This window comes from Drosophila eugracilis, unplaced genomic scaffold (assembly GCF_018153835.1).
Source record: "Drosophila eugracilis isolate 14026-0451.02 unplaced genomic scaffold, ASM1815383v1 contig_2159, whole genome shotgun sequence".
NCBI classification, from domain to species: domain Eukaryota; kingdom Metazoa; phylum Arthropoda; class Insecta; order Diptera; family Drosophilidae; genus Drosophila; species Drosophila eugracilis.
In genome coordinates, this window is record NW_024573043.1 from 478104 (window position 1) to 580595 (window position 102492).

General features: G+C 44.9%; 4 protein-coding genes across 8 annotated transcripts; 1 reads left to right on the forward strand and 3 right to left on the reverse strand.

Annotated features, from left to right (window-relative positions):
* Positions 1-10989: 10989 nt before the first annotated feature.
* On the forward strand, positions 10990-45539 carry LOC108116059 (dynein heavy chain 10, axonemal). Its single transcript, XM_017227769.2, is given in 48 exon segments — positions 10990-11901; positions 12090-12110; positions 12655-12707; positions 12849-12972; positions 13071-13177; positions 13939-14150; positions 14956-15086; positions 15240-15868; positions 16166-16356; positions 18399-18993; positions 19063-19369; positions 19426-19824; positions 19884-20760; positions 20819-21172; positions 21231-21522; positions 21606-21764; positions 22981-23133; positions 23521-23739; positions 23804-23938; positions 25171-25592; positions 25708-25903; positions 26889-27122; positions 27513-27618; positions 28043-28163; positions 28520-29264; positions 29319-29846; positions 30330-30488; positions 30879-30989; positions 31705-32535; positions 32655-32747; positions 32825-32985; positions 33068-33392; positions 34849-35037; positions 35099-35686; positions 35688-35896; positions 35959-36323; positions 36381-38686; positions 39480-39551; positions 40255-40720; positions 40774-40916; positions 41145-41475; positions 41543-41674; positions 43311-43522; positions 43902-44042; positions 44173-44277; positions 44492-44593; positions 44743-44889; positions 45249-45539. Coding segments are annotated over 48 exon segments (15228 nt in total). The 5' UTR covers positions 10990-11321; the 3' UTR covers positions 45399-45539.
* Positions 45540-45605: 66 nt separating this feature from the next.
* On the reverse strand, positions 45606-46761 carry LOC108116000. Of its 2 annotated transcripts, XM_017227677.2 has the most exons (3): positions 46523-46761; positions 46214-46444; positions 45606-46150 (listed from the first exon to the last, which is right to left on the reverse strand). In XM_017227677.2, exons 1-3 carry the CDS (start codon positions 46592-46594, stop codon positions 45818-45820), a joined length of 636 nt encoding a protein of 211 aa, XP_017083166.1. In that variant the 5' UTR covers positions 46595-46761; the 3' UTR covers positions 45606-45817. The 2 variants fall into 2 exon arrangements, with proteins under 2 accessions (XP_017083166.1, XP_017083165.1); XM_017227676.1 differs by having other exon boundaries at positions 45606-46444.
* Positions 46762-46856: 95 nt separating this feature from the next.
* Positions 46857-66607, reverse strand: LOC108115999 (papilin). 4 transcript variants are annotated; one of them, XM_017227671.2, is made up of 18 exons: positions 66237-66607; positions 57752-57812; positions 57513-57691; positions 56411-57439; positions 56042-56345; positions 52359-55983; positions 52120-52299; positions 51667-51837; positions 50489-51558; positions 50225-50408; positions 49971-50165; positions 49727-49897; positions 48866-49431; positions 48637-48787; positions 47975-48391; positions 47704-47862; positions 47521-47637; positions 46857-47464 (listed from the first exon to the last, which is right to left on the reverse strand). In XM_017227671.2, the coding sequence occupies exons 1-18, from the start codon at positions 66257-66259 to the stop codon at positions 47298-47300; spliced, it is 8769 nt and encodes a 2922-aa protein (XP_017083160.2). In that variant the 5' UTR covers positions 66260-66607; the 3' UTR covers positions 46857-47297. The 4 variants fall into 4 exon arrangements, with proteins under 4 accessions (XP_017083160.2, XP_017083162.2, XP_017083164.2 ...); XM_017227673.2 differs by lacking the exon at positions 51667-51837; XM_017227675.2 differs by lacking the exon at positions 47975-48391.
* A 1823-nt stretch (positions 66608-68430) lies between these two features.
* LOC108116109 (translation initiation factor IF-2, mitochondrial) lies at positions 68431-70969 on the reverse strand. The gene is made up of 5 exons (XM_017227831.2): positions 70733-70969; positions 70500-70620; positions 69875-70443; positions 69402-69821; positions 68431-69344 (listed from the first exon to the last, which is right to left on the reverse strand). Exons 1-5 carry the CDS (start codon positions 70877-70879, stop codon positions 68511-68513), a joined length of 2091 nt encoding a protein of 696 aa, XP_017083320.1. The 5' UTR covers positions 70880-70969; the 3' UTR covers positions 68431-68510.
* Positions 70970-102492: the final 31523 nt, after the last annotated feature.

Sequence of the window (102492 nt, forward strand, 5' to 3'; positions counted from 1 at the left end):
CATGTGGCTTATTCTGCTGAGTAAATCAACTATAATTACACTAGGCTACAAGGTGGCACAAATATTAGGAAATATTAAGAAAGAAAATAATAATGGTTGAAGATTTCTTTAAACTGGGAAGTCCCTTTTGGAAATCCTCTGAAAATCAGTTTGTCTTTAAGCCAATTCATCCTACTGTTTAATTATTATTATTATTTCAGGTAAAAATATTTAAAATCTTCTATTAAGATTTTTAATTCAAGAAAGTGTCCCTTGGACTGTATCATCATAGCCAATCAGTTTTGGTAATATTTTTATAATTTTAAGCAAGGTCTAATTTAAATATTAAACAACAACTCTCTCTAGAGCTTCCCTGAATCACGTTTAAAGTTCAAAAGTTATTTCTCATCACTGCTTGTGAAGTATGAAAAGTTCTGGAACTTTGGTGAAATGTGTTTCCGATTGGAATTGCACCACTATATGGTGCTGATGCTAATCCGAGTCGCTCTGCGGGTAAGCCAATACTAATGCAAATGCGCCATTTTAATTAAATGCGTATCGGGCTACAAATAATGCAAATGGGATAGTGGGCTTGGGCTATATACCGAACGAACGAACGAAACCCTTTTGCCAAAAACATCAGCAAAATGAGTTGCATATTTTGAAGCATGATCTTCTCGCTCCCTTCGAAGCGTAACTCCTAAATGCCAGGACAATGTTTCACAGCCTCCACTGTTTCGGGGGCGTGGCAGAGTGGAATGATTTGGTTTATGGTCTCTGCATGCATTTAACAACACAAAACGTCGGCAGCAAGCAAAGTGGCCATTGGTTGAACGGCCAGCTGACTGGCTGACTGGCTGGCAGGGCAAAACGCAAAAACATTGTTAAAATACAGCAACATTTTTGGATTTATAGCGCGCTAATCGCGGCCAAACAGCAAACGGGAGTGGGTGGTCATTTTGGGCGCTGGTCTGGCATTCCGAATTGTAATGGAAATTGAAATGCAAATGCACGGCATGACATTTACGAGTGCTTCTGCAGTGGCAGCAGCAACATCAGACAAGAGCCAGGACAGGCCCTGCCAAAAACTCAACAATAAAATGTTGCAACTAAATACACGGGGAGAAGGACAAAGGATGGGAATCTAAATTAGTTGATATCGCCAATAGACTGAAAAACTTTTTAGATTTAATTTCATTTAATCATTTTTAAACGATTTTCACTTCTACTGAATCAACATTTTCACTCTAAGTCACTTTTCCTAAGAAACATTTTTAAATGCTGAATTTAAATCTCATATTTTTATTGAAAACAAACCTCCATAAATTCTTTAATGATACTAAAAAAGGTTTAAATTATTTAGAAAATCATACCCTAAAAAATATTTTATCTAAGTGTAGGAAACCGGCGCCCGTCGCTGGAATCGACGTGCACTTGGCAGGCCAGGCGGCTTACTTGGCCGGCATTGTGTTTTCATTTCGCAAATGCAAAACAAGACACTGCCGGCCACGCCCTCAAATCGAGACAGCCTATAGATTTATGGCCGCGCAATTAGCGAAAGAAACAGATTTTCGGTTAGGGGAATATATATTCATGGCGTAGTTATATTTAAGGCGTTGTCCCCGAAATAAAGAAGTTCCGGGCACAAACGTTTTATGGCTTTAGTAGGAACGGCAAGAGGAGATGGAAGAGCATAACTGGTGAACTGAAGAAGAAGGCCCCAAAAACTGGTGATGAGCATCTTTTATGACAACCATCCGACGCCTTGGACATGCAGCTGACGGGAACGTGATGAATGCAGCTCCCTGAGACGACATTGCATCATAAATTCAGCAAGTGACGTTTAGCAGCATCCCAGGATGGCTGAGATGCAGAGCCAGAAGGTGATGGCGATGTCGGTGCCATAATGCTACTGCTACGTGCATTCCATTTGGCTCTGATTCGAAGCCATTGATCAAATCGAAAAGCTTTAAGCAATAAATTCCAAATTCAAAACTACCAAATAAACACTATTATGGCCCTGCCTTGCGTGTTCGAACTTCAAAAGGCGTAACGAATCGGAGTACAATTTGTGGCAATCGTTTAAGCAAATTGACTTTGCTTGTTTTGTCAGCCGTTGTTTGGCTTGGAAATTTGTTAATTTTGCGTTGAATTAAGATAAAATCTGCTTACACTGGCTTATGAAACCAAACATCTACTCAAACCCAAAGCCAAAGCTGGAAACGAAAACGAAAAGCCTCCAACCCCCGCAAGTCAACCCTTTTATTCGGGAAAACTCTTTTGTTACTGGCGGGGGGGAAGGGAGGCGTACTCCCCTCGATTGTTTTCAGATTCCGAGAACAACAAGACCAACTCAGCTACAGTTTATTATTTTTGCTCATCAGTGGATCCTTCTCCAACTCCTTCACTCCACTCCACTCACTCCCTCACTCGAAATAATGTTGTAGGCACTTTTTCGGTTGGCGGAGAAGCCTTTTCTGTAGCAACAATTTGTAGCGCAGAGATTAAAACTTTTAATTTGCTTTTAATTAATTAAGTTGAAAATCACAGCTGAAAGTCACTCGGATTCCTCACCCAGCTCTCGTTTACACGCTGCACGCTTCACCAGTTGGCAAAGAGTAACGCCCAGGCACAGGCAAAAAGTGTTTTACATGCCGAACCACCGAACCCTTGTCGTTGATTTTTACCCAAATGAAAGTTGAATTTTTATAGGTGTTTAACTTGCTGGGCAAACTCGTTTACCTGGCGTTTAGTTTGCTATCATTAAAGTTGGCCAACTTAAAGCATGTTTTGTGCTATTTTTGGAGCTCTTGAAAATAAGTTTTCGACCCAGCCTTTCGCACATACTTGTGTGCAGTTACTGGCACGCCGACTTGGCTGGAAACATTCATCAAAGTAAAAGTGGAAAAGTTCTTCCTCAGCCGGAGTGGCCATATGCAATTCAATTTGCATGGTGGCCTACGAATCAGAAACAGAAACCAGTTAGATGCCTTGATAATGGCCAAATAAAGAAATATTCCAGCCGAGACAGAGTTTGTGGCTTAGCTATAAAGCTAATTGAAAACTTTATTCGATCTTGGCGCAGAGCGAAGCCCGGAAATTGCCCTGCTTTCTGTTGAGTATCAAAATATTCACTCTTCTGCCGTGTTCAACATTTCCACACAGACTTTTCTTTTGTCCCGCACTTTTTGCCGTACCGCTCATGTGGAAGCATGAAGTCAAGGTGACTGCTGATGCCACCTGATACACGCAGCTGCAGCTTCTGGCCCAAAAAAGCTGGCTACACGATTGTTACAACACTCGATGCAGTCGATGTCCGTTGGCTTTGATGTTTCCTCCACTTTTAGCTGTTGCCTTTTGCCATATATATCTTCGGCGGAAAGAACCTGTTCTTCAACTCGACTTCTGCCTCATGGGTACATGGTGGGAAAGTATCAGTATCATATTTCAAATTGGCTGTTAGTTATGACTTAAAAATATTATTCTTTAAATTCGAAATCGATCTCATAGTGTATCTAAATAAGTCTATTAAATTTTGAATTGATCAAATTCAGTTAAATATTTTTATGAATAATGAACGAGTTCTTTGGGGATTCAATGATGCTTTGGAATTTTTCCCTGTGCAGATATTTTCCGGCTGCCTCACGTGCCTTGCCGCTCCTTTGTGTGCTCAACGTGACGGAAATTAGCGTAGCTTTCGTCTGTATGTGACTATGTGACTGCTTCTCATATTTATTTTTCCACTCTGGCGTAGTTATGAATGTACAGATACAGACACATGAATCTTTAGATTTTCAAAAATTCTCACTGGTATTTTTTCGTCTTTTTTTTATTTAATTTTTTCTTGTTGGCTCTGGCAACTGTGATTGATGTGTGCACATTCCAAGTGGGACAGAGGCCGGGGGACTTTCCGCTTCCAACCCCTTCCAGCAGCCGCAAACAAACATTTTACGTTTGAGTACGCGCCACTTTTGGTTCGACGCTCCATTCTGCTTTACTTCGCCAGAACACGACTTTGCGCATATTTGCTTTATATACAAACACTCGAACACACACATAGACACACACACAGACACAAACCCATACATATAGGAGCCAAAGAAGCGCTCACATGCGAACACTTCAATCTTTTATCATAATTTCGATGCTGCACGCCTCATAAATTTGTTTGCTGAAAACATTTTCACTTCATTTATTAGAAAAAACAGACGGCCCACCCAGTAGCGGCACCCAAACCGTTTCATGCCATTGGGGAAATGCATTTCCACCAACTGCTAACCATCTTTCCAATTTTTTATTTTCCTCTTTTTTATGCACTTCCCCCACACCCGAAAGCCATTTGCATATGAAATTGCAGCTGACTGTTTTCCATCTTGGTCAATTATTTGGGCAAGGCAGCGAGCGTTCGGCCTTTTATGCGTTAATTGCTTGAAAATTGAAACATGAAATTAAATGAAAACAGCCTTCGACGCGCCAGTGTCCCCAGCATATAACTCATACGCCGCGTGCGCCCAGAAAATGGCTGGCAGACAGATAGACAGCTAGACAGACAGACCGACCGCCTACCGACCGCCGCGCGACCGCTGCCCGCCACATGCAGGTAATTAATAAAAGTTCAGCCCTTGTCCAGCCCCCAAACCACATTAAGTATCTGTGTGAGTGTCGAAGTGCACTGAAAGAAATTAGATAAAAACATTTGTTCATGAGGAAGTCACTCTCATATAAGTAGTTTCTGTATGTAGTTTGTGAGGAGTCCTCAAAGCTTGTGGGCGAAAGAGTAAACGACTTTAAGTCCAAGAACAAATCACCACCATATCCTATCCAATTTCAGTTTGACCTATGAACTTATTTCTTTCGGTGTGCAAGTGTGTGAGAGACAATCAAGAGACATTTCTCAACGACTCCCGGCAAGAAGGAGCCAGGAAAACGTTCGGGAATTATAAAATGCCAGTTGGCCCAGGATGGGACGTTGGGCCGCTTGACAAGTGACAAATAAATGCGCTTTCAATGTGTTCGTTGTCCTCCTGTCCTGCTCTTCATATCCTCCCCCTCTGGCTCTCCGTTAACCACTCGATCCTAGCCATCCTGCCTGACAACTGCAGCAAAGGCAGAAGCAAAAGCGGCGTTCTCCGCTGCGTCTGTTAAATATTGCAATATTTTTCCCCTGTCCAGCCCCATCCACGAACGTTGGAAATTATGAAAAATTCACCCTGACATCGTACCGCATGTGTGGGCGTTCGTTTGCCCGGCTTTTGTATAATTTCGTGTGTTTTTATGCCGCAATATTGCTTGCATATTTTAATGAAACAGCCACATGACGGCTGCCGAGAACATTGCTGGCCAGGACACGCCAACATCACCACCACCCCCATCTGCCCCCCGAAATTCTCGAGAAGATGCCGCAGGCAGCGGTGACTGACAGCCCGCTCGGAGCATTTACGCACCTGACTCCCCGGTTCACCCACTCACAAACAAAGGTTATAACTTATTGACGTGTTTAACTGTTCGAATTGTGCTAGTGGTTCAGGTATGTTTATATATACTTTCACATACGAGAGTTCATGGCAAATTAAATTCGTACCCCAATTAGTGAAAAAGCTTGATAGGTGCCTCTATTAAGGCCAAACAGCCAGTATCGACCAAACGTTTTGATCACTTTCAGTATATTAAATAAAGAGATACTAAGGATAACACATAAGTTCCTAATTACTATAATTGATTCACAACGTAGTGAAAACAAACAAGAGGATTTGTGGGTTGTGGAATACCTCGAGCTTTAGCAGATAGAAGAAAGATCTTGTGAGCTAGAAGCCTTAGATTGCATTCTGGGCACATCCGCCGGCCGATGCTTGGTCGAAATTGTATCAAAGCAATCGGTTCCTCGGACTATCCACAACAGCAGCGCCCCTGTTCTTGTGGCTCTAACTTTATTTATGAGTCAATGACGTCGCCTGCAACTTCCTGTGACGTGACAATTCCCCCAAGCACTTGGCACAAAGCGTCCTTGCGAAGGCGAAAGGCGCCAAATGAAAACACGTGATGCCCGGGCAATTGGTGGGCAACAAAGCTCCAGCTTTGAGTTATGGCCAAACGCAATGGCGAGCACAAACAAAAGGAGGAGACGGAGAACAAGGAATCCACTCCCGAAGACCAGGGCACCCGGACACCGGAAGGCAACCCACTGGCCACGTTTGCATTTCAATTGACTTTCCGTGAGCTACGCTCTCCACATCCACGTCCACGTCGACGTCTACGTCCACGTCCTTGTCGTCTTCTTCGTCCTTTACTAACCACAGCTCTGCATTTTTCACGATAAAATCATAAATCAGCGCTGAATCAGGTAAATAAAAATAATGCTCAAACTCTGTATGCAAATTGAACACAGAGTCGGAGCAGCGAAGACTTATTCGCCGAGATTTGACTGTGTAAAAATATGATAAAACTTGAGCGAGTCAAAAAAAACTTTATAACTGAGGGCAAAAACTTGACTTTGCTTATGCGAATGAGCTGGATGGTTGGTCGGTGGCTAAAATTTTGAATAATATTGTTGAAGACAACGGTAGATTTTTTCTGGAAACTTTTCCCGCTTTTTTGAAGGGTTGGACATGGAGGTATGAAATGGAAATAGCTCAGCAATCAGGCTATGTTAATTAGACAGTGCACTAAAGGGCATAGCAAATGACTCAGAACGAGGAGCAGGAAACAAAATGGAAGAGGTTCCCCATACAGGATACAGCAAGTATTGGGTTCAATGTGTTTGATGGGAAATGATGCGAAGAGCGGATTTAACATCTAATTAAAACGATTGACAAGAACGATTCGGTTTATTAACTATTCTCTTAAGAACTCTTTTGGTTAACCAACAACTTGGCACATTAAAATATTTAACAATATAACTTAAGTTTAAAATGTGCTATAAAATGGCAAAGCGAGATAAGGTTCATTAAGTTTTCTTTAAGAACACGTAATGCTAGTCTACGAATTGTTTGTAAAAATCCTGTTGACTGGTGTATTTGCCGTCCCCTGCAACCACAACACACACGCACTCATGCCGAACAGAGATTGACCTGCGCTTTATTACTTCAAAAATGCGGCATTTGGCCAATGCTCAAAGGGATCGATCGAGTCCATAGCAGCGTTGATGGCGCATCGCTGGCCAATTATACGGCTTTGAGGGCATCGTTTGGTATTGGTTCGTTCCTCAGGCGTCGACTCGTTAAGTATCCGCAAAGCATGCAATCTCTGCCAGTTACTGGAATTCGGCTTTGTGGCAGACAAAACTGCATTCAAATCGTTGCGGTTACGGCTCGGCTGGTTGGCTGCCTGGCTGGCTGGTTGGCTGCCTGGATGCCATGGCAATTTGGGCATTGCAGGCGTCGTCTTAAAGTAGGCCCAGTTTATTAATTAACACAACCCGACCATCTCACAATCCGACTCTGCATCCTGCATCCCTTCAGAGACGCCTGACCGCACTTGGTTTGATTTCAGCCGGATGGTAACTTAGAGCTGGGAATTCAATGCACACTCGTATGCATATTGAAGTGCGATTGCCTGGCTTTGAGAATGCACCTCTTGCATCAATTATGGGCATTTCAAAACTGTTTGAAACCATTTTCAAAATGTTCAGCAGGCTAAACAAAAGCAGGCCCAAGCTGGCCCCATGGTAACCGGCTAGCAGAGTCCATTGAGAGCTCTGGGCTTATCTACGCCGGACAGGTCAAGGGCTAATAGGTATCGATTTGGCACAACCTGTATTTATGGCTTGACTTTCAAAATTGAAAAGACAACGAACTACTTATTTAAGATTCTTTTCTTGCTGTTCACTAGAAATAATGGAAAGGATTATGTTTTTCTTTAATAATTTTGTGAATATCTTGACATATTTCAAGTCAACTTAGCATTTTTCTATGAAGAAGATAGCTTGCAGCTAGACAACGATGGAGTATGGTCGGATGTGCAAGATTGCTGCTATGCATACTCGTATACGATCGTTTGTAAGGCACTAATTATGGCGTATGGCCCCGGGCCAAAGGACCTCCTTTCAGTTCGCTTCGTTCTCAAAGGCACGCCCCGCATCATTTAAAAGTTATTAAGCACAAATGTAAACAGACGAAGGCAGCGTTCGAGTTGTCTCGAAGCCATGGTTGTGTTTATCAAACTCGTGTGACGCAGATAAATATGCAGTGGGTGCATGACGGGGGAAGAGGAGGCAAGAGTCCTGGAAGGATTCAAGCGGAAACGTAGATGCACATGTAGAAAATTATCTAGAATCTAGGATTATAACATTTTAATATAATTTCTTGCAGAATTTTATTAAATCGTGCAACTGGAATATCTTTTTTTGCAAATTTAAGTTTAATAAAAAGTAATTAATAAGAAATTTCTTCTTGTGTACGCAAACAGAGACACTTATAGGAAAGTCACACACACACAGCACACGCAACACACATATGCAGAGCGGAGTCAATAAATTCTCATTTCGCTGGATGCGTGGAATATTTCACCTGCAAACAAAGTGCGCTCTTCGCTACTCTGCTCTCCGCAGACGCAATAATAAATACAAATAAAAACATGACGCATAAAGATTACAGCCACCGCAGGCGAACGTGGTAGCGAAAGGAGCCAACTCATCTAGGTTTCAGCTCTACTCTGCTCCGCTAGAACACCCAAAAACCATCTTACCCATCCCCATCCACACTCTCAATCCAATCTATATTAAGTATACGCACCGTTTGAACCATGCATTTTAATGATGTCTCCGTTGCCCCTGGCTCGTCACCTAATCTTTCGCCCTAGCTCCTGGCCTTTCGCCCTCACATCCACCTGCTGTGACGACGTAAATGTTCATTTATTTTAATTAGTATTGAGCTGGGTTGTCCTTGCACTGGCGGCTTCGATAGATCAAGGTAGCTGGATGTGGCATACAACTGAGCCAATATCCGAAACATTTTCTACACTGCAATAATACATTGATATTGGTATAAATTTGGAAAATGCTTTAATATTGCTATGAATTTTTATGTAGGACCGCTTTGCACGTTGCGACTTCTCTAGAAAAAATTAGCTTACGAAATTATCGATATCATAAGCCATTTTTAAAGAACTAATTAGTTCGATATCGATAAAAGTGTCATCACCAAAAAGCAAACCACGTTTTTCAAATAGTTGAAAGTTTTAAAGTTTTATTTTTAATAAAATAACTACCCAGCATGTGTAACAAAAAGTTGAAAAATAGAAAAGTTAAACAAACAGCCAAAAACATTGAAAAAGTACAGCTCGGTCGTCACGAGATTGAGACCTGAGACGAGATTGAGCCTTATCCTGGAGAGTACGGAATAGCGAGGATCATATACGTTTGCGAGTTCTGCCTTAAATATATGCGCATGCGATTGATTGATCTTGATGATTGCAAGATGACAGGGCCACCGGCATACCGGGATACGGCAAGCTGCTAATCGCTCTTAGCTATGAAATCTCCTGCAGGGATGGATTAATTGGAGGACTTGAAAAGCCGGTTTCGGATTTCGGTAGCCTCTGTTAACACGGCTATTCGGGGGTATACTCCTTTCTTGCTGTTGAAAGACCGCTCCCCGCTGGAGCAAATAACCATCAAGGAGTCAAGCAAAACGACTGGCTTTTTGAAAGAGGACATCACTTACACTCTACAATATATGAAGATGATTAAGAACTTTAAAGATGGCCACATTATTAGTGCTACGCCTAAAATTATTGAAGAAAGGCTTTAGCTGCCGCAACTAAAAAAACCAATGCTAGCCCTGGATACCAATTGCCTGGACTGAAAGTCAAACAACTGACTAATAGTCACAAATAACAATACTACTTTAAAGGCCCTTAAGGACGTATTGGCTTAATCACAAAGCTAATTTTTCCTCACTTCCTTTTTTTCATACTTATTTTTCATTTTTAAAATTAGTGTATATATCATATTCTTTGCCTGAAGAGTATTCTGAATACCCCATTATTGTATTTTTTTTACTGTGTACCTGAGTTGGTCTATTAAAAAATACATTAGCAAGATAAGGTCTTTTCAAGGGACGTGGAAAGTAGGTAAAATCTTAGAATTAATGAAAAATCAATGACAACCCGCCATGGAATTGATTTCTGAAGCACATCGGACTGGCTGGGAAGTTTGATTGCGCAACTTTGATGTTAGCAACGGGATATGCACTTTAAGTGAAGTCATCAAAGAGCTTGGCAGTCGGTTGTTAGGCAATTTCAGAGCTGGCAAAGTTGACTTTTGCACTTGCACTTACTTAACCCACAACCTCACTCACTTTGCCGTGTTGACGGTGCCGAGTAAATATTTCCATTTATGGTCCTGTACAGTTATTGAGTGTGGCCAACGTTCCACGTACTTGAGGAACGGGAACCAAGGGGGCTACTTGACCCGGACGCAGAGACCTGGCAACTGGGAAAGTCCTTGGCACGTTGCTAATGTGCATAGCCATTAAGTCAGGGCTGCGTGTTTTGTTTACGCAACGGCGTGAGCTCCATAACTTGGCAGGGGGCTTGGGTTTTACAAAAGGGCCAACAATGCTGTGGCATTGCTATTCGACTGTTGCATGTTGCAAGTGCGGCTGACAGGTAACCAGCAAAGGGGGGTGGTAGAAAATTACATTAAATCGGATGGGTAAGAATTGGTGGGTTGAGGGTTGGGGTTGCCCTAACAACAACCAGCCAAGGCAACGGGGAACATAACCGGGGAAATGGAATCAAAACAAGCAACATAAACAAACAATTTAAACAACGCTGTTATTATTCGACATCTTTAATCAAAGTAAACCTGCTATATTTTCGTCAGGGAAATGGAAATAACTTTCATCAAACGTCGTTAACAAATTGTGTATCTGTATACCGTGTATGTGGGCCAAAGACAACATTTCGAGGCATTCCATATTTGGTTTTTAGACGGGGCTGGCATCGGCCATCGCCGGAGTTGCAGCCGCAACTGTTGTCCTGGGATACACAGAAGGATTTGCAGACGCCCAGGAGTAAATACGCCAGCTTTCTGCGGCGGAAACGAAACCAAACTGCACAGCAAGGTAGCTGAAATTGATTGAAAGAACAACAAAAACGGAAAGGTGGTTGAGCATCCACCAAGTTGGCATCAAGTGGGAGAACCTAGCGAAGAGAAATCCTGTTTGTGACGAGAAATCCTGCGAAATCAAGGCAAACGTTTGATGTTCAGCCGCGCGAAGACGCCGACGTGGCAGCAAAACAACCAAAAGAGAGCAAGCAGAAGACCCAAAACCCACTCCCGCAACCTGTAACCCACTCCATCGCCCAATCTCAAGGACCTATTCAAATAAGCGGCGACCACCATGTCACAAACCCAATTCGATTCCGCCACAGAAAGTGTCGATGGGCCGCCAGAAAACTTTAACAACGATGAGCCCCGAGTCGTCTGGCTAAAGACGATTATATCAAACACGTTGGGAGTCTTCGATCCCAAGTATGTTAATGCCACTCTCAACAAAAATATGCCCGCCGTGGATGACTTCTTCCGGCGGCGCTACGAATCTCAAACCGATCTGGAATATGTAGTACTGTTCGTGTGGCGAACTTTCTACGACAAACTCATCGAGGAGGAGATCACTGTCCTTGAAGAGGTGCCTCGTCCACCTCCTACTGTTCCCGACAAAAAGGGCAAGGGCAAGAAGAAGGGTGATGCCAGGATGGCAGGTGGAAAGTCTGCCGGCAAAGCGGGTGGAGCCGCTGGAGCAGCCGGAAAAGGGCGTAAGAAAGCTGGACAGGACCCTCCAACCGCTGGCGAAAATCAAGAGCACGTCGAAGAGGTCAACACAGGTGGGGAGACCACAGATGCCGAAGTCGAAGGAGAGATGGAAGGTGAAGAGGAGGCAACGGTAGCTGGCAGTGGCAAGAGCTCAGCTCGATCTCGTCGTAAGTATTAATAAAACTTTTATGAGAGATTTATTTTAAGATTGGGAAGTAACTTTTCCATATTGCTAAAGGTATACATAAGGTATACATTTTAATCACATGTTAAGTTAAAATGCTTAATTTAAGGTCCTTTTTCCTCTTTTCCCAAACCATATAAATATCATTACTTATCCCCGAAATATTTTCAGCCAGCTCTGATACGGAAAACGGTAAATATGATGCATTATTTGAGTTTCCTTTGTTTCTGTCTAAAGATTTTAATTTCAAAAGTTTCAGTTTTTTCCTCCTTCATTTCCCCATTCTGGCGATGCATAAATTTTTAGCCCGTCCAACTTGATATCAAACGAAAATCTTGGTCCACACTTTGATTCGCGCTGCCCACTTCACATCATAAATATTTAAGGGCCTCATTTTCGTTTGCCTGGCTAAAATTCATTTCTTTTGTAACTTTTAATTTGAATCACCCACTCCAGCAGACCCACCACTATGCCACCATCCAACTCATTTGATTTTCCATTGCCTGGTGCAAAGATAAGAGCAAAGTTTCGCCGGCTCATTCATTGCATTTAAATGGAAGCGCGCAACTTGCCACAATGCAAATTCCGCCCGCTGCACTTTGTTCCATCCCATCAATCTCAATCACAATCGTAATCGCGGAGCTGCATTCGCTTACTCGCTTTTGACCCGCCCATTTTGGCCCCCTTTACTAATGCACTACCTCTTACCCAATTTTCCACCTCCCGCCCCAAAAAGGAACCAAGAAGAAGAAGAAGCCCAGCTATGTACCTGTCTACGTGGAAGTGAAGGTGAGTTTTTGTGGAAACAGACCCTAATTGAAACGCACAAAGGGTGTGTGCGAGAGATCCCTAATTGAAAATGACACTCAACTCTTTGAAATTGATGTGATAAAACATGAAACTAGTCAGTAAAGTCGCAAAAAATTACAGAAACTGGTTCCGGCGTACGTCAAGACCCCGCAAGTGCACTGCCATTTTGGAAGGATGGAGTCCGAGGACTTGGACCCTAAAATAAAATACATATACATAGTGCGGAAGAACAGAAGGGAGATTCGTAAGTAGAAAATATACATTAACAAACCTTTAAATATAAAGTTAAGCTTAACCCATTTGATTAACCTCTATAAATTATGAACTTTAATATCATTTTAGCCTGGTTCAATGAGGTAAATTCCTGCTTTGCCCAAATGCCGCTGTACTTCCTGATAGGAACTGTCCGGGGGTCACTTATCAACTCGCTGAGAGATGACTTGAACCTGGTAAGCCCACCGAACTCCTTCCTCTCTGTTATCGGACATTAAAAGACGCATCACCAAACCAAAATCACTCAAATTTGCACCCGATTCGCTCATTTCACACACCATAAAACGTTGTTCAATCAATCAAGGACTTTAAGGCCGATTCACCATTGTTTCAAGAAATTGTTCGTCCTTTCGTCCGCTTGTCCTTTCATCCCGAAGTCCGCTCTCCGACCGCAAAACAAAATGTTGTGACGAATTGTAATTAATTCCCGAAACAAGGCAGTCATCTATCAAAATGCCCGCTGTGCCGCAAGATTTTTCCGCTTCACTGCACCGCTTTGGAGCTGAGAGGATTTCGGGTGTTCGCAATGGATAGGCGGTTGGGTGATTGGGTGGTCGCACAGAGGGTGGGGCATCACGCCTACTGAACCGAGCCTTAAGCGTTGACCGCCAACGCAAATTGCTTCATCATAGCTTCCAAAACGGGCTGCGGTTTCCATTAGACTGCCACCCAAGACTCTGGCCATGCGAATTCTGCGGTCCGCAAGAGTCGGGAGCGAGTGGGCTTTCATAATATTAACTTTGCATGAAAATAAATTGGAAAATTGTTGCCCGAAAATCAGTTTTTGGCGAACGAGGCGAATCAATTAGAAAGTCTACACAGACCGCAGGCCCAACACAACGCGGCCTCCAATATCCTAGCACTCCATCTTTGATTCCATTGTACATGTGGGTTTCCCTCCTACATTTTTATATTTTTTTTTTTCACCCCATCGCAGGTTTACAAGAGCGCCATTCAATTTCAATTTCGCGAACCGTCCACAGCGGATAGCCAGCAAATGGACAGTTATGAGGGGCAGGCCGGTGGATCTGGAGGAGGAGCGGGCGATGCCGGCGAGGATATATCCAGCGAGGCCAAGGAATCGGGCCCGGGTCTATTGGAGCTATCCAAACCATCGGAATTTCGTTTGAGAGCGCTTAAACAACAAAAGTATTTAACTTTTAACAAAGGCAGGGCACGGCATTCGCTGCTCCGCTGGCTCCTGGGCAAAAATCGGGGCTGGGTTTATTGGTTTCCAGCTGCCGGAGTGGAGGAGTGACTGGCTCCGATTGTGAATGTTGGCTTTCTTTTAACCCATTTTTTTCTCTTGATTTTTTCTGGTGCAAATTTTTTGTTTGCCTTTGTTTTGCGCTTATCGCTGGTTACCATCGGCCACAGTTGCCTTTTCTCCTCCTTTTTTTATCCCTTTTTGGCTGCAGAGAGAACCCTTTTCGCACATAAATTACAGCGCATCCGATAAGAAATTTTTATTTTTAATCGGATTTCATGCTACCATCAACGGCGCCGTTCTCCGTTGTCGTCGGTGGTGTGTTGTTGTCTTCTGGCCATTTTCCATTTGTTTGGCAGGCAGCATTTATGGCACATCCTGGCGCGCCTCATTCATCCTTGCATTGGCCTTTCATTGCCGCTTCGCGAATGCCACTTGACCGCCACAGTTAAATTTTTCCCCTTTCATTTCGGCCATCTTTTTTGTTTTTTGCTTTTTTTTGTTTCAGCCATGCAGATTAAAAAATGCCAACGCAGGAGGAGCCGGAGTTGGGTTCATGTCCATATCCTCGTCCACGTCCACGTCCAGCGGAGTCGCCTTTGTTACACTTTGTTGCCAACCCGTGTATTTGTTGCTCATTTTGCTTATCGGGGGCCTTTCATTACGCTTTGTGTTAATTTTGCATACTGACCGGCGTTAATTGTGTTTGTTTGTTTATTTGCTACTCCTTCCGATCCTTCTCTGCAGGAAGAAGAAAGAAATGGAGGCAGCGGCCAAGAAGGCGAAGGCCAAGAAACCTGATGGGGAACCCACGGAGGAAGATGATGAAGGCGACGCCCACAAAATCGAAGCCCATCTGTCATCCTCCGAGGAAGAGGGTAAGTAAATACGTTTTGCAAAGCGTTATAGGCATTTTACAGCGCGGGTAATATTACTTTTATCGGAAGGATCTGTGAAGTAATTATATAAAGAATATATTTTATATTTCGATCTTCTGTAGAAATGAAACTTACCCCTCCTATTCTTTACAGTGGAAGTAAAGGTCGAGAAGCTGACGATCGCCCAGCGTTGGGAGAAGATGCTCAGTGAGACGAAGGCCAAGGTGGAGGCTGAACATGCTGCCGAGGAAGCCACGCCCCCACGAATCACACCCATCCAGAGGCGGCTACTCAAGGAGATCGAGGAGTTCCAGAGTGAAATCACATGGACCATCAATCACATAGTCTGGGCCTTCAGTCTGCCTTCATCCTACATACTTCCAGGTCAGGAGGAGACCGAATTCGAGGATGCCATCATTCGTGTTCCTGTTGATCCTAAAAGACTGGACCTGGTGATCACCTATAGTCAACAACAACTGGAGGAAGTTGTCGACGGTTGGATTAAGTATCTCAAGAGGACAATGAAGACTTTGACCGATGCCAAGCTGGACGATTTCACGCCAATGGCCGAACACCGCTATTGGCACAAAATGGAGGTCGAGCTCTACGGAACTTTGGAGCAGCTGAAAACTGAATTCGTGGTGGCTGTGCTTCAGCGTTTGGCTGATGATAAGTCACCAGTTCTGGTTGAGTGGCACAATGTTCTGGAAAAGACACAGGCCCGCTTCAAGTTGGCCAAGGAAAATTCGGACTACTTAGGAACCATAATTGATTATCTGGAGGTGAGTTGTGTTTCATAAAAATACAAATTTATAACAAAGATTTAACCATTATATACCTACCAGTTTTTAAAGTTTGGTAACTCTAAAGTTTAAAGTTCTTTTACCGATTGGTAACACTGGCGCTCAATAAAACTAGTTCTTTTAAAAACCAAACCTGATAGTGGACAATTCTTAGGGCACTCCTTGCTTATTTTCTCCTTTTAAATTTAGATAGTTTTATAAGATAAATATATATTTAAAACCTATATAAATGCTTATATTAACTAATGGTTACCTTTTTCTCTTTTTACTTACCAGAAAGTACGAAGCTATGATAGCTTCAAGATGGTGGTGCTCCAGATCCCCAACATAATGGTTGGACTGCGCCACATTTGGACCATGTCCAGCCATTTTTGCCGTGATCCCGAGATGCAGGTGCTGCTCTGCCAGATCTCGAATGTGTTCGTCCAAAAGGTGAAGAGCATCATCAACTTTGAGAACATATTCAAGTAAGTAAATTTGCAAAGTGCTGCGCGTTTTTTGACTTATGAACTAATGATGATTGCGTGAGCTAAGATAGGGATGAGAATTATTAGGCCCATAAGTAATCGAACTGTTTTTACATCTCGTGACACTAACTATCAGAACTCATCCCTAACTTTTGATTTTTTTAAAAATATATTTTAAGTTAAAATTCCAAATTAGTTAAGAAATGAGCTCAACGGCTTATAATGCCTGAGTTAAAAATACTGTCACCTTGAGGAGGAAAATGGGAAAACCAATTTTCGCATTTTTGGTAAGGGGTACCATCATCCTTTTTTGCGAAAAATGGCAAAATTTTGACATTTTAAACTGTGAACACAGTTCGGCTAGGAATTCGAAGACAAACTAAATGAGATATGGGATTCCATATTCGGACTATTATTGGCTGAGTTATGGGAAAAATAGTTTCACCTTGAGGAGGAAAATGGGAGAAACCAATTTTCGCATTTTTGGTAAGGGGTACCATCATCCTTTTTTCCGAAAAATGGCAAAATTTTGACATTTTAAACTGTGAACACAGTTCGGCTAGGAATTCGAAGACAAACTCAATGAGATATGGGATTCCATATTCGGACTATTATTGGCTGAGTTATGGGAAAAATAGTTTCACCTTGAGGAAGAAAATGGGAGAAACCAATTTTCGCATTTTTGGTAAGGGGTACCATCATCCTTTTTTGCGAAAAATGGCAAAATTTTGACATTTTAAACTGTGAACACAGTTCGGCTAGGAATTCGAAGACAAACTAAATGAGATATGGTATTCCATATTCGGACTATTATTGGCTGAGTTATGGGAAAAATAGTTTCACCTTGAGGAGGAAAATGGGAGAAACCCATTTTCGCTTTTTTGGTAAGGGGTACTACTACCATCATCCTTTTTTGCGAAAAATGGCAACATTTTGACATTTTAAACTGTGAACACAGTTCGGCTAGGAATTCGAAGACAAACTAAATAAGATATAGGATTCCATATTCGGACTATTATTGGCTGAGTTATGGGAAAAATAGTTTCACCTTGAGGAGGAAAATGGGAGAAACCAATTTTCGCATTTTTGGTAAGGGGTACCATCATCCTTTTTTGCGAAAAATGGCAAAATTTTGACATTTTAAACTGTGAACACAGTTCGGCTAGGAATTCGAAGACAAACTAAATGAGATATGGTATTCCATATTCGGACTATTATTGGCTGAGTTATGGGAAAAATAGTTTCACCTTGAGGAGGAAAATGGGAGAAACCCATTTTCGCTTTTTTGGTAAGGGGTACTACTACCATCATCCTTTTTTGCGAAAAATGGCAAAATTTTGACATTTTAAACTGTGAACACAGTTCGGCTAGGAATTCGAAGACAAACTAAATAAGATATGGGATTCCATATTCGGACTATTATTGGCTGAGTTATGGGAAAAATAGTTTCACCTTGAGGAGGAAAATGGGAGAAACCAATTTTCGCATTTTTGGTAAGGGGTACCATCATCCTTTTTTGCGAAAAATGGCAAAATTTTGACATTTTAAACTGTGAACACAGTTCGGCTAGGAATTCGAAGACAAACTCAATGAGATATGGGATTCCATATTCGGACTATTATTGGCTGAGTTATGGGAAAAATAGTTTCACCTTGAGGAGGAAAATGGGAGAAACCAATTTTCGCATTTTTGGTAAGGGGTACCATCATCCTTTTTTGCGAAAAATGGCAAAATTTTGACATTTTAAACTGTGAACACAGTTCGGCTAGGAATTCGAAGACAAACTAAATAAGATATGGGATTCCATATTGGGACTATTATTGGCTGAGTTATGGGAAAAATAGTTTCACCTTGAGGAGGAAAATGGGAGAAACCAATTTTCGCATTTTTGGTAAGGGGTTGCAAAAAATGGCAAAATTTTACATTTTACATTCAACGAAGTATGAGATTCCATATTTGGACCACTATTGTCTTATGTATAGCAGTTTAGGATTAGCCGAAGAAGAAGGAATCTCTTAATATATACATATTCTTGTTAACAGGTTCTCGGCGACTTACACCTACGAAACCGCCACCAACTGTGCCAATTTACTGCGCTGCTGGAAGCAGGCTTACAAGCTCAGTCGCCAGCACATCGAAGATTCCGGAGCCGGATCCCGCTGGGAATTCGACCGAGTTGCGCTCTTTAACGAGGTTAATCACATCCATCGCGTGGCAGTGGACATTGCCTATGTTGGTCGTGTGTTCGTCCAGTACGAAAATCTATTCGGCCATCGATTGAAAGCCTGCATAGCGGACCCCTCAATTGTGGACAACCTGATGCGAAAGGTATATAGAATGCTGGACGATCTTATCAAGACCGTGGACTACGACATGTTCAGGCCTGGAAATTGGGAGAACTGGGAGTACTCGCTGGAGATGTTCAACAAGCGGCTGGAAATGGTGGAGATCGAAGCCAAGAATGTTATCGACCAGAGCATCAACTCGCTGTTGTCCTCCGAAAAGGGTCTAGATCTGGTCGTCAATGCCATGAATATTGATACCAGAGAAACTCTCCAGGAATTTGTATCAACCAAACACGAGAATCTTTTGCGCTTCTTTGTTACTGAAATAAATGCCGTGGAACGGGTTTTTACGGTAAGTTTTGAGAATTTAGGAATTTCTACTCTTTAAAACTCTTACATTGTTCTTTCAAAATAATATTAGAAATTAAAAAAATCACCGCCCATGGCCAAGCACCAACCGGCGAAAATAAGTGCCATCTTCTGGGCACGTTTACTCGGCAAGAAGCTAAAGACTTCGGTGCTAGCATTTAAAAGGGTTGAGGACGAGCCTGCGATCAAGAACAGCTTTCTGAAGCGCAGCTCTTTCAAGCAATATTTCGAGCTTATGACAGTGCTGTTCCAGTTTGAGAAGGTGCTCTTCGAGAACTTCATACAGAATGCCACGTACTTGGTGAACACCACAAATCGTTCTAATGTATTGACAATTCGCGTTTGCAAAGAAGCTACAAGTAAGTTTTAAAATAAATTGTTTTTACCACAAGAAACTAATTTTTTGTCGCCGCAGTGTCCTATATTTCGGAAGCTGTCCAAACCCTTAAATCAAAGCCCCGAGTGGAATTGCAGCTGAGCGGTGGTGAACGGCGCGAGACATCCATAAAGTCGACCCTAATGCCCGTACAATCGGAAGCTTTTAGCACTTATAGCGTCGCCGAATCGGGAGGAACGGAAATCAGTTCGGAGTCGGAGGATGATGGTGACCTGGTGGGCGACACATCACAGAAAAAGCTGATGTGCCGCATCAATAGACTGACCGTCCTGGTGGCCATGATCATGTGGATGGTCAGTAATACGCGAAAGGCCAATGTACAACTTCAAGAGTGCTCAGCATTCGTCAAAATGGTGAAAGAAAAGAAGCCAAAAGACGTTACGGCGATGGACAAGCACTGTGTGAGGACCTGTGAATGTAAGTCTTATTCGTTATTATTATTTTGTATATTTTTAATTGCACAATTTTTTTCTCAGTGATGCAGCGCGCGGCGTCTCAGTATCTGCTGCCCATTTGGCGTGAACTGGTGGGTGATAAAACTCTCATCGAGTTTGACATGGATTTCGTGGTCAATCTGAAGAGAGAGATCTTTGATGTCTTGTTTGAGGCTCAACAGTTTGAACACCTCGGCTTCACTCTGCCTGCGGTTTTACGTACGGCGATCATGAAAAAGGATCTGCTCTTCAAGGACTATGAAAGGGTGAGCGAGGTGGTCGACAGGTATAGGGCGATCATCAACAATCTTTCAATGTCCGAGGTGATCTTTCTGCGAGGGCACATCTACGACACGGAACTGTTTATTCAAATGGGCGTGGGTCGTTATACGTGGACCTCCTTCAATATTGGCAAATTCTGCGATCAAATCAACTCACAATTGCGCAAACTTACCTCTATTGTGTCGCAAATCGATTTTATTCGCCTGGATCTGCGCTCTCGCATCGATAGTATAAAAAGCTTTAATCTGTTTAACATTGACGAAGAACTCAAAGGTGCCAGAGATTCTTCGATGACTGGAAGTGATCGATCATCCATCTTAACCGACCGAAGGTCCCAGAGGTTCAAATCAGCCACAGGTGAAACTATTACAATGTTTAAGGTGGAAAAAGAGGATGCTGCGTTAGAAAAAGCGGAGCAAATCTGTGGCTCCGGCATATATCCTTGCCAAGGCTATTTTGAACTTCTGGAGGCTTCGCGTAATAAAAAGGCGGCTCAGATGAAGAAGCTATACGACTCCCTGGGTCCTGTGCTGGTCAAGCTGGAAAGCTTGGTATTGGGCACATTTTCCGGGAGATCAGATCGTATGAAGACCTACTATGAGTACTGGGAAGAGGAGACATTTAAGTGCATTGTTGAGTAAGGACTGTCTTTATTTTTCCTGGTATTCCCAATAAGTTATAAAAATCCATTCCAGCATGACATATCAGAATCTTAAGTGCTACATCAACCGTCTACTCTCGAGTAAACCCATGTTCGAGGTCAATGCTGTGCTTCTTATGTCAGAGATTGTTCTGGAGCCTTCGGTCCAGGAGCTGCAAAATACCATTGTTACAGCCACTAAGGACTACATCTCAAGGCTACGTATATTTACGCGTTGGATGACTGGGACTTGCATCGCCTGCCCACTCGTGGAACAGGGCAAGCCGTTCAAGTATAACTACACCTATTATGAGGACATCATCCAGATAAGATCCATTGTGGACCTGGTCATAAACATACACGATTTGGCTGTAAGAGTTGCCAACGAAGCCAGGACCTTTGTAGCGCAGTATGTATTTGTTATGTTTGAGGAAGAAAAAACGAAATTAATGCATTTCATCCGAAAGATTCCGCAAGTACTTCAATCTGTGGGCCTTTGAAAAGAGCTTCATTTGCCAGAAGTTCTTGGAGAAGCAGGTGACGCTCATCGAAATCGATGAGAAATTTACATTTTACTCGTCCATTGTGGAAACGCTGGCCAACACCCGCAAGTACCAGGACATCAAGTGTGTGCGCATAAATTTGCAGCCATTGCTGGATAGCATAACGCAACATGCCAAGGATTGGTGCACCACACTGGGTGAGGAGCTGTTGCGTCATGTCAACGAGAACATGAGGGCAATGCGTAACGAAATCAAAGTGAGTTTGGATTCTGCAAGATTTCACCAAACCCCATTTCCCCTTCCCAAACATTCTTGCTAATCTGTGCAAATCTGTGGCAGACCCTCAGCCTGAATCTCAACAAGACCACACGCGAGCTGGAGGACTTCAAGCTGGTCATGACCACGATTGGTACGGTGCAGTCGACGACGTTGTCTAACGAGCAGAAAATCCACGAAATGCAAGAAACCTTCACCATTCTCAGCGAGCACAAAATTATGGTAAGAATCAACTTGAATTTTTAGTTTCGTATCTTCGAAATGTTTGCTGATTTTATTCAGCTTTTTCGTTGAATTTTCCCATCCTAATTCAATCCTTCTAATAGCTGCACATCCCCCACGTTTAATGAAAGTTACTTAAGTCTGCCAACCATGGCGCGCTTATTTGTGTATTCAAATGAGCAGTTTTACAAAAATCCCATCGAAATCCCAGCCGAGCTGGACTGAGACTACTGTCACTGTTTCTATTTCTGTTTACATATGCATATTCGGCGGTCGGTCTGGCCAGGACCATTTGGAAATGGCTTTCCGCTTTTTGGCGCAACCACCGCACAAATGGTTACGTAAATGCAGCTGCCGCAGCAACAGGGCTATCCAGACCAGAGTCCATAGTCCATAGCCCATAGCCCATAGTCCAGATTAGGACCCGGACCCGGCCAATGCTGCGTATTCGAATCTGTGTCTGTGTCCTGGCCATTTTGGGATCCGTTCGCTCCGTTTCGTTTCGGTCCGTTCATTTATTGATGGCATTCCGTTGCGGCGGCGACGTCGCTTAGCTTTGGCCAGACAAAACGGAATTAACTTGCATTTTATATAAATTAATGAACGAATGAATGCATACACCCGCACTCAGGCACAGAGTAATATATGTACAGTTGGGCTTAAAAAAGTAGCTCTAAAGATTTGATCTATAAAATGGAAAGAAATCTTAAACGATCTAAAATACAAATAATTATTCTTAATTAAATATACAATCCTGCTTTAACTATATACCTTAAAAAAGTATCCTTAATGAGAACCCGAAAATCAAAGATATATTAACTTAAAAAAATGATTACATATTTATCGTTAGATATTGTATTGTTTTAAACATTTTTTAGGATTAAAATCTTAATTCTTATAGCTACTATGTTGACCTCACCTGTATATACTGGCATTGCAATTGCTCGAAAGGCCAAATGAAAATTTATGCGGTGGCGGCCCTGAAAGCTATGCTATAGTTTTTTTCCACTCCGGATTGTGGACTTTTGGTTGTGGGTTAAAAAAAAGAAGAAGGGGGGGAAGGGGTTGAACACCATGCTTCGCTGGTCGTTAGTGAATTTCGGCACTTTTCATTATTATTATTTGCACTCAGCCATAATTGAAGGGCACTGCTTAATTTTTATGTGCGTTGTATTTATATTTCGACTCTCAGTTTAATTCGCCACTGCCATTTCAGTTCCCCTACGAGGACATGCTGATGGCCCATCACCTGGAGAAGCGCTGGAAGAGGCTGTTCCTATCGGCCCTGTATCGCTATGAGAAGCTGCAACCAATTAAGCAGAAATTCGCCGACATGACTTCCGTCGAAATCGATGAGTTCTGCGATGATGTAAGTAGTCAGAGGAAAAGGAAGTCCCCGAAGGTCCTTCCTTTGGGCTGCGGCAATGGGATTAGGGCTGAGAACGAAGCTGAGGCTGCGCTGCCGACTTTGCATTTCCGCTATTTTGCGTTCTTTCTCTGCAATTCTGTTTTGTTTCCTCCCATTATTATTTCCTTTCAATGGCATTTTAATTGGATTTTTCCGCGCGCTCAACCATTATTGTCAATTGTTAGCGGCGACGGCGCTGCTGTCGTCAGCGTAAAATGAATTAACTTGAAGTGTTTATCATTTGAATTAGAGCGCAAGACGGATGTGGTGAATGGGTCAGAAGGCAGACACCCATTCCCTCTGCTACTGTATGCTGAACTAACCTTTTTTCCACTTTTTCCGTGACAGTTGGCAGAATTTATCAAGGATTACGATGAGAACGGACCGGGTTCTGTGGGTGCCGAACTGGAGCGAGGAGTGCGCCTAATGGATCCGTACGGCCAGAAAATCGAGGTACGAGAACGGCGACGAGAGGAGTTGGCCAATGCGGAGCGACTCTTCGATATGGCCATGGTCGACTATCATGAGTTTGCGCGGGTTCAAACAGAGTTTGAGGGACTGCAGCAGGTCAGTTTGTAGCCTATAGCGTAAAATATCAATAAGATAATTTTAAAACCCAATCCACTTGCAGCTGTACAAACTGTATAAGGCACAGAAATTTGCTCGCGAAGGATGGGGCAAGACCTTGTGGGCCGATCTGGATCCCAACGTACTGACCGAGGGCGTTGAGAGCTATCTGAAGGAGTTCCGGAAATTAACCAAGGCGGTGAGCTTTTTCTCCAGGGCGCGGAAAACTTTGCCAATTAAACAAAGTTTTTCGGCCTGCTTGGATTTTCATAAAATTACAGGACGCTTCGGAACAACAAAAGCAAAATACTTTTGAACTGTGAACTCACTGTGAAAGGCGTCTTATGATGCCACTTTTATGCTCAAGCATGTCGGGCTATTCGTATAGCCAAAAGAAAATCTCAGATTTTTAGAAATATCTGAGGTTTCCCCTTCGTTGGCTTTCCAAAGTTAACGAAAGTGAGGAACAATTCTATTCACTTGCTGGGTACTTAATTTTTTCATACCTATGGTTTTCATGAGGTTTCCCCAAAAGCTTTAGTTAAACAAGAAATGAGAATTTTCTGGCCACGCCTTGCAGCGACAAAATTTTGCACCTAAACTGATTATGACAAATTGATTTATTTACTTCACTAACAAGTTTTTGAGGAATTTCGCTGGCCGGGCCAAAAGTTTGTTGCAGCCAAAACTTTTCGCCCATCGCCCATACAAATGAAGTGGGCGTGACCCCTCCCAGGGGAGAGAGAGTAAGGAAGATGAGGGGGAGGACTCTAGGTGGATAGCTGGGCATCATAACTCCAGCGGAGACGAGATTAGTATGGCAAATATTTCAAAAGCACCGCGATTAATATAAATAGCGTAGAGGGTGCAAACAAATTTGAATATAATCATTCGACACGCACATATTTTAATGCAGTTTTATCGCGCATAATTTCGGCAGCCAGGCCCTAAAGCACAAACTACTACTGAAAGGCTCTACATAATCAGCGTCCTAAAATGTAAATCAATTTGTTCAATATTGAAAATAATTAAAATGCCAGCGGGCTGTCCATGTCCAAGTCCCCCCTCGCTCGCTCTCTATCGGCCATCCCTTCGACTTGTTGACAGTGTTGCTGTGTTGCTGTTGCTGCTGCTGTTGTTGCTATTTCAATTTATGTCCTGAATGGTCCGGAGTGCCATGCATTTTGCATGTGCAAACAAACGGACAGCAGCCCGGCATGCAAACAGAATGCGCTTTTTGGCTAACAGCAACGATGGGAGCATAGCTAAAACATAACCGAGACCAAAAACCACTGGCCACAGGACGCGCGTTCGTCATAATTCAATGGGGGCAACCGCAGGCAACAACCACACTATTGTTTCAGCTGATTTTCAGGCAGCTAACTAACCATCAACCACCCTTTAACCAACCGGAACTTTTCTCGTTTCCAGGTGCGCACTTTGCCAGTTGGCGTCCAACTGGAGATTCACATGAAACAGTTCAAGGGCACAGTACCGCTGATGGTTAGCCTCAAACACGAGGCTTTAAGGGAACGACATTGGCTGCAGTTGATGGAAAAGACGGGACAATATTTCGACATGTCCCCGGCTAGATTTACACTGGAGAATATGTTCGCCATGCAACTGCACAAGTACCAGGAGATTGCTGAGCAAATTCTTACCAATGCCATCAAGGAACTGCAAATCGAACGAGGTGTCCAGGCTGTCATTGAGACCTGGGCGACGATGTCCTTCAAGACCTTCAAACACTTCAAGGGATCGGAGGACCGTGGGTGGGTTTTGGGTCCTGTAGATGAGATCATGCAGATACTCGAGGACAATGCAATGAACCTTCAGTCCATGGGAGCCAGTCAGTAAGTACCTAAATTTGACAACCATAATAAGATATTGGTAAATGGTAAAAAGGGTATTTCCGATTAAATTGATAAAACCATAGTAAATTTCACATTAACCATATTTTATTTGCAGATTCATTGGCCCCTTTCTGGAGACGGTGAACAAATGGGAGCGGACCTTGGCCTTAATCTCGGAGATCATCGACGAGTGGTTGGTGGTGCAGCGCAAGTGGCTGTACCTAGAGGGAATATTCATTGGAGGCGATATTCGCACCCAGCTTCCTGAGGAAGCGCGGAAATTCGATGACATTGACAAGTCGTATCGCAGGGTGAGTAATCCGTGCTATTTGCTTGTTCTGGTTATTTGGTTATTGGGTTATTTGGCCACCAAAAGCGGGCCAGAACGCACACTTAGTATCTGGCTACAATTTATTTGAGTTGATTTAATGTGTGCCGACAATATGGCGACTCCTTACTTAACGGTAAACATAATACGCATGCAAACGACTGCTTTTGTGTATGCGTAATTGTGTAGCCCACACACACAATCAGACACTCATCGGAATATGCCAGGATATCCCAGGAGCAGTGGCAGAGGCACATTACACATACGCAACGTAAGCCAGAGCAGTGTTTACAAATGCCAAGCACTTTCACCTTCCACTACTGCCTCCGGGTTTCTCCTTTCTCCCCAGTGTACAAGTGTGCGTGTTGGGATAGATTTGTGTTTGTGTTTGGCGCTTAACTTCACTTAACCTTGCCAGCCACTGGATTCCTTCCTTCGTTTGCTTTACGTTTCATTTGCAACATTTGCCGCCATATTTGATGCCATTTGTGAAATGATTTATTATTTTGATTTGCTCTCGACATTCGTGTTAAGTTCTATACACTCTCGATGAAGTGGGCCACTTGTCTGGCTTGACCGACTCGAGGTCCTTGAATTGTAGAGCCACTCGAAGATTTAAATTACTTTACAAGCTTCTAATATTATAAGAGTTTGTTTGAGGGGTTTGATTAAATTGTTTATCAATTAAATGTATATTATTATTTATTATTATAAAATTACTACCTTAACAAATAGGTTTCTTACATTAATGCCATACAAACTCAAGTTTTAAAATTTAAAAATAGTTTCAGTAAAGTTAAGGGTATTCAAAATATCATGTATGATAAATTTGAGTTTTCCCACTTTCCTCTAATATGTTTGATTGTATTTGGGTTGGTCGTTGCGCTCATTGCTTTTCATAATAATTTACTGCCCTGACTGGCGATGCTGCTTTCAGCTTCCTGCTACATCTTCCTCTTCCATTGCAGATCATGGTCGATTGTGCCAAAAATCCGTTAGTGGTGCCATTCTGTACAATACCCGGTCGCTTAGTAGAAATACAGGGCCTGGGCATTGGCTTGGAAAATTGTCAGAAGTCGTTAAACGAATATTTGGACTCGAAGCGTCGCATTTTTCCGCGTTTCTATTTCATATCCACCGATGAGCTGCTCTCAATCCTGGGCAGCAGTGAGCCATCTGCAGTGCAGAACCACATCATTAAGGTGGGTATCGGGTGGGTTTTCCAGGCGTTCCGAAATCGCAACTTCAAGTTGGTGGGTGTGTTGCCTTTGCTGGTGTTGGTGGTGGTGGTGGTGACAACAACAGATTTGCCAAACTGCCAGTGACATTATTTTTATGTACAACGGGGCGTGTGGGTCTATATATAGTCGTATATATGAGTGTGGAGAGTCTTGCCATAAAAGTTAATGTCACTGTTTATTCGTTCTGGCCAATGTCCATGGCGGAAATTACGCCAATTTCTGCAACACATGCATGGGTTTCGTTTCGGAACGCTTGAGCCGTGGTAAATTTTTATGAATTTATTTGGCTTATAAATAATATTTTTTTTCTTTTCGCCTCCTTTCCGTTTGCATTGATTTTGCAATTTTCAGATGTACGACAATATCAAGTCGCTGCGCTTGGTCAAGGAGGGAAGCCAGACGATTGTTACCGGCATGATTTCCAGCGAGGGCGAGGTCATGGAGTTCCGGCATTCCGGTAGGTACACCCCAGATCCATTCGATTCGGGAAGCGGATTCTGGGTTCTGAATTCTGGATGCTGGATTCTGGACAATCCAGCATTCAGGCATCCACGCACTGATTGCCAATTTTAAAATTGAACTTTTTTATGGCAATATTGTCTGCTGGCTGCCGGCTGGCCAATTTCTTTTAATTAATTTGAAGCCAGTCGCAGTTGGCATCGCATTGGCATCGGCATCGGCATTGGCATGGGCATCATGGGCATCATGGGCATGGGCACATCAGCCATGCTGGAGATGATTGCTTCTTCTGTTCTCATTGCCATTGTTGTTGCTTTATTGTTTGTTGTATAACACTTATTGATATTGGCAACTGGGGCTTATTTATGCGGTTATTGTCTTTCCTTTTCGCTTGTCTTCCTTCGCGGGGGGATGAAAAACAGCCAGGGCAGCAGGACGCGTCGAGTACTGGATGAACGATGTCCTGGATGAAATGCGCCGCTCCAACCGCTTCATAAACAAGACGGCCATCTACGACTTTGGCACAGATCTGCAAATTTCAAGGTAAGTGCTACCGTCAGCTGGGCATAAAACATATTTTATGCCTGCCCTGTTCTGCGCTGTTCTGTCCTGTCCTGTCTTTCCGTTTCCTTTTCGCATCCTTCTGGGCCAGCATCCTTGGTACCAGAGTGACACTTCGGCAGCCAATTCCTTTTATGGCCGGCGATTTACATTGCGGGAAGTGAACTCCGCCGACTCTCATCCAGTTCCCACTCCGACCGGGACTGTATAATTTTGTCATTTCGCGCGATTTATTATTTTGTTTAAGCCGTGGGGCGCATGGCCAGGCATATTTATGGCCAATTGTATTAAATTGACAGTCATTGGGCACTTTCGATTTCGACTTTGTATGTTCACAGGCCCGACTGGCTAATGAACTACCAGGGAATGGTGGGACTGGCGGCGAGTCAAGTCTGGTGGACCGCCGAAGTGGAGGAAGCCTTCGACCAGGCCCAAAATCACGGCAACATGCGAGCCATGAAGGATTTCCTGGGCAAGAATAACTACCAAATTGAAGAGCTGGTCCTTAAAGTGCGCTCCAATCTTTCCCGTAATGATCGCCTGAAGTTTAAGGCTCAGTGCACAGTGGATGTCCATGCGAGGGATATCATAGATAATTTTGTGAGGGACAATGTCCTGGATGCCAGTGAATTCAGTTGGGAAAGTCAGCTGCGTTTCTACTGGGTAAAGTTCTACGACAACCTGCATGTGCTTCAGTGCTCTGGAAGCTTCGACTTTGGCTACGAATACATGGGTCTCAATGGTCGCCTGGTTATTACTCCCCTTACGGATCGTATTTACCTGACCATCACCCAAGCTCTGCTCATGAATCTTGGTGGAGCTCCGGCAGGACCAGCTGGAACGGGAAAAACTGAAACTGTCAAGGATCTGGCCAAGGCCATGGGTCTTCTCTGTGTGGTCACCAATTGCGGAGAGGGTATGGATTACCGTGCTGTAGGCACTATACTCTCTGGCTTGGTCCAGTGCGGTGCTTGGGGCTGCTTCGACGAGTTCAATCGAATCGACATCTCGGTACTCAGTGTGATATCCACCCAGTTGCAGACCATAAGAAACGGTCTAATAAGAAAACTAGATCGTTTTGTGGTATGTATATCTAGGATTTCATTTATTTGCTGTACTTAATAAACTTCTTTTCAGTTTGAGGGTGTAGAGATCCATCTAGATCCCAAGTGCGGCGTGTTTGTGACCATGAATCCAGGCTACGCTGGCCGCACGGAGCTGCCCGAGTCCGTGAAGGCTCTGTTCCGTCCAGTGACCTGTATCAAACCCGATCTAGAGTTGATCTGCTTGATCTCCCTGTTCTCTGATGGATTCTTGACTGCCAAAGTACTGGCCAAGAAGATGACTGTTTTGTATTCCCTGGCACAGGCTCAGCTGTCCAAGCAGTGCCATTACGATTGGGGCTTGAGATCCCTCAACTCAGTGCTGCGAATGGCTGGAGTGATGAAACGACAGTCAGAGGATCTGCCAGAAGCAGTGGTTCTAATGCGAGTGCTGCGTGATATGAACTTCCCCAAATTCGTTTTCGAGGATGTGCCATTATTTTTGGGACTTATCAAGGATCTGTTCCCGGGAATCGATTGTCCACGCATCGGTTATCCGGACTTTAATGCCGCCGTGCGTCATGTCCTGGTCAACGATGGCTACATACTGCTGGCCGATCAGGTGCGTCCTTCAACCAGTTTGTGCCCTGTCACTGTAGTGTTGTCAGTGGCAACAACCCATAGTCAGACGTGTCACTCTTCTGGTGGCCATCACTTTGACACTTTGTAAATTGCGCCATGTCGCATAATCGCAAATGAAGGAAATGTTACAAAGCATTTTGCACCGGCTCCGGTGACCTGGCCACGTCCAATTTCAACTTTGCCTCTTTTCCAACTGCTGACAATTTTCACTAATACAATTTTCCATTTCTTGTTCTCTCCTCCATCCACGTTGTACTCGAACTCCTGGCAAAAATCCTTGCCACTTTCATCAAACAAAATGTTGCGCAAATGTCGGCCACCTCCTGCCGGAAATGGACAACTGCTGGACATGCGATGTCACCCGGGCTCGGTGCTACCCGTCCGGGCAACATCATTTATGACAACTAAATCCCAACGATGGCAACGCCTCCGTCCTTATGAAAAACCCCTGGCTGGCTAAAAGGAGGACAAAGTGGTGCAAATGTACGAGACCATGATGACCCGGCACTCGACAATGTTGGTGGGCCCAACAGGTGGCGGGAAAACTGTCGTCATAAATGCTCTGGTCAAGGCGCAGACCCACATGGGCCTGCCCACCAAGTGCCTTGTGCTTAACCCCAAGGTAAGTGGACCTTTTGCTCCATTCCCCGAATTCAGGCAGGCGCACAAATTGCCTCCCCCTGCGAGCACTTTTAGTTTCCTCCGCCCGTTATGAGCTTTGGTGCATGTCCTTTGGCCTCGTCCTGTCTTCAAATTGCAGTTCTCTTTCTGTTTTTCGCATTTTGCTTTGGCAAATCTGAGTTGTTAAGTGCTTGGGAAATTGTTCAATTGCATGGACTGTAATTACTCGATGCAATATTGAAAAAAGCATCGATACTGCAATTTCGAAGCAATCAAACTTCGGTCCAAGCAAACGAAAAGAGCTTCATTACTGTGCATGCATTAGGCTTTAAGCAAACATTCGACCATGTGCGAGGATGTTTATCATAACATTACTTTTTTGTATTGACAGGCCTGTTCTGTGATTGAATTATACGGCTTTTTGGATATGGAAACGAGGGATTGGATTGATGGATTGTTTTCAAATATATTCCGTGAAATGAATAAGCCCATCGAGCGTGAGGTACGTGAATGGGGACTCCTTTATTGGGTGGGATTAGGGAGAGCAGACTCTCCGATGCCAAACACCTGGGCAGGTGCGGGTGCCAATCCGCCGGGAATTAAAGTGCAGCATCAGCGAATCCGCATCCGACAACGACCACGTTCAATGTCATTTCGTGTTCGGGCTCAAATGCAGGTGCTTGGTGGTTGCACCGCATCATTCATGCGGAAATCGCATTCATACAGTAATAAGCCGGGATTGCATAACAACTAGTATAGGGCATATGGGTTTGAGAGAAATCAAAGTCTGAAATAGAATATTTAAATTTGTTCACTTCTTATCTAAGAATTCGCTTTTTTCTTTACAATGTATAATTATTATAGAAATTATATACCAAGTTTTGCCCAGGTAATGTATCTCAACATTTCCTACAGTTAAAAATTGCAAGTAATTACTTTTAAAACTTAAAAGCTTTATAAAGATATTTAGCTATATTAAGCATAGGCTTGTTAAAACCAATTTTGTAGGGTACATTTAAAAAAGAAAACCATTTCGCGCTATTTTTTATTGAGTGAATCCCTGCTGATTTTCGCATCGGAGCCCATTCATTCGGCTCTGCAGAGTAATCATTCGTGGGTGGAAAGCTAACTGGGGCGTTGGTGTCGACGAGAACTCCGGTGACAGCCGTTGAGTAACGCACTTAGGCTAATGCAACCCAATGCCAACTCATCGACAGGAGCGACGCTACGCCTGCTTCGATGGAGATGTGGATGCCCTGTGGATCGAAAACATGAACTCGGTGATGGATGATAACAAGCTGCTGACTCTTGCGAACGGCGAGCGCATCCGTCTGGAGAACTACTGTGCCCTGCTCTTCGAAGTGGGTAACCTGAACTATGCCTCCCCAGCTACAGTCTCCCGTGCAGGAATGGTGTACGTGGATCCGAAGAATCTGCGCTACAGTCCTTATTGGCAGCGATGGGTTCTAACCCGACCCGAGGCTCAGCGGGAACTCCTCAACGACTTCTTTGAAAAGATCATCACGCAGACCATAGCCTTCATTCTGGAGGGTCTAGATGGTACTACACAAGGCAATCCCCTGAAGCTAGTCATTATGCAGACTGACCTCAACATGGTCACGCAGTTCTGTAACCTCTACGACGCCTTGTTACCCAACTTTGTAATGGATAGTAAGAACTATGATGAGCCAGTGGCACAGACCTACAACACAGACAGTCTGGAGTGCTGTTTCCTGCAGGCTGTTTACGGCTCCATGGGTGCTTGTCTAGTGGAAAAACATCAGCCCGTTTTCGATGAGTATATGAAACGAATTTCTGGATTCCCACTGGTGGCTGACACGCCGGAGAATCCTGCCTCTGGGGGACAGTTTCCACAGTGCAAGCCCACACTGTATGACTACTTTTGGGACGTCAAGGACAACTGTTGGAAGGCCTGGGAATGGGTGGTGCAGCCCTATTCGCACGACCCTCAGGTGAAGTTCAGCGAGATCCTGGTACCCACGGTGGACAACACGCGAACCAATCGGGCCCTTAGCTTGATGAGTGAGGTGAGTGCCGCTCGAATGTTTGGGGATGTCATTACTCCCAGCTTCCGGGATATGCTTTATTAATGTTTGTCCCTATTTCGGTTTCCTTACTCCAACTCCAACTCCATTCACGTTTACAGATCAAACGACCCGTTCTGCTTGTGGGCGAGGCTGGTACATCAAAGACGGCTACCATCATGCAATATTTGCGCAATCTCAATCCGAGTGTCAACGTAATTGAAAAATCTCTCTGACAAACGTCGCGTTCCCGGCTAACATGGCGACCCCATCCTTTTCGCATCCCTTTCAGGTCATACTCAATATTAATTTTTCATCGAGAACCTCCTCGCTGGATGTGCAGCACACCCTGGAGGCGGCCGTGGAGAAACGCACCAAGGATACGTACGGGCCACCGATGGGCAAGAGAATTGCCTGCTTTATTGATGACATGAACATGCCGCAGGTGGATGAGTGAGTTCGCGTCGTTATAGCGGGAGTGATAGAGTGACAAATTCCTGTTCCATCTCCTGTCGTTCTTTTCTCTCTCCCACAGATATGGCACCCAGCAGCCAATTGCCTTACTAAAGCTATTCTTCGAACGCGGCGGAATGTACGACCGCGACAAGGATCTTAACTGGAAGAAGTTTAAGGACCTCACCTTCTACGCAGCCATGGGAACGGCGGGTGGCGGACGAAACGAAGTGGATCCGCGGTTTATCAGCATGTTCTCCACCTATAATATTGTATTCCCCAACGATGAATCCCTCATCCAGATCTACTCCTCCATCTTTAAGGGCCACATGCAATTTGTAAAGTTCCAAGATCGCTATATGCCCATAGCGGACATGATTGTCCATATGACATTAAAACTTTTCAAGGTACGTTGATATTTTATTTACAAAGGTGTCACAGTAATATTAGCCAAGGAAATCTACAGATTAAAGCTAAGAGTCCACAGAGATTTCTTAAAATATCAATCAAATTTCTATCTCAAGTAATGTAAGCATTATGTCTACGCAATCCCATTAGCGAAGGCATTTTTGTGACATTTTATAAATATTTCTGTGACACCGATGTAAGCATTTTCCATAGCATATATGTATTTATCTAAATTTATTTCAATACCGGAGAACACCTTGACTGCATTCAGTGTAAATTTAGTAGAAGAAATCAATTCCTGAATAATGCTTTAAGGCCTCTCACAAATTTTATGAAATTCGATTTACATATGCAAATAACGACAATTTTTCATAATCTGCTTTGCCGTGCCGCCCACCACATGCCCTGTCCCGCCTCGACCCGCCTCGTTGAACTCCTCACGCCCCCTCTCGCTGTACAATGGAAATGGAAATTATTCAATGGTCTGTAATGCACTACGACGTCGGGCTTCGTCGTCCTCTCCATCGTCCTTGTTCTCAATCTCGTAGCTGCTCCATTGGTTTTTCGAGTGCAACTCAGTGCCGTAGTCGCCGTAGACCCACCCGTATTTGCACCACCAATCCACTCCACTCCACTCCAAAGCCACTCCACTCTGTCCTCACAATGGTCACCCGCCTCGACGGCTGCCTAGTTGACTGTATCTGGGCCTCCGGCTCTGGCTCTTGCCCTGGTTGTGGATGTATCTGTATCTCGTTCTGGTTCTGGCCTGGCCCTCTGTGCTCGTTTTGCCTATCTCTGCCGGAATATCTTGGCCGGAGCAAAATTTGATTATGTTCAAGTATTGACCTGCAAAGAGATGGCTCTTTTCGCAGCTGTGGGCGTGGCACCGTAGCGGAGGCATTAGTTTATGGTCCTTTTAACAATTGTTGACACTAAAATATTATCGCATTTCATTGCGTACAGATAAAAATGCATTTGTCGCCGCAATTGCCACAAGCAGACTGGGTAGTAGCATGCTACTGGAAGGGCCCTTCCATATCCGAAAAATGTTGGGTAAAAATGATTTACTTACACCTGCCCTGTCCCTTCGTCCACCGTCCCAGAGGAGCTCCTAGTTCGTATGTCTTCTTTACACACTAAGGGCAAGGATATTAATGCGCCACGAAATGGAGTGAAATGAATTATTTGAATAGAATTGCCGTTACTCAGAAGCGCGCTCTGCTGGTGCGGCGGCTGCAACTCGATAATGGCTGTAAATTCAGCAACTTGGCAATGTCCCCAAAGGGCGAGTGGGAAGTCCTGGCTGTGTCCCTTGTGAACGCATATTGCTAGTCGAGATAAAATTGATTTGTGTGTAGTTTGTCCGGGGGTCCGTGTGGTGTGTATGTTGGGTGCGGGATACATGGGTCATTGTCTGGTTAGGCCTGCTTATGCTAATTGCTTCCTGACCCGCAGATGGTGATTGTGGAACTGCCGCCGACCCCCTCCAAGTTCCACTACATTTTTAATCTGAAGGATCTGTCTCGCATCTTCGCGGGAATGCTGCTGATCGAACCCACTTGCTTCAAGAGCCTGAGGGACTTGATCAGGGTTTGGCGAAATGAGTACACTAGGATCATATGCGATCGTCTGATAGCCGACAACGTATGTAGAGACCAATACATAAATACCTTAATTAAAAATGATGCTAAATCCTTAATTCTAGGACATCACGAATGTGCGACGTAGTCTTGCCGCGGAGGTAGCCGAACGTTTTCCACCCTCCTTTGAGGAAGAACATGGGTTCATTGATGCAGCAGCAGCCGAGGCTGAGGCACAGGCTCGCCTGCTCTACGAGCCATCCAAGGCGGACTTAGACTTCGGAGAGGAAGAGGGTGAAGAAGAAGAAGAGGGAGAGGGGGAGGCCCCCCAGGTGATATTATCGCTCAAGGACTATGTCCTGCGTGATCCGCTGCTCTTTGGAGATTTTAGAAACTTCACTAATGAATCGGAGGCCCGGTTGTACGAGGATCTGCTAGACTACAACTCCGTTTACTTCCTATTCACGGAGATCCTTGACGAATACTGTGAACGCAAGCAAAAGATGACACTGGTCCTCTTTGAGGATTGTCTGGAACATTTGACCAGAGTGCACCGCACGTTGCGCATGAATCGTGGACATGTCCTGCTCATTGGCGTCGGTGGCAGTGGCAAAAAATGTATCACTCGGCTGGCCGCCTTCGCAGCAGAATGTGATGTCTTCGAAATAACCATATCGCGCGGTTACAATGAAGCCGCCTTCCGCGAGGATCTCAAAGGTCCTGTACACCATAGCGGGTGTAAAGCGTAAGAAGGTTGTGTTCTTGTTCACGGGAGCACAGGTTGCGGAGGAGGGTTTCCTGGAGTTGATAAACAACATACTAACCGTTGGTCAAGTGCCAGCCTTATTCCCTGACGAAGACAAGGATGGCATTGTTAACCAGGTGCGCAAGTTTGCCGAAGAGGATGGAGTTTCGGCTTCCAAGTAAGTGGAGGAGGAGGAGTCCTTATAAATAGCAATTTATTCCCGATTTCTTCCCTCCACAGAGACGCGGTTTGGGGCTACTTCCTGCGCACCTGTGCTGAAAATTTGCACGTGGTTCTTTGTATGTCTCCAGCTGGCGATGCCCTGCGCAATCGATGCCGCAACTTCCCGGGTCTCATCGGCAGCACCTACATCGACTGGGTGTTCCCATGGCCCCGACAGGCGCTGTATGCGGTAGCCAAGCTCTTCCTGACCGAGCACAGTCTGATTCCGGCCGAACACAGAGATGCCATCGTAGAGCATGTGGTCCATGTGCACACCAGCATACAGCAGTACTCGAAGGACTACCTGGCCAAACTGAGACGAAACAACTTTGTGACCCCAAAACACTATCTGGACTATATCAACACTTACAGGGGATTGTTGGGTAATCAGAAAAACTAATCATTAGTTGGAAAATATATATTAATCTTCTTTTTTACAGAGGAAAAGGCCAAGTTCATCACCCAGCAACGTTCCCGTCTCGGTGAAGGCATCAAGAAAATCGAGGAGGCTTCCGTGCAAATCGACGAGCTGCGAATTATTGTCACGGAGCAGAAAAAGAACGTGGCAGTTGCCTCGGAGGAGTGCGAGGCCATGTTGGTCACCATCGAATCATCCACGCAGAAGGCAAACATCAAGAAGGCCGAGGCATCTGAGAAATCCGTTGAGGTTGAGATAAAGGGAAAACAAATTGCCATTGAAAAGGACGAGGCCGAGGAGATCCTGGCAGAGGCGATGCCGGCTCTCGAAGAAGCCAGGTTGGCTCTATCCCAGCTCGAAAAGGCGCAGATCACTGAAATCCGATCCTTCGCTACGCCCCCGGCAGCCGTGCAAGTGGTCTGCGAGTGTGTGGCTATTCTGAAGGGCTACAAAGAAATTAATTGGAAGAGTGCCAAAGGAATGATGAGCGACGTGAACTTCCTGAAGAGCTTGATGGAAATGGATTGTGAAGCCTTGACACAAAAGCAGATAACCTCGTGCCGACAGCACATGAAGACTGGAAACCTGGAGGACATGGGCAAGATCTCCATTGCTGGCGCGGGATTACTTAGATTCGTCAGAGCTGTGTTGGGCTTCTTTGATGTATATAAGGAAGTCAAGCCAAAGAAGGAACGCCTGGACTTCCTTGTGGAAGAGCAAGAGGTGCAGATCAAGCTGCTCAATCATCTGAACTCCGAGATCCAGAAGTTGGAGGAGAAACTGACACAATTGAATGAGAACTATGCTACCTCCATGAAACAGATGCGTGCTCTCACCGAGATGATGCAGCAAGCGGAGCGTCGCCTAATAGCGTCGGATAAGCTAATCAGTGGTTTGACTTCAGAGTTGATCCGATGGAGCAAGGAGATGGCCAGTCTGGGTCAGCAGCTCATCGACAGCGTGGGCGTGTGCCTGATCAGTGCTTCGTTCTTGGCCTACACTGGCGCATTTACTTGGGAGTTCCGTAAGGCAATGGTCTTTGACGATTGGCTGGAAGACATTGTGTCAATGGGAATACCCATACAGCTTCCTTTTAAGATCGATGGCTATCTGACCACCGATGTTGAGGTCTCACAATGGAGTAACGAGGGTCTTCCTCCCGACGAGCTATCTATTCAGAACGGCATTCTCACCATGCGGGCATCTCGTTTCCCGCTCTGCATTGATCCCCAGCTTCAGGCGCTGCAGTGGATTCGGAAGAGAGAGTTCCGCAACAATCTTAAAGTGCTCTCCTTCAGTGACTTTGACTTCCTCAAGCAGCTGGAGATGTCCATTATGTACGGAACTCCAGTTCTCTTTGAGGATGTGGACGATTATATAGACCCGGTGATCGACGACATCCTGCAGAAGAACATCCGCGTTCAGGGGGGTCGAAAGTTTGTTATGCTTGGTGACAAAGAAGTGGACTGGGATCCTGGCTTCCGAGTGTACTTAACTACCAAGTTCTCTAATCCCAAGTTTGATCCGGCTGTGTATGCCAAGGCGCTCGTTATTAACTACACGGTAACGCAAACTGGATTGGAGGATCAGCTGCTGAGCGTGGTGGTGGGCACAGAGCGACCGGATCTGGAGGCTCAACGAGAAACCTTGATTGCTCAGACCAGCGAAAACAAACAACTGCTACAGCAACTAGAAGACTCACTGCTGCGCGAGTTGTCCACCTCGACGGGTAACATGCTGGACAATGTGGAACTGATAGAAACTCTGGAGAACACAAAGACCAAAGCGGGAGTTGTCATGGAACAACTGAAGCTAGCGGCGGATACCGCAGCGGACATTGAAGTTCTGCGAAACGGATACCGGCCGGCGGCCAAACGTGGAGCTGTACTTTTCTTTGCCCTTTCGGACATGGCCACCGTTAATAGCATGTACCAATACGCCCTAGCCGCCTACTTAGACGTCTTCGTATACTCACTGCGAAAGGCCGTGCCGGATGCTAGTCTTAACAAGCGACTTAATAACATCATCAAGACGTTGACAGAAAATGTCTACAGCTACGGCTGCACGGGAATCTTCGAAAGGCACAAGCTACTGTTCTCCTTCCAGATAGCCACCAAACTGGCCCAGCGGGATGGCATCTTGCTGCAGTCCGAGCTCGACTTCTTCATCAAGGGCAGCATTGCGCTGACCAAGAGCGAGCGCGCCAATCCATGCAAGTGGTTGAGTGAAAAGAGCTGGGAGGATGTGCTCAAGTTGGCCTTCGATTTCCCAGAGTCTTTCGGCACCCTGCCAGACCACTTTGGTCGTTTCCTGACCGAATGGAAGGAGGTAAGTTGGACTTCGGTTTATCTCGGAGAATAGTAAAGAATTTTGAAATTTTTAAGATGATTTACTGTTTGCTTGAAGTACTTATTTTATTACTTTTGTAAAACTTTGAATAACTTTACTTTAATTCTTCGAATTCTTTTATGCTCGATTAGAAAGAAGCTCTTTTTAAGAGTTCTGTTTGTTTGATTTCAACAGTAGAAGAACTGATTATTTTCTTGGTATAATAATCATCTGTATCTTAAAGGAAGAACTTAAACTCAACATAAGGCCACCAACCTTTAAAGGAATACTTTAAATGCTATTTAACTGGCCAAGAAGCACAGCTACTGAACCTCAATATAGGTTCAGCCGTACGATGTTAAATGTTCATGTTTTCCATACTTTTTGTATTTTCTTTTCCGATTTTCCCGCTGCTCGCTTGGGTGCATCATCTTCAACGTCAACGTCAACTCCGATGCCGTTATCAAATTGCTGCTACTGCTGTTCTGTGGACGGTGCTATAAAATGCACAACAACAACAACGACGATGGCCCAACAACAATAAACATCCACCAACATCCCAACAACCAAACAACCCAACAACTTGGACTCGGATGGTCGATGGGAACGAAACTGCTTCTGATTCTGATTCTGACTGGCATGTGGCATTCACTGACTTCCGTTCCGTTGCCGACGCTCATTTTGCCTGCACTTATCGCCATCGCCATCGTCATCCGAATGCCCATGAACTGGGTTCTGTGGATTCTCGTACTTGGTCCTTGGCCCTGTGTCCTGCGTCCTGCCCATCGTTCAGTGGTTCGACTTGGAGAATCCTGAGGAGGTGGCATGTCCGGGCGACTACAACATCAAATGCACTGCATTCCAGGCAAGTGCTGCGTCCTGCCGCTGCTGTGTATTCATCCACTCGCTTTGCATGCTTTCAGCTTCGAGTGGTCCTGGCCAGGAGCTGCTCCTCCAACTCTCTGGCTCCTCGGATACTCCTCCTGAGCTGCTGTTGCTGTTGCTTTTGCCCGTTTGCCATTGAGCGTTATTGGATTTCGTACTTTATGCCCGTTTCTAGTGGATTATTATGTACAAGCCAAGCCCAAACCAAACCCATATCCATACCAAAAAGGACACCACTTTGGCAAGGGGGCGTTTAGTTTTACTCGACTTTTGCTACGTCCTGCAACTTTGGCGCACATTTTCCTCTCAAGTTATTAGCAGCCTGTTTTTGTCAGCCAGCATGCCTGGCAGCATCTCTATATATGGATGTCTCTCTGGCTCTCTGGGTGTCTGTGTGCATTACCATATTTTATCAATTTTCCAAACCATTAGATGAGCGGCAATTTACGCCCGCAGTCGCACTTGAAACCAGCGCCAAGCGAAGCGAGCCCAATTTGCACTTGAGCTGTGCTCGAAACCGCAGAAACCGTTGGCAACACCCAAAAGCAACAGCAATAGCAACAATGGAGCAGCTACTGGCCAACTATGGAGGACTGATGACGAGCTGTCGTCGGCTCATTGTCATTTGCGGGTATTAAAATGTCTAAAGCTCAAGGATTTCCTTCCTCCCATCTCGCCCACAGAAATTAATGTTCCTTCGCTGCTTCCGCGTGGATCGCATCTTCCGTTGTATAAATCAATATATAGTCGAAACGATGGATGAGTTCTATATTATGCCACCGGTGGTGAGCTTTACTGCCATATTTGAACAGACCTCCAGCACGATTCCTGTCTGTTTCATCCTGAGTGCCGGCTCAGATCCTACCAATGATCTTATCAAACTGGCGGATGCTATCGTTGGCATGTCCAACTTCTGTCACATATCCCTTGGACAGGGCCAGGAAAAGGCCGCCTTAAGATTACTGGATGGTGCCATTAAACAAGGAATGTGGCTTATGTTGCAAAACGGACACCTGCTGATTAGGTTCGTGCGTGAGCTGGAGAAGTATCTGGATCGCATCGAGAATCCGCATCCGGACTTCAGGCTGTGGTTAACCACAGATCCCACACCAACATTCCCCATTGGCATTCTGCAGAAGTCCCTAAAGGGTTAGTACATACTTAGCTGCACTCCACTGACAAGTTAACCCATTCCTTTACAGTGGTCACTGAGCCACCCAACGGTCTCAAGCTGAATCTGCGCTCCACGTACTTCAAAGTGCGTCAGGAGCGCCTCGAGAGCTGCCCGCATCAAGCATTCCGACCACTGGTCTATGTGCTAGCCTTCTTCCATGCCGTCGTCCAAGTAAGTGAACCAGTAATAGTAAGCCGTAGATATCGCTATTTACAGATGGAGCCCAGCTGGTCGAGTGTGTGGAGTTGTTTATTTATTAATCTCTTAATTTCTAGCAGCTGAAAGCTTTTCAGAGTGAAGTTGCACAATTGATGGAGCAGCAGCAGTTGCAGCAAATTGATATTGATCGTTCAGTTGGAGGCACTTCGATTAATTTGTGTAACCATTTCCCATCCGCAGGAACGTCGCAAGTACGACAAACTGGGCTGGAATATAGCATACGATTTCAACGACACCGATTTCGAAGTGTGCACCGAAATCCTGCGCACTTACCTTACGCGATGTGGCACCGGAAAAATACCCTGGAATAGTTTGAAGTACCTAATTGGCGAGGTGATGTATGGTGGACGGGTCATCGATGACTTTGACCGGCGCATAACCAACACCTACATGAATGAGTACATGGGCGACTTTCTGTTCGACGAGTTTAAGGTATTCCACTTTTATGAGGACGAAAACGTGGACTATTGCCTGCCGGAAGAGGAGACCATACTGAAGGAGGACTATATAGGTGAGCGTTGGGAATTGGGAGAGTGGAGATCCCTGGGCTATTTACATATGTAATGCATTGATAACAGCGCACATCGACAAACTGCCGCTGGTCAACAAGCCGGATGTATTTGGTTTGCATCCGAACGCGGAAATCGGTTATTACACAATGGCGGCACGCAACATTTGGAACAGTTTGATTGAGCTGCAGCCGCAGACTGGTGAGTGGCCATCCTGGTCGGATCCAATCCAATATTTAACCGCCATACACCCGCGGGCATATCTGCTCGAGAGATAGCATCCCGCACAGAAACCCACATATTACCCTGGTTATCGCACGCACTTACTTCCCCCGCCTAACAGTTGATAATTCGAATCGGAATCGGAAAAAAGTAATGATAATAATGTAATATAGATATGAGCAGAGGGAACCCACACAAACACGTATATAGTAAATGGTAAATGGTTCAATTTGCATGCAACGTGTGCCAATTGTCAGCCGTTTATTACATTTTATCTTGTTGATTTTCATTCGGGCGCTCTTTCTCTCTGTGCTATGCTATGTTGTATTTTTGGCATGTTGAATTTTTAATTTAATTTAATTAATTAGTTGCGGTTTTGCAATTAACTTTATTGCATGCGCCATTATTGCCGGCGCACAACAGCAATGCACACATTAAAAATTAAAATAGAACCACACACGTAGCCCACATGGGTCGGGTCAGATTGGAGGGCAGTGCACAGGCTACATGTATGCCTAGATATATATTTGTGTATACATATATATATATCCTCATTCCCATTCCCATTCCCATCGGTATTCACTCACTTTCATCGGATTGCCGCAAATCGCAGCGAATCGAGTTCAAACCTCACCGCAGCAACCGCCATCAGATGTACCAAAAAATGGTGAAAACGTCACACAAAAGTCGATAATTTTGCGTTACGGGCTTAAACGTGTTAAAACCGCCATCAGAGTTCACTTTCCACTCCACGCCCCAACTACCACCCACTTTTGCATACCGCACCCTCTCACAATCATGCATATTTATATATGTGTGTGTGGCCTTGTAAATAATTGTATATACAATTTGAAATACTTTTTTAAATATATTCGCACACATGAAGTGACCAAGTGGACACCACCGACCGAAGTCAATACTGGTAAAGTATTCAGCGTCAACAGTAAAGCTACCCTCACCATCGCCACCATTTAGTGTAAATAAAAATAATAATAAGAACAAATATTTCCACTGATTAAAAATCGAGTTCAACCATTTTATTTCAATTCATCGAGATACGCACCAAGATACGTGCTAGCGAAAAGGTTCAGCTTTATGGAAGCTTCAATACGCTACTGATGAAACGAAAAAATCGAATTTAACATATCTAAATTTTAACTACCTTTTTTTGTACATACACTTTATTGGTAATCTGTATTTCTTCTCTACAAATTAGTCTTCAAAGTGGAGATCACTTAATGTTAATTTTATTTACCCACAAGGTGGCTTAATTTTCTTAAGAATTAAAACACCAATATGCTCTATGCGAGGAGCAGCTCTCTGAAAAATTCAAATAATTTGCATATTCATGAGCTTTAGTATTTGCTAATTGACACTTTAACAAAAAATAAAGCGGGGAACGAAAAAATGCTATTTGGGTGCCAGATAAAGGGGAAAATTAATAAAATCAAGCGAAATGGAGGGAGGAGAAGGACGTTGGGAAAAAGGCAATTGGAAAAACCACAGGCTCTGCATATATTACTGCGGCATTTTCTTTGCCTTCGTCCTGACACCTGCCAGCAGCACCACAATCCCTACTGATGTTCTCCCTTTTTTCGGTGGATGTTCCATTCAGGCGAGGGAACCGGAGGAATCAGCCGCGACGACTTCATCGACTCGGTGGCAGCCGGCATACTGAAGAAACTACCTCCCGCCTTTGAGACGTGGCGCATACGCAAACAGATCCAGATGAGCCTGTCACCCACCGGTGTGGTCCTTCTACAGGAGCTGGACCGCTTTAATCTGCTGGTCGTGCGGATCAAGAAGACGTTGGAGCTGCTGCGCAAGGTAACGAACTAACTAAATATATATATTTTGAGGGGATTTTCTCGTATATGGCTGTCAATAGAGGCCGCACATAAATCCTTCAGCCTTGTTTTGCATTTCGTATTTGTTTATGCATTTGCCAACTTGGCTGACTACCAAGCAAACAATGTCCAAATTTGAATGTGGGCGATGGGAGATAGAGGTCGGAGGATGAGCTTTAGAAGTTGGGAGTTGGGGGATCCCAACCCCAAGCTAAGGCTGCATTTTGTTGCCAAAATAAATTTACAAATGCAAATGAACTCGGGGCGGCGGGCTTTTGTCTTGGCCCCGAGATCTGCAGTCACGCCCACACATGTGCCTCTCCATTGTGCCTTTTAATTTAATTGAATGCTCTCCGCAGGCCATTGCCGGCGAAATCGGCATGGACAATGTGCTGGACAACATTGCCAACTCGTTGTTCAATGGCCTCCTGCCAGCCGCGTGGAGCAAGTTGGCGCCGGCGACATGCAAACAGTTGGCCAGCTGGCTGGAGCATCTGCGGGTGAGTTCAAGAGACGGGTCCTTCCATCCAATCCTTTCACAGGCGCGCTGCTCATTAATCAGCTAAGCGCAAAATCAATCAAGGTGAGTTCGTGTCCACTAATCAGCCTTTCTGTCTATCGTTCGCACAGCTCCGGGCCGTGCAATACAAATACTGGACGCTTTCAGGAGAGCCCCTGGTCATGTGGTTGTCGGGGCTGCATATACCACAGAGTTATCTCACGGCCCTGGTGCAGGTGAGTCTGCATTGTCACGCCTTCATTGCTCGTGCTCTCCCTGTACACTTTAAAACAAAAAACTTTTTATTAAAAAATAGGGATTTAAGAAGTAAATTTCTTAAACTTTTTTTTTATATTTTTTGTAGCATAGAAAATCAAAGAAAATCATTTTTAAGTTATCATTAACATTTCCTGTTTAATATTCTCCGAGTGTAATTTTCTATTTTCGCAGATTGCCTGTCGCCGCAACGCCTGGCCGCTGGATCGTTCCACGCTTTTCACCTACGTAACCAAGTTTGCGGACCCCGACGATGTGGAGGAGCGTCCTGTGACGGTGAGTAGGAGCGATACTTCCTAGCCTCATCCTGTTTCCCCAATGTTCTAAATGCAAAACGATGACCCAACTCCATTTTGGTTCAAGGGCTGGCACTAATTTCGTAATTAGGAATTCTGTTTGCATTTTAATCGCTCAACTTTTTGCAGGGCTGCCTTGTGCACGGTCTGTACATCGAGGGCGGGCGCTTTGACATGGCCACTAATCAGCTGGCGCGTTCTCATCCCAAGGTTCTGGTCGAGGAGTTAGCCATTCTCGCCGTGGAGCCCATCGAGGCGCACCGTCTCAAGCTGCAGGTCTGTATGGGGTTTTTTCGGGTTCTGGGTGGGATTGCGATGGGTTAGCCGGGATAGCCAGGATAGCTACCGTCTGGCAATGACAAGTACTAATGTGCTCTTGTATCTACATATGCCGGAGAACGCCGGACAACGGGCGGGGCGTGGCTGCGCTGATATTTGTTTAAATGCATCGCACTAAATTACGACCAGCATCCGCAAGACCTCCCGGCCAACTAATGGGGCAACTGTTGTGCTAATTGTTTCCGAGTTTAAATACCGGATGCTTTCGGGAAACGAAAGAAAGATGCTTTAAACGGGGCGGGAGAGACCATGAACTTGGTTTTGGAGCTTACTGAATGTATATATTTATTTTGTAGAATACTTACCTTGCCCCGGTTTATACGACATCGCTGCGCAGGAATGCCATGGGTGTGGGTCTGGTCTTTGAGGCAAACTTGGCCACTTCGGAAGATCTGAGTCACTGGATTCTTCAGGGCGTCTGCCTAACCCTCAATACAGATACCTAAAACTTTTCATTTAGTTAAAGACTGAACATTAATGGGTATTATTTATTCGTTATTGAAATATTTGTACCAGTACTTCCAGTAACCCAGTAGTAATTTGTTTACATCAAAGTTAAAAATAAAAATTGTATATTAAAAATTAAAAATAAACTTCGAATTTTTTAAAATATTTAATCAAGGGCTCTTTCTTTCTTCCCATATACCCCGCTCTATTGGAAACTTTTATTAAAAGACTTTGCTTTTACTTTTTTAGTATTGATTAATATTTATCGAATGGATTTTTCTAAGCCAAATAAATCTATGTTTACAGCTCTGTAGTGGCAATGGAGTTTATTATTAAGTACGTAGGTTGCTAGTGCCTGTCAATAACGTGATTTGTGCCTGAACCGTCTGATGATATGCCTCTGCTCCTCCGCCTGGCATTACCTGCGCCTCCAGCAACCGAAACAGCCCTTGAACTTGTCCAAAATAGTCGTCTTCATGGAGGGCAGCAGGAGCTCGAGATTCTGGGTGCCAGCACTGTCGTCCGACTCCAGATCCGAGTCAATGGTCATTTCCTGTATGCTGAAGGTATCAGTCAGTTCGTGGTTTTGCTGGCGGCGCTTGGACCGCTTCAGCTGGGCCGGAAAGAAGGAGATCTCTTCGGCCTCATCACTACTTTCGGACTTGTAATCCACTAGAGGTTTGTGTTCCGGTTCACCCGGAATGGGAAGTCTATTGATTGGTATAAGAGTGGACGATTGCGTCTTGGTGGCCTGTTGGTACAAAGGATGGGATGTTATAAATAATCGGCGGTATTGAGTAAACCAAAAACCCACCTGCTCCTCCTGAAATTGAGTATAATTCCGCCGGGCACGCTCGACCTTCAGCTCCAGTTTGCGCTGCAGTATGCGGCAGGTGTTGGGTGGCTCATGGCCTCGACCGCCTCCGGTCGCTTCTTCCTCTTCATCGATTTCTATGGTCGTGGGGGCATAAACCTTGCCGGCACCCCTGAATGCCACCTCAAACTCCAGATCCGACATATGTTTGGGGGCTCCGCTGGCCGTTTTCTGCAGTGACGTTGCCCGTTACCCGTGAAAAATTGCATTTCCTTCTCTCAGCTGTTGTTGTTGATCAAATAAACTTACCAGCAGTCCCGCGGCTCCATCCTCGTAAATGTTGGATTGCCTGTCCTCACTGTCGATGCCGCTATCCTCCATATTTAAAAAACTGGACCTCTGTTTAACTTTATTTAATTTTTGTAGCAAAAAAACTTGAAATGCACGCGATGGCAATACAAACAAATTTTATTGTCTTCCTCTGTATGACTCCCAAACTTCAACACACATCAACCCCAGAGACTAGGGCGCAGGCTCCAGCGAACAGCTGGTATGGAAAAACTGGGGAAAAATCAATAAACCCTTGCCCAAAGAGCGTTGCCAGATGGGGTGGCATTTTGAAATCGTGGGTCATCCCCCGAAATCATCTTTTATACATATGCACTCTTTATTAGGTAGTTTTAATTTATTTACAATTATTTGTTTTTAGGCTTAAATGCTTTACTCGTTGCACAGAAATGTCGTAGAAACTAAAAATTATGAAGGCAAATTCGTTTTAGCCGCTTCTTTCCTCGATTGAATTTAAGGTTACTCGTTATCAAGAATAAATAGGAACACAAACATAAAAACACTAATACTATTTGATTTTGTTCTGGAAGAGAGTAAGAATACTACAATAGAAGTTCGTTCGTTCTTGATCAGTAGGCTATATTTTGGCTATGGCTAAGCAACGGTTGGCTTTTTGGTCTATCTGCTTTTGAATGATGGGATGTCCGCGAATGTCGATCCAATTATTCTTGTGTGGTGCGTTTAAACTCAATTCAATCCGAAAACTAAACAAAATTACTCTGCTCTCTGTGTGGAATTATACCGCATTGGGATGAAAAGACGTGGCCACTTGGCCAGCCAACGTGCACGATCGGCAGCAGAACTTGGAGTAGTATGGATTGGAACAGTATCTGCCATGGACGATCAGCTTGCAGTTTGCAAAGTACGGATTGTCGACGCACTCGGGCGACACAGGTACAAAGGCTGAAAAATTGAATTTTTTAGTACCATCGTAACTTACTTCCAAGGTGATCACTTACATTGAATGGTTACATTCGCCTCTCCATTAGCGTAGGTGTACGCATTACTGGCCCTGCAGGTATACTTGCCCGAATCTTCGGGGTTCACATTACTCAATACCAGACGATGTGGCTGGGCTGTAATTTGGGAAAAATATAACATCAAATATCAATTACATATTTTTGATTTTATTGTTAACTCACATGTTATTTGAACCCGCTCATTATTGTACAGAGGCTCCTCGTCCTTGGTCCAGGTGACATTGGGTTCCGGATAGCCTTGTACGGAGCAGCTCATGGCAATGGTGGATCCGGCTGCGTAGCTGTTCTTCGAGTCCAGGGCCAACACGGCATGGACATTTACTATGAATCGAACAAAAAGGGGTTATTTCATCCAACTCGATAAATTAAGACTTAACGAACAGATCAAACACCATGCCAAGCCAGCAGAAACATGCAAGGGTGCAATACTTACCAGTGGGCTCAGGCACGTAGGCCGGTCGAGTGGGTCGGAAGGGATATCTGGGTCGCTGGGTTACTGGAGGGGTGGCCGGATTTAACACATACTGCAAGTATGGTTCCTCCTCGAGGCTCAGGGCCCGGACCGGACCCACCGCCTTCAGAGTGACGCGCAACGAGACAGGACGCCGGTAGTTGAAGACCTCGCAAGTATAAAGGCCAAGATCCGTCAACTGGATCGAATTGAAGACCAGCGAGTAGTCACGGGCCATAAGGTTATTATTCAGGCCAAACATTTTTCCGTTGCGCCACCAGCTAACATGGGGCTTTGGATGACCACCGGCAGGACAGCGAATCACAGCCGGACGGTTCAACTGTACGATCTGGGTAACGTTCTTATCACCGTAAACATAAGCGGGCAGATTTACGGCTTCTACCATCACCAAGCACCATAAAGCAAGCGGTTATGGAAAAGCAGGCATCATGCGCAAAATTTTCAATAGAAAGCAGTTAGTTACATAGCCAACACCAAAGGTAATATAAGTTTGTAAGAATAAACAAGAACCAACGCCTTTAAATAGGTCAGTGGTTTGTAAGTCATGGAAAATATCTTAAAGTCTATCAATGAATAATGTTTCAAACTCATGCCATGTGAAAATGATATATGTATAAACGCACCTGTAACTTGGAGAGCAACCTCACGTCGCACAGGCTCTCCAAGGCCGTTGCTGGCAACACAGACGTAGGTGCCATCGTCGGTTTGACGCACCTGGACAATGGTCAGATCACCGTTAGAGGTCAGGACATATCGTCCCTTGTTCGTGTTGATCTGTAGATGACACAGAAATACATTATGAATATACAGAAAAGAAAGTATAACAAGTTCTCCTCTGTCCAAATATCTTACCACCAAGTTATTAAGCGACCAGGTAATATTCGGAGCTGGGTTGCCTGTGGCAAAGCAGCGCAACACGGCAATGCCGCCGATCGAAGTCTGGACATCCACCTCACTTCGTTCCTTGGGTTCCAGAGCGACCCTAACATCTCCAGGATAGGCAACCACAGGAGCCTGAGTCCTTGGAGGCTGAGTGGGGCGAGCGGGATGAATACAGAGCTGTCCACAGCCGTCGCTACAGCACTTGGTATCACCACGACAGTCCGCATCAGTATAGCATTCCCGGGCACAACCACTGGCATTGGCCGACAGAGCTGGGCACTCGCCCGGCTTATTGATTTCGCGGCAGAGAGGAGCAAACTGTCTATCGTCGGAACTGGCCACATCGATGGCACACTTTTGTCCCTCTGGGCAATCGTAACCCTCACACGGATTCTCGCAGACGCACTGTGTGCACTCTGGCTGGGATTGGGCAGCCACACGGCGTACGCCATAAGGACAGCGAATTTCCCGGCACTCGGCATCGAAGTTATCGCACGGGTTCTGTCCAATTCCGTTGTCTTGATCGTTCGTGTCCGCTATAAAGAGAGAGGAACTTGATTTAGTAAGAAAAATTCCCTAGAGAGGTCTTCCATTCCCGAGAACCCGTGCAGTCTTAAGTCTAGTGAAAGTGCAAAATCGCAAATACTACAGATGCTACTTCAAAATTTCTACTAGAACAAGCGGTTTGGGTGTGGGCAGATTGCAAGGTGCATTTGTGGTTGGGTGGTTTTTGGTGCAGTGAGCTCAATGGTGCAGTGAGCTCTGTGGTGCAGTGAGCTCTATGGTGCAGAGAGCTTTTGTGGTGCATTATTGTCTGGAGGAAGGGCTTACGTCGGCATTGGTTCATGCATGCCTCGAAGGATCGGAAGTTGTTCTGGTTGCCGGAGCAACCCGCGTATATGAAGGACACACAGTTTCCTAGCGAGTCGTCGTAGTACCAACGGCGCTCGTGCACCGAAGGTCCATTGCATCGGCCCGTCAAGACTGGCAGCAGGCAGATTTCTACTTACGCAAGAGAAGAACCAGTTAGCCCAACGACTCCATGGTGAACCCCAACGACCCCCATTTATGTTACCTTTAGCCGAACCCACAGTCGGTTCGCGACCTGCTAAGCAAACTGTCTGGCATTCGTACAAATCGTTGAAACGGTTACCGGTGCCATCGCAACCACCATAGGTAAATGGCTCACAAGCCTGGCTCGCTTTGTTGAAGAAGTACTTGGTCTGCCAATCAGTGCATGGACCCGAAGTCACCGCCTCATTGCAAACGTCTGACACAAAAGATTATAGCACCTGAAACATGTCCCCAACCCGGCTGCCCCAAACTTACCAACTCCCTTGAACTCGCCGCACTGGCGCTCGCACTGATCGCGCGTCTCGAAACGATTTCCATTGCCACCGCATCCGGTGTAGGTGAAGGCCGTACAGGCCATGTTCTCATTGTCATAGAACCAAGCGGTGGTGCGGTTGTCGCATTCACCAGCCTCCGGTGGCTGGCTACACACGGAGTCGGTCTGAATAGAAATATTCAAGAAATTTTATTGATTTTTGTTAATTGAAGAGTAAAAGAATAAAAGAACTGAGTTAAACTTACCGGTGCTTGTGGTGGTTCTGGATCAACGGGTCCTTGTTCCCGGCAGAATCTTAAGCAATCATTCTCAGAGACGAAGTTATTGCGATTACCGCGGCATCCGGTGAATTCAAATTCGTGACATCCACCGCTTCGCTCATCGAAGTACCAGCGTCGGGAAAGGTCACTGCAGCGTCCTCGGACAGGAGGCAGTGCACATGTGGTCTGGGCGTCATTACATTCAGTCTGGCACTCTTCCTCGCTGGCATAGTTGTTGGCATTTCCACCACAGCCTGTGTAAATGAACTCGTCACAGAGACCCTCTTGGCTGTTGTAGAACCAGCGAGTCTCGTTTTCGAAGCAGTTGCCCAGCTCGGGAGCCAGGAAACACTTGGACGTGTCAGATTCAGGGCGAATTTCCTCTGGAGGGTCATCATCGTTTCCAAACCGGGTGTCTATATTAGGAGAGCAGCGAGATGAACATTCCTCCTCAGTGCCAAAGCGATTTTCATTGCCACCACAGCCGCCATAGTAGAACGACTGGCATTGACCCGCGGTCTGATTGTAACTCCAATTGAGAACCCATTCATCGCATTGACCTGGATCAGTGGGCTGATCACACTGGGCCGCAGCTGGTGGAGCTGGTTGAGGAGGTTGCCTGGTGGGAGCAGGAGCTCGTGGAGTTGTCGGGGCAGGACGTTCTTGTCTGCTGCAACGCTGTTGACAATCACTCTCCGTTTCAAAGCGATTGCCATTGCCGCCACAACCGCCATAGTAGAACTGACGACAACCACCATATTTCCGATCAAAGTGCCACTTGAGAACCCAATCACTGCATTCGCCAGCAGCTGGTTCCTCGTCGCAAACATCCTGCCTGCTGTTATCCGGCTTGGGTGCGGCCGTCGTTGTTGTGGGTTCGGGCTTGCGATCACAACGCGCCAAACAGGACTCCTCAGAAGTGAATCGGTTCTCGTTACCTCCGCAGCCGCCGTAGTAGAACTGGCGACAGGCCTGATCCTTGGTGTCGTAGTACCAGCTGCTAACATAGTTGGCGCACTCGCCCACCTCTGCTGGAATCTCGCAGATATCCTTGGCTGGTTGGGTGAAGGTTTGGAAGAGTGTCAGTAGGGCAAGGTGTTTGGGTGGATAAAATGGGAACACATAGAAAGCAGCCGCCGGGGCAGACAACATTTAAAGCTTACCAACTTGCCGGGGGCAGTGGTCCTCGCAGGACTCCAAACTGGGGAAGTTGTTCTTGTTGCCACCACAACCCGTGTAGTAGAATGGCACGCAGCGCTTCTCATTCTCGGAGAAGTACCACTTGGCCAGCTTTTCACTGCAATCACCGGTTTGCTTAGGAAGCGCACAATGATCTGGGGTCGTGGGATGTTGGATGTTTTGGTGCAGGAGGAAATTCGGATGCGGGTGCAGATTCAGGAAGTCGGCATAGCAAATAACAAGCAATCATGCACATACAATAAAGTAACCAAGCAGTTTTTTGGGGAAAAGGAAAGTTTGGGAAGAACATACCATTAACCAGGATGAACCAAGGGATTCAAGCTTAAAACTATTCATAAACCCAAGCAGAACGTTGCATACAACTAATCCCATTACCCAATTCAAGTCACCACAACATACTAAATCTGATCTCAAACCTTTAAGCACGCCCGGCTGGCGGCAGTTGTAGTTGCAGGCATGTTCCGTCGGATAATTGTTCCTGTTGCCCTTGCAACCTCCATAAGTGAATGGTCGGCAGATATCGGTCTGATTGTCGTAGTACCAACGTTCAAAGTTTCCAGCACAAGGTCCACTCTCCACAGGCTGTTCGCAGGTTGCTAAAATTTAATAGTTTTTAATATACATAGGGCACTTTAAAAACCTAGGTTCTACTTACGAAGATTTTCACTGGAGGCGCATGTTCCTTGGCACTGCTCCAAGGTATCGAAGCGGTTATTGGTGCCGTAGCAGCCACCGTACTGGAACTCCTCGCAACGGTTGCGGTCCGCATCGAAGTACCATTTCTTGGTGTAGCCCGTGCATGGGCCGGAGCTCTTGGGCAACAGACAGACGTGCTTTCCGGTATAGTCCTGGCAGGTGTCCTTGCACTCGGCCTCGCTCTCGAAGCGGTTGTCGTTGCCATCGCAGCCACCATACCAGAACCGAGCGCAACCTCCGTACGACGTGTCGAAGTAGTACTTGACGCTGAAGTTGCTGCAGGTGCCCGTCTCCTTGGGCAGGGCGCAGGCCTTTTGCGGTGGCTCCTCGACATTCTCGCATCCTCCGAATTTCTCGTCGGTCGCCTTGGTAATTCCATCGGGGCAGCAGCCAAACTTGCTCTCCACACAGGTGCAGCCCTCGCCGTTGGGGCCCTTGGCCGGAGTCTTTTCGTCATCGCAGCATTTGAATTCCGTTTGAGTGCAGTGGCATCCATGATGGTGTGGTCCCTTGGCGAAGGTGATGCCATCTGGACAGCATCCGAACTGGGTAGTCTCGCAAGGACAACCCTCGAACTTAGGTCCCTTGGCAGCAGTGATCTTGTCTGGGCAACAGCCATGCTGGGTCGTCTCGCAAGCACATCCCTCCTGGTTGTAGCCAGTGGCTGCCGACTTGTTGTCCGGACAGCAACCGTAGGGCGTGTAATGGCACTCGCAGCCTTCGTTGTTGGGTCCACGGGCGGCCAAGATGTTGTCGGGGCAACAGCCGAATTCGGTGTCCAAGCAGCAACCCTCCTTGTTGGGACCGTGAGCCGGGGTCTGGGAATCGGGACAGCAGCCATATCGTTCGCGAGTACAGCCGGAACAGCCCTCACCATTAGGACCGCTGGCAGCAGTTTGGCCATCCGGGCAGCATCCGTGCTCAGACTGTCCACATCCCTTGGGTCCCTTTGGTTCTTCGACTTCAGGACAACCAGCAAAGTCGGCGCCCTTGGCAGGAGTTTCAGCATCAGCACAGCAACCGAATTCGGAATAAGAGCAGGACTTGGTTTCTGGCTCAGATGTAGTCGAGTCATCGCCTGATCCTTCAATCTCAGTGGTTGACTCTGGCTGTGATTCCTCAGTGGTGGTTGTAGACGGTACAGTGGTGGTCTCGGGACATCCCTCATCATCCTCTCCTTCTGCAGCAGTGAATTTATCGGGACAGCAGCCAAAGAGGGTTTCAGCACACTGGGACTTGGGACAACCCTTGTTGTTCTTGCCCTTAGCCGGAGACACTCCGTCCAGACAGCAACCGTACTTTGTATCGGCACAGGTCTTGGCAATGGGACATCCTTCGTCGAAGGGTCCCTTTGGAGTGGACTTACCATCTGGACAGCAACCATACTCGGATTTAACGCAGTCACTCTTCTTCGGCTTGCATTTGCGAGGCTTGATTTTCCCGACTTCAGACTCGAAGGAGTACGGGGTACTGGTCTCGGAGTCGTCATCTTTGTCACTGGAGCTCCAGATATCACTAGTTGTACTGTCAAGATCTGTAGACTGGGTACTTTCTGTGGATCCTTCAGTTGAGCTGTCTGTGGATCCTTCTGTAGTGCTCTCTTCGGTTGGACCACTTTCTGTGGTATCACTCGTTTCTCCACTAGCAGTGCTTTCGGTGGATTCAGTAGCATCTGTGGTGGCCTCAGAGGAGGATACGTCGGTGGAGGAGGATTCCGACGCTTCCGTCGATCCAGAAACGTCAGTGGATGATGAAGATTCTGTGGCGGTGGAGTCTGATGTATTATCAGAGCTTGTGGAACTACCCTCAGTGGTCGAACCCTCACTGGCACCAGCTTCAGTGCTTTCAGTTGATCCAGACGAATCTGTTGACAATGTTGTGTCATCGCTGGAGCCATCAGTAGTGTTATCAGAGGAGCCATCAGTGGATGCATCAGTTGCACCATCAGTAGTTTCATCAGTAGCATCATCAGTGGACCGATCAGTCGACCCATCAGTAGCACCCTCAGTGGAGCTTTCAGTAGAAGCATCCACAGTGGAGGCATCTGTGGTTGATCCATCACTAGATAGGTTAGTGGAATCAGTGGCTTCAGAGTTAGAAGTAGAAGAGGAAGCCGAAGAATCTGTTGAGCTTTCTGATGAAGATTCACTGCTAGAAGAGGCGTCAGAAGTTGAGGATGAGTCCAGGGTAGAAGATTCTGTAGTATCAGTCGAAGATTCAGGAGTTGTTTCCGTTGTTTCATCTGAAGTGGAGTCCGTAGAATCTGAAGAGACTGTTGATTCGGAAGACGCATCAGATGTTTTGTCCGAGGAGCTCTCAGTTGAGCTAGATACGCCATCCGTGGAGCCGTCAGTAGTGTCACTAGAATCAGACACTGATGAAGAGGAAGCCTCAGTCGAAGATTCACTGACGTCTGACGTTTTGTCCGAAGAGTCAGTGGAGTCATCTGTGGAACTTGAGGACTCTGTAGAGCCCTCAGGAGTGGAGTCTGACGCATCGGTCGAGCCCGAAGATTCTGTAGTGTCAGTAGAATCTGAAGCATCTGAAGAGCCTGTAACATCGGTTGAGTCTGAGGCGGACGCTTCCGTGGAGCTCGAAGAGTCAGTCGATTCACCAGAAACCGCTGTAGGTTCTGTAGATTGGTCTATAGAGTCGCTTGAATCGGACACTGAAGATGGAGCTTCAGAAGTTGCATCGCTGGAAATGCTGGAGTCGCTGGAACTGGATTCGCTGGAGCTAGAATCGGATGTCGTCGAGCTCAACAAATCAGTGGATGCCTCAGAAGTGTCTTCGTCGTCGCCACTTCCTTCTGTGGAAATTCCGCTATCGGTGGTTGACTCCGAGTCATCACCTGATCCCTCAACTGTGGTACCAGTCGATTCAGACTCATCGTAAGGTGTCGGGCTGTCACTTTGCATTAGCTCTTCGGCCTCGGGTGTGGTTTCCTTATCCGATTTAACTTCGAAATCGATTATATCGGCCTTTTTGTCAACTTCTGGCAAGTTATCGCCAACCAACTCAATACCATCTTCATCACAGTCCTCCTCATCATCCTCGATCGGTTTGTCGGTGCTGGTCAAAGGCAATATCTCATCTTCAGTGCAGGCTTCGGGATTACACTTTTCTGATAGAGGTTCCACCTTTTCTTCATCACAGTTTACGGACTTGGTTCCATTAGACAGGCACAGGACTTCACGAACCCGCTCACCGCCACCGCATGGCTTGCTACACTTGCCCCAAGGACCAGTAAACCATTCGCCGGGGCACACCTTCTCCTCGCCCTCGCACTCCTGCTCCTGCTCTGGTTTCGTGTCCTTGTTGCACTTTGAGTCATCACTAGCTGGAGTCACTGTCTTGCCATCGAACTCGCCGCATATCACAATGCGGGATTTGACGCCCTTTCCACAAGCAGCAGAGCACTTGCTCCACTCCGAGGAGAACCACTGAGCCTCGCACTTGGGCGACTTGCATGGACGAGATAGAGTAGGAACTTCGGGTTCGCAGAACTCCTCCGGATACACCTTACCTTCTTTGTTGCCACATATGGCCGTACGGGTTTCAGTATTCTGACCACAAGCATTGCACTGCGGGACAAATTATATAGCATTCAGATCACCTAAGAAAAAAACTAACAATACTTACACCGCTCCATTGAGAGATAATCCAATCTACACCTTCACAAGGTGTCAAAAGGCAGGTCTTCTCCGCCTCGGGCTTCTCCTCTACGCAATCTTCTTCCGGCAGGACTCGCTTACGTCCGTTCTCCTTAATATAACAGGTTACCTTGCGGGTCTGCTTACCCTCGCCGCAGAGCTTATCACATGGTGACCAGGGTCCAAGATGATATTTAGGGCAGTTCTTCACATCGCGATTGCATTCCTGTGTCGTGGCAGGCTTGTTTCCCACCTGTTGAAGGCAAACTGCATCCTCTTCAACGGTTTTCTCACTGAAATTAAAGTCATAGATTGTAAAGAAATAAAAATAAATAACAGTAGATTAAGAATAACTTACCCGGTAGACGAGATTCGTTCGCAGGTGATGCTTCTGTTTTGGAAACCATCGGATCCGCAGCCCTTGGAGCACTTAGACCACTCTCCCTCCACCCAGTGAGGGGCGCAGGGGTCTGTGCCGCACTCTTGTTCCTCCACCGGCTTGGACTTTTGATCGCACAGCTGAGCGCTGACTTCGGCCAGAGTAATGCGGTTGTTGCAGGTTACCTTGCGACTCTGAGTTCCACCGCCGCAGGAAGCACTACATGCACTGAATTGGTGATGAGTCCACGTGTGCGTATCCTGTTGCGCGTGAGTAAGAGACTCCGGGATACTGTACTCGTAATCGAGACTGATGTTCTTATCCTGAACCAGCATCACAATGAATAGACTCTCCGAGATGGGTCCGCTGCTGGTCAGTTGATCGGGAGCCGCGAAACCCATAGGTTTGCGTTGGTAGTTCCACCACGAGTTAGCAAAGAACATTGGGCGGGGGAAGTCGATGCGCCAGTCACCGTTCAGGTAGTAATGTCCACTATGGTTCCGGCAGGCCAAATAATTACTGGATGGAAACGGTTCCTCAATACGAATATTGGTGGCACCTTGTGGAAGGAGCAGCAGGTCGTTGTAGCCCGGAGCCAGGTCCTTGGTTGAGATGTTGTTGCGAATGGTCTTGCAGGTGCTTCCATCGCCACCGCACTTGCGGCACTTGTCCTCCTTGGCATTACTGCCCAACATCATGTCGCAACCCACGGGCATGCACTCCCCATTCACGCACACGTCGAGATCCTTGTCATTGCAGCGGGTTCCGTCTACCACCTTCTCCCTCTGACGATAGTAGAAGCGCTCGCCCTTCGGCATGCAGTTCAGCTCGCAAGGATTGGGCGCATTTGTGTAGGGCACCCATTCGTAAAGGACTCCATCGAACTTTTGTCGATCAAAACGGGAGCACTGCTGCGCCCGAAAATCGGGTTCGTCCTCTGGGCAGTCTTGTGTGTTGCAAGAGAAGTAACGGCGACTGCCTCCGCTGCAGACTGCCTCGCCACGGTAGCTATGGGTTATTATTTAAAGATAAATTTATTGACTAGAATTGAGTTCAAGACATTTCGTTCTTCTGTACTCACTCTCTGCGTAGACACTCTCGAGTCTGGTAGGACACTCCACCGCCGCAGGTTCTGGAACAGTCCGAAGGGGAGCTCCAGGGTGTCCATTCATCGGGATCGTTACCCTCACCGCCAGGCGTCACAGAGCTTTCCGGCAAATACATGTTCGCTCCATATTGTCTTTTTTGTCTTAGGCCAGGCTGCAAAGGGTCCGTCAGATTAGACGGTGAATTCTATTAGGATCTCCTAAGAATACTTACGAATCTGCTCTGGGAATCATGGATGCCGGCCAGAACAATGAATGCTACCAAGGCAGTTGAGCTGCAAGTGGAAAGCAGAGAAGACAATTTAATTAAACGCCACCCAGACATAACCTCGCCCAATGTGGCCATTCATTAAAATCATGGAACCGAAGTCACGTGTTGACTTGTTGCACATATATATTTGTTGACTCTGCCGCATGCCTGTGGACACACGAGTGCTCAGACTCATTAGAGAAGCAACAGGCCGCATGGATGACGGGGGAGGAACCAACTTCGGCTGAGACTTTCTCAAAAGACCCTACTGCGTCCAGCGAAGGGGCACAAACAAACTTTTGTGGGGCTTCGCGGCGACAACATGATGAACTTGTTTATGCTCACTGGCCAGAGCAAGCAAACATTGAACTTGTTTTTGCGGCTAAATCCGCAAAGGGCGAAGCAGGAGGGGATAGAGAAAAGAATGGGACTTGGTCAAGTAAAATTTGCAATTTCTTTGGTAACAATTTTTTATTATGCGCCGCGCGCACGGACCATAAATATGCAATGCCACATAAACAAGACATAATTTAGCAGGGCTTCCTGCCGATTTGCCAAAACGAAAGAAGAGCAGAACCAAGCAAATAATAAGTACCGAAGCCAGGGAGAATATACGATTATGCCGCAGACAATTCGACGCCGCGGAATCCCTGACTGCGACTTCTTAACTTCTTCCAAGGAGGATGTCGTTTTGCCCCGAGGACAAGTTGCGTGAATATGTCAAAGGCGTTCAATGTTGCAGGCAACGTTTGCTGCACTGCATCCCCCCTTTCTTTTTTGTTGGGGGCTTGCCAATTTAATTTCTGACGCTGCTGCGTGCGGGGAGCCTCTCGGTTTGTTCCGCTTGGACGCCTCCGACTGATGGCGCTCGCCTCCTGACTCCAAAGGAAGGACAGCCCCGACATCCTTCTATGGTCCGTGGTCCTTGGGCCGCAGCAGGAGTGCTGCTTATGACAGCCACAGAGAGCCGGAGGGCTGGGCGCCAAGTGTGGCCATAATTTTTATGCTTCTGTGTTGGCATTTTAATGCAATTTGAGCGCATTTCCCTTTTGAAACCAATGCCAGGACACCTATTGCTTTGGCAAGGACAACGGAAGGCAAATGGCAAACGGCAAACCGACAACGGCACACATTTCACAGTCCATTGAGCAGGGGCGGCGTCGCCCAGTCGCCTCCTTCTCAGGCATTGCGTCATGCGAACAGGATACCAGGACACCAAGACCCACCAACCAGGACGACACAAGACCAGCTTCATTAATTGGGCAGTTCCAAGGAAACCGCTGAGGCGGCAAAAACCGCAAGAGCGCAGTTCTTGATTTCGATTTCATACGCGACTGCTGATTACGCAAAATCCTCGGACCCAAAATATTCGGGTGTGGGGGAATAACATTGTTATTGCCACATGCGGCGGATGCCACGTGACACTAGCACAAACAGTTGGCGCAATCGTCAAATAAGTTACACATGTCATGTGAACCACCGAAACGCCGCCACAGAAATGTCAAACAAAACTGAGGAGGAAATGCTAAATTCGGCTGGAACTTTACAATAATAAAGTCAGTACTATGTACGAGATTAATGTCAGGAGGTGGAGTTCCCCAATCCCTGACCCCATTTAGTTTTGTGACCAGGATTTAGTTGGCTGGCAGGCGAGATCAAAGCTGCCTTGCCAAGAGGGCCCAATTAACGGGTCGCGATGCCTTTCTGACCAGAAATGGTCTCACAATAGCCGCCCATTGTTCATTGTGCGCCGCTTTACAAAGGCATTTGGATGGCGGCTCTAAGCGGTGATAATATTTTAAGGGGCCATGGCAATCACTGCATAGATGCAGTGAGAGTGCAGGGAATGCTCCCTTTTTGGCTTTACAATTGCAGCCATTATCAGTCAACTTGAACAACTGACTGCTGCATGGATGCAAATCCAGGCCACAGCTATCCAAGTATGTATGTGCTCTCTCTCCAGACAGAGTAGCTAAAAGATATTCACTCCGCATCCATGCCAGAGATATTCACGATCGTGTAATTGCTTTCAAATGCCTTCCACGCAACAAGTGCATTCTGGGATAAGATGCGTGTACACACAGAGAAATATATGTATTTCTGGGAAAGTTTTTATGATATGAAACGCTAAACTTCATGTGGGAAAACCTATCATTTTGATTTGACATACAATTTTTGTTTTGTGTAAGGGAACAGTCTTTCCAAAATATCTTCGACGGAGTATTTCAAGAATGTAGCTACTCCAAAAACATACTTTTACAATGACCATCATAAATAAAGCGGCTGCTAATGAGCCGTAAGAACAACACTATCAGCGGCACTTACTCCACAAGTGCGTGCACTTAGCCGCCAAACTCAAGACCGGCAACGAATTACGACTAATTTAATGCCAAACAAAAAGGAATCTAAAGCTATCGGAACAAGAATATATAATGTAGCAAGACGAAATCCAAACAATTGCCGCAGCAACACAAATAAATACTGTCCAGATTTCACACCTGACCATTGAAAACTGACGTGAGATTTGTTTACATGACTCATCCACGAGGTCGAGTAAGTAGAATTCCCCCACTTTAACCCCACCCCACTTGTTATAGGGAGTGATTCGATTCTTTGGGCCTTTCCCATGCCAATTGATCAAGGCAACAGCTACAGAGGGAGTTCTCCTCATCAAGTTAATCAAATGGCGGGGCATGCAATATTTGAGCTGCATCCATGAGGATTCCAATTCCACAGCTGCCCATTGCAGCCCTTTCCCGGAGCCCTTTGATGAAGATGGAATGCCCATGGCCCCCAGTTCACCAGCTGCAACCGTTTGACTTCTGCTGGCCCCTTTCGCTTTTTTTTATGTTGATTGTAAAGAACGAAAGGAATTTGATGTTGCAGGCAGGCAACTGATTTAATTGCAGCAAACGGAAAGTGCGGATAAAAGCCACCAACACTGGAGGAAAAATGTAAGCGCTTCATGAAGCCTTTTGCTTAAGTTTAATGGTAAATCGACCTGATTTTTCATCTGTGTACTTAAGCATATAAATCATTTAGCTTTATCTGCTGCAGATCAATCTAGGCAGTAAGTCCTAATCAGCTTCGTTAGTGCATTTTATTTGGCCACAGAACACCAGGCAGCAATTATCCACAGATCCACCTCATTAGTCGGAAGGATACGTGCAAATGTGTGACACCCGTTTGTTCAAATACAATTACATAGTCATACAATTATCGCAAGACAAGCAGAGACTAATGCAAAACGCCAAATTGTGGCTGAGGTGTGGCCAGGTAAATGTTCATGATGCTGCTGCCGAAGCTCTGATGTTGAGAATGATGATGAAGGGGCTGACGATGATGATGATGATGATGATGACTCTATGAAGAAGATGCGGGCTTGGTTGGGGGCAGAAAGCTCGTGGAACGACGACATTTGTTGCAACGGAAGTAAATGTTTGCATTGTTGAAATTTTAATTGCATTTGCATAAAGCAACGCACACAGAGAGTGGAGCGACATCCTCCGATTGCAGGGAGAACGAAGACCCTAGTTCCTACTGCTGCTGCCATTTTGACTGGCAGCCAAACACTTGCACAGCCTGGCCAAGCAATTATCAATTTCGAAATTAATTTAACTTAATTGAGTAGTGAAAATAATAAACATACGCCTTTGCCCCGAAGTGTTTACGAAATGCAGACATTGCAATGCTAGTGGAGATTATGCAACATTCTACCAATTTCCAACGCTGCTGCCTGCTGCCTACAATGTTGCAGCGCCGTAGTGTTTTCGGGGCTAAAAGGCACAACAAAGTTTGCTCAAATGCCTAATGAAATATTTGCCACGCATTTGGCCAAATGAGCAGAGCAAATGAGCAAACAGAATGCACATTTAAGCCCAGTTCACCGAGACAGAGAGTCACAGTGTTGGGTCGGAAAAAGGGAAAGAGATTTCACTGTGCGTTTCACTTTGCCAACTTACTGACCCATAAATTTCACTAGCTGTCAACGGCGGCAGCTAAACGTTCGACTGGCAAACAAATTTTTATGTCCCATGTTGCGGCAGCCACAAGAAGGAGCCACCACACCACCAGAGAATCAACAGTGCAGTGGAGCTAATTAGAGGCATCATAATGCCGCTGTCGCGACTTCCCATCATACTCAGAAAGACCCCCCGCACAAACATTGGCAATTTTCTATTTGCCCAACTCATTCGGTTCGAGATTGCAACAAGCTGCTTGACTTCACTTATGGCTAATAGCACTCGAGACGCGGGCAAAGGAAAACGTTCAGGTTTTGGATACGGGGAAACATCCACTTTTGCACCCTTTTGAACTTCGCCCCCACCTCAGCCAGTGGGGGATTATTAATCAGGTCGGTGTGTAAACATTTTAGCGCCAACTCATGATACGAAAAAAGTGCTCACAGGATGCCAAATGAGCTGGCATATTTCAACACTTAATTAGTTGGGAAACTGAGGGTTTGAGAAAAAACACGGAAAACTAAATAAAATCTGCCGAATTTTTCAACATTCAAAGTTTATTTTGGGAATGGCTACTTTTTATAGAACTTTACATATGCCCCGATCATAATTTGTGCTCTCTAAATCAACATATGAATTTAAACAAGCTGGGAGTAATTAAATTTCTCATTACTTATGCTAAATAGAAATATCTGTCTTAATTTCAACAACCTGTTCGGGGAAGAAGAATTCTAAAATAAACAATGACCAACTCCCAGGCTTGACGCACACAAATTTCTGTTATTTATAATAGCCTTCAAATCGAATTGGTAACCCGGGCAATTCGCTTAAATGCTATCATGTCAGCGACTACCTGACGGATAAAATGTGGAGCAGACATTGATTTATAGCGCAATTACGGATTCGCTTATTGTTTCAGTACTTGTCAGTGTTACTGCTAGTGGGTTCCTTACGTTTTTCAGAATCCTTTCTGCCAGTTAAGGTATGTATATATATATATATACAGAGGCAATCGGAAGTCGAAAAGGGCTACGTCCCTGACCCTTAAAGGGCTATCAATTTGAACTGCATTTCGGTTCATTTGCTGTCATCAAGATGCGCATCACGTTTCCCAAGAACACTCCGGCAAACCGATCGTCGCCTGTCGTCGGCCAAAACATTTTTATGGGTTTTATTTTTTGTGGTCTTTTTTGGTTTTTTGGCCGCCGGCGAATATATTTCACTTGTTGCTGGTTGATGGTTGCTGGTTATGCTGCATGCCCCTTGCCATTCTGGTTTTTCAGACAGAACTTTTTAGGCACATTTTACTGCATGTGACGCATCGTTTGGCTTTGCCTCCTGGTTGGATCTGCAGAATTTTTGGATATTTTTGCAGTCATGCCATGGTTGGTTCTCCTCCTTCTCCGTTTCTGTATTTCTGTATTTTGTATTTTGTATCTTGTTCTGCCTCTGCAATTTTAGCGGCGGCATATTTTGGGGCATCCTTTTTATCTTCCGCGTTTGCAGGGTGCGACGACCCCGTCTGCGGCTGATCGATCAGATTGTGTGTGTTAATATATGTACATATCTGTGTGTATTTAAGGGGGGCAAACATTAACAATAGCTCTCAAGTTATTTGCCATTCGCACATTTGATTTAGCTCCGGAGTCCGGACTATGGCTATGGCACAATTAAACGCCGCCCAGTCGGCAGTCTTTTGTTAATTAACCATAAGACATTAAGTCATGGGAAGCGATGTGCAGATCGCTCGATCTGCTGTCGCGAAACCATTAACCATGCCATTGGGGGGCCAGTGGGTATGGGTATGGGTATGGGTATGAGGATCCTCAGCACATGTGGCAAATGCAGCGTGCAACATTGCCACCATGAACTTGGGAGGTAATTGAGGCATGGAATGAGCATGAGCTGATCCGCAGGATTGCAAGTTGCAAGTGCAGCAACAAGGGGGTGCGTTTGTTGTCCAAATAGCACTGAACATAATTTGCTGCTCATTTGCCGCATCATTCGATATTCCGAAGAAATCCATCCCCGGCACACATGCCATTTCCGGACGGGACTTCACTTCTGCCCCCATCCTATAAAGTACAGACTTTGCAGAATCCGCACACTCTCATGGCAGCAAAGCAGCCACTTCGCTAGATCAACATTTGAATTTCTGATTTATTTATAGCTATTAAGGATCAATTATGCAATTCGAGTGTTTACTAGTCGAAACTCGTGTGTGCATGGGTTTCTTTTTTTCAAGGCAACTGGCTCTGCGTGTATCATTTCAAAAGCATAAATTTGGAAAATTTAGTGTTTATAGTGCGGCTCGCACAGATCACACTCAATAAACAATTTGGCCCAGCAACTACGAGTAGCAACTATGTGTGGGCAATTAGACTTCGGTTCTTGTTATTCTTGTTGCATCCATTTTCCTGCCGGTCAGAATTTAGTGTTTTCCGCAGAATATTATACTTAAAACATAACAAACATTTGGAGGCTAAAATTTATCAGCATAGGTAAAATCTTATATTTAGATTGGGAATTTTCATTGAATACACAAAAACTATAACATCCTCCCAATTCCAAAGAAAGACGAATGAGATTTTTCGGATTCTTCTCCGAGTAAGTCATTCTGCGGCTCGATCTTCGAATCTCCAGCGGCGTCAACTGGAGTCAAGTTCAAAGACGTCACGAGTCACAAATTTTCGCTTAATGTAATGTATATTTTGGTTACTTAATGGCCACACACAGGCAGCTCATCTGGCGAGATACGGCCTACAAGATACCCGGTTACTGATTTACCGAGTGCGTTAAAACGTTTAGTTTGTGCCATTAAACTACAGACATAATGATGGCCATACGTCTGTTGACCCGTTTGGGCCTAAAAATTATCAGGGGGGTTTTGGGTTGTAGTTTTTGAGCAGCCGCCTGATCAGATACCCTACACAGAAATTCTAAGGTTCAAGATGATTTTCAATTGTTTAATTTCTCAAGAACTTTTCCATTAATTCAACTAAAAAAAATTATTGAGAAAAACTTTGATTTCCTGTGAATTGTGATTAGCCCCGCAGATACCAGGCACATATGTCCCCAAACTTTGGCCAACATGGGTCATGTGGTGGCCACATTTTTATGGCAGTACGACAAAACAATGCCGAACCATAGATTTTCCCGCCTGCCTTTGACAGAGAGACACAGAGACAGAGAGATTTTCGCTTTCAAGTGGCTAACGCACAATTTTCGCGAAAAACTTTAAAAAACTTGACGAATGGATGCGCTAACTGCCAGTTGGCCGAGGAACAAGTTTCTGGCCTTTTATGTGTCGGTGTCGGACTTTATGACTTTGGCCAAAAATAAAACGCACGCAACGCTTGTGGTCAACGAAGAACAGCCTCAGATGGAGATTATGGCCAAGATAGGGATGTCCAGCATGTGCGTGAGAGCAACTGGCCCGTCGAGATCTCGGGACTCATGGCTGGCATAGCTGGCGTCAACTTTGAACCGACCTCTGAGTTGCTCCGCAAGTATCTTTTGGCCTGTCCGAGCGTCTCACTTTATTTTCTCTCTACATATTTTTTTTCTTTGGCTTTCTGGGCAAGGGAAGAGGGCACTTCAAAGCACACGCACTTCACCTACGAACGCAACTCTTTGGGATAAATATTTACATTTCCATCTGAAAATTTGATTTGATTTCTTCGTTTTCTTGTGGAATCGCACACACACATTTCGGTGAAGAAACAGAAAGACCTGTCGATGAGGTGCAGGTGAGGTAATGGCACATTTTTCTGGGCCAGTGGGTGGAGGTGAAGGGGCCACCGATCTGGCTGTTTGAAGTAAATTCGTGCTGCCGGAAATTGAGATGTTAAAAGGGAAATCGATTACGGTTGAAATTAGGCAGACCCAAATTAGCTAAATTATATGGGGCATAGCATATCGTTTAACTGATTAAATTTTATTTATTTAATTCGATGATAGGGATATTGCCATAAAAACCATAACTTTTAATACTACTTTCGGAGCTTAATTGCTAATGGAAACGGGGCAGCAGGAGCAATCACGGCGCACACACAAACACATTAGGAGGGCTTTGAAAATGCTTTGAAAAATGTTGCAATTTTCATTAACAAACTTCAATTAAGTTGGCAATGTAATTTGGCATGCAAACAAAATGCTGGCCAGGATAATGGCAGTCGCGCGCTTTGTCAACATCGAGGAACGCCTGTTGCACAGTGAGCACGTAGCCAGGATGCGAGGACATCTCCGCCCACCACCGCACATGTGCATGGATGGATATCGGTAGGAGGAACAGGGCCAGGAGCAGGACCAAAATGAGAACTCAGACGGGGAGGAGACCCATGTCAAGTGTTTGCGCATGTAGTTCAAACGGAATTAAAATTCCAATTGACACAGTAATTTGCTAGCAACACAAAGGGAATCAATTTCAGGGATTGCAGTGCTACATCTGTCGCGTTCGGATGGATACATGTTTGTCAGATGCTTACCACAACCGCCTCGATAAATCCATTTTGTGGCTCCTTGCTGACAGGACAGCACAATAAACGTTGCCTCACTTTTCGCGATTTCCACACTCTCGACTATATATATATGTATATATATATATATATAGATTATTTTTTGTATCGTCTCCTTGTCCCTGCTGAGTGGCTAACACTTGAGCAACAGCACTTGAGTTTTAATTATCTGGCACAGAAGTTGTCACTTAAAAATCAGAATTTATTCGGCACTTTGCGCCTGCGCATTGCCGCAGGATATATCCGGTCGCGTATTATCCTAAAGTCGAAATCTCCGTCTCGATTCGGCACACATCCGTAGGCTTTGACGGCACGCCAGCAACTGATCGAGTCGCTCGTATGCGATCGCTCTAATTCTGTGCCACAGAAGCAACAGAGGCAAAGGCAAAAGCAGCAGCAGAGGCAGCGGATTGGAAGCAACGGCACTTTATCGTAGCTATATGGCTATAGCTTTGGTTTTTTAGTGATAGCACCACAAAGGACGGCTTCCGCTTTTCTAATCTCGCGCTCCCAAATTGAATGGGTCTCTAGATGTTGTTTTAGTAGTGATTCTGGTCGCTAGGGCCTCCAAGTTAAGTATATAAAACTGCTTAGTTTATGATCGCTTGATCCAGGGATCCTTTGTGAACCGGCCCCCACTAGAGACTAAAGTCGACTGCAGTTTTTTTCTTATTTTTGCAGTCTTTGCCACAACTGGTTCCCCGGCGACTCTCGCTGATCTTTATGCGTTGCACGTGTGTGAGGAGCGATACGATCCGATACGATCCGAGGTTGAAAAGTGATTTACTGGCCTTGCCCTCCACATGCTCTCGCATTGCACTCGCACTCCCTGTCAAGATCAAGCGGCGGTACTAATGAGCCGCCCATGCCAACACATGTCGAGATCCTTCGGGTAGTCAGGATAACTACTTGTCATAACCCCAAATGCATCTCAATTTCACACTAATTACCACCAGCCAACACATGTGCGATGTGTTGTTTACTCTGATTTTTCGCCCGTTTCACAGACAAATTTAGGCATCCGCTGTGCTGTGGGATAAATTGCAGTCTGGCATTGCAAGGGCGTCATTGCTGCAGCATATTAGTTAGCCCCAGCATCGATTTCATGAAATTTGATGAGTTCATTCATGAATTTCGCCCATCCCGAAAAAGTCAGAGCCTGAACGATAATTTCCGCATTCCACAAAGCTCGAATGTCTAAATATAGTTTATTCAGAATTCAAATCTCAAACAAAACTTATATTTCCGCCAAAAAGTCCAAAATAGGACTACCAAGCTGATTGTGCCTTATATATTTTTATGTATGTATAAAACTCAAAAGATACATAAGAAAAGAATGAAGATAATCAGTCCTCATTTTATAGTCGCTCTCAACCGCAAAAATAATCAAAATGCCAAAATATTACATGCCTTTCGCTAGTTCTTTAAAAATTCGGAATAAAAAATTCTTTATCCTAAAAATTCCAATCCTTGGTTAGCAACAAGCTTGATAGCATATTTGTGAACTATTCCTTATCGACAGAATGCCAATGAGTAATTTTTAGTGATCACGAATTTCTAAGCTCCAAAAACTCTACAATAATTGTTTAAGCCATTCAGATATTTACTTCAAACAAGTGAAAAAACGATTAAGGAGCAGTTATATAACTCTGATGCTATAGTTATTTTTAAACTTTGCCTTATCAACAGTTGGCCAGGGAAAGTCGCCCTTCAGTTAGCTAATAAGTCGCAGAAATGAATTATATACATTTCAAGGCGAATCCACGACTAGCGATATATAGAACGTTCTTGATAAAATAAAAATTCGCAAACATATATGCTGTACGCCTTGGGCTTGATATAAAAAGCATCCATTCATGAATATAGGACCAAGTTCTAATTGGCTTCCTCCGCCCCGGAAGCCTGTTATCTCGACTAGTAGATACGAAGCTACGGACACTGCCTTGGTTTGGGTGAACTCCAATTAGCATAGCGATGACCCATTTAGAGCAGCTTCCGTCTCTGGGACAGGGGCGCTTCTCTCGCTGTCGCTCTTGATGCTAGAACAGCTCCCTTATCATTGCCCAGTTCCGCTGCCACTCTATATCGGTATCCTAAACGCCTAAGTATGTGGGTGAAGGGTGGCAGCGGCGGCAGTGGGATCAACAGGAAGTCGGATAGTGGATGGTTTTATATAAACAGTATATAATAGAAAACTATAGATTACAATGGCGATAACAAGGCTGACTTAGTCGCTCATACAAACTAAAAACCTGGATCCCAGTCCGTTTGCTGGGCCTCCGTGTTCGTGGTGTAGCACTGCAGAATATCACCGGCTTGTGGCAGCACTTTGGTGTCTTTAAAGCGTAAGCCGCATTCTACATCCTTCTTTATAGTATCAACCTCGTTCTTAAGATGTCGCATGGACTCCAGGGGGCCATTGTAGACAACTTCTCCATCACGTAGCAAGCGGAACTTTTGGGCCTTTTTCAGTATTCCCTTTGTGCAGCGACAACCCGCAACAGGTACTTCTTTTCGGCCCTCATTGATGAGGAAGTTTTGCAGGACATTCGCTTCTCCGAGCACCTCCTCCACTTCTACTGGAGGCAACTTACTGCTCAGTTGCTCTTTTAGGTCGTCGATAAGCCGGTAGATAATGTTGTAGGTGCGTATATTCACTTCTTTGGCCGCTTTCAGCTGAGGTGTCTCCACAGCAAAAGCGTAGATTATGGCATCAAAAGCCTTGGCCAGCTCGAGATCCCCCTCGGTTACATTTCCAACGCCATAGTGTACGATATCCAGGCGGCAGCTATCGTTGCTGTTGTAGGTCTCCAGCACATCCAGTATGGCCTCCACAGAGCCATGAACATCGCCTTTGATAATGACACTGACTCGCGGCTTGCCCTCGTTGTCGTCCACCTGCTTCACCCTCTGGCCGCCACGCATACGAAAGCGTCCGGCCAGTCGACGGGCTTCACGTTCTGCACGGTATTTCGCCTGGTGCTCTTCCTCCTTTTTGCGAATCTCATCGCTGCTGGACTCGATCTTCTCTTGCTGTGCCTCGTATTCGCGGTACTTCAGCACGGCGTGAGCTTTTTTCTAAATGAAAAGAAGGTCATATTTGGTCTGAATAAAGGATAATGCCATGCAACCAACCTCTGTTTCCACTTCGAGTATGATATCACCAGCGAGGGGCAGTTCGCGCCAACCTAGAATCTCGACTGGAGTGCCAGGCGGAGCTTCACTTAAAGGCTGCCCATTGTGATCAAAAAGACCTCGCACTTTGGCATGAGCCAAACCACTTAGCAGTACAGAACCTTTACGGAGGGTTCCACGCGAAACGATTGCCGTAGAAAGCTTGCCACGCCTGGGATCGGTTTTTGATTCCACAACAATGCCCTCGACTAGACCAGTTGGATCTGATTTCAGCCCCATGAGGGTGGCCTGTGTGCTCACCGCCTCGGCCAGAAGCTGCAGGTTAGTGCCCTTCAGGGCAGAGATCGGAATCACTTGGATATCACCACCGTGCTCCTCGAGAGCAAGTCCCATCTGGGCGAGCTCCCGCTTGCTTTTCTCCTGAAAGATATTATATTTTAGAGGGGGTTTTAAAAATCGTCCATAGAAAGTACAATATTAGCCTCTGGCTTATCGATCTTGTTGAGGGCTACGATAATAGGCACTTTAGTTTCCTTAGCTAGCTGGATGACTTCACGGGTTTGCGCCATAACACCATCTTCAGCGGCTACAACGAGGACAATAATATCGGTGGCAACAGCTCCACGAGCTCTCATCGCGCTAAAGGCAGCATGCCCTGGTGTATCCAGAAACGTGACGCGTTCGCCATTTTCTAGTGTCACTGTGAAGGCGCCTATGTGCTGGGTTATCCCGCCAGCCTCTCCGGCAGCCACATCAGCACCTCGTAGAGAATCAAGCAGTGTGGTCTTGCCATGATCCACGTGACCCATTACAGTGACTACGGGTGGTCGTGGTTGCAGGAGTTCTGGAGGAGCAGGAGGTCTGGGTGACACATCGCGGTCCTTCTGGTCATCCTCGCTGGTAACTTCGGGTGTGGCCACCACGCGAGTTTTGGCACCCAGCTTTTTGGCTATTTCCTGGATGATCTTAAGATCTGCAAGCTTAAAAGCAGGTTCAATGTTGTCGGCGCCCTTAACATACAACATAGCCTCCTGGACATCATCTGAAAGATATTAGATCATTAAATAGTTAATCAAGTTAATTGATAAGTGTACTTACCCAGTGGTCTACCCAGTTCATTGGCCAATTGTGCCACAGTCATGTGCCTCCAAATATCGGTGGCACCTCCGCCTGTTGTTTGCGCCTTCTTGGGGGAATACTCTATAATTCTGGGGGATTTCTGATCTAATTAGTGAGTGTGTCCTCTAAGAAATCGAGTAAGTTTTTTTAAAGTTTCAAATGTTCCCGGCAAACAGTTTGAAATTCATTGGCTCAGTGGCTCTAAAACCTACCTTCTCCTCTGCTGTTTTTCGGCGTTTCAGCAGTGCGGCGCTCACATGCAATCCTCTTAGATTTTCCGTTGACTGTTTCCAATGTGTGACTGCTTTGCTGTAGTGCAGGTTACTGGCCAGTCGACTTATATTAACTATTCGAAACATTTTATACCAGAGTTTTTCTAATTTTCAATGAATTTAATTTAACTTTTAAGAGTCGCGTAACCGCTGCTGCTGATTTTTGCCAGGGATGGATAGTCCAATCAGCTGGTAAACAACGTTGCCCAATCAATTGATGTTGAGTTTCATGTAGAATTCAATATAGAAGACTTACACCGGAAATAATAAAAAACATTTAAAAAAAATTGATCAAATGAAACGTTTCTAAGACGTAATCAATATTTTCAATAGAATTTGAACTTTATTTACGTACACTTTTTTTTTGAACTGCTTATTTATATTTCATTACACTTACTCTCAGTCAGTCGCTTGATTATCTGCATTAGTTCCATATAATTCCGCAAGAATGAACGTTTGGTGGCGCCACTATTATTTTTACATTGGCGTTGCTTTCCAAGTAAGTAACTTATCTTGTGGCTAAGTTTCTCCGCCAGGTGTCGGTATTTCTGACATAAATTTAGTATGTAGTAAATGTATAAAAATGTCGAAAACGAATTCTTTAGACCCGACAGTGAAATTAAGCCAAGATATAAGATAAGTCAAAAAATATTTTAATTTTAATTAAAGGTATGATGCAATATTGAAAATTACCTGTAATTGAGTTTAAGCCTCTAAAATTATCCTTATATAATGATTTTCTTGAGACCTTAAATTTGCAACTTTTCCTTTGGTTTAAAAGTAAATGTTAAAAAGGTAATTAGATCCTCCTTGAGCAATAAGTTCATTTTTCTGGAGCTAAAACTGTGACTATAACTTTTTACTAGTTACGAGAGTGATTTCAGATAATATTTAAAATTGTTTGAGTAGTTTTCATGATGATAAAACATAATAATAATAAAATTCTTATATTCCAGATTAGTTCTTATGAAATAATTTAATAAAAATATTAATAAAAAAAGTCCTTTAATTTAACATCCGCTTCCTTTAAATTGCCCTTCTAAGCGGCTGCGTGAGTGTCAATCACTGCCATTGGGGCTGCAAACTCAAACTGCTAGCTAGTTTGGAGGGATTCTCGGCTCTCGAGGCTCGAGCCCTTCTCGTGACTGACGCTGAATGCCACTTAATTCGGTTTTGAAGCGAGTTGCATGTCAAAATGATTGCTCTTCTGCAAACAGCGCATCTGTGTTTGAATTATGATGGAGCGCGCAAATATTCCAGATGCAAATATTTGCGCAAAACTACACACACGCATGCATAGTGAGGGACTAACACACACCCATACACGTACAGCAGTGACTTGAAGTGCTGGCCAGGAGCTACAGATACAGATACATATACAGGACGCAGGACTCTGGACTTGGAACTTTGGTCTACTAATGGCAAAGCGTGGCAGAGCCAAGCACTTTTGAAAATGTGTAACCGGCACTGACTGACTTTCGCCCAGCTGAGAACCGAGGACTAAGGACTAAGGACTCGATCCAGAAATCGTTTGGCCGGAGCCAACATTTGTTGGTGGTGCTGCTGCTGCTGTTGCAGACATCCGCTGCCGGAAATACGCTTACAAACGCAACCAGCACATACAACGAACACGGGTGTTCCTTCATACAGGGTGTCCATGCCAGGGCGAGTCCTTCTTAGGGGTGGTGCGATATCACCTTCCTCCTATCCCGCCATCCCGCCCCTCGTCCTCGTCCAATCTTTGTTTACTTTGCAGCGCAAGAAGACGGCAGCGACGCAAAGAACTCAAACAAAATATAACTGTTGGAAGAAGCTGATGCAACGGGCGGAATGGAGGGAAGGGGCAGCGTGCACAGAAAAAGTTTACAATTTATCTAGTAAAATGTAATTAGGATCCTGGGTGCAGGCGCAGGGCTCCCATCCTCCGTCCTGGTTTTAAGTGCGTGCAACTTTCGTTGTGCCGAGCCACCCGGCTTAAAGTTGGAGCTGTAGAGGATTTAAGTGAAGTACATGCCCGGAATGAAAAAGAAGAGGCTACAAAATCAGGATTAAAAATGTGTGTAAAAAAGTTGTAACTACGACTAAAGAGGTTTTTTAAAAACATGTTTGATTGGCACTTTCGGAATGAAATTAAAACAGTAAATAATTTAAAACCATAAACATTTTCCTTAAGTTGTTAAGTGCTACATTAATTAATGATTAATAGTTATTATGCTTGAAATTGGCAACCTGAATTTAGTCGTATTAGATAAACTAAATAATGATACATTTCACCTTAAGCTCTTTGTTTAAGGAAGCAAATTTCGACTATTTGGACTTTCAGATGTGGACTCTAGCCCGAGAGATAACTGACGTGCAAACATTAGCCTGCTGCTAGCCAAAAATAGTTGGCCACCTCTGTCAGCTAATCCGTTTCGCATTAAAGCTGCACTAACCGATGTGTTTGCGTTGGTCGCGTCTTAATTTTGCCACCACAGGTATACTCGTGCTTATGTATAAATCCGGTTATTTGCTGAGAAATTGATTTTCGTTAATTTCTGCGAGAATGCGAAAATGGCGTGCTTGGCGAGGGTCGCTCGTTTAGTTTTCCCAATTATTTGAAACACTGCAATGGCAACTTTTCGGGCGAACTGCGCATAAGACATGCGCAAGAGCGACTGAGATACAGATACTCACGGATACATATAAAGATACATATACAGATGCAGATACAGATACTCACGCACAGATACAAGAGAGCGAGGCACTCACACACTCAAGCCGACGAGGCGGAGCAAAGTAAACAAACATGGCCGAAAATGTTTGTTGCTCATAATCCGATACAAGTGCAAATGCCATCACACACACATTGGAACTCTCAAAAACCATCGCAGTTTCCAACTGGTTGGCCACCCGAAACCACATGTCATCTCATCTTAACTCATTTCAAGATGTGCGAACTTTTTGGCCAGGTGTTAATCACAGAAGCCATGTAATCGCCTTCAATATTTCAGCTGCTCGTTTCTTGGGCAATCGCAAAGGGTCTAAGTGACCACTCAGGCGTTGCAAAACGATTCTCTCGAATTTGGCAATAATTTAAACACAATTGGAAGGGAAAACAAACCCCTTACTTGCCATTACTTTATGCTAAAATCATATTAAGATTAATCTCCAAATTCAATAAAGATTTATATGTAATAAATCATTCGCAGATAAAAGAAAATAATTTTTACACAGGAATTTCAAATTTGATTTACTTTACCCAGGAATTTCTGCAAAAAAATATGTTTAAATAGTAATATTTAAAATACAAATAAATTATAATTTATAAACCAATTATAGATGACCGATATTAACCTGAATTGGCTACCGTTATCAAAGCCTTATTTACCCACGATTACACTTCCGATTGCTGAGGTGAATTGCAAATATAATTTGATAATAAGAAATAAAAAAGGAAACGCACTTATCAGTTTGAAAGCTGATAGCATGCTTCTCCCGAGGCCCTGCACTTTGGGTTAATTTATCAAGCTATCATCAGTTCCTTTTCCGCCTGCTTACCTCGTTTGAAATTGATTTGAAGTCGAGACTTGAAGTGCCAAGACCAATCATTGCCCATTTAAGAAACACTTCAGGGTAAATGGAATATTTTGAAGCTTCTTTTTAATTGAGGAACATTTGCAGCTAATTAGTTGGAGCTCTCCAGCGGGAAGCTACTCCGTTGAGGCGGTGGCCTAGGGAAATGACCCTGTCACATACGGACACTTGAGCGGGACCAAAACTTTTTGGACATCGTTGCACTTCAAAGCTGCGGCCGCCCACTTGACGGGGAAAAGTGTCGCCCACTTGAGTGTACCTACCACAGCGTCGGCATCTCAGATTTTTAGGGTTAGGCGGGGTTCTCCTCTCGATCGGGTTGGGTTTTTTCAGTATTTTCTGTTTTTTTTCTTTTTGGTTTTTTGCCAGCCAACAGGTAATCATCATCGGGGCAATGGCGGCTTTCAAATATAAGCAAAATATTGACAGAGCGGCAAACTCCAAGGCGAAAAGGCCCCGACATCAATTTCTGGCCATATACCCGACTATACTTATATGCATATGCGATCCGTCGCGATATGACGTTGCCGATTCATCGGGCCAGGTAACACCGTCTACAGGTAATACGAGTATTTCCATCCCCAGGTTTCACTGTTTACACACATTAGAGCCAGCCAGCTAGCCAGCTTCAACATCCGTTGTAGCCGTTGTCGACTGTCGCATTCAAATGTTGTTTTTAGCCATTGAAGTGGTAAATTTCACCTGTGTGCGAGGTGGAACGTCGATTCCAGCGGCGGCCCATAGACACGGCCACTTACAACAAATGCATTTTGGTCGGGGTTCGGCGGTCCGGCCTTTGATAGTGGACCACACAGACTCTCTCATAAATGCGGCGACACTTGAGTTGATTGATTTCGAGATGCAAGCATCCGCGAGATGCAAAAAAAAAAAACGAGAGAAAAAACAACTGAAGGAGTGGAGGGTAAAATCCTCAGGAGAGGGGTGAGGCTCTGAAATATTCCACTCTGGTGGTCCTTCCTACCAGTCCTGAGGTTTTATACCCTGCAATAGGGGTAAGTTGTAATCTTGAGTTGGAAGATAAGTTATTTCAAGTTTATATGTTCCTATTTGATCATAATATTCTGCCCATGATTTTAATCTCTTATGTTATTTTTCATTTTACTAACAACACCTTTTTAAAACAGTTATTTGGATGATGTCCAAGCTTCCCATAGTAGAATGACTTACTTTCCTTGAAAAATCTTTAAATACTAGGTATCTTTTAGTCCACAGCACTCAATGAAATGATCCCTCCTTGTTGCCGTTGTCATCAAGAGATCAGCCATGGCTGTTAATTTGCTGGAGGAAGTTTCCATTTAGCACTTGGGCAAACAGTCTCTGGTTTCTGCAGTTGTCACCAAGCCACAAGCACATTCCTCGATCCCGATGCCAAAGTCCGGCCAAGTTTGCCATAAATACAAAATATCTAAAATATTATTTCCAAGGGGGTGGCAGCAGAGAGAGCCTTGTTTTATTGTTGCTTCTGTTTGCGGTTTGCTGCTGCTGTTGCTGCTGCTGCTGCCGCTTCGAGTGCCATTCAGCTAAATTGTTTGTATGTCAATCAAAGATGAAAACGCGCAACGGAAAATGCGAAAATTAAACAGAGGGCAGTGGGTGGTTTTGGGGTGCTATGGGATGGGATGCCTTCTGTGGTTCAACGTGGGCCATTGCCACTTAAAGTTCATTGAGGTGACGCTTGTGGTTAACAACAACAATAAAATGTATAAAAATAAAAGGGAACAGTGGCACAATAAGGCGGCACTACAACAAATTGCTTTGCGACATGAAAATGTCAAAGTATTCACTTTAGTCGGGTTGATTTGAAGGGGTGGCACATAAACATAAGGCGGAATAATAAAGCAATAACAAAGCCAGCCAGCGGTAGCAACAATAACAACAACCACGACACTTAATCAACCGGAGGCTGCTCGAAAACCTCTTTATATCCCCCGCTCAGGATATTCTCGTACAATAATAATGTTTTAACAAAATATTGATTCACTCTGCTGGTCCCGGACAAAGGAGTGCGGTGGAAAACAGATTCAAAAACATGTTTTTAATTTTATTTGCCCAACATGTTGATGTTTTAGAAATTGAAAATCGAAGGGGTTAATTTAAATTGGTATGCCAAGGTGGTTATTTCAAAATTATTATCAGATAAAAATGAGTATTTCGGTAGAAGTTATAAAAAAGGAGTTGGCATTTATTAGGTAACTCTATAGAGTCTCTATTTAGTATCTTAAATCTAACATGATTATGAAAACCCTATTAATACGAACTATAATTCATATTTATTGACTTTTAGGGGTTTTTTGGACTGTTTACCTTCGTAATAGCCACCAATTAGGCCATTAAGGGAACTTATTAAGGCCTAAGACCTAAAATCAATCGATTAACTTCAACGTTTCTCCATGTTTTTATTATACAAAATATAAATATATATAGATTCAGCTTAATAAGTTTGCTTGGGTAAACATGAATGGAAATTTAAGATTTCCCACATCACTTTTGAGTTGTCATATTGTTCGTCCTTAAATATTCAGAAGTTTATTTTCGTATTTCGCACCCACTTCTGGAAACTGCAATCGTTTTAGTTTAGCCCACCGATAAGTTTAGCCGCTCCCCTGTAATTTATGCTGTTCCCGACTTGACTAACCCATCAACAGCTTTCGACTCGACCCAACTCGACCCATCCATCCATCCGTCCGTCCTTCTATGCTCCGGCATGGCCCTTGTTGTTGGTTAAATTTACATTGAAATGCGAGACTCGAAGTAATTCGAAAGTTTGATTTTAATTTGTTTTCATTTCGCATTAGGTAGAGGGACTTCGCCTGTCTCTCTCTCACTCTCTTTCTCAACGTACGTGTGTGGGCGGTGAAATAGGGCTGTCTCTTTCTGTTTACACGCCCAGTTTGCATCACAAACTGAGTGACAAGGCGGCTCCGCCTCGGATGGAAAGCCACCATCACCAACACCATCATCATCATCATCACCATCCCCATGAGATAGAAAAGCTGAGCTTGGTTTGGGTCTGGGATATTGCTCCATTTGCGCGCCCTGCTGTCTCTACTTTTCTCCATTTCTCTAGTCCCCCCTGAGAGCACCCCTTTCACTTTTCTCGTTCCACGGGTGTTGGTAAACTTTTGCCTGATTTTGTGTGCTTTTAACAGTTTTAATCAAATAATTGCACATGTGCTAAATGTAAACATATTTGTTCGATTCCACTAACCAGACACGCCCCAAACAACAGGCGACCTCTCGCTCTTGCTCTCTGAGCTGCCTTCTGAGGACGCCTGCAAATTGTGCAAAAATTGTTAAGCCATCCAATGGGGAGTGGGTGGTGCACATTTGCAGCTCCAGTTGAAAAACCGAACCGAAGCGAAGCGAAGCTCTACAGGAATATTTACAAATGCAAACGAAACAGGAGAAAGTTCAAACATACAAACAAATGAGCGTGCAAACAGCACCGAAGACATCACATCGGCAGAAAGTAAGCAAAAGTAACCTCCCGCCCACTTGACGCCAATTCCCGACAGGATTGCCGGATTGCAGGATGGCCGAATAGCCAGACGAGACGCGTGCCTGGCACATTTTTAATTTCCAATTCAGTTTTCGTTTCCACTCTTGTTTCGTCTCGCCAAAACTCTAAGCCTAAAGGATAATAAGTTGCAGCTAGCTAGATGAGTAAAAAAAAAAGACGTGGAAAATGCAAAAGGAAAACTTGAGCGCGTGCTTTTGTTTACACGATTCACGTGGCTCAGCGCCCGTTCAGGGATTAAATGCAACTTGAAAATATTAAAACATTTTGCGACAAGTTGGCAAATGAAAGCCCGCCCAATCATGTCAACAGCCAAGTTCCGGGAGTTTCGAGCTAGGGAGGAGCTGTGTGTAGTGTGCGGGGTCCGGAACGGAATCCAGGAACCCGGGAAGCCGGCAACCCGGGGACCAGGCAACGACACCAACAACAGGAAGGAATGATTTCTTGTGCCAATATTTTTCCAGAGCACACAATTTCGATTTGTCGAGTGCAACTTTGGCGCTCATCGTACTCATCATGGCTGGCGCTCACCATTTGGCTCCAGCTCCAATCCCTGCCCCATTTGTCCCCTCTAGACCTCCTCCCTTTCCCCTGGTCCTGCCGGTCCTCCATGCCACGTCCTTGACACCCAGTCGACAGTCAGAGTCGCAGTCGGCATTCGGCTGTTGATGTGGATGTGGATGTCTCTTGCACGAATGTCAACGTAGCTGCTGCTGCACGGGGAAAATATCTTACCAATAGGTTGGCATTTTCTATGTTTTTAACCACATTTATTAAACTTTTATGGACATATTTGTTTTTGGTTTTACCGAACACTCTTTGAGGCCTTCTAAGTAAGAAAGGAACCTATAGATTAGATATCCGTAAACTTTCTTCTCAGTGAAGTTGCTGCTAAAAAATACGTTGTGTGGAACGTTCACATCCGCACACCCACACAAATGTGTGTGCACAAACACGAGCACACACTTACAGGAGTCTAGCTTGAAGTGTGTATGTGTGTGTTAGAGGAAGGGGAGAGGAGGGGTAAGGGGTTCGGTGGAGCTGCTACTCGCTTGCAAATCAAGTGAAATGTTTGCAAATAGAATTTGTCTGTGCTTGCTCGAGTGTTTGACTGAAATCTATATACACATATAGTTAGTGTATGTGTGCCAGGATGCTCGCTCTCTTTCGCTCCATGAGTGTGTGTGTGTGTGTGTGTGTGTACATTATGATCAGTACAAATGTGAACATAACTGCACAAATATGTACATAGCAAGTCGCTCGCTGAGCCACCAGACCCATGAACCCACCATAGCCACCATTGCCACCCACTCGGAAAAGCCAGGCAGGCGAGCCAAAGAGTCGTCAGCTTTTTATACTCGTATTTGTGCATATTTGACTGCGCTCTCTTCCAGGCTTCCACGCATCAGCCATGCGCCCTGTTTGCCTTTCCCGGCGTAAGGATTAATTAGCGAGCAAGTGTGGCATAAAGCAAAGCAAAAAGGGAAAAAAATGATTGCAAAAAAGCAGCAAAGTATACACAAAATGAAAATAAATAAAATTATCCATTCAATTGCATCATTTACCGAATAAAACTCAATTGCCATGACACCTTTCGCAGGCTGGGGGAAAAGTTCTTTGGCCTCTGCAGATAATATCTTGTAAACAATATGTATCTGGTGTATCTGACCTAAGAGATCACATAGATAAGGAAATTAACGGAAAAGATAAGAGTCTCGAAGAACTTTTAAGGCAAATTAATAATCATTTAATAGATATAAACTAAGCTTAGATACTTTTCCAATCTAAAACTCGAATGACGCTGCAAAACAATCCGAAAGATGCATTTTCTAACTGTTCGTATAGCTAACAAAGCACTCGAATAATATACTCATATTCATGATAATTAAGCACCAGTCAGCCTGTGTGACATTATTTATATTTGCGGAAATTAGTATACTCTCTATAGGCACGACTTTGTCTCGTTTGTATTTGAATCCAATTAGATGTTATTGCTCTATTATCGGCCCTGTTGTGGAAATTATTGTTTGCCCAGCCAATTAGTTTGTTTTCCAATGTCATTTTAAGTACACATGTTATACATATGGCAAACTATTCAGTAAATCAATTTGGAACTGTGTACGTTCCTAAGATTACTAGCTATCAAGGATGAGAGATAGATTAAGTCAGGTAATCGACAGATATTTAACTTGAAAACCGAAGAAGGATATCTCCTTCTGAGCTGATTATATATTCGTTCTTGTATTTCAATATGAAATATAATTTCTTTGTAGTACTTCTCACCACTCTAAGTATAAAAGTAAGCCTTGCCTTAAACCTTCAATACGAATCTGCCCTCATTTAGCCACTTTTTGGGCTGCAATTTGCACTGCTCTTCATTATCGCATCGACAACAAGATTAACGCCTGATTAACATTCCGTTTTCAAGTGCAATTGCCCCGTTTTCTGGCCGAGTTGCGTAGTCGTGGCCCTCTGTTCATTAGCACAGAAAATTATAATTTTTTGTCAACGCCGCCATTGCCGCCACCGCCGCCGCTCCTCCGCTGCTGATGCCGGTTAATTGTGCCCGACAATCTTGCAAAATATGCAAACGTTTGAATTTGACATGCACACACGAAACGGTTGGCAAATAGCACTGCAGCCAGCATCCTCCGACGGTCGACTGCAAATTTACGGGGCCCAAAAAAAAAAGGAGGGGCAACTGCATTGGCAATGGCAACGGCAACTGCACCTGCATGCAAATGCAAACAAAACGCAGCCTGCGACACAGTCTCCTCCCTTTACTGGGCTCGGAAAACTGAGAACTGCAAACTGCAAACTGCATATCCCATAGCATAGGCAACTCAAAACTGCATCGCCGGGATGGCAGGATGCTGAAGATGCTGCAACGGCTGCCTGGCGAATGACTTTGAAGTGGCAACGCATATAGGGCAGGGTGTTCTTAAAAATTCATTTCATTGTCCTGCATTGTCTGGCGAGCGGGGAGGGCAAATACAGCTTTCTGCAGCGGTCGCTGATGTTCCTGCAGCCGCCATCATTTCCGTTTTAGAGCTGGCTGACTGGTTGGATGGTTGGTTGGTAGGGTCCTCTTCGGTCCTCCTAGGTCCTCCTCGGTCCTTCGCTGCTCGGCAAAAAGATGCAAAGACAGCTAAGCAAACATCATCAGCACAAAGATGGCAGCGACAGGACGCAGGAGCAGCAACAGCAGCAGTAGGAACAGGAGAAAGCGGGAGATGAAGCTCTGTTTGCACAACGTACGACGGATATTGTGCCGATGTTTAGCAGTGGAAAGTAGTAGAGCTCCTACACGGGGAGAAATTCCATCAGCCTAGCAGTTCTATAATTTCACTGTCACATTGAAGAGAAATGGTAAAAGGTTAACTTTATTCTTTTTAAGAATTAAATATTAAACATATCAAATGGCACTGAAAGACTTCAAGACTGAAGTATTTTCTCTCAGTGCAAGGCTACAGCAGCGGCAGTCAAGTATTTGGGCAAACACAGGAGAAGAGGCGCCGGCAAAGGAACCAGTGCCCGCGGCCATAATAAGCGTGACCAGGACGAGGAGCAGCAACCAGTAACCAGCAGGAGCTGGAGCAGGCACAGGAGCATGAGCTCTAACCCGATGGTCAGATGGTTAGATGGTCTCTCTGGCCTGCAGCGGAAATCCAGAGCTAGGCCTAACCCTAACACAATTTGAGGCAACCCTAAGACGACAAGCGGCCAGAGAGGCCGTGACAAGTGCAGCAGCAAATACCCGCAGGACGTCGACGACAGAATCCGAATGAGGGGCAGGAGCAAGACCATCTGCTGGCCAAATCACGCCAAAGAAAAATCTGTCACAATTACAATAAAAAGAGGAGGCATATAAAACTGAAAGGCGACTTCAACAATTTATAAATATTTAGCTTAGCCAGGAGATAGGAAAAAGGAAATGAGGTGCCAGGGAAAACGAAAACCAAAACGAATTTGTCATTGTTGTGCCATTTTGGCTCATAAATTTCACCTTTTTGGCAAATGTGTTTGGGACCAGGACCAGGACTATCAACCCCCCCAACCCCCGGTCCCTTAATGGGCCATGCAATGTGTCTTGATGCAATAGGCTGTTATCCTGTTGGGATCTCCCGCTGGGCCATACAAATCGCATTACACGACTTTTTGACTCTCGCATTCAACTCTAATTACCCGGTAGTTGATTGTGTCCAGGCTGTTCCTTTTGTGCCGTTCCTGGCCAAACAGGACCCAGGATAGGGGCGTTATCTGTTTGTTGTCCTGTGCGGAGAGGAGAACATTTCCCCCCGCCCCTCCCTTGTAGCCAATTTGTCTGCACTGCCATGGTTGATTTCGGAGAAGAAAGCGACTTTCACACGCCACAAAAACCTCTGTCAAGTCGAAGGTCATTTGGGGTCGATCCATCCTATGTACGTGTGTATGTATTCCCCCCTGCCAATCCACTGCTAACTTGGCAGCTCAGCTCAGCTCACAGCATGTATAATTAAAAGAAACGACGCATCATTAGGAGCCTTATCACCATTTAGAAGATAATGCTAAATTCAATTCTATTGTCCGCGCACAGAAACAACTGTGCGGCTTGTTCAAATATTGTATTGAAAGAGTGCTAAATGAAAAATAAGTATCTCTGTTTCAGCTAGGCAAATAGAACGCCTCGAAATTGAATAGAAATAAAGAAACTGAAAGGCGAAATTTTCATTGAATATTAGAAGAAGATTCAATGCTCTAAATTGTGGAGTTCAGATACTTTCTATTTTAGAATTTAATATTAAAACTTCTCAAAACTGCAGCTTAGCAAACCTTAAATTGTAAACCTCATCTCAAACCCTTTTAAATATTTTAATTTAATATTTTAATGCTAAGAGGAACTATTTAATATAATTTTCCTTAAGATCCCTGAAATGCATTATTCCAAATTTGGTTAAGCTGATCCCGAATGAATATTTGGCAATACCCTTGATTAGAGTAGATCGATCTTGATATTCTCCGCCGATGCTGTCGCCGGTCTGGCGGTTCATCATGTTTCTAACTTTCCAAACAGCTTTCATTACCGCTGTCGGAGCTGTCGCCTGTGCTATTTGCACAGTTGCTGCATTGTGAGATCGAGCAAAAATTCCAAATAAGTGGAAAATATACAAACGGAAAACGGCCAGAAATAAGGAAAAAAAAAAGAATATAACACAAAAATAACATTGTCGCGTTAGGTCAACATGGTCTGGCATTCGTTCCAATTTCAAGCCTATCAATATGAAGGGTGTTTGCACAGGCCCCAGAATCGAAACAATTTTGTAACGATCTTGGCCATATCTTGACTCGCGTCAAAACACACGTCAAATGTTTGCACACCCCCTCGAAAGATCGCTAACAATGCTTAGGGAAAGACAAGCCCAAAATAACTAAGGTAAGAAAAGGTCCCAAAGAAAACGGCTGCTTCCGCACATTCTCAACAATGGCCTTTATCGATAGTACCAGGTAGTATTCTCCCTGTCTGCCTTCCAACCTGTCAGCCTCAACATAACATAACAGACCGATGGGCATGACATTGTCATGGTCCACACAAAACACATCCGGCCCGAATGACAAATCTCACTACTCTAGTGAAAAATTCCCCAATTTGCCCGTCATTATTACGAAATCCATTCGGCTTCCGTTTGTCATCATCAGAGGGGCAGAAGATCACCTCACGTCCCATCATTCCCAGCTTCACAAAATACAGTAGCGGATGCTGTATGCAAATCTCCTCCATTCAGTCCAAGTGCCGCCAAAGAGGCGTCGGCGCTTTAGCATTCAGCTCCAATGGCGGAGGCGGGATGGAAGGGGCTTGGCCAAGTGCTCCTCCGCATGGCTAATGAGGCAGAGGCAGCCATAAAGTTGGTCACCTAATTGGGGCCAAGTGTAGCAGCGGGTTGATTGAGAGGCAAACATTTTGAAATTGAAACTTTTCCCAACCTAGGAAACGGGACTGAGAGCTTGGAAAAAGGAAACCAAAGGGAAATTTGTACCTGGGGATATGTTTGGGTCCTTAAATAAGAATATATTTTTAACTGTTTAATATAGCTATATAGAGGAATGGTGACGATCATGGTTGGTTACTATGTTGTAAGACTGCAGCCGTAAAGAGGTCCTTTTTTCCTTATTCAATCCAAATATATTATTAAACTAGTATTAATCCACCGATTTTCTGTACTTAAGAGCTCTTTATTTAGCAATCGCTTATGAGCAGGCCTGTTTTTTTTTTGGTTTTGACCAAAATGTTGATTCATTTTGTTGCCAAAAGCCATTGAGGCGGCTTAATGCCTCATATAACGGTTGATCGCGCGTATTGATTGCTTCTCTTTCGGCCGCTGCATTGTTTGGATTGACTGCGGCTGATATTTGCATTTGTAATAATTTTTAAAATTAATTACATAAATATCTTCCAAATCTGTAAAATAAATTTTATAATAATTCATTTATCGAAATGCACTTTAAAGTGTGTGCACAGGCGGGCGCACGGACACACACACGACTGCCAATATTAAACATTAAATGGCCAATGCCAACAACATTAACGTCCATTATTTGCTTGGCCCGGACTGTTGGACGGGCGGACTTTTGGGGCGGACTGGCAGCCCGATGTGGCCGCATGAGCCTCCAATTAGCAATAACTGTAAATGTGAAATTTGCACAAGCATAAAAAGCCTTTAGCCGCCATTTTTCATTTGTCAATTGTCAGCAAATAGAGCAGCCCAACAGCCAAAGTTGAATTTCCATTTGCCGTGACTTTAAGATCTGCCCCAAAACAATCTATTTAAAGTTGCCAGCCACTGGGGCATGGAAAAATACGCGTTCACATGTAAAATTCCATCTAAAATCGCGGCTTTTGCACAAATGAAAACTCCGAGTGAAAATTAAGTTTGCCTTCGCGGTTTTATATTGCAAGCGAGAAGAGCAAGAGTATTCTGAATGTGAAAACCGAACAGGATTTGGGATACTCTAAGTTACTCTTGGATTAAGAAATCAATTCCTTAAACGAATCTGTTTTTAAGGTTCCTTGGAAGCAGAAACAACCCTTAAAGGTTGGAAAATCTTCTTTCTGGGGTTTGCCTTTAAGCCTTAACCATTGCCAACCGAATCAAATTGATGTTCAGCTGGTTTTTCTTAAAGCATTTTAATAACTAAATTTAGCTTGTGAGACTCTTAAGCCCTAATCATTTGCCATAACTAATTCTGAGGAACCTTTTGGCAGGGAATCGGCAACAACATCCTGCTTCCACTTACCACTTTCTCCATCCCGTTACGGCTTTTTGTATTGTACTTGGCGAGTAAATATTGTGCCGCTGTCGACTGGTGGCGGCGGCGTGCTGCTTCGAAAATCAAATTTCAATTGCAACGCTGCGTATACGCAACGCAATTTTTGCACATCCAGGTTGTTGGCCCTCTTTCTCGTTCTTTTGGCCAGCCAGCAGCCACCATCTTCATTCCGCCTGCAATTCGGTTTATTTGCCTTCACAATTTCGACTGTTTGTTGTTGCCCCGGCCTGAAGTTGCTTGTTTGTTGTTTTTATGGACGGGCGAAATTGTAACGTCCTCATTTCTCCGCCACCAGACGAATTTTGCCCGCCCTTAAGTCTATATGCTATATAAACGAGTATATATAAATTTTCATTATAGACTGGAGGGCATGGACACCTCCACTGGCGGCGATTAGTCAGCGAACTCGGCTTGGCCGCTCGACATTTATTTGTCCTGTTGCAGTAATCAGCCGACAGCGTTGAGCAACGACGACGAGCTGTTATTTGCCTTGGCACAAATCCTGGTACCAGCCATTTGACTGCTCTCTGGCAATATTTGTTTAATTTGCAAGCCCTTCGCTTTCCAGTTAATAAAAATGACAATGAAGCTATTTTCCACAAAAAATGCGGGGGCAGAGTGCAATTTTTTGCTGTTCGTGCACCGTATGTCATCAATTTTGGTTTGTGAATTTTTTAAAATGCTAAATTGCCTTGGCCATTGTTGTGTTTAGTGAGCGATAACCAGGCCCATGTCCGCGTCTAACTAATACACAAAAACGCAGAGAAACCAGGTGGAAAAAAGTTGGCAAAAACGAAGAAATATGGAATAACACACTACACTATAGGCGAAAATACACACACACACATGGGCATTCGGGGGCCATTCGAGTGTGAGTTTTTTGGTTAAATATTTTATAATTAAAAAGCTAACACCGACTAACACCGTGCGAGGTGTGTGTGCAAACAATAAACAAACAAAATCCTTTTCAAATATTTACCGTTGGCATATAGCAAACGTTGACGGCGACGGCGACAGAGACGGCAACGGCAACGGCGACAGCGTCGTTGACGTTGACGCTGACCCCCTTTTGACCCCCTCTAAGCCCACCACCTCCCATTGCTAAAATTTAAAATTTCTATTTAATTTCATTTTGTGGCGCTCGAAGGAAAGTGACACAAAAAAAGGCAGGCCATGCGTGTGTTTGTGCGCCTTTGGGTCATTTAATTTTGCATAGTAATTTATTTAAAGCAAAAGGAATATTTTATTGTGCTTTATGTTTTAATTTTTTAGCACGTCGCTGCCGAAACAATGGCCATCATGCCCTTAGTCTATTGGCATTTCAATTGCATTGCTTTTTGCCCCATTTGTTTTTCCGTTGCCAAACAGTGTGTGTACGTCTATCCTTTATTTATAACTTTAGCCAGGACATACACACACTGACACACACTCACACTCGCACTCGACTGGGAGAGGAAGTTGCCAACGCGGCAAAATCCTGCGCATGTGTCACATTTTATCGCAAATTTTCACTGCGTGATGAATATTAAAAAAGAAGTTTCAAAGCCGAACCCAAAAGAGAAGGAATTCTATATGTATGCATGGAATGTGCGAAGGATTAAGACATGATGAAGTATGGGTGCTCTAACATCAAGGATAATAATCTGAGAAAAACAAGAAAACTATGAAAGATACTTCAAAGTAATAAGAGTTTACAACCCAGACAAAAAAGGGGTTGAATATTGTAAATCATACCTTCTAAATTATATGCAAAACCATCTTTAAAGTATAAATCGTATTACTTTAGTATATTAAATCTCCTTCAATGATTTCCAAACGCTAATCAACTCCATCCATTCGAATGTAGCGTACATGGGGCTGGTAAAATTCTAATAATTTTTGCGCACTCCAGGCACAAACCGAATCCATCATAAATCTCGGCCCGGCTCGATGACAATGCATCATCCGTGTGCAAACAGACTGCTAAATCTCTTATAATATCCTTTATGTCCAGGATGCGCCATATGCGTGTGTAGGCTAAGGCATGAGCACACAATCATATGCGAGAACAGAATATGTGTATAATATACAGGCTCCGATGATTTCGTTTCGTTTTAAACTCTCTTATTAAATTCCAGCAAATTCCAGCATAAAATGGGAACTTAACTGCTGGTCTTTAAGCTGAATTGAAATAGAGGAAAGTGGCCAACGTCTCTGTCCTGGTCTGTTCTGTGTTCTGTTCTTTTCCTGTTTTTGGCTCTCGGTGTGTATCTACAAGATACAATAACTTGGTCCACTAGTGCCCCCTTCAAAAGTAGCCGAAAAGTACCGACAAAGTATGTGCAAACAGGAGGCCAAAAAGGAGAGCGCATAAAACAAATGAAACTCTTGTAGCAGCAGCCGAGAAAAGCACAAGAAAATTTCAAGAAAAATATTGAGACAACAACAACGACGACGGCAAGAGGAAAATCCTCGAGTGTCTGCCTTACAGATGGGCGGTAAATCAGGCGGCGGAGGAGTGGCAGGAGCCAGCCAGCCATTTGTAATAGTTGCCAGGCTGCTTCCTGTTTGGCAGCCAGTCATCCTGCTCCAGGATCTCCCCCTAACCCCAGAGCCCCCAGTATCTGACAGACGGCAATAAAATGATATAAAAGTAAAAATCAAAAGTAAAAAACAAAGGGCGGGGAGATAAAAAATCAAAAACGAAAAAAAAATCAAAACAAAAAGAGGAAGCCAGTTCTTGATCTGGTTGCTGTAGCTGCTGCTGCGGGCGATTTCACGTAGTCGAATCAATTCAAAACAACTGCGAATGCAATTTAATAAAATCCGTGCACGGGCGAAATTCTTTCCAAGACGAGCCGAGTGGTGCGAGTGAGATCCGGGTGGTTCTATATTGCCAGTGGTGATGGTGGTGGGTTGGTGGATTGGTGGGCTGGCTGAATCCGAAAGTCCGGGGCACCAACGGCAAGGAGTAAAGCCAGCCCAGCGCAAAACAATAAAGCGAGCTTGTGTACACAAGGGATATGCTCCTGTCTTTCGGCACTCACACACACACATTTACAGCGTACAACATACACATGAGTCCTGTGCTACAGTCGCCATATTGGCAGTCCTTTCGGTTGCCTTCTTTGTTTGCCGAGCGTTGTTAATTTGGCAATACCCGCTTTCAATTATCTTATAAATATGAAAATGCAGCAGCAAACGCTGCAGGCAACACCCCAGCATTCGCCAGCATCCGGCCGAATCGTAATGAAAAACGTTTCATTTTTCATTAAGAATATACAAAGACCAACTGCGCTGTGTGCCTTTCAGATCAATCAAAAAATCATGACGTACTCTCTCCTTGTCCTTGTCCAGATTCCACTTTCCAGATTCCTGAGTTTTTTCTACCCAATTGTTTGGCCAAGGACCAAGACGCATGAAAGTGGCAAAAGTCAGCGGGTTTCGCGTACGTGCCACCAGCAACATTCATTGCATGTTGCCGGTACGCCGTCGTGACGCAATTGTGGGCATTACCTGGACTGGGATTGGGAAACGGCCGGCTCACGCACCTTTACTTCTAGTAAAAAAAAATATATATATGCGGACTAGGCGAGGTCGCCACTCCGTTGCGCATCTCTGGCAATGCGCAAATATGTGCACACCAGCAACATGTACAGCAGCAACATCTACAGCAGCAACACCAACAGCAACGATCACCGCAGCGACACTATTTCAATTAGCAACTGCAATGCACGCGCTAAAATATGCAAAGTGCCTGCCACTCGCGTCATGCCAATACCGATCGATCCTCCACCGGCCCCTCGGTGTATTCCCCTGATCCCCTCCAGATCGATTCAGCTTCAGCACTTGACCCCGCCATTTGCGAATGTTGTTGCTGGCACACTTTGCACCGTACATTGCTTATTGGGCGTGTACCTCTCTGTGTGGGTAAATATTTAACGCGAAATACCGCGAAATGGCCAGATACCCGGGTTACCAGCTACTCCGGCTTTAGCCATGCGATTCTGCGACGGACGCTCCTTCAAAATGTTAAGAAATCTCCGGAGCATGAGCAGCGATCTGGTCAATTATCGTCATGTTTACCAATGGAATACCGCAAACACTGGCATTGGTTACTATTTCTTGCTCAAGATCGGGAGCAAGAAATCCAACTTAGCCCACTCAATGGGGTATTGGGCCTATTTACCTTGACCGAAAAGCATTTGCTTGTACAAAACCTGTCCTGTTAAGGTATAAATAAAGAAAACATTGTTGATAGATGGCTTAGGTTAACACGACTAAGAGTTACCTGTTAGAAAAATATAAGTTGCATAAATTATGGAGCTTGGTTTTAGTCTAACTTCTTGATAGATTCTTATTATAGTACTTATGATAATCCTTTACAGCAATATGTAAAGATCATCTTAAGTTTCTAATTTTTGGATAACAATAGAGAGTCCTCCCCCTTGTTACCTACATTTGAATGAATACAACATACCCCTGAACTCCTTGAGTACCTTTTATAAAAACATAAAAAACTCTATCCACCATTTAGAGTCAACCGAGCGCGGCATTTTTGTAGTACGAGTACCTCGTAGCTCGTACTCGTTTCAAACACTCATTATAGATCCGAGATGTGCTTGTTTGCGGTGATAATGACGCTCGAGCAGCGTTGCCCAGTCCAGTCCAGTCCAGACCAGGCCATCCATCCAACCGCCCAACCAACCAACCAACCAGTCAATTCAACGTTAATCACGACTTTTACTTGTCTTTAATTTTTTTGGCAAATAAGCCGGGAAAGAAGGAGAAACGGCTCGAAACTCTCGAGCGTCTGAGAAATGGGCGCGGACGGATCGGCGGCGTCAGTCGATGGATCGAGTTAACATATACCCATATATGTATATACCCATATAACTTATACGAAAAGGTGGATATTTCAGGCTAAGTATGGCCAAGTGGTATGTGTAAATTTTCACTGTCGCTTGCTTATTTTTTGGTGTTTTTCTTATTTTTGTTTCGTGTTCGAATTCAATTTAAAATGCACGTAGTTATGTCTGTTTACTTAAGTTTTTGACGGATATTTTAACGATGTGAGCTCAACACAAATTCACTTTAAACGTTTTCGTGTGACGCGGAGGCAGGCGGGGGAGGGCAGGGCTATGACATGGCCAGGGGGATGAGAGGGGGGCGCTTGGGATGGGGCCAAGACAGCGACAAGCATTCGCGTTCGCATCCGCACCGATGACGAACGACAACGACAAACATGTCGAGATATTCACGTCCGAGTGATAATGAGATGCGCGCCTTTTTCCACTGGGTTTCTCTCGCCCTATCTCCTTCTCTGTCACATTTTTCTCCTTCTCACTGTATTTTCGCTGATAAACAAGATGGAGTTACATTTTTAGGTTAATTATGTGCTAAAGTGTGGGACGGCATACGGAGAGGAGGGTGGGTGGTCGGTGTGTGAGTTCTCCTTTCGAGGAGAAAACGTCAGGTTATATAAACTGGAATATGATATCATAGCCCTATTCGGATTCACCGCAGACTGAATCAGAGATTGGATGCATCAATGGACCGGACATTCGGCCAATTACAAGGGACGTAATTTCAAGTTAGTCCACTCAGCAACATTCAAGGCCCTCCAAGGCCCACCCACTCAAATACACAAATCGTGTTTGCTTATAAATACATGTATGGAAGCCTATGCAGCTCATAAATTAAGTAAGGGTTATGTTGGACATGAACCTTGGATTGAAAGTTTAGATACCTAAGCAGATATAAGGGTCACCAAGATTCATTTCAAATTCATCTTGAAAAGAGGATAGATACATAAAAGAATCGGTTTTTACTAGTTTAAAAATTTAACAAAATTTTAATAACAAATAAAGCCTTTCCCTAAGGTATCCCCCAGTTCGATCAGCACCCAAACGAAATATTTTAGGCCTTGATTTGGTATCTCCTGAATTTGTGCTAATTTATCAAAAATGACCAAAAACCAGACATGGTTCAACATGCTGTGGCACAAGACGTTTGCTGATGCGGCAGGTTGTCCTGAAAAAGGAGCCCGCCCAGATCGCCTGGCCGAGACCCAGAACCAGAACCAGAACAGGAAACCCACTATCTGGCTGAGAGCTGCCTGGCTGCTGCTGATTCATTAAATCTGTGCTGGGAAAATTCCTGTTGTTGCCTAGTTTATGGACACGGACACGAGTCCTCAAAGCGAGGGCAAACCCACAGCAGTAGAAAGCAGCAGCAGCAGCAACAGTAGCGTTGCACTAGCCGAAAGCTGTGCAAATATTTTATGCAAATGTCCGGGCCCCGTCATTGCACGGACCCGGCTATATGGCCATAGCTATACGGCTATGGCTACGGCAACGGCTTTGGCTACTACGGTTGGGGCCACTGAAACGAAATTAATTTGTGTTTATACATAATATGCCTGGGTCCGGGTGTGTCCTGTTTTCCACTCAGTGCACACACGCACACACACACCGGTTGGTTGTGAGAGGGGGAGTGGAATGTGGGGATGTGGGAGGTCCTGCCGCAATGAAATTTCATTATGAATATGCCGGCCAGCATCATTATCAAGAGCGGCAAAACAACGCAGTGCAGGATATGCACACACAAGGATATGCGAGCGCTTTTATATGAGCTGATGTTGCTGCTACAAATGCTGCAAATTCCACTGCCACTGCTGCTGCTGCGGTGGCTTTGCCTCCGACTGTTTGTTGTTGGCACTGTTGTTGCGGTCGGATAGAGAGCGTCCGCCAGATAGGCAACAATAATGCACATGTGTCTAAAATTGAGTTTAAATATACATACAGCCAAGGGTGGCTCAATGAGTTTGTCTTACGGATAAGATGAAAACATAAAACTATATACTTTAAGGTCATGGTTTCTGTTACTAGTACCTAGATTACTATTTTAGTTATTTCATAGGTGTATATAGTCCTGCTGATATGGGTTTTACTACAGACTTATTAACTCTTCATAATCCTCATTATTTTTTAGGTTAATGTAAAATTTCAACCTCGTGAATCCTCTAGAACTCCTTAGTCCATCCTCTACCAGAACACATAGATATTTATTGTCCGTGCATATGCAGGCAGCCTGACGACCAAAATCTGAAGTTAAATATTTCGTGTTGCAGCGTGCCAAACTTTGTGGAAGTTGTGCGGGCGACAGCCACGACGCACAATGGCCACACACACACTATAATTTGTTGATTTTGCCACTTAAAGTCAGGAGCAGCAGCAGCAGGAACTACAGTTCCCACTCCAAGACTGTACATGTATTTGTAAAGAGCTCCTTGAAGTGCCGTAGTCCGGGATATCCCCACTGCGGAGTATGTGTGTACATTTTTTGGAAATTATGCCGGCGCAGCAGAAATCGTTGATTCATTCGGTTGACTCCGCTATGCAAACTCCACTGGCTGTAAATCGGGTAAACTGTTGATGCATGTGGCAGTCAGTACCCCGTCCGGTAAATTCAGTTACCACCCCACGGGAACTGGCCAAGTCATCAGCCCAGGGCCGTATGCATATGCAGTTGCCTCGATATTGCTGCTGCAGTTCCACGCTACTGGCTACTGGCTACTGCCACTCACTGACTACTGACTCCGATTGCTGCAGCAACTGCCGATGCTGCTGCTACTGTTGCCACTGCTGCTACTGCTGCTGCTGTTGCTTTTGAGCAATCAATCAGCGAGCAAAAGTCAAACATTGACTTACAATCCAATCCACGGATTTAAATTGACGTATTTACCTGCGCAACGACTGTGCCTGGGCAGCCCCAAACCGTATAGCAAGCCGTAGAATCGTAGAGCCGTAGAGCCGTAGACAATGGCGGCAGGTTCCGGAGTTGCAGTTCCGACTTGGCCATCCACCATTCACCATCCGCCACCCACTTACCATTTCCCCTGGCTGATCCCCCGCATTAAATTGGGCGATTCGCCAAATTATTGAGTTGTCGCCGGCAGGAGAACATGGACATCCAATGGGCAGTGGAAGAGACGAAGGAGGCTTTCGAATTGGGGTTGAGAGGTTTTTTGGGGGAGATGGCGTGGTGGTGGTGGTCAACTTTCCAATGGGGGTCGCAACTCAGGGTTTTGGACCTCGTGTGCGGGCACGCTGTTTGGCCATTAAAGCTTCATATTTGACTTCTGAATAATTCAAATTACTAATATTGATTCGGGCCACGAGAAAAAATGTAAACGCATTGTTGTTGAGCGACATTTCAGGCATTTTGCTATGCAAGAGGAGCGGAAACGGCACAGAAACAGCAAAGGCAGCAGCAACAGCAACAGCAACAGCGACAATAAAACAGTCAACATGACAAACGTCGCGTCGCTGACGTTGACATTTGGTTGATTGGCGCCCCAGTCGTATACGTAATCAACGGAATGTTGACCACGTCCACCACGCACACGCCCACATTGGGCGGACATAGCATACCATATATAGCATATATAGCCTGGCCTAGCTACAAACGATATATGCTTGATTGGATACGCGCGTATACGGAAAAATGCCAGGCGGCGGCCAACGGCCATCAAAATCGAAATCCAAATGGAAATGGAAATGGAAATGGAAAACGGGTCTAGGAGGAACGGAACGGGATATTCGACTGGCCATGGAAATGGTTGCTTGTCATGCGAGTGTCAGCTCCATTGGGGCACCGAGTTGGGGTCCCCGGATCCGGATTCGGTATGGATCCAACTGCTTATTTCCTTTTTATTGACAACCCCGAGCCGAGATAGACGGGGAGGGGTGGCGTAGTCGTAGCTTTTAACTAGTGTAAATAACGTCCTCATCAAATTGTCATAAGGACTCGCCAACACATCGACATACACACTTACTCACCCAGGACAGACAGTTGCAGGCGTAATATGCATGTGGACAGCAATGGCAACCAGACACGCTAAGCAGACTCGGCTCAATAATAAAATACTCTATCCTAGATGGAAGCTTTTGCTTTCCTATATACTAGGACTCTAATTTAATAGTATAATCTTAAGATAAACCAACTTTAATGATAACTTTTGATAGTTTATAAGGAATATTTATTTACCATGTAAATACTTGTGGACGTTGACTAATACTTCTCAGAATTAACTTTTTTAGTTTATACTAGTAAAATAATAATACTATTTCTTATTAGGAAATAATTTCCTTGATACAACTTCGGCTTGTCATTTTGGGCGGCACTTACCAAAGTCATTGTCCTGCGGGAAAGTGACTGTATCCCTGCCACCACAGCCCCATCTATAACGCCCCCTGATAGGGCGCGATAAGCAAGGCCAACTATTTTCATTGTCTGTCATGTTTGCCAACTTGTTCTTAATTAAGCCAGGTTAGAGAGCCAGGTAGACCCCAACCCCCACCCAGTTGGGTCAACAAGCGGTTCACATTTCCCCAGAACAGAGCCAAAGCAGCCACCATTTTGTATTTCTTGCCTTAATCAGCAGCCATATATATGTATGTATGGCTGGCCGATAAGAGCTGGAGCAGATTGAGTCTCACGGAGAGCAGGAGGAGAAAAAAGTCCCGGGTCTGAGCCAACGCTCTATATATAGCCGTGCACACAGGCCCGACCTTTTCGCCAGCAATACTTTATTGTTATCTACGCGGCTGCCAGAAGAAAGAATTTGCTCTGTTCTTGGGATTGTTTGCTCGGTGTGTCGTCGCTGTCGTCTCTCCGGATGCATTCTCCGGCGGGCTTATCGCTAACCTCGACAACTGTCTCATTATACGGCCGAGGTACGATCGTAGCGATCTTTCGTTATTTGCATTTATGCAGCCAAAGATTAGATAAGCCTCAACTCCGCCAGATACAGATATATAGATATACGAGTGCCTTGTGCGTCTTCCTGTTCTCAGGTCGCGGTACCTGATCCAGATAATGAGGTGGCTTCCACGCGGACCGCGTCTTTATCACTTTAGCCACGCCAAGAGATAAACGACGACGGGGTCTTAGCGTTGATTCTCCGCCTTGCCCTGGCCCTGTTTACAAAGTGCAATTTACAACTTTTCCGAGAAGTGTACAAAAAAAGTATGCCGCGCCGCGTAGAGGTTTAATAAATGCCATAAAAGTCCACCCAACCCACCTGAGAAAGTAAAGTCAGACTTCTCATGGAGCTGACGATCGGACAATCCCCTTAATGCTTTCGCAAATGGTCCACAAACATCCGGTGAACGTCGATCTTGGCCACATTTGGACACAAATCCAAAATCCCCAAGACGCATTTGAATAACCAAATTATTGTTTGACTTGCTGTGGCTTTTGTAGCGAAAAATTAAGATCATATTGCCGGCGACAGTGCGTCAAAGTAACCAAAACCACTCAAATGGACAAACAAAGCCAAGGCTGGAAAAAGGCTTGACCGACTGAGTGTGCTGGCAGCTGCTCGGTGTGAAAAGCAAAAGCAAAAGCAAAAGCTTTAACGATTCCAAGAAATTCCTGCACTTTTACATGGGCTGGCCATTAGCGGGTATTCCACTCGTTAATGGAATGATAAGTATTCCTTTGAGAGAGAAGAAGCTAAAGAAGTCAGGGGAAAGTCTCAAGAAGCTACCCACTTAGAATGACCCAAAAGATAACTAAATTGACACATATTAGTAAATATTTTTAAAAAACTTTAAAGGATTATGAGGTATTCCATATATCTTGAATCTTAGATAAATATATATCTTAATAAAAAGCTCACAGGCTAGTGAAGTAATAGTTATTATGACATTATCTAGAGAAAGTTAGTCCAATCAAAAACTAATCTCCAACTATCCCTCCCGTATCTTATCTGTGACGCTTGAAAGACTCGTTAAATCCTATGCATCCCCTTGTCTTATCAGCTATTTTCCAACTATCAAGCCAGAGAAAATCCCCTGTGTAAGACGGCTTACTACTCCCTAGAGCTCCAGCCAGCTAATTGTAATCCTCATATTTACCTATGCATATTTGTACCTGCTCCATCCGACTCCCTCCCCGAAATCATTTCGATTGGCAGTCGTGGGCGTTGTGTTTCGATTGTTTATTATTATCACCTACAGGTGTCGTTCCATAAACATTTTCAAACATGACGACAACATCACCGGCACTCCAGCTCCAAGCCAGGGAGCTGTATAGCCCAAGTAGGAATCGAACTCGGAGTAGGAGGAGTCCCAATGCCTGTATGAATTGAACAATTGCTGCGTTCGTTTGCGCAAAGCAAATATTTTACAAATCAAGCGCTTTTCTGATTTTGTAAATGTGGGCTACCAATTTCCCTCGGCACACACACTCACTCCGTGTGTACACATGGACGAAAGCGCAAGTCATTGGCAATGTGGCTTGGCCTCCTTCGGAGATCTACATATCCACCACTGGCACTAGTACCAGCACTGCCACTCGCACTCGCACTCGCACTCGCTCACACTTTTGTGGCAATAAAAAGCAGGAAAAAAGAAGGCTCGTGCCGCAGCAAGTTGGCCCTGCAAGTCCGCAAGAGGCATTCTACTAACAATATTTAACTGAAAAATATTTATTATTTACCAATTTGTTTGCTCGACTAATAACAATAATCGTAGCAGCACAAGAACAACAAGACCGGGCGCAAAGAGAAGCCGCAGCAAAAAAGAAAAAGTCATTCATAGAGAGCTCCAGCGCGGGCTCCCCCAATGCATATAGCCCCACCATCGATATAACCACTTCGATTCCAGCTCCCTATTCCCGTCCGTCTGCCCCTTCGACCAAACCTCTCTTTCCCAAGGACACTGCACCGCTATGAAAATCGAATACGAAACAATCACAAATATTGGCAGCCAGCAACTGCAGGCGGGAATCCCGAGGAGCTGGGGGCAACTGGAGGAGCAAGAGCAGTAGCAGGTCGCCCCCATTTCGCACTTGGCAGACATGCGCTAGACGGCGGCTTGTGTACACTCTGCCCGCCATTTGCCTGCGACTCCGACTGCACTCGAAAAAAATATACCCAAAAATCAAAGAAATTTAGAGAAAATCTGTCCTAGTTTTAAATTTCTCTATTAAATCATGTGATTTAGGGCTAATCCGCCTATTATATCTTGTTTTCCTTAATAAAACATAAATTCTGAAATTAAATCAACTTAGTTTTATTTCAAGTGTAATGATGGAAATGGAAGCGGGATTGCCTTCTCGCCATCGACATCCTTACTGGCGCACCGGCATTGTTTTTGTTTGCCTTTTTGTATTTCTATTTACTCGCAAGTTTAGTTTGAGTTTAAATTTATTCCCACCGCCGTCGATTCGTCCTGGCCTGAAATGCCATGCGTGGGCGTGGGCGTGTCCGCCTCCTGGATGCCGGTTGGATTTCTTGTTGATTCCGCTTTGCGATGCGGCTCGATTCGATCCAATTGGATCGGCCTTGCCCCGCACCAACTTCCCTCTATGGCCAACCTGTCTGCCTGGCTGCATTAGAGCCAAAGTTGTTAAGCAGCGCTAGATAAGTGCTCGAATAAACATAAATAATAAATGACATTTACTAAATAAAAATATTTGCGTTCGCATAATATTTGAGCAGCAAACTCAAACTCGACAGTCGAGCTCCAGCTCTCTTCCATGGCTCTTTGGGTTCTAGCTGTGCTTTCTGTGGATGTGTTGGTATGTTTGGGATGGCCAACACAACATGGCCAACACACAAATACACACACACCCTGTCGCTTTTGGCTTTGGTTGATTTCGGAAGCAATTTTGGCACCAAAGTGAACGAACGTCGCGCTTTCCTCGGCTTTCGTCTGGCCATGTCTATGCCATAAAAGCAGAGAAAAAGCAGCAGTAGTAGTATCCCAAAAAAAAAAAAGAAGCAAAAACATGGCAAAATTTGTGCTTTCACTTTCATTTGTTTGCTGTAATAACAAGCGCAAGGTAGCGAGCGCATTTGAAGACTGTATTGTGTACTATAGTTGGGCTTGGGCACACAAATGCGATTCGGAAGGAGATGGCGGAGTATTCTGGGTGGCTATACGCCTCTTGTTTATTTTCAGCTTTGACTGTGCATTTGACAATGCAAATATACACAAAATTAAAATCGCACAGCCATTGCAGGAGGGAAGTCATTGACATTGACACATCGATTAGCCTCAAAGTTCGGACCTTGTTCCACTTTTATTAACTTAAAAAGTGAAAACCCCTATTAATATGCAGATTCAATGACAATTAGCAACGCTAATTATGCAAACTCAATTAAGAGATTTCCAATGAGTTTCTTTCCACCAAGAAAAACTCAAAGAAGAATGTAAATTCAAGCGGTTTTTGAGCCCTCAATTATAATTATTTCCAGCGATTTTCCTTTCGGCCAAGACAGACAGTTGACCCATCCGTGCAATTAAGCGGAATCCAAAAGGCAGGCGAAAGATTAAACTGCAATTGCCCAAGACCAATCAACTTGGCTAGATTCGAGTTATTTTTCCTTTTTTTCTGCCACAGAATATTCGAGAAATGCCTGCAATTAGCTTGAAGTGTCTGCAAGCAATGTGGAGAGCGAGGACTCGAATTGGCTTATCCTTGCGCAGACAAACAAATGTCGGAATAAAAAAGCAATCACCCAACTGCAACTACTTTGCTCTCTAAGCCGCAGCAACAACCCAAACAAAAAAGGCTAAACGCTGTTTTATATTAGCCCAATGCTGGAATATCAATTGTATTAACGCCGCCGTAATCAAATCAAGATCATCGCCAGGGTGTCAGTCAGGCAGTCACCCTCCTCCGCCTTCCTGCTTTTCATTCATTTGTTCATTCATTCAGGCAAAATCAAAGTTCAGCCGGAGTACCAAACTATTAACTGCTAAAACGGCAATGTGCACGAGAGCCATGAAAACCGAGCACAGTTGGATTAACATCAGTCCGGACACCACCCCTGCAATCAGTGCCAATCCGTCACCACATTTACTCCCCCCGAACGACTTTTCCCGCCACCCGGTGGGTCGACCTGCTCACAAATTGCTCGCCCCTTGCAGTCACACAAATGAATAATGAAACGCTTATTGTCGCAATTATTTTATTGCCCTGATATCTGTAGCCTCAAAACATACACCAAAAACGTGAATACGAGACCAGGCCAAATGGGACGGGATGTCGACGGCGATGAAATGACGATGATGAAGAAAAACCGGGCATCACCAGCTAGAGCGTCCCTTTCTGGAAAAATGCAGATAATATTGGAGACTAAATGAATACCCTTAAATGGTGTGTTTATATATGACACTATATAGACACTTAATAACTTAAACATATCCAAATAAACCTTAGATTAACCTTTAGAAAAATAAAATCCTTTCTTTATGATAAGTAAAATAGAATAAAAAGCTTTAAAAACCTTAAAATGTTTAATATTATAGTGAAAGAGTATCTGCAATTCTTTAATAAAACACATCACCTTTTCAGTCCTTTCAGGACAATGCACTCTGTCTCTATCGCTCTTGCGCCCTCTCGCCAGGACCCAGGGCCCAGAACCCAGTACCCTTCGAACACGAACCCAAGTCTGAGTCCTGATGTATGGCATAATCCTTGCTATTATTTGGGGTTGATTGTTCGTGAATGGGGAGTGAGAGCAGACGAGCGTTTTGTTGTTGGCCGGTTTAGGGGTTGTCCTGGCCAAGAACAACAACAGTGCATTAGCACTTTAATGCGGCTAGTGAGCATAAAATGTAGAAACAAACGCTTGCGCCCATTTCAATTAAATGCTACACGAGTCCTGGCCAAGGGAGTCCTGAAAGGCAACGAACAACGGAACAAGAGCAACAACAGCATCAGCAACAATAATAACAACACTGTCGCATCCCACTCCTTTAGCCTGCGACCCACAACCCATCCCATCCACCCACTGGCACTTTCATGTCATGGCAATTTATTTCGAGGGTGTTGATGGGCGGTTTTGTTTTCATTGGATTTCTGTTGCTGTTATTCTAATGCCCAACCTTTCCGGGATATTTCCAATCAAAAGGCGTCAGCCACCACCGGACGGAGGCTGATTCCGGGGCTTATGCCCCCGAAATACGCATAGATGGGTGAAAAACCTGCGTGTTAAATGCCAGCATATGGGAAAATAAGCTGTGACAAATGGCTTAATTTAGTTGTCAGTGGGCCAGAGGGCCAGAGGGCCATAAAAGGGCCGCGACAATTGTTTAACATGTTTTAGACATGTAAAAATATTGGCACATTACGCAGAGATAACAACTAGATGGCGGGGGCGTTCTCGAATTGACCCTAAATAACTAATAAAAAAAATATTTAGAGCTTGCTAGTTGACCTGCTGTTAGCATTTGGCGGAGAGTTCAAGACATTGATCTGACCCCGGGACTTGCACCTGACATTTATTTGCATGTCAGTCAGGTTTATAAACTTTTTTATTCTTAGCCCTAGAACATCTGCACGAATTTTCCCCAGGGTAGTTTGAAAATGAGTGGCCCGGCGACGTTTTGTCGTCGTCGTCGGGTTAAACGTGATTGACAGTCGCCTTATGAATGGGCGCCCATTGTGCGGAGTACACCGAGCAGGTACTTAGCCGGTACAGAGCTGCAGCATTACGGATTTTTATTGGGATTGCACCCGCGGCGACAGTCGGTAAGCTTCGCTCCATGGGCCCGATCAATTACGTAGGATTTGCGAGCTCTGACATTTACATGTGCTATGCGGTGAGCTTTAGCGCCGGGGTGCCCCTTCCTCCTTCTCCAGACTGGTAGCTTCTGTTCCATATGTATTTGGGAACCGTCGACAGTATTGTTGTGGGCCCCTGCTCAATTGGCCAGAAAAACTGTTCGAGCACTCTCGAACACATGACTAGAAAAGTGCATTTCCCCGACTGTTCATTTGATGTTTTGCGGGGAATTCCGCTTGCTTAAATCTTTTTGACTTGCAATTCGGAAATGATGGCTTATCCTGTTTTCTTTATTGGTTAAAGACGACCGAGAGTCGTCGCTGCTTTGAATGGTTTTTGTTTTGATGGCTTAGCTGGCTTAACAATTGCCGTAGGATCCTTTTTGGCCGCTCTCATGCCAGATCGTTTCTGTTGTCCTGTCCGTCCTGCTCATCTCCCTAGCCATTCATGAATGGCTCAGGGAACGAGCCTGCCGGGCAAAGGGATGCCAATGCATTCACCTCTAAGCCGTTGATTGAATGTATTTGATCTGCTGGCGAGTATCTACAACAATTCATTTTAATTGGATAAATGTATTTGTGGATCCATTTGATTAATTTACATATCTCTACCTAGAATAAAGTTATGCATAAATCACGTCATATATTATAATTCACATCATCATCACACTTATTCTAATTTTCTACTTTCAATAATCAAAGCTATCATAGAACTAAACTGATCACTAAAATACCGATCTGGCAAATCCAACAAGCCTTCCAACTCTTTACCAACTTGGTCAACTCAGCTGTTTTTCAGAGTCAAACAAGCAGCGTTCGCATACGAAATACCCGGAAAAACCATGGAATTAGGGCAGCCGGTTTGTGTGTCAGCCGGAGTCGCCTTTTCCCGGGGCTGTTGCTCTACAGCACTTGAGCCATTTGAAGGACACACATGGACCCTACGATTGAAGCGGTTCGGTTTGGGCCAGCAAAGAAGCAGGCAGCTCTTGCTGAGCTATGCAAATCCAAAAGCCCAACAGAGGGGTGGCAAAATAGGGGGTGGTACATGGTTGGAGGTTGGAGGAGGGTGTGCCGCCCACTTGACAAATACCATTTTCGAAATTGAAAGACAAACTTTTGAACAGTCGACGTCGGCTGCTGCTGCTGCTGCTGCCACTGCTGCTGCCACTGCTGCTCTTGCTGAAAATGGAAATGAGACACAATGTGCACCAGCAGTGGCGAACGAACGGCATCCGCATCCTGCTGACGAATTTGCTGAGTGTGTTGATTTGTTGATTCGTTTCGCCTAATCGCACCATCACCACCACGGGCAGCAGGAATGCCATGCCGGAGAGCTGTAGAGCTGGAGTGCTGGATAGCCGGATTCGCAGCCGGAACCAGTCCGTCCGTTTTTCGTTGGACGAGAAATGGCAGACAAACTTGTCCAGTTGGCGAGCACATTGTCCCAAGTTGGAAGCGGGCCAGGACTCTGCCTCGACTCCTTGGGTCCTTCGTACGCAAATGTGTTTGTCCTGTGCACGGACATGTGTGAGTCTGGGAAAGTTTGACTCACTGCCCAAGTGTGTGTGAGGAAATGTGTTGAAAATTTATTGACATTATTCAATTAATTATTGTGCAAATATTTTCGCTTGCAAACACAGATACACACACGCACACACACTCACCGAGTCTCGTAAGTGGCAGGGAATTTGTCATTAATTGTGAATTAGATTGC

Coding starts and splice junctions, on each gene's coding strand:
- LOC108115999 (XM_017227671.2), bottom strand. CDS start 66,259: ATGGATTTATCGAGGCGGTTGTG. Junction 51,838..52,119: donor CCAGCCGGGCGTGCTTAAAG/GTTTGAGATCAG, acceptor CCACGACCCCAG/ATCATTGTGCGCTTCCTAAG. Junction 49,432..49,726: donor ATGCATGAACCAATGCCGAC/GTAAGCCCTTCC, acceptor CTCTCTTTATAG/CGGACACGAACGATCAAGAC.
- LOC108116000 (XM_017227676.1), bottom strand. CDS start 46,594: ATGGAGGATAGCGGCATCGACAGTGAGGACAGGCAATCCAACATTTAC. Junction 46,445..46,522: donor ATGGAGCCGCGGGACTGCTG/GTAAGTTTATTT, acceptor ACGTCACTGCAG/AAAACGGCCAGCGGAGCCCC.
- LOC108116109 (XM_017227831.2), bottom strand. CDS start 70,879: ATGTTTCGAATAGTTAATATAAGTCGACTGGCCAGTAACCTGCACTAC. Junction 70,621..70,732: donor GAAAAACAGCAGAGGAGAAG/GTAGGTTTTAGA, acceptor TAATTAGATCAG/AAATCCCCCAGAATTATAGA. Junction 69,345..69,401: donor TACTCGAAGTGGAAACAGAG/GTTGGTTGCATG, acceptor CTTTTCATTTAG/AAAAAAGCTCACGCCGTGCT.